The following is a 141,028-nucleotide window of genomic DNA, read 5'->3' as shown; positions in this document are numbered from 1 at the left end:
CCATGTCTCATTTTATCCTTTTCCTATTTATTAAACCTGGGGCCCTTAAATTTAGTTGTACTTCGTTCTCCAAGAGAAGCAAAATGACATCACTATATTAGAGTCGAGTTACAATGTCCGACTGTAGCTGATCAGAGCAATCCGAGCTCAGAATATTCTTTCCACAGGTCGGACACAAATAGTCCATATGAACATTTGGGGTGGCTTCTCTAGTTTTGCATATTTCGAGTTTTCTTTGGACTAATTCAATTCTGCTTTGCTCACACAGCACAGCACCTTCTCTGATGAGGGCATGCCATGCTGAGCAGTCCTGAGCCAGTGTCTCCCATGTCATCCAATCCATTCTAAAGTTCTTAAAAGATACCTCGAGAGTGTCCTTTTATAGCTTTTTCTGACCACCTTGTGAGTGTTTTCCCGGTGTGAGTTCTCCATAAAATATTTGTTTTAGATGGTATTGGAATCAGGAAGACTTGAGTTCAAATTTGGCCTTAGATACTATTTGTGTGAACCTAGGCAAATCACTTAATCTGAATCCACTGGAGAAGGAAATGGCAAACCAGTATATTGTCAAGAAAACTCTGTGAATATTATAGTCCATGAGGTCATAGTCAGATACAATTTCCTGTCCCAACCCTTATTTTTTTATCCTTCATCCTATAGCCAATACCATTTCATAAATTCCTCTTCCTTGAAACCCTCTAACCCCAAGTTTTCACTTCACTCACAGGTCTCTTAGGCCTCTGACCTTCTCTTGTTTGAGCCATAAGTTTTAATACATAATTATTCTGTTCCACCAACCTGTCATTGAATTTCTAGGCTCCCCTAAGTTTTCCCTGCTTTCTCTTGCTCCTAGCACCTAGTTCGCTATGCTTCTGGACATACATGCATGTTGTTGAGTGATTGATCTCTGAAAGAACCCAAGGGAAATAGTTAAATATGAAAAAGCAATAGGGGAAAGGATGGAAATTGATAGGTTTTTTTGGGGAAGGGGAAGAAGGGAAGGATGCTCTTCATTTCTCACACAAAGCTGATTAGAGATGAGGGCTAGTCTAGTTACTGCAATTCAGTGACTTTTTTATGTTTTGTTGCTAGCATCTGTTTTTATATCATAATTATTTAAAATTATTGATGCTTTTTTATTTAAAATCACTTATTTTTCCCAATATATTCTCCCCTTATACCTCCTAAGACTCCATTCCTCATCACAAAGAATAACAAAAAGAAGGGGGGAAAATTAAAAACCAACCAACACACTAACCAGATCTAACAGATGCAGTGTTCCATTACTACAGACCTTCACCTTGACAAAGAAGGGAAGGAATTACATTCTTATATCCCTTCTTTGGGGTTAAATTTGATTATTTCAATTTTATAACATTTAGTTTTGATGTTAGTATGATATCAATTTGCTATTGTTTTCATTTCCCTTATTGTCTTGTATAATGTTTTCCTGGTTCTGTTTAATATCAGTTCATATAGGTACATTACTGATTGCATTATCTTCAAAATTTCTTACAGTTCAATAGTATTCAATTATAATTATGTATCACAATTTATTGTCATTCTTCAATTGATTGGACATCTCTCTTTTTTTAAATTTGGAGACAATGGAGCTAGTTAACTGACTTGTCCGAGGTTACACAACTACAGGTACCTGAGATCAGAATTTGTACTCAGGTCCGCTGAACTCCTGGGTTTGTGCTCTTTCCATTTTGGCTTGCTACCCTAGGCAACTAATTTCTAACAAATACATTTTGAGTACCTACTATGTTCAAGGCACTATACTAAGTGTTGAGGAGTTAAGGAGGGAGTTCAAAGATAATGGGATTCCTTTTGCTCATTATTTTTCTTTGCTATATTCATGATTCACTTCTTTCCAACTATACTACTTCAGAATAATAATTATATCTCTTCTTACTTTCATCTCCTTGCATAGAAAGGAAATAACAATTAATTGAATAAAGGCTTGCACTCAAATAACTATAAGGGATAAGATGAAATTATAATAAACTAGGGAGGGATTTGGAATTCTTTTACTAATGGAATTTAAGGGGTTGGAAACATTTTCTACCAATGCAAGTTAAACCTTCTCTGAAACTTATAAAGAATTGTCTAAAGCACTGAGAGATTAAGTGCTTTTTTTCAAGATAATATATACAGCTAAGTGTGTGTCTGAGGTGAGATTTGAAAAAATCTCACCTCAGATCTTCCTGACTCCAGACCCATCACTCTATACACTGCACCACTTAGCTTCTGTCATTATGTAAAGGAGTGGTCAATAGATGCAAAATGTAAGTTCGGACAAAATATTATGAGAAATTCTTGAGGAATCCTTTGAGCCAAGCTTTCCCCACAGCCTCTCCTACTATTTTCCTCAATTATATCTGTCCACCTTATCACCCTATTTAGGGGATTCTAGACTGTGTAGAGACAGGCTCAACTTTCTTAGGGTCTGCCTAGAGACATGGAATCTCAGACAAAGAGCCTGAGATCCCTGGGATAAAAAAAAACAAAAAACAAAAAAACTGACTTGTCCTTTTCAGAAGTATTTTCAGAGCTATTGATAAAGTCTGGTCAGATCCATCTCTAGGCTTCAGAGGGGATCCCAAAGCTAAGCCAATCTATCAATTAATGAACATTCAGACAGTTCTTAACACTGAGTGCTTACTTTCTACTAGGGGCATATGATGAAACACAGATAAATACAAAAATATATACAAAATAATTTCAAGAGTAAGGGCATTGATACCCGGAAAGGGATCATGAAAGATTTTCTGAAGGTACTGGTTTGATGCTAAGAGGTAGAGGTGAGGAAGGGGTACATTCTTGGCATGGAGAATTACAAGTACAAAGACATGGACAAAAGACAGTCTTTTACGTGTGGGAGAAAGTCAATCAGGACCGGCAGAGAAAATATGTGAAAGGGAGAGATTGCTTACAAGTCTGTGAAGACATGTGGGAGTCAGATTATAGAGGATTTTAAATCCCAAGGGTGAGGATTTTCTTTTATCCTACAGGCAATTGACTTTTAAGTGTGATGATATATGACAGAGACAAGTGGATCATTCTAGGCAGAGATAACAGGACCAAAGTGTTGAAGGAATGAAAGGTATAAAGTTGTAACAAGTATAACTTGTTCATTAGACAAAGGAGGCTAATCTAACTAGAGGGATGGATGATTGACAGATTTGGAGATGAGACTGAATCAGCCTGGTGGAGCCAAATCTTTTCGGTCCTTAAGTGGTTAGCTGAAGAATGGGGAATAGGTATATCAAGCAATTTAAAGTCTTTCCCCAGTGGTCTCAAATAAACTGGAAGCTCTGGGAAAGCAGGGAAAAATGTGTTTCATCACATATAGAGTCCAGTCAATATACTAATAGCTCTAGAGTCTATATACTAATAGCTCTAGAGTCTACCTTTATTGAACTTGAAAAAAATTTATCTACATCCTGTAGTCCCCCCAACACATCTCATCCATCGCTAACAGGTAGTTCCCCTATCTTCCACTGCTTCTTCTCCTCCTCTTACAGTATCCAAAGAGACAAGTGAGTAATTTACTCTGATAAAGAGACCTTTCAGAAGAAGTTATCTTTCCTTTTTTCCAGGTTATACTTGCATTTTGAATGGGTCCTCTGAAGACAATGTGATTTCACCTATCAGTTTTTTTAAATTGTAATGTTTCTTTGTTTTTTTAATACACATTGCTTTATGAATCATGTTGAGAGAGAAAAATCAGAGCAAAAAGAAGTGAATAAATCATGTGTTGGTTTACATTCAGTCTCCTTGTTCTTTTTCTGGATGCAGATGGTATTTTCTGTCCAAAGTCTATTGGAATTGCTTTGGATCACTAAACTACTGAGAAGAAACAAGTTCTCATAGTTGATCCTCGAACATTCTTGCTGTTATTATGTACAATGTATTTCTGGTTCTGCTTGTACAACAAGGTTTAAAAAAAACAAACACCCATAGTCTGTACACTCATCCTAAGTGCTTCTATCCAGTGTCCTCAGAAACCTCTTCATCTGAGATAAGATGCCCATTCCCCCAGCATCCCATCTCTAGGGAACTATTCCTTAACCACCTTTATGTTTTCCTTCAGAAAAATTTTTCTCCACTGCCTTTTGTTCCCAGGGTCAGAGCTGCAGATCTTAGACTGAGGAGTAGAGAACTTGGGATCCAAATGTCTTGAAATGGGAGAATCCTGAGGAATCTTCGAAGAGAACATCGTGAAGGGTATACACCAAGAATTCCAACTATGTTCTTGCAGTGGAAACAGTCAGGGATTCTGTAAGGATGACTGTAGGTGGGGCATTGGGGGGAGAGGGGGGCAGAGAGAGAGGAAGGAGAGAAGTTGAGAGAAGGGCTGTCTTTGATAAGGGGGAGAAAACAACCCAAATCTTGGCTCCAGTCCCAGCAAAGAGACATGAAACAAGCTTTCTTTGCCAAAACGACTAATTCAGAGATAATAAAAGATGGGGTGGGGTGCCATGCCTCTGAGGGTCTGGAAGAATTAGCAAAGGCAGCTTTATTCTCATTCAATGTCTGCTGCCCCCTTCTCCCCTCCCCTTCCTTCAACAGAGCAGAAACTTTTCCGGAAGCCCTCCCTCCGAAAGCTCTAGCCCTGAGATCAGCGGGGGAGGTAGAGGACACAAGGTACCAGACCACTAGATATTACCAAATAGACTAAATCTGTGCCAGACTCAGCTGTCCATGGAGTTCTCCCTCAGGCTATCTTTTACAACCTTATGACCCTTACCCATCCCCACCCACCACCACAAACCCTTTCTTCTTCCAGAGTTGAAAGAGCCTATGACCAGAAGAAGGCAAAGAATTTCACCACTTCTGATGGGCATCCAGAGAAGACAAAGGCAGCCTGCAGTGCCTAAGGCTGGGGCCCCAAAGCATGACCCCAAAAGCCTGAGCCTGGGACATAAAAGTGCAAAAGGATCCCATATGTATGATTCCTGCCTGGGACAAAGGCAGGCACTATGTTCTGCTGGAGTTTTAAGACATGTTCTCACTGTAATTCATTGTTCTGACAGTCCGTCAGAGGGTAGAATAAAACCATGGGTGGCCTGGTCCCCAGAGAACTGCACCCCCCTCAAGGAACTAATGATATTATCCAAAGAGTTTTCCCACCTGCCCAATTCTCTGCTCCTCCCTCATACCCCAAGGTTGCCATTCACCACTCAGAGAAGAACCAATTAATCAACAAGCATTTATTAAGTACCAGTTGTGTTTCAGACACCTGGTGATACTGGGAATAGAAAAAAATAAAATAATTTCTGCCCTAAATGACTTATAATACATAGAAGACATTTGTGTTTGTGTGTGTGTGTGTGTGTGTGTGCACATATAAAATCAACACATAGTAATTGTTTCCTATCAAAAGTAGCATTTAACCTGATTTTTAAAGTAAATAAGGGAATCTAAGAAGTGGAAGTGAGAAGGAAGTGTCTTCTAGTTATCCAAGGCTAGCCATTGCAGACACCCAGAGATAAGAATTGGAGTGTCACAGGTGAATAGAAAGAAAGCAAGTTTAGTTGGATTGTAGAGTGAGTAAAAGAGAGTAATTTATAATAAAACTGGAAAGGTAGGTTGGAACCAAGTCATGATGGATTTTAAATGTCAATCCTGGATTACATTTGATCTTAGAGGTAATAGGGAGCCCCTGGAGTTTTTATTGAGCAAGAAAGTGATATGGTCAGACCATTGCTTCAGTAATATCAATTTTGCAGGTTTACACACAGAGCTTAAAAAATATGTCTACACACAAACACATATATAAACACATGAGATAATTAGTAACAGAATATAATCAAAGCATTCAAGCATTCTTTTTTGGGGGAGAAGGTGAATGGGATGAACTATAAGTGCCATGAATTATCAGAGAAGACAGAGATGGATTCTTAGAGCCTGAAGTGGTCAGACAAGGCTTCAAAGAGGAGGTGGGCCTTAGTTTGGACTTGAATGACTGAAGAGGTAGGGTTTTAAAAAGCTAGGGGTGGGGAGAGGGAGGACAGGAAGGCACTGCAGAGTGTAGAGGGTAAACGAAGTTTATTTGGGGAAGTCTTGTTCTCCCAGAACCCCTGGGGAGAAAGGTCGTGCTGGGAAAGACATGTTTGTGTACTCTTGGTCTTGGATAGTAAGTACTTTAGGAGTTGGTGGGGAAGCCTGGCCAGGAAGGGAAGGGGGAAAGGCTGAGAGAGGACAGACAAGGCCCCTCCTTTCACTTCTGGCTCCAATACTTTGCTCTATGGCATAAAAAGGGGCCCCTCGGATTCCTGTATACTATAGATTGGAATCAGATGGCCCCAGATGTGTAACATATGCTTCCAGAGCCCTATTTTCTCTCCTTTTCCAGTAAGGGAAAAATTCTGAAATGAGACACAGTGTAAAGAAGTTCTTATCCTTTTGGCAGAGTTGGAAAGAAAAGTCTAGGGGGAAAAGAAGGAGGAGGAGAAAGAAGGGGCTTTCTGAGGCCCCTAATGAAAACAGCATGGATTAGACTTTTTCTTGCCAAGAAAATACTTTTCCAGTCCTTGGTCATTAGACCTACAACTCAGCACTGCCTATCCTTCCCCTTCCCATTTCTACAGCAAGGAAAACTCAAGGCATTGAATTGTGGATGGAGGGCAACTTTGACTCTAGGAACAAATCACTGAACCTTATATCAACTATTCCCCTAAACTAATTTGATCCGAGAGAGAATTTAAGAACCCTAGGTTAACAATAACAACATTGATAATAACTCCCATTTCTTCAGGGTTTGTCTTCATGAGTCATAAAATACAATCAGCTAAAGATATCCCTTTGGTAGATGTTATAATATAAATGAAGATACAAATGCTCAGAAATGTAAAATCATTTGCCCTTGATCTCTACAGTTAGCAAAATACTATCACTACAGAAAACAGGAAGAAACATTCCTTTTCATGTAAGGACAAATACCCTGGAAAGAATATTTAATGATCTATAGATCACCAGCATCTTTAGCTCCCAACAATCCTTCCCAGGACATTTTTCCTCATATCAGACCTCAGTCTCTGACTAATTTCTCTTGCCTGGTCCTCCCCAGAAGTGGACGCAGCTGACCTGACCTGGGTGAACCTCCCAGAGTTCTCTAGGGAGTCTTCTGTTCTTCTGACCAATCTTCTTCCATGCTCTGGGTTTTCAGGGCCTGTATCCAATGCAGCTGGAGTTATTTTCAGATTTCATAGCTGGTTGTTGTTCAGTCATTTCATTTGTATCCATCTTTTTGTAATTCCAGTTTTTTGCCAAACATACAGGAGTATTTTGCTATTTCTTTTTCCAATTCATTTTATACATGAGTAACTGAGGCAAATGGTTAAATAGTTTGGGCAGAGTCACATAGCTAGTAAGTGTCTGAGGCCAGAATTGAACTCAGGAAAATTTTTCCTAAACTTTAGGACCAGTTCTATCTACTGGACCACCTAGCTGATACTAGACATAAAAAGAAATTGGCCTCTGATTTAAATGATCTCTTCTTCCCTAGTAAACTACCCTTTCAACACATACCGTGTTTCCCCGATAATAAGCCTTCCCCCAAAAATAAGCTCTCCCCTTACTGTGTAAGATTCCTCTAAAATAAGCCCTCCCCCCAAAATAAGCCCTATTGAGATTGCTACTGTAGTGAGGTGATCCCCTGCGCTACACGCTACATTACGGTACCCTCTGTATGCACCGTCCCTGTCCCCCTCCCCCCCCGGGTGAAACGCACGCCACGCTCCGAGCTGCATCCAATCAGAGCTGCAGCAGTGAGCGCGTTATCCTGTTCTTCCCCAGTGATTTGCTTGCTGGTGCCATTGAGAGCAGTGTCGCAGAGGAGAGCTGAGGCAGGACAACATAAAAACCCGGGATGTAAGCAGGAGTGAGGGGGTATGATGGAGGATAAAGGGGCATGATGGAGGATAAAAGAAGAACTCAGGGGGCATGATGGAGGATGAAAGAAGAACTCAGCTAGCACTCACTGCGCTAAAGAAATGAAGAACTTCCTTGCAGAGAGAAGAATAGATCAAGTAATGATTCCTGCAGGAATGACTGCCTATCTCCAGACCCTTGATATTGCAATAAACAAGCCATTCAAGGACCATTTGCGCATGGAAGTCAATGACTACATTGAAAATAGAATGGAAAGAAATCAGCGGGGAAACTTTGTGAAGCCCTGTCTGCAAGAAGTCATGACTTGGGTGAAGAAGTCATGGGATAAAATTACTGACAGCTGTGTCGCCAAGGCGCTACGAGCAGGTTACCTGGACAAGACAGGTTCATTTAAAGAGAGCTATATTGCTGGACATGACAGATTGGGTCCACTTCTTCTGAAGGAAATAGAGGCGCAAGACATCCAGGACGGAATTCAGGGTATGGACACTTATGACGATGTTGTTAAAGAAGATGACGTGATCATTATTGAATAAAGGTAATTTTTTTTGTTCACATTTACCTGTTTATTAAAATTGCTGTCAATGTTCATTAAAATAAGCCCTCCCCTGAAAATAAGCCCTCTGGTGGTTTTCTGTCCAAAAAAATAATAAGATAATGTCTTATTATCGGGGAAACACGATAGGACTCTCCTCATTACTCACATTTGATTCCATTAGAAAAAAATATTGCCTGAATCCTGTATATATCTATTTCACTGGTTTTATTTAGACATCTAATTTACTTCCTCTAAATTCAGCAAATATTTATTAATACTGTCTCTCCTTTCCATGGGTCCTTTCAATGAACTTGGCAAACTATACTGTTACGGTCAGATAATCTCTCTCTCTCTCTCTCTCTCTCTCTCTCTCTCTCTCTCTCTCTCTCTCTCTCTTTCTCTCTCTCTCTCTCTCAAATTAATGGTGTTATTGTTGTTGTTGCTGTTGTTGTTGTTTTTTAATTAAAGCTTTAATTAAAAAGCTTTTTATTTTCAAAACATATGCACGGATAATTTTTTATCATTGATCCTTGCAAAATTTTGTGTTCCAAATTTTCCCCTCTTTCCTCCCAAACCCCCTCTCCAATATATGTCAAACATGTTAAATATATATGTTAAATCCTGTACATATATATGTACATGTATATATATATTTGTACAATTATCTTGCTGCACAAGAAAAATTAGACAAAATGAAAAAACTTAGAAAGAAAACAAAATACAAGCAAACAACAACAAAAAAAGTGAAAATGCTATGTTGTGATCTACATTCAGTTCCCACAATCCTTTCTCTGGATGTAGATAGCTCTCTTCATCACAAGATCGTTGGAACAAGATCAGTTCATTCTTAAGGCTTGAGGAAAGGTTAGGACCTTGAGGACAGCTATATGGAGAGACCCCATTTTCCAAACTACAGCCTCTTTCTACCAGAAATCAAGTTTTACCAGAAATAATTTCCCTTTTTTTAAATTAAAGCTTTTTATTTTCAAAATGTAAACATGGATAATTTTCAACATTCACCCTTACAAAATCTTGTGTTCTAATTCTTCCCTCTCTTGCTCCCACCTCCTCTCCTAGATTACAAGTGATCCAATATTTTTTAAGGTTTAATTTAATTTAATTTAATTTTTATTAAAGCTTTTTATTTTCAAAATATATGTATGGATAATTTTAAACATTAATTCTTGCAGAATCTTGTGTTTCAGTTTTCTTTCCCTTTCCCCAATTCCCTTCCCTAGATGGCAATAATCTAATATATATTAAATATGGTAGAAATATGTTAAATCCAATATATGCATACATATTTATACATTATCTTGCTGCACAAGAAAAATCAAATCAAACAAGAAAAAATGAGAAAGAAAATAAAATGCAAGCAAACAACAAAAAGAGTGAGAATGCTATGTTGTGATCCACACTCAGCTCCCACAGTCCTCTCTCTGGATGTAGATGGCTCTCTTTATCACAAGGTCATTGGAACTGGTCTGAATCATCTCATTGTTGAAAAGAGCCACGTCCATCAGAATTGATCGGTGTATAATGTTTTTGCCTTGTACAATGATCTCCTGGTTTTGCTCGTTTCACTTAGCATAAGTTCATGTAAGTGAGAGATTATTTTCAAGTGACTTATTCAACTACAAGGGATTTTTCTGTATTACTGCCCAAGCCTCACCACATTTTTTTCTATTACTAAGGATGGTAGCCCTTTGTCTCCCAAAGCTTCTACTGATCCCTTATGCTTTGGACTCTAGGCAATTCAAGATCTGGAGGACAGCTTCCTCTTTCCTTTTTATTTTTTCTCACTTTCTCTTTTGATTTCCTCCTATTCTTTCCTCTTCTCCACCTTTACCTCTCCCCCAATCCTTTCCTTAATTTAGACTCCGGACTTTTTCTCCTATAATAACCCATACTATAGTGGAAAGAGAATAGTTTGTTAGCCTTGGAAACTATGGGTTCAAATCTTAGTTCAGCTTTTATTTATTGTGTGACCTTGTACAAGCTTCTTCATGTCCCTGAATTTCATTTACCCTCTCTCTAAAATGAAGGGATTGGACTAGATGGCTTTTAAGGTAGCTCTTGAACTAGGTTCAAGTAAAGGATTATATGCTGCTAAAATGGAGGCTTCATTTTACTGGGAAAGCACATCTGGCAGAGAGAACATTTCCCCAGAATTTGAAATTGAGAGACCCACACCCCAATCTAGATTTTCAGAGGTAGGGAAGATGTCCCCAGCTTTAACTCTTTTTTTTTTTTTTAATAACTTTTTATTGACAGAACCCATGCCAGGGTAATTTTTTACAGCATTATCCCTTGCACTCACTTCTGTTCCGATTTTTCCCCTCCCTCTCTCCACCCCCTCCCCCAGATGGCAAGCAGTCCTTTACATGTTGAATAGGTTACAATATATCCTAGATACAATATATGTGTGCAGAACCGAACAGTTCTCTTGTTGCACAGAGAGAACTGGATTCAGAAGGTATAAATAACCCGGGAAGAAAAACAAAAATGCAAGCAGTTTATATTCATTTCCCAGTGTTCTTTCTTTGGGTGTAGTTGCTTCTGTCCATCCTTGATCAATTGAAACTGAATTAGCTCTCTTTATCGAAGAGATCCACTTCCATCAGAATACATCCTCAAACAGTATCATTGTTGAGGTATATAATGATCTCCTGGTTCTGCTCGTTTCACTTAGCATCAGTTCATGTAAGTCTCGCCAGTCCTCTCTGTATTCATCCTGCTGGTCATTCCTTACAGAACAATAATATTCCATAACATTCACATACCACAATTTACCCAGCCATTCTCCAATTGATGGGCATCCATTCATTTTCCAGTTTCTAGCCACTACAAACAGGGCTGCCACAAACATTTTGGCACATACAGGTCCCTTTCCCTTCTTTAGTATCTCTTTGGGATATAAGCCCAGTAGAAACACTGCTGGGTCAAAGGGTATGCACAGTTTGATAACTTTTTGAGCATAGTTCCAAATCGCTCTCCAGAATGGCTGGATATGTTCACAATTCCACCAACCCAGCTCTAACTCTTTACAATACTTTTGGGTAGCTCAGCACCTTCCTGGAAGAAAGATTAGATCTGGTTCGCTTCAAAATACTGAAAGCCCTGAGTCTGATTTTGAGGGAAGTGACCACTCTCCTCCCTTTTTTTTCTTTTCCGTGGGTGTGCTGTCAGCCCACAGAGATCCCCAGAGTTATCCCTTTGCAGCTGGGTGGCCACATCTCATAATATCCAAGAAACTTCTCCTCGTCTTTCTTTTCCTCTTCATATTCAACCCTTCAAGCCTCACATATGCTTTATCCTCATTTTAAGTAAACTCAATACCTGGAATTCAAGTCAGAAACTAATTCATTGAAGCCTTCAACCTAAGCAATGGTTCTCAAACTTTTGTTTTCAGTATCTCTATTATTGAGGATCTCTCCAAAGCGTTTTTGTTTATCTGGATTATATTTATAGACATTTACCATATTGGAAATAAAAACTATTTTTGAATTTGTAGACCCTCTAAAAGGGTTTCAGAGATCCCCAGAATTCTCTAGACCATACTTTGAGAACCACTGACCTAAAGCATCACAGATTGAATGCAGTATACCTCCTACTGTCTGAGAATTGTATTGCAGTCCTGCTTTTGATGCCCTAAGTGTTTCTGGACTTCAAGGAGGTAATGCCATGACAGGCAAATGAATTGTATTAAAGTGAGGTGCAAAGCCACCAGCCTCACGTTGTTCTCCAGAGCCATCTGGCTCCAGTGGCAAGATAGAAATCAGTATGACTGGAAATGGCCCTGGATGCAGTTGGGACTTTTTAAGCTAAGGTCTTTCCCAGCTCTCAGCTTGAGGCAACATCCATTCAGTGCTTTAAGGTTAAGTTTGAAATGAGGCAAAGAATGGCCTTTTTTTTTTTTTAAACCTAGTTTTTTTAAAAATTAGGAGGGGAAGATTCTCAGGTTTTCAGGGCCAAAACAGAAACAACTGACATTTACTTTCACTTAGAGACAATTCTTGTCCAAACAAAGACCAAGTGAGTTTGGGCCTGGGATCTTTGTAGAACTATCAAAGAGAGCCAGACTGATTTGGGTTTAAGAAATGATCCTTAAGAAAGAAATCTAGTCCATGAAACCCTAAAAATATTGTGAAGTTTTAGTGATCAAATTTATATTTCTTTGGGCAGAGCACCTACAGGAAAGGAAAAAGAAAGATGACAGAGAAGGAGACGGAGGAACAGGAGAAGAGAAGGAAAGAAAAGAAAGAAACAAAGATAAGAGGTATATAATTGAGAGGGAACTAGCTATGATCCAAAAGCAGAAGAAATTACTAAATTTTGAAGGATGTAAGGGGGTGGGACTGTGGGAGGGTGGGAACACAAAGTGGAAAAATGGGAAGAGGAAATAGTAGAGAGTGGGGATGGTAAAAGAAAAGATCTCAGAGCTGGAAAAATATTATAAACAGAGGAGAAAGAAAAGTGAAATTCTATTATGGGGACTACAAGTACTAGCAGGAACAGGGTGATTACTGTAGTGCTTAGCGTGCCACAGGAATAGTCACTATATTAGCTATTTCCCAACCAAATGTTTCAATTCAGTCTTTAACTGGTTTCTTTCTGTTGGGATGCATGTTTAATTTTATAATGTAAGTTGATGCTCAAATTGTCTAGGTAGGCATTTCCTTTTCTAAATAAAACACAAGCTACATTCTTCTGTTACTACTCCATAATCCCCAATCCCAGACTTGATTAGAATTGATCTTTTTTTGCTTCTTCTTTTGCTTGTATCTGGGAGAGGCGATAAAACAGACTATGGGATTTTAGAGTTAGAAAGCATTTTAGAAATCATCTAGTCATAACATCACTGAAGGGACTTTAGAAGTCACTTACTTTAACCCCTTTTGAGGGGTACAGGAAAGAGAAGCTCGGAAAATTGTGTGATTTGCCTTAGTCACACAACTAAGTGGAAGTTGAAATCTAGGCTATTTGACTCCAAACGCAACACTCTTTCCACTGAACTAAGAAGCTTTTTCAACCTCATTTTATTAATATTGTTATATTTTTGCAAATAATCAGTAGTTTTTAAACTGCGGTCTATGACCTTTTTGGTTTTTTAAATCGACTATATTTTAATATAATTGGATTCCATTGTAAAACTTTTTCCAGACATGTAAAATATTATTCTGAAATGCAATCTGATGATTTCCAGAAGTGTTCATGATACAAAAAAAGATCCTCAGCAACTTGATGTGGTTAGGAAGAAAGGATCTGGAGTCTTGAGGGAATTGCTCTCTGGGGCAAGTAGGGAAAAGGTATAGGGATCAATAGGGATAGGTTTAGCCTCATAGTCCTGGGCAGCTTCATCTTGCTATGTCTGGTTAGAAATCCAAATTTATCAGACCCCTGAGGTTTACCCTGTACATCTGTGGATGGCTCATTCTTGGCTGAACCCCTTTAGGTCAATCTGTCAAGACACTCTCATGTTGTCCTAGGACAGCTTAGGGCCTCCCTCCTCCTCCTCCCATGGGGTATTTCTTTTTTCATCCCTCCACTATGCCTCATGGTATGTCTCCTTTCACCCTTTCATACCTCATAGTGTCTTTCTTCTTATAGCTAACTAACTCTTTTAGGGTGCTAAACTGCTCTATAAAGTTAGCCTGTCAACTAAGAGCATAGTTAAGTTCTTAGTGTGTTCTAATTCTCCTGGCTAATTGTGAGTTCTACTAGGGAACTTGTCCTTTCCATTATTGTTAAAACCCTTTTCCTTGCTAACTGCATGCTCTCCCAACTCTATTTCATACTTACCACTCCTGTGTCTATTGCTTCACTTCATTGTGTCTGTAGCCTCTTCTAAATAAACTTACCTTTTGCCAAAGAGAATGGCCACTGTGAATTTTATTTATCTGTTTCCTGCAATTTTTGTGATTTCTTCTTGTAATGAGAGCAATGTTCTTATGCAAATTAAGCCAAAATTTCCTCAAAAGGTATTGAAACTATTCTTGAAAATTGGTTGCCTCAAGACTCAGGCTGTTGCCATCACTTCCTATTCTCCTGAGTACAAAATATCCATGAATAACTCTAGAATATCTCTTTGGAAAAATGATGGGCAACTCAGATAAAGACACTTTGTTCAACTGAATCAATTTGTGACATCCTCAAAACCTCTCCTTCTGATTTAGTTAAGCAAATCTTCTTTTGTCAATGGTTAAATGATCTAAAAGTGTTTCATTTTGTTTCCATTTTGAACCTAAATTAGGCTAAATCAGGCTTCTTTTGTACAATTGAGTTGACTTTTCCCTTACATATTTAAATGCTGTGCCATTTGGTATATAAAGTTCAAAATCGATATTGATTCATTGTCTACAGTTCCTTTAATCATAACATAGTTTCCTTATTTGTATCTAGTTGAATTGTTATTTTTGTTTGATCCCATAGAATGATTCCAACTCCTGGTTTTTTGGTCCCCTGAGACAATTGGAGTTAAATGACTTGCCCAGAGTCACACAACTAGGAAATGTTAAGTATCTGAGATCAAATTTGAATTCAGATCCTCCTGACTTCAGGGCTGGTGTTCTATCCACTGAGTCACCTAATTCCCCCTCCCCACACCCAATCCTGCTTTTTTAGGTTACCTGATGCATAATATTATTCCAACTTTTCTTTTTTATTTTGCACAAACTACTTATTTTAAAGATGTGGCCCCTAATACCAGGGATCAGATTGGGGGGAAAAACTGTAGATCCTCTCACTTAGCAGCAGATTACATGGGGGAAGGAGGCTATGGTCTTCAGGCCAGGCCCTTTGGTAGCTGAAAGCATTCAGAATGAGGGAAGTTCTCCGTGAGAGATCTATCTAACAGAAACTCCTCCAAGCTGGAAAGGCAAACCAAATTCTCTGTGTGCTCACTGGCATCCTTCCCACCATTCTGCCACCTCTATTTCCCTAGAATCCACCAGACAGTACAGCCCAAAGATCACAATAATCCTTTCTCTCAGTCCCTTGGGGATGCCAGGTCCAGAGTTGGCAAGAAGGGACTGAATATAAAAGGCAGTCATCCCCTCTTTCCACCAAAATTTGTGCTCATGGGGCTTCCAAGGTGCTTGCTGATCATATGAGGAAGCCGATATTAGCTCAGAAGGGATTGGTGGTATGGTCATTAGAAGCTCAATCCCAAGCTGTCTGGTAAACCCTGTGAACTTCACAACTCAATCACATTGTTTAGGATTAGTATAGAAGAAGATATTAAGGGAAGTCTGGCTCAGGTTCCATTTGAGCAACCAGTGTTCATTAAATCTTAAAACAAGAAAGGAAGGAATCGAACCCCCAAAAAGTTGATTTCAAGTCAACCCCATAACCATTATGATTTTCTCAAAAAAGATATTAGTAACAACCATTACATAACTTTGCCATAGTTAAATTATATTTGGATCCTCCACAGAACTGCCAAGGTGATATTTACAAAAGCAGAGATTGATCATGGTACTCCCTTAGTCAGTTCTAGTAGCTCCCTATTGCCCCTAAAATCAAATATGAACACCATTTAAAATCTTTCACACACTTATTTTCACTTATTACATATTTTAATTTTTAAAAAATACTGTAAAGTTCATTTAAAGTATTTCTCTGTTCCTTACACACATTTCACTTCCCATCTCTGCATCTTTGTACTGGGGTAGAATACTAATTTCTATTAAAGTGCATATCTTCCTTAAAAGTTCATTTCACTTCTTACATGAGCTCTTTCCAGATTTCCTATCCACCTACAATCTAAGTACTAGTGTCTACTCATCTAAATTATCTTTTATTTGCATATTATTTCTCCTAATGAAAGTTAACTCCTCAAAAACTATTTTATTTTACTTTGTATCCCCACTTAATAGGGCAGTTAGCCAGCTTGGAATCAGGAAGAGCCCAGTTCAAATCTAGCCTCAGATATTTACAAGCTGTGTGACTTAACTCTAGACGAGTCACTTTAACCTAATGGCCTCAGTTTCCTTATTTGTAAAATGAGCTAGAGAAGGAAATGGCAAGCCACTCCATTATCTTTGCCAAGAAAACTCCAAATAGAACCACAGAAAAGGAAGACACAATCGAAACAGCTCAATAATAATAATAAGCACTTAATAAATGTTTATTGCTTTCTTTGACTCCTGACTTCACCAACTCTGGACTCGATCTATCCTCTGCTGACTCCAAAACTTACTTACTTACATTCTTTTTTTTTTTTGCAAGGCAATTGGGATTAAGTGACTTGCCCAGGATCACACAGTTAGTATTAAATGTCTGAGGATGGATTTGAACTCTGGTCCTCCTGATTTCAGAGCCCATGCTCTAGCCACTGCACCAAAAATGACATTTTTGACCCACTCTGAATTGATATGAACTCTGAGCTATGTCCTTGGTGACAGGTAAGAACAACACTGAGATATTTATACTTTCATTTATTTCTCTCTAAAATACCAAAATATATTCAGCCTGTGGCACCAGGTGAGGGAGCCAGATGAATCTGTTACCTAGGATTGACAGGAAAGTTAACTGCTGTGTAAAGTCAATTAAGATGTGACTCTTTGAGTATTAACCTAGGAAAAAACCAGCCACCACATTCACTGAATCAGAAAGTGAAAACAAGGAATCATTTAGCCCTGCCCCTACTTTCTATCTTCAAATCCTGTGTTGGCTGGGCAATCTCAGAAAAGCAGGAGGTATCAAACCTGTCCAACCTGTGTGAACAAGTGCCGACTAAGATTAACTCTGGTGATGGGTACTGGCTGTCCCTCTCTGCTGCTCCCACACTGCTTCTCCCTACTCCCCTTCACAAATATAATCTGTTTCATCTTGCTCTTGTGTCTCCTGGGGGTAAGGACTGCTCTGGGGTTTTACCACTTCTTTGGTTGGTAAAAAAGCTGGGAGAAAAAATATCTTCTCTGACCTCTGCTTTGTAATCCGAGGTAGTATAGATGCTGATTGGAAACAGCATAGTACAGTTCTAGATATTTTGATCTGGTTTTAAATTAAAACTCTCCTCATCCCCCAAATAAAATAAAATAAATCTCCCTAACTGTACTACTCCAGTGATTACTACCACTTCTGTTTAGTAAATAGGAAAACAATTCTGGAGAGTTTGTATGCCTAAGGTCACCCAGCTAATATATAGCAGAATTGGGAGTCAAACTCATTTCTTTTGATTGTAAAGGGCACACAAATAGAGTGATATCTATGGGAAGCAAGGATCTCATGACTGAGCTCAGCCTAACTCAAACCATTAGTGTCTTTTTTTGTGAATTCTCTATCTACATGAGGAGAGATGAAAAGAGAGAAGCTCCTCCAAGAAAATAGGTAACTTCCAGTGTATTTCCTAATCCATAAATACTGTGTATTCCCTTTTGTCTCAAACCTTAGACCTGGAGGTCCCTGTAATATCACAAGGTACTGATCCCTTTTATCACTGCTGGAGGTCTAAGAGGGATGGGGAATATCAAAGGCCCTCAGGAAAGTGCCCATTCCTATAGGGAAGGACAGGGAGAGATCACCCACTAGATACAAACTCAAATACTCAAGACACAAAGCACCATAGGAGGTTTCCCATTCTCGGTTTGAGTAAATGCTTAGACTGACTTGAATGACTTACATGAGCTGATATTAAGTGAAATGGGCAGATGCAAGAGAACATTGTACACAGCAAGAAGAAGATTATGTGATCATCAACTATGATGGATTTGGCACTTCTCAAGAATGCAGTGATTCCATGTTTAACCTATATTAGATTATTTGGGGGGGGAATGGAGGGATGGGAGGCAGAAAAATTTGGAACACAATGTTTTGCAAAGGAGAATGTTGAAAACTATCTTTACATGTATTTTGAGAATAAAAAGCTATTATCAAAAATAAAAAAAAAATCAATGCAGTGATTCAAGGCAGTTACAATAGACTTGGGATGGAAAGAGCCATCTGCATCCAGAGAGAGAACTATGGAAACTGAATGGAGCACAGCATGGTATTTTCACTTTGTTGTTATTTATTTGCTGTTTTTTTTTTTTCTTGTGCTTCCCCCCCTCCTTTTGATCTAATTTTTCTTGCACAGCATGATGAATATGGAAATACATTTAGAAGAATTGCACATTTGTAACCTATATTGGATTGTTTTCTGTCTAGGGGAAGGAAGGAGAAAAATTTAGAACACAAGGTTTTGCAAAGGTGAATATTGAAAACTATCTTTGCATGTATTTTTAACAATAAAATGCTATTAAAAATACTTAGGCTGACATGCTTACCAGATGTGTTCACAAGCAAGTCTCTTTGTATCCCACTGAATCTAAGTTTTCTCATCTGTCAAATGAAGATAAAAATACTTGCATAATCTACCTCACAGAGCTATAGTTCAGAGAGCTATAGTGCTATTGAAATGTAAACTGTAATTGTGCAATGATCAAATATGATTGACTTAAGCTCTTCTCAGCAATACAATAATCCAAGACAAATTTCAAAAGACTCATGATGGAGAATGCTATCCACATTCAAAGAAAGAATTATGAAGTCTGACTGCAGATTGAAATATGCTATTTTCACTTTTTTGTTGCTGCCGTTGTGCTTTTTGCCTGTTATTCTGTTTCTTTCACAACATGGCTAATGTGGAAATGTGTTTATCCGATTGTACATGTATAAACTATATCAGATTGCTTGCTATCTTAGGAAGAGTATAGGAAGAAAGGATGGAGAAAAAATGTTACACTCAAAATCTTATAAAAAATGAATATTGAAAGCTATCTTTAACATGTAATTGGGAAAAAATAAAATACTATTTACAAAAAAAGAAAGAAAAGAAATGTGAGTCATTATTATCCTTCTCTCCAAAGGAGTCATCCCTTCTATGAAGTAAGAGCACTAGTTTCTCGAGGGGGAATCTGCTAAACCCCAGCCAAAAAGAGCAGTTTCTGAAGGACATTTGTTTGCACTTAGCAACTCAGAGGCCCCTTTGTTTCCCGGCAACAGACTCCGAGACCTTGGTGGAAAACAAGAAGGGTGAAGGATGAGGAGGGGGCAGGGCTTTTCTTCCTGGAGGGCATCTGGGAGAGAGTCCTAGACAAGGGGAAGGGGAGCAAGGGAAAAAGTTGTCTTGACTAGAAGGGAGAAGGAAGCCTGGTTACAATAGCCCAGGCAAAGTGCCCTTACCCACGCAAAGGAGGTGCGGTCTCCTAGTCCATTCATGGGAGGGGGCTGAATCCTTCCTTGTTTTCTCCGAGGTACCACTTCTAAAGGAAGCCTTACCCAGTCTCCTTAAGGCCTTTCCTCCAGATCCCCACTTTATTCTGTACATAGCTGTCTGCCCTTTTAGAGATATGCTCCTTAAGGTTGAGAGTAAGGATGTTTTGTGGCTTTCCTTTGCATCCCTAGGATTTGGTACTTGTTATGTGATCCCATATTCTGCCCTGTCCAATTCTTCCTGAGCCTTTTGGGGTTTTCTTGGCACAGAAACTGCAATGATTTGCCCTTTCCTATTCCAGATGAGGAAACTGAGGCAAACAGGGTTAAGTGTTTCACCCAGAGTCACCCAGCTACTAAGTGCCTGAGGTCATATTTTAACTTAGGGCTTCCTGGCCCGGCACTTTATAGAATACAGTAGGTGCTTAATAGATAGATTGGGAACTTTGGACTGAATATTTTGCCCTCTACGGGCACAGTGGGGAATTACTTCCTAAAAAATGTTTCATACAGCAAGTGCCTCTGTGATTTCTCTTGGAACACCCCTTCACTTCAAGAGTCAGTGCTTAAAAGTGGATGTGGCTAAGAGTGAAAAGACATCTGGAACGCACGTGCAACTTTACTACAGACAGATAGCAGCTATAGCCATTCCCAACAGTGGGGCAATCACCATAAAAAACCCATTCTTACATAAATGCTCTAGGATTTTCCCTGTAAACACTTTGAAGGGGGGAGGGGAAAGGGGAAGAGGATATGTTCTGGACACTGTCCATTCCCTAACAAAGAATGGCCTCTCCCGCTCAACCTCTTGCCCTCAGCCACGGTTCCAGTAATTGCTAGTGGGGATAAGGGTTCGATACAGCAAGCCCCCGAGACTTCGGCCCTGAGAAAGGGATACTCCCGTCTCAAGACTACTCTAACAGCCCATTTTCTCTTCAAGCCAGTCTCTACTTTGAGGAGAATAGACCAAGACAGGGACAGGGTGGGGAGAGAAGAGACATTGAGAAAACAGCCCAGTTCAGGTTCTTGTAAGGTTTAAAAGGATCCTATGAGGTTATCCCCTCAGTCTCATTTTACAAGGGAGGAAATTGAAAGTCAGGAAAATAAAGTGATTTGGATCTAGATCACACATGAAGCAAGAAGGAGGAACATGATTTCCACTCAAGGCTTGGCTCACCAAAGGAAGAAAGGGGCAGTGGAGAGAGGGAGAGGAGGCAAGACCCCCTGGGACTAGCTGAGGGAGCTTCCTTCCTGCCAGAGATGGGATGAACGTCCCTTAATAGGTACTTCTCCCCAGAGCCTGGACGGGGAGTCCTCTTGCTTTGGTCACGGCTGCACGCTCAGTGGTCAGAGAGGAGCGACGTCCCCCACTATGGCCAGAGGTGGGGGCAGTGCAGAGTTTCTGCCAGTCTGATGAATCTCTGCCCATACCAAGGCAGAGACTGCCCAGAATGTGCGTCTGTGCTGGGGCAGGGACTAGGAAAAGACTCTACACCCACCACAAGGGCGAGAGCTCTCCGTGGCACTAACATTCTTGCCCGCAGGCTTAGATGAAGGTGGAGTCCAGCTGGCTGGCTTCCTGATGGCTTCGAGCTCGAGCTTCAAAGAGCTGCTTGATCAGGGCCGACTTTTCTTGCTCCAGCTGTGTGATCTTCTCACTCTTATCTGTTACCTCCTAGGGAGGAGGCCAGAGGAATCAGAAACTGCAGGGGCCACTCTCCCCAGTTCCCAGGGCCCTCTTTTTCTCCCTTAGCCTCACCCCACCTCTTTATACCCTTCACTTCACCTCTGATCCCCACCTTTGTTAGGAGACGGTTTTGTTCCTTCAGCATCAGTATGGTCTGTTGATGTCTCCCAGAAAGAGGGGATACTGTGGGGGGGGCAGAGCAAGGGCTGGGGACAGCCTGGACCTGTAAGAAAGGGACAAAAGGAAGGAAGATAAGAGTTCAGAGACTGAGTAAAGAGAATCCCATTGTTTCCTCTTCTCCATAGGGAATGTCACTTTAAGTCTGATTGGAAGAGGGCAGGTATTATGACCTGGAGAGGTAATATTGGGCAATGAAAATAGTATTGTATTAGAAGCTAGGAGACATCTGTTTCATGAGTGTCATCTGGGTGATACTGAACAAGTCATTCTCCTTTTGTGGTCCTCAGTTTCCCCATTCGTAAAATGAAATGGTCTCAAAGGTCCTTTCAACTCAGAAATCTCATAATTCTATCATTCTATGATTTCTTTACCTCTGATAAGGTCCAATTTGGGGAATCAGTGGACCCAGAATTGAGGATCCTTAGGAAGGGCATCTAGTAATCCTTAGGAAGTGGCTCAGGGCGATTTGGAACTATGTTCAAAAAGTTATCAAACTGTGCATACCCTTTGACCTAGCAGTGTTACTACTGGGCTTATATCCCAAAGAGATCTTAAAGAAGGGAAAGGGACCTGTATGTGCAAGAATTTTTGTGGCAGCCCTGTTTGTAGTGGCCAGAAGCTGGAAACTGAGTGGATGCCCATCAACTGGAGAATGGCTGAATAAATTGTGGTATATGAATATTATGGAATATTATTGCTCGGTAATAAATGACCAACAGAATGATTTCAGAAAGGCTTGGAGAGACTTACATGAACTGATGCTGAGTGAAATGAGCAGGACCAGGAGATCATTATATACTTCAACAACAATACTGTATGATGATCAATTCTGATGGACCTGGCCATTCTCAGCAATGAGACGAACCAAATCACTTCCAGTGGAGCAGGAATGAACTGAACCAGCTACACCCAGAGAGAGAACTCTGAGAGATGACTATGAACCATTACATAGAATTCCCAATCCCTCTATTTTGGCCCGCCTGCATTTTTTATTTCCTTCACAGGCTAATTGTACTCTATTTCAAAGTCCGATTCTTCTTGTGCAAGAAAATAACTGTTTGGACATGTATACATATTGTATTTAACATATACTTTAACATATTTAACATGTATTGGTCAATCTGCCATCGGGAGGAGGTAGTGGGGGGAAGAAGGGGAAAAGTTGGAACAGAAGGTTTTGGAAGGGCCAATGCTGAAAAATTACTCATGCATATATCTTGTAAATAAAAAGTTATAATAATAATAATAATAATAAAAGGAAGTGCTCAGAGAGGGAATACTCACCCTTCCGGCACAGGCAGCAGCTAAGAGCTCCCCCAGGCAACGAATAACTTCTTGCAGTTTGGGCAACAGCTGACCCAGTGGACTGGGGCTCCCCTCAGCCCCAAAATCCTGCAAAGAGAGTTAAAGTTAGAGGTTAGATCAGCCTTTAGGGCAGAGGGAGAATTCTAGGAATTATCTGTCAAGGGAATTATCTGGAAAGTGGGCAGAGAAGGGGGACTCACTGTGCTCTTCTTGTTCTTGGTCAGGTGGCGCTGTCGTTCCTGCACCCACTGGAGTTGTTGGTGATACCAGTCCCTTCCTCTATCCATCATCTCCAGCCCCTGTAGAAGTGCATCCTTCTCTTGTTCCAGCTCCTTCATCTGCTTTAGCTGCAATACATACCAAGAGAGAAGTATATATAAAGGCAAACATAAAATGAATGTTTATATCATTTCCACTTTTTCTGTTATTATTTTCTTCTCAGGTTTTTTTTTTTTTTAACCATCTTTCTAGATCCAATTTCTCTTGTGCAGCAAGATAACTGTATAAAAATGTGTACATATATTGTATTTAACATATACTTTAATATATTTAACATGTATGGGACTACCTGCCATCTGGGGGAGGGGGTGAGGGGAAGGAGGGGAAAAATTGGAACAGAAGGTTTTGCAAGGGTCAGTGTTGAAAAATTACCCATGCATATATTTTGTAAATAAAAAGCTATAATAATAATAAATGAAGTGAATGTTTAAAATTTTTACATGTAATTGGAGTAAATTTTAGAGTGCTTTTTTATTTATTCTCCCCACCGTGATGCCCTACCTTCTTGTCCCAAGAGTAACAACAGAGTTCAGTACTTCTGGTGGATACACCTTGTTCCTTATCTACCATGAAGTGGGGGGAACCGTAGGTCTGGAACCCTAGTCCTGGTACATCTTACCATGTCATAGTCCACTCCATTGGTGATAGTATGCCGCCGCTGCTCCCCTCGGCCCCTTGGATGCTTCCCAGAGCCGCCGGCAGTACAATTTTCACTAAGGCATCGTCCCATAGTCCAGACATCAGTGCCTGCAAGGGAGAGAGAAATGTGGGTAGCTGCCTGGCTCTTTCCAAAATCAGCTCTCAGTTTGGTCTCCATGAAAGCTCGCAGCAGCCAATCAGGCCTACCCTTGGCTCTGGCTGGACATGGTCCTTCTCTCAGGCCTGCTCCCCATCATCTAGAAGGCGGAAAGAAGTCCCAGGAGACAATACAATGGGTGAGCAGAAAAGTTGTTCCCTGCCCTCCTGGCAAAGAAGAAATTTGGGGGAAAGGTTTCATTCCCCAGAGTTTGGAAAAGGTAACCCTATCTTTGAATTACTTACACAGGAATTTCCATTTCCTCTCTCAGAACCTTCAGTGATCAAGCTGATATATTTCATTCCAAAAGTCCTTTCTATCTCATCTCCCAGAGAGGCTTTTCCCCCCAATTTTTCTTGTCATATAAATTTATTTCCTTTTATCTCAGTTTCCAGACCTTCTAAGCTTCACTCCCTGAGTGTCTCAGTCCCTCCTTCCTCTTTTTCCCACCAGCAGGCCCTGACTCAGAGTCAAGTTAATAAAAGAAACAGATTTTTCTACATCTGCTTGATATGGATTTGGCTGCTTTTTCTACATTAACACTTTGCCAATGATGGTTTAACTTTCCACCAGCACCAACATACTGCCCCAGAACTGTCTCCTTATGCTAGCCTACACCCACCTTCTACTCCCTCAGTTGAGTCTCTTCACTGATTTTTTGGGGGTGAGGCAATTGGAGTTAAGTGACTTGTCCAGAGTCACACAGCTAGTCATTGTTAGTGTCTGAGACTGGATCTGAACTTCAGGGTCGGTCCTTTATCCACTGCCCCCGAATCCATCTAGCTGCCTCCGAATTACATTCTTGACCTGCTCTGGTTTGATATGAACTCTGCCCCTGCACTGGTTCTCATTCTTTGTACCTTTGCTCACTCCATTTCTCCAACTTAGCATACCCTTTTCCCTCTATTGTCTGGACAGATTGTACTCATTGCTTAAAGTTTAGTTAATCCATAAAACTCACCTTGACTGCTCTAGATAAAAGAGCTTTTCCTTTCTTAGAACTTCTAGAACACTTAAGTGGATAACATCACCCTCATCATCATGTCTCACTTTTCACGTGTTTAAGTCTCATCTTCCTAGCCAAAAAGGGCAGAAACTATATTTATATCTTTTTCTTCCCCCTCCCCAAATCTTATGCAGAGAACCTCAGTAAGGATTTGTTGAATAACTGATTGACATGCCTTCCCCTGACCACCTTTCACTTTGCATTTCCCAGGTAACATCAGGGAAAGTTATCACTCAGTTAAGTAGGGCTTAACCCATAAAGAGTCAGTCCTTCTCTGAGATAGGAAATTCTGATGGACTTGAAGGGGAGGGGGGTTCTTAAAGCTTCCTTCACCATAGGCTCTTTGCTGGAAATGAAGGCCCCAGCACAGAAGTTCTTTTTTTTTTTTTTTTTTAAATTATTACAGCTTTTTATTTAGAAATTATATGCATGGGTAATTTTATAGCATTGACAATTGCCAAACCTTTTGTTCCAATTTTTCCCCTCCTTCCCCCAGCCCCCTCCCCCAGATGGAAGGTTGACCAATACATATTAAATAAGTTAAAGTATAAATTAAATAAAAAATAAATATACATGTCCAAACAGTTATTTTGCTGTACAAAAAGAATCAGACTCTGAAGTAGTGTACAATTAGCCTGTGAAGGAAATAAAAAATGCAGGTGGACAAGAACAGAGGGATTGGGAATTCTATGCAATGGTTCTTAGTCATCGCCCAAAGTTCTTTCGCTGGGTGTAGCTGGTTCAATTTATTCCTGCTCCATTGGAAGTGATTTAGTTCATCTTATTGCTGGAGAGGGCCACGTCCATCAGAATTGATCATCATATAGTGTTGTTGTTGAAGTGTATAATGATCTCCTGGCCCTGCTCATTTCACTCAGCATCAGTTCGTGTAAGTCTCTCCAGGCCTTTCTGAAATCATCCTGCTGGTCATTTCTTACTGAACAATAATATTCCATAATATTCATATACCACAGTTTATTCAGCCATTCTCCAATTGATGGGCATCCACTCAATTTCCAGTTTCTTCCCACTACAAAGAGGGCTGCCACAAACATTCTTGCATATACAGGTCCCTTTTCCTTCTTTAAGATCTCATTGGGCACTATTTGACAAAAATTGCTGGGAAAATTGGAAATTAATATGGCAGAAACTAGACATTGACCCACACTTAACACCGTACACCAAGATAAGGTCAAAATGGGTTCATGACCTAGGCATAAAGAATGAGATTATAAATAAATTGGAAGAGCATAGGATAGTTTACCTCTCAGACCTGTGGAAGAGGAAGGAATTTATGACCAAAGAAGAACTAGAGATCACTATTGACCACAAAATAGAAAATTTTGATTATATCAAATTGAAAAGTTTTTGTACAAACAAAACAAATGCAGACAAGATTAGAAGGGAAACAATAAACTGGGAAAACATTTTTACAATCAAAGGTTCTGATAAAGGCCTCATTTCCAAAATATATAGAGAATTGACTCTAATTTATAAGAAATCAAACCATTCTCTAATTGATAAATGATCAAAGGATATGAACAGACAATTCTCAGATGAAGAAATTGAAACTATTTATAGACATATGAAAATATACTCCAAATCATTATTAATCAGAGAAATGCAAATTAAGACCACTCTGAGATACCACTACACACCTGTCAGATTGGCTAGAGTGACAGGGAAAGATAATGTGGAATGTTGGAGGGGATGTGGGAAAACAGGGACACTGATACATTGTTGGTGGAATTGTGAACACATCCAGCCATTCTGGAGAGCAATCTGGAATTATGCTCAAAAAGTTATCAAACTGTGCATACCCTTTGATCCAGCAGTGTTTCTACTGGGCTTATACCCCAAAGAGATACTAAAGAAGGGAAAGCGATGTATGTGCCAAAATGTTTGTGGCAGCCCTGTTTGTAGTGGCTAGAAGCTGGAAAATGAAAGGATGCCCATCAATTGGAGAATGGTTGAGTAAATTGTGGTATATGAATGTTATGGAATATTATTGTTCTGTAAGGAATGACCAGCAGGATGAATACAGAGAGGACTGGTGAGACTTACATGAACTGATGCTAAGTGAAATGAGCAGAACCAGGAGATCATTATATATCTCAACAATGATACTGTTTGAGGATGTATTCTGATGGAAGTGGATTTCTTCGATAAAGAGAGCTAATTCAGTTTCAATTGATCAAGGATGGACAGAAGCAGCTACACCCAAAGAAAGAACACTGGGAAATGAATATAAACTGCTTGCATTTTTGTTTTTCTTCCTGGATTATTTATATCTTCTGAATTCAATTCTCCCTGTGCAACAAGAAAACTGTTCGGTTCTGCACACATATATTGTATCCAGGATATACTGTAACCTATTTAACATGTAAAGGATTGCTTGCCATCTGGGGGAGGGGGTGGAGAGAGCGAGGGGAAAAATCGGAACAGAAGTGAATGCAAGGGATAATGTTGTAAAAAATTACCCTGGTATGAGTTCTATCAATAAAAAGTTATTTAAAAAAAAAAAAAGATCTCATTGGGATATAAGCCCAGTAGTAACACTGCTGGATCAAAGGGTATAGCATAGAAGTTCTTAATCTTTTTTGGATCATGGACAACTTTGACAGTTAATGAAGCCTAGAGACTCCTCTCAGAATGTTTTAAGTACATAAATTCATAGGAATATAAAGTAAACCAAGTCTATTGAAATATTTATATTTATTTTGTTTTTGTTTTTTAAATAGTATTTTATTTTTCCAAATATATGTAAAAATTTTTGTAAATTTGTTCCAAATTTTTCTCTCTCCCTTTCTTACCTCTCTCCTCTCCAAGACAGTAAGCAATCTGATATAGGTCAAAATATATTTTTAAAAAATACAAACTGGGGGCAGCTAGCTGGCACAGTGGCTAGAGCACCAGCCCTGAAGTCAGGAAGACCTGAGTTCAAATATGGCCTCAGACACAACACTTTCTAACTGTGTGATCCTGGGAAAGTCACTCAACCCCAAGCCTTAGCAATAAAAACAAAAACAAAAACAAATTCAGGGATCCTAGGTTAAGGACTCCTATCCTGGAGCTAGTGTAAAAAGCAGGTATATGGATATTTAATAAATCAACACATATTTAGTAGGGACCTATTATGTGCCAGATGGTGGGAGTATAAATACAATGACTTGAAATTGCATGGGCCTAGAACTTGAAGGAAGCCTTAAAGAACTGGATAAAACCTTTCTAAGGCTTTCTCCCAAATGAGCTATCCTTATCCCTTCCCTATGTCTGCATGATTTACTTTCATTTCAAGGAAATTGTTCATTCTTATGACTCCTTTAAGTGAGCCAGGATCCTGTTTCTGAGAGAGGTAGTGAGGGATAATTTGAAGAGAGCTATGGACAACCTCCTTGATGCTACCACAAAAATCAGAGATACCCTCAAACCCTTCCAGATTTCATTAAAGGCCTATGGATCAGATAGCCCAGATTAGTACCTAACATTTCAGGAAGACAAAGACTGTGCAAAGAGAGGTCTATCCACAATGCACTCTGTGGGATTCTAGTGACAGATGGTCAAGGTGCCTGTTAGGTATTAGACTTTAAGTCAGAAGACCTGAGGTTTAAATCTTCTATTAGATACTTACTAGTTGTGTAACCCTGAGCAAATCATTTAAGTTCTTTGTGCCAAAGGTTCTTCATCTGTTGAATGAGGGAGTTGGACTCAATGATCTCCAAAGTCTCTTCCACTTCTAAACTTATGATTTTATGATTCTGGGTTTCAAATTCTCTTCACTTCTGGGGAGCAGGTCAGCCTTTAATAAGGGGAGCAGAAGGCCCTTGCTCTGTTAATTGTGGGGGGCCTGAAATTCAGGGCAAATAAGAATAGCATAGACCTGGCTTCAGTGCAGGTAGGGAAGGGAAAGTTGGCAAAAATATATTAAATGCAGACTTTTTAGTAATGAAAGGTCTAGCGGGGTAAAGCTATGAATTTCTAAGTTCCAAATAATATGGGAAAGAAAGATGGGGGAGAGTAAATAATATAGAAAGGGAGGTGGGGAGAGAAGGTTCTTTTCATGGTGGTCCTTTTCAGTAGTTCTAAGTCTGGATTCTTGAGAACCTTAAAGAGTTGGTTGACACATCTATGTCCCAGCTTATCCTCTCCCCACCCCTCACCAGGCAAAGCAACTCTGAGTCAGATCCTATGCTTCTTGCCTCAACATGCTATGCTAAGTGGCATTAGTACAAGTTGCTTGATTCAGGAAATTAGTTCGGCAGCAGGTCATTACAGTAGACTCTCTGTTACCTAGAGCTGAGGGTCCCACTCTGGCTTATCCTGGGACAATGGATATTTGGGCAGAGAGGCACAAAGCTCCTGGTGATAAATAGGATATATATATCCAAGACTGAATCTGACCAATACATGGTACCAGCAACTGTAAGATCACCATGATTCTCAAAGGAGCTTTGAGCCACATGACGGCTTATGATGAATGGACAAGAGGATAGACAGTGACATGGAGAGGAAAAAAGGCAGCCTTCTCCCTCTTCTATGTTCTTAACCTCCAGTCTCTTTACCTTTCTCCCCCAATCTCTACCCTATACTTAGAGACCTATTAAATTCTCAACTAATATTCCTGGAGATTCAGAGCCCTTGTTTCTATTATTCCCCCTTTCTCTTCCCCTACCCCTCTTCCCTCATGGCACAGGTTCAGAGTGCAGCAGAGATCGGAAGCACTCAGCTGAATGGAAACTTTGCACCTGCCTGGGCACGTGTGTAGGCTGAATGGGCCAAGGAGGTTGGCTTTCAGTAGGACCATCAGCCGATCTCGGAGCCCAGCCCACGCTTAACCTATAATCCAGATACTTGTTCCCTAAGGAGAGGTCTGTGGGAATGGACAGTGCTGGGCATTCAGCTTCCTCCGGCCTTTGCCAATGGCTCAGGAAGTCTGTATGATAAGACTCTGTCTTTCTTCCCCATTCCCACCCCCAAAACCAAGCCTGAGTGCTTTAAATGAGTTTCTAAACTCAGAAAGACATGCACCTGAATCAGCCAGTGAACAAGTCCACAATTCTTTGGCTGGGAACAGAAGATTTGCTTGTTAAGAATCTATCTTCTCCTTCAAGAATTGTCTGTTCTTTTCATCTTTTCTCCTAAATCCTGAATCACATAGAAACTCCAACTCCTAGGTTCTAATTCAGACACTGACAGGATTCCTGCAGGATCTTGGGGCAAGATTTTTCTGTGTTATCTTTATATATAAAAATGGGGGAAATAGTTCCTGTCTTATCTACCTCCCAGGGAAGGATATAGAGATAAAATGAGATAATGGAATTTAAATATTTAGTAAATGCAAAGTATAATCATTATAATTATTATTACCTGGGTCTTCTCTCTAAGGGCAGGTTTACATTAGACCAAAAATTCACTTTGGGACCCTTGAAGTCCCTTATTTGGCCCTGCTGTTTATGTAGCAAAGGAGAATCATTCCTTCTCAGGCTTAGACTTGTGTCTGTATAATCCCTCAAAAAGAATTCTTCATCAGCATTTATAATAAATACCCCCAGGAACACTTCTAGGATGTGTAACTCAATTTTGGGCAGGAGGAGGAGGGAAAAGTAGGCTTATTTCTAAATGCTTTGAGGAGAACAAGAGGGTCATTTCCCTGCTGAAGTCCCTCAACCCCTGAGGTGGACCAAGAAGTGAGTGATTTTCCACAAGAACCCCCAGAGGAGCTAAGGCCCTAGGCAAAATTAGTTTAAATCCAGGGCAGGGAGGAAGGACCTTGTAAGGGAATGGTTTAGGTACAAGCCAGCTTACCCCATGGGTGGCTCCTCTAGCCCTCTATCTGCTACTACTGAAGTCCAAATAAAGTCCTCCTGTGGCTGGTGGAACTCATAGTCTCAGAGACTACGGTCTCACAGACAAGAACCTCATCCATAGCAGAGTCGGGGCGAGTTGGGAGGAGAATCATGTAGACTAGCAGGAAAAGGGGTTGCGCATCCAAACAGAGAAGAGTAAAAGGGTCAGGGTCCCGAAGAAAGAACATGAGCAGCAATGCTGTCGGAATGAGGGATAGAAGGACCGAAGGAAGGAGGGAAGAAAAAAATTAGGGTATTTTTTATAGACTGAGGTACTCCTCCTCCCCTATCAACTTTGGATCCCCAAAGCCCACCCTTCCTTCATCTCGAAACTCATTCAATCCTCACCTGCATCTCCACTCAGACTTCGCTCCAGGACCAGTCCTCCAGGGCTCTGAAGAGCCTGGCTCTTGGGCCGTTCCAAATCCCCGGGGTAACACCCAGCTTCCTGAGGGCTGGGGAGTTTCTCCAGACTCCGGGAGGAGCAGCTCGATCCCGCGTGGGGGTAACGAGCTCCCAGGGACAAAGGTTTCTTCTCCAGCAGCGTCCGGGGCTCGTCTGCTGGTGCGAAGATGAGCCGCTGGTGGTGCTTCTCAAGGGCCAGTTTGCCTCGGCCCTGGCCCACACTAGCCTTGCAAGTCCCGGGACCCGTGGGAAGCAGTTTGGCTTGGGACGCCTGGCCCCGTGACCCCGACGGGGCTCTGGCGTGAGGGGCCCCATTTTCAGCACTCAACAGAGAAGTTCTCAGCCCTGTTACAAACCTCTCGAAGGTCAGGTATCCGCTGGCTGGGGCAACCTTCCTCAGTCCTTCCAGGACACCCCTTGGAAGTTCTCTCGTGTCCGCGCCTTGCCACCGGGACTCAATCTCCAAGAGGTGGACGTATCCCCGTCGTCGATCGTCCAGAATGTCGAAGAGGGTGCGCAGGCTCTGCAGGAAGGCTCGGGGTAACCCCTCGGTGCTGAACTCCTGCTCCGGGGCTGTGGGTAGTGCCCGGCCACGTTCAGAAGCGATCACAGCCATGGGCCAGCAGTGAGGGTCCCCAAGTTCCAAACAATTCACCACGTTCCAAAGCCCCGGGAAAGAAGAGCGAAAGGATGGGAGAGGGGGAGGGGAGGGGGAAGAAAAGGGATGGAGACTAGAGAGGAAAGAAGCTTACAATAGTTTCTTCTTTTTGAACCAAGGACTTCCTCGCTTGCGTCACCAACTCATTAGCACTTTCAACAGTCATTGGCCAGAAGGGGCACCAGTTCTTCCTGGATTGGCTAAGAAACAGACTGAACCGGTTTGATTTTCCAGCCAAAAGAGAAACGGAGTGGAAATGCCGAGGGGCAGATGCTGAGTCCCTAAGTCCTCCCCGCAGGTGCAGACCCAACCTTCAAGTTCCTTCAGGACGTAGGAAAGGGGGTGAAGTTAAAAAAGACGGATTGGACCGAAAGAGCTGGAGTCCCCGTCCCAAAAGATCCCATAGACTACCCTAAATGCACTACAGTCCTAGGCCTCTATTCTGATTTGTCCTCCGCTTTTCTTTTTTCCTACCAAGTCTTCTGTTTTCTCCTTTAGAAATAATGTAGAATTACAGAATTTGAGTTTTAGAAGGAATCTTGGAAGATGAGGGCCAACATTTTTTTTGGTCAAGAATTCCTTTTTCCGCTTCCAGAATTAGAAATCATCTAATCTCTCCTTGAAAACCTTTAGTGTAGAGAGACCTACCTAAAGGCAACCCATTTCATTTTGGTGCAGAAATTTCCCCCCTAATATTTCCTAACAACGTGTACGATTTATATTGTTCTTATTTCTTTCTCTCCGGAACAACCCAAAACAACTTAATTTTAGTTCACAGATGTGTTCTTCCACTAAATGGCAACATGTTCTTCAAAGATATCCTGTCCCATCTCCCCCCAACCGTAATTTACCTCTTTTTGGACTATATTTCATCTTTTCAAAATCCATTATGTGGTACACAAAACTTTAAGTTGTGTTCCTATTGTAATCTGATCAAATCTGCATGCCTTGTTGTCAGATTTAGCATCTCACTCTTTCTAGATCCCATGCTTATTTGAAAGTAGATTAGTAATAATCTTAGCTTTTTTAGTTGTCATTTCACATTGTTCAGTCAGTTTAATTGATTGAGCCTAAAATCCAGAACATCCACCTCCAACTCATTTTGTCTTTTGTTTTTCACACAAATTTTGTATTTGTTCATCTTATTAATCTTAGAACATTCTTGTAGACTATTGAGATATAGTGAGAAACTGATTATGTCACCCAACATTTTAGCTATCCCTCCTAATTAATTTCATAAACTTTCCTCCTGTCCTGGACTCTTTCCTTAGCAAATTAAAAAATGTTGAGAAGAAGCAGCAGTTGGTTCTGTGAAAAGAATCCTAGATAGATAATTAGCTAGGAAAACTTACTCTGTTACTCATCTACTATTTGTGACTTTCCTGAGACCTAGAATACTTAGCACAGGGCCTGCAATATAATAAATTTTTAATGAATGTTTATTGTTTGACTGCTCCTCCCTTGTCATGTGCTGATATAATAGTGGGAAGTGTGATTTTGTCTCCATCATTGCAAAGCTTTCAGTGCACCAAAAGAATGTCACATATATAACATAGAGTGAATTGACATCCAAGAGACCTGAGTATTAATTTTAACACTACCATCCTCTGTAGTAGAGCTGGGAGACTTGAAGTTACTGATCTCTTGTAGGAGTCAATTTCCTCATCTGTAAAATGACTTCATTCTACTAAGATTTCTTCTGCCTCTGACATTCTCTAAGTCTCAACTCTTATTTATCTGTAATAACACTTTACATTTATATAGCATTTCTAGTTTACTAAGAGCACCCTTGGATATTATCTTATGTTAAATGATCAAAGGATACGAACAGACCATTTTCAGATGAAGAAATTAAAACCATTTCTAGTTGTGAAAAAATGCTCTAAATCATTATTGATCAAAGAAATGCAAATTAAGACTACTCTGAAATTGACTTCTTAGATCAGTTAAGATTACAGGAAAAGATAATGATAAATGTTGGAGGGGATGTGGCAAAAGTGGGACACTAAATACATTATTTTGGGGGTTTTGAATTGATCCAACCGTTCTGGAGAACAATTTGGAACTATGACCAAAGGGCTATCAAACTGTGCATACCCTTTGATCCAGCAGTGTTTCTACTGGGCCTGTATCCCAAAGAGATCTTAAAGGAGGGAAAGGGACCTACATATGCAAAAATATTTGTGGCAGCTCTCCTTGTAATGGCTAGAAACTGGAAATTGATTGGATACCCATCAATTGGAGAATGGCTGAATAAGTTATGGCATATGAATGTTATGGAATATTATTGTTCTATAAGAACTGATCAGCAGGATGATATCAGAAAGGTGTAGAGAGACTTCATGAACTGATGCTGAGTGAAATAAGCAGAACTAGGAGATCACTGTACACAGAAACAACAAAATTATGTGATGACCAATTCTACTGTACAGAGTGCAAGATCTTTTCAACAATGAGCTGATTCAGACCAGTTCCAATAGACTTGTGATGGAGAGAGCCATTTGCATCCAAGGAGGGGACTGTGGGGACTGAATGTGGCTCACAACATAGTATTTTCACCTTTTTGTTGTTGTTTTTTTGATTTTTGTTTCCTTTCTCATTTTTTATTTTTGATCTGATTTTTCTTATGCAGCATGATAATTGTGGAGATATGTAGAGAAGAGTTGCATATATTTAACATATATTGGTTAACTTGCTGTCTAGGAGAACATGTTATGCCACAGTTCTCTTTTATTGTCCTAACTCAGTTTCACTAATCGTCCTAACTCAGTTTCACTTATCATCCTGACTCAGTTTCTCTATTTCTCTAATTGTTCTGCTTCAGATTATAATTATCAGCTCAAAGCTCAGTCCTGCAAAATCTCTTCTCCCTCTTTATCAGAATATTTGATAAGGATAGAAGATCTTATATTTTAGAATATTAGAATGCCTCTCCCCATCACAAACTATCAGAATGTCAGCTACAGTCTTATCAAGATGCCTCTCCCCATGTCTGGGTGCTTCCTCCTATTATGTCATCCCTCTCCAGTGGCTCACCCCACCATGTCAGAGTCCCCTTCCTGCTCTCAGCACTCTGACTCCACCCCTGCCTCAGTCTACCTCCTGTGTCTGAGCTATATGTATATAGGTCATTGAGAACTCACATTGTTTGCTTTAATTAAAAAAAAAAAGAATATCATCTTTACATGCACACACACACACACACACGCACGCACACATACACAAAGTGAATAACAGCTTTTTATTTTCAAAATACAGCCAAAGATAGTTCTCAACTATTTGCCCTTGCAAAATCTTGTGTTCCAATTTTTTTCTCCTTACCTTCCCCCATCCCCTCCCCTAGTAATCCAATATTTGTTAACTATGTTCACATATATTTTGAAAATAAAAAACTATTGTCTCTACTGGGTCTATAGCCCGAAGGGATCTCAAAAAAAGGCAAAAGGACCTATGTGGGTAAAACTGTAGCGATCCTTTTTGTTGTGGCAAGGAACTGGAAGCTGAAGTTGGAAAATGGCTGAATTAGGAATGGTATATATGAATGTTATGGAATATTATTGTTCTATAAGAAACGATCAGCAGGATGATTTCAGAGAGGCCTGGAGAGACTTACATGAACTGATGCTAAGTGAAGTGAATAGCATTGGGAGAACACTGTACACAGTGACAGCAAGATTATATGATGATCTTTGAGAAGGTGCTCCAACTCCACTATCATTAAAAATATATATTGTCTTATATATTCTTATATTCTCTTCAGAATCATTCTCTGATGAAGAATGGAATTATTATTCATTTATTTTTGTTTCTGATCACCACCTCCCCCAGTCTACCTTCCCTTCTATCACCTCCTTTTCTTGTCTTATTTCATTCACTTTTAATAGAAGAAAAAACTGATCCAGGGAGAAATGAAGAGATTTTACTGAGATCATAACTTTTCTGCTCATCATTTTTCTTAGCTGTAAAAAGAAGATACTGGATTAGATGAATCTTCAGGCAAAGTAAGATCCTATGACTTCTTCAAGTTACTGCTAGGCACTTGCAAAGTTACTCAAATCTAGATTTTTTGATTTCTAGTCATAGAAACATATTATATCAGTGCTAGTATTGTTCTTGCTATTGCTGTTGTTCTTCCTTCATTTTCAAAGGGAACCAAAGATATCAAAAGGTAATATCCTATATACCAGTGAATTGGACTTCTGTGAGACAGAGCTGCACAAAGTCATCGGCTTGGTATCATTTGAGTTCAATCTTTACCTTGCTATATAGTTGGGTAAGTAATTTATCACACAGCAAATTAATGATAGAATTTCTGGTCCAAAGCTCAATGCATTTCATTAAGTAGCACTACCTACATCCCACTGTTTTACCCCCCTCTATCTAATGTGAGGATCAAACTAAATAATTTCTAAGGTTCTTTCCAGCTCAGGCATTTGGTTAGTTTGATTCATTCATTCAATGAGCATGTATTGTGTGAAAGGCACTGTGTAAAGGCAATGAAGCTATGACATAGATCTTGCACTCTGGGGCTGTTTTTGGATCCTATAGATCCAAAGATCTATATCCATAGATATGATAGAAATCATATTCAGCACTGGACAGTGTTTTAACATGGTGTCTTGCACAGAGTAGATGTTTAATAAATGAATGAAGAATAAATATACCCAGATGGAGGAGTTAGTGCCAATCCAAGGGAGGTGACAATATCTAACAATCCATAAGAGAAGAAGCCATCTGTTATGGACAAAAAGAATGCTGAGGTGTTTTGCCTGACTGTGGGATGTACTGCCAAGACTCATCCACAGACTTTCATCTCTTGTGCTCACCTGTGACAATACTGTTAGGGTGTCTTCAAATAGAAGACTTATTAGAAGTCAGTGCTGTTAACTTTCACTGTCATTAGCAAGATCAAGGTATATGGAGGAATACACCTCCATTCTATAACCTTGGGAAGATAGCTTTTCCACATTAATTTTCTCTAGTCTCCCTCTTTTCTAGTTTCTTTGTCATAACATATGCTCACAATTTACCATTTAAAGTAAAAAAGAGACCTTATTAAAAGTGTAAGGAATCTTTTGAGTTCATGTACATATAATGAAGGATAACTTACAAGTATACAACTTATTCTCCAAATACACTTTGATTAGGTTTTTATAGTGGCCTCTGTTTTATTCCCCAAAAAATTGATTCTAGATTTTTGAAGCTGAGTATTATCTCAGGTAGTTATATCATGTGTGATCTTTATTCATTTTTATTTATAGAGAGGGTGTTGCTGACCTTTGCCCCTAATACCTGTTATGAATGTTTGCTCTCTGAACTTTTTAAACACTAGTCTTGCCTAGATAGAGCCAGCTGGATGGGGTCCAGAGAGCAGATAATGTGAAAGCCAACCTCTCAGTTTCTACCTAGTAGCCTTCTACAGCCCATTCTCTCTTGATTCTCCAAGAAACAACCAGGTACAGAGCCCAGAAATAGGGGAAGAGCATACATGAGATAGCACAACCCTTGTCATATTAGAAGCACACTTCTCAATCAGAACACTCTGAGGGGTATCTAGCCAGACAAACAATGACTGTGCTGCAAATCTGTTTGGGAATAAAGCAGGGGTTTGTCCAAGGGAATCCAGGGATGACATCAGACATTGAAATGAGTGGAAACATTTTTGTAGCTGAGGAAGCCACAGCTGAGAGCTGTCCCAGACTGGGACAAGAGAGCCTTGTGTTACCATAAAGCATTTGCCTAAGGAGAACAAGGCTCTTTTCTACAGCTGAATCTTGGGGGTGGCAAGGGAGGGAAGTCACTCCCTAAGCATCAGGTGGCCCCTTGGGGAACTTCAGGTGTGTGGGAAAGAGTCAGACTAAGGGTCCTTGGCTACAGTTCCAAAAGTCAACCAATTTAGAGACTACAAAGGTACATACAGAATAAGAAATAACTGACTTGGTCCTGCCCTTGGAAACTTCAGAATATTATTGAAGAAATGTACACATTTAAAAAGACATATCAAATGTATTCTCCTCCATCTCAGGTTTTAACCATTTTATTTATTGTCCTTCAAATAAATTCCATTTCCTGGGAGCTTCTCTTGGAGTATCTCCCTCATCAATAACACAGAAACTTGACTTTGCTACATATCGTTGATTATATCAATAGTCCATAAACATTTATGAAGTTTATATATGTTATTATGTACTATAATCTCTGCTCTAAGCTTCTCTCTGGTCATTAATAATTAGGTAGAGTGCTGGAATGGAATGTAACTTTCAAAAGCCTTGGGGTACTATGATTATTTCATGCTTATGGAATGAGAGGGGCATTTCTTTTGAACAGATTTAAACCAAAATAGGCAGACAATCCAACTGCTTTCTCTTTCCCCCTCACTATTCTCCCCTTCTCCCCCCCAGTCGTCTATTCAGTCTTTGCTACTCTATCTGCTTTCTTCTTCCTCGTTCCAGGTCACTATGTCCTGACTTTTCTTTCTCATGTCAGGGAAAAGTGCTGGAAAGAAATACTGCAATGTTCCCTTTAGCTCAAGGTACTCCTGTGCAGATAGATCATAGATCAACTGATCAGTCAATATATATTTATTAAATACCTCCCATGTGCTAGGTCTGGAGAAGATATTGACAGACCATTCCATAATCTTTGCCAAGAAAATCCCATTCAGAGGCACAAAGAGTCTGCCCACTGAATGACTAAACAACAAATATTCCAAGTTCTATAAGTGCTATAAAGAAAGGTAAATGCTCTCCAATAGATCTCAATCTAATGGGAGAGAGACATGCAAATAACTACAAAGAAATAACCTATATGTTAAATAGATAGGAAACAATCAACAGAGGTATTAGAATTAAAAGGGATTAGGAAAAAGTTCCTTTAGAAGGTGGGATTTTGATAAGATTTTTAGGAAGCCAGAGTGATGATGAAAAGGGAAAGCATTGCAGGCATTGGCAGGAGTCAAGGGGAATATCCCGACAGCCAATGAAAATATCCAGAGATAGGAAGTCTTAACTTTAAGAATAACAAGGAGGTCAATCAAAGAGTAAGGGAGGTTTGGTGGAAGGAAGATTGGAAAGTGGAAGGCGAGAAAGGAAGATCAAAGTCTTCTTTTCGCTATACTCCTTGGGGCTCTAGGAGTCCCTCTCTTCAGTGCCCCAAATCTTAACTGCTTACAACCAACATGAGTTGGGTCACTAGAACTGGAAAGCAAGGGAATGTTTTCTATGCCCTGGGTTGTGGAACTGTCAGGTATCTTCAAATCTATTTTGATTATTTTTCCCCTTCCCCCAAGCTGGCCTTAGTAACCTGTTTGCCCCATTTATGAATGAGTACCCTCCATTCACAGAAACAGTGCCCTGGTGCTCAGTCTGGTCAAGTTCTTGAGTTCCCTGTCTCACACAAAATGGGGGAGAATTATAATTACTTTCTTGGAAGTCAATGGGGAGGCTCGGAACAAATAACTAAGCCCAAGGCTTTTTACAGACTGAGAAATTAAGAGATGAGACGTGTGTCCCCTTTCCCTCCACATCCAGCCCTACCCCAGTGGCCTATTCTCAAGTTTCTTAAGTCCTGGACCAACGAAGGGGTGAGAAAAAACTGAACCTTCCTCCCTGAGCAGAAGCTCTGGAGAAAGTACGAGACAGAGCAGCAGAATGTCCCTCACAGGGAAGGAAGGAGCTGGACCTTGTGTTTTAGAATTTAACCCTCGGCCACCTAGTTCGCCTGTTAGCCGACTGACTATTATAAAGTCCAGGGATACTTTCACTAGGAAGCCCAGCAGAGGCGTAGCACGCCTCTCCGAGAGTGGTACTGAGCATGCGCGCCAGAAACTTTTCAGGAGTGGGAGGGGGCAGAGAGGAAGACCCTTCAGCTGACCCAGTCCTAGGGGTAGGAGGCCCAACCCACAGGTAAGGGGAGAATTTTTTCTGGAGTTGGGAGCCTATAGATCTCCTGGCTCTGGGAGCGCGTGACATTAGCTCAGTTCCTGGAGAGGTCACGAGTGCTCTGTGCAAGCTTGAGGCGGGAGAGCAGCAGTCGCGACCTCTCAGGACTTTCCACGGGTTCTGGCTTCTGCTGCTGCTGTCTGGAACGCAGGTATGGTGTCAGAGGAGGAGATCCGAGCCAGGCTGGAGCGGGCCGGCCAGTCCCATCTCCTGCGCTTCTGGGATGAGCTGGAGCCGGCCGGGAGGGCGTCCCTGCTCACCGAGCTGGCCCTGCTGGACCCCGACGAGCTGAGAGAGCACTGTCAGCAGGCGGCCGCGGCCTGCGCCCGGGAGCAGGGTCCTCTGGAGCACCTGGATTCCAGGATGCAGCCGGTACAGCCCGAGTTCTTGGGCAGCGTGCGCAAGAGCGACCCGCAGACCCTGCAGCGCTGGGAGGAGGAAGGTAAGATCAGGGTGCAAGTTTGGAGTCTGACCGGAGGCAGAGGGCGTGAAAGGGAAGGAGTGGAATTAAAGAGTTGTGATGAAGGCCATAGGAGCCAGCACTGCCTTTTTTTTTTTTTTTAATAACTTTTTATTGACAGAACCCATGCCAGGGTAATTTTTTACATTATCCCTTGAACTCACTTCTGTTCCGATTTTCCCTCTCCCTCCCTCCACCCCCTCCCCCAGATAGCAAGCAGTCCTTTTACATGTTGAATAGGTTACAGTATATCCTAGATGCAATATATGTGTACAGAACCGAACAGTTCTCTTGTTGCACGGGGAGAATTGGATTCAGAAGGTATAAATAAGCCAGGAAGAAAAACAAAAATGCAAACAGTTTATATTCATTTCCCAATGTTCTTTCTTTGGGTGTAGCTGCTTCTGTCCATCCTTGATCCAGCACTGCCTTTAATTAAGGCAGCAGCCCAACCTGGGCCAGTGTGGGCCTGGGGACCGAGAGAGCGCTTGGATTCAGAAAACTCAAGATCCATTCTCATCTCCACCCTCTTATCACTCTTGTGACTTAAGTACTTCATCATTTTCACCTCAGTTTCTTCAAATGTAAGGATTTGGACCAGATGACCTGGAAAGGCCCTTTCAGCCTTAACTCTTAACTTTATAATCTTTTGAAATGCTAGGAAGGAGAAGCACCCTTGGGCTGTGGGAGTTGCCACCTTGCTGCCACTGCTCTTTATCTGAGCCTCCAAGTGATGAATTCTTTCCAATCTGTGGGAACGCCTCCCTGTCCGGGAGGATGGGGAGGAGCAGCTTAGGTTGCCATACCTAGGGACCTGGAATAGGATTTTGAAAATTGGATCTCAAAGACGTGAGGCAGCTGCTGTAATGGACAAGGCTCTTGTAATGAACAAACCCCTTAATAAATGTTTGACTGATACGTTTTCTCTAATATCTCTTCAGTTATGACATTATATGATGGATCTTTATTTAAAACTTTAATGGTTCAAGATTTTGCCAGGGTCAGTGTTGAAAAATTATCTATGTATATGTTTTGAAAATAAAAAGCTTTAATTAAAAAAAAAACTTTAATAGTTAAAGTCAGTTCCTGTGCTTTGGGATAAGATTAGGAAAGGATGGAGGGGGAGGGCTGAAAGCCAGTCTCAATGTGGTTGAGTAGATCAGCAAAAAGTGGATGGAGCTTTTACTTTAAAAATGTTTGCTGCCTGCTATTATTGGATACAGTTCTAGAAATGGTAGCCCTAGCAATAAGAGAAGAGAAGGAAATTAAAGATTTAAAAATAAGCAAAAAGAAAACTAGTTACTAATATGATGACCTATTTTGTAAGGGTAAACACTGAATAAAATAATCAAGGCACCCCCATTTCATTAAAGTAAGTGACAAAATAGCATGTCTTGCTACCATACTGAAGTGAGATCAATCAGTCTCATAGATTGTAGGCTAAATAAATAATACTGAAGTGACATTGCCCAGGAAGAGCCTTCAGATTTGGAGGCAACCAATAGGTCTTCGATAAAACCAGGAACCTTAGGGGATAGAAAAAAAGACATTCCCCTTAAACTCCCAAGAAGGAATTGATCATTGAGGAAGCAGCAGGTGATTGCTTTTTGGTTTGTGTCTCTATGCTCCCTTTACCAGAAAAGATTTTATGAATTTCAGATAGCTAGTGGACTTCGAATCATCACCATCTTAGCAGCATACCTGAATCAACTGGGTCAGTATTGTTGTAGGGATCTAATGAGATCCAATTTCTAAAGTTCTTAGTGCCTGGTACATGGTAGGTACATGTGGTTTGGGCCAGCTAGGTGACTCAATGAATAGAGTACTTCTGAAGTTCAAATCTGCCCTCAGATACTTAAAAGCTATTTGACATTGAACAAGTCATTTAACTCTGTTTGCCTCAGTTTCCTCGTCTGTACAATGAGCTACAGTGGGAAATGGCAAACATTCTGCTGTCTTTTGTAAAAACAACCCCAAATGGAGTCCAAAACAGAAATGACTGAATAATAACAAACTTATGTTTAGGTTTGTCTCAAAAGTTTCAAGACTTTCAAATCTGTATTCAGATGTTCAAATCTGGATCAGATACTGTTGTGACCTTGGGCCAGTCACTTAACTGTTGCTTGCTTCCGTTTCCTCAACTGTAAGTAATAATAGCACCTGTTTCTCAGGATTGTTATGGGATTAAATGAGGTAATATTCATAAAGCACAAGCACTTACTGTGACATAAATGCTAGTTATATAGCTATAGTTAGTGTCTGCAAACCACAGACTAGATGAAGATTCAAGGATCTGCAAAGAACTTGGAGGAAAAACTACACCATATCGTAAGGAAACATTTTGAAGACTCTAACAAAAGGGTTTCCAGAGGTTGAATTAACCCTTTGCTAAATATGGTCTCTAAATATGAACATATTTTCCCCTAGACTATGTATTTGTGGGAGAGAGTGCCATAGACTTTTGGGGAGATATTTTGTACCAACTGTTACTATGATACTACCTTAGTAAATAGTAAAACTAACTAAATCTGGCTGATTGAGGAAACACCTGCTGGGAGGAGGGTGGGAATGGTGGGAGCTATATAGTCTTGAAAATACACTCCTCATCTCTGGATTGCCCCTAGAGCACATAGCAGCCATTTTCAGGGAACTTAATGGAAGTTGGGTGTAGTTGCCTGAAAATAATGTGCTACTCCCTTTTGTTTTTAATAAAGCTTTTTATTTAAAAAAATTTTTTTTTAAAATAATTATAACTTTTTATTGACAGAACCTGTGCCTGGGTAATTTTTTACAACATTATCCCTTGCACTCAGTTCTGTTCCAATTTTTCCTCTCCCTCCCGCCACCCCCTCCCCGAGATGGCAAGCAGTCCTATACATGTTAAATAGGTCACAGTATGTCCTAGACACAATATATGTGTGCAGAACCGAACAGTTCTCTTGTTGCACAGGAAGAATTGGATTCAGAAGGTAAAAATAATGTGGGAAGAAAAACAAAAATGCAAACAGTTTACATTCATTTCCTAGTGTTCTTTCTTTTGGGTGTAGCTGCTTCTGTCCATCATTGAGCAATTGAAACTGAGTTAGATCTTCACTTTGTCAAAGAAATCCACTTCCATCAGAATACATCCTTCATACAGTATTGTTGTTGAAGTATGTAATGATCTCTTGGTTCTGCTCATTTCATTTAGCATCAGTTCATGTAAGTCTCTCGAAGTCTCTCTGTATTCCTCCTGCTGGTCATTTCTTACAGAACAATAATATTCCATGACATTCATATACCACACTTTACCCAACCATTCTCCAATTGATGGGCATCCATTCATTTTCCAGTTTCTAGCCAATACAAACATTTTGGCACATACAGATCCCTTTCCCTTCTTTAGAATCTCTTTGGGATATAAGCCTAGTAGTAGCACTGCTGGATCAAAGGGTATGCACAGTTTGATAAACTTTTTGGGCTTAATTCCATATTGCTCTCCAGAATGGTTGGATTCGTTCACAACTCCACCAACAATGTATCAGTGTTCCCAGTTTTCCCACATCCCCTCCAATATTTATCATTATTTTTTCCTATTATCTTAGCCAATCTGACATGTGTGTAGTGGCATATCAGAGTTGTCTTAATTTGCAAAAGCTTTTTATTTTCAAAACACATGCATAGATAGTTTTCAACATTCACCCTTGTAAAATCTTGTGTTTCAAATTATTTTTTTCTCTCATAGCCCCTCCCCTAGACGGCAAGTAATCAAATATATGTTAAACATATGCTGTTCTTTTATATTTATTTCCACAATTATCATGTCTGTGCTACTCTTTAAAAACCAAAACTTTACCTAGGAAATTATCAAAGAAATCAATTGAGAAAATAACATCAGCAAAGTTGAAAGCTATAGAATAAACCCTCAAGTGTAGCTTTAAAATGTATTAAATATTTGGGAGTCAATCTACCAAAGTACATTCAGTGGCTCTATGAATTTAATTACAAAATACTCCTTAAAATAATAAACCCAACTTAAATAATTGGAGGAATGTTCAGTACTCATGGTTATGTTATGCAAAGATAATAAAAATTATACTACCAAAGTTAATTTACAAATTTAGTGATATACCAATCAAATTGCCAGGGATACTTTACTGACGTTAAACACAGCAATAACAGAATTCATTTGGAAGAACAAAAGATGTAGAATATCTAGAATAGTGAAGAAAAGAGAATAATTGTAGGGGAGTAGCACTTTTAAATCTCATTGTCAACTTTGGTGTTGGCTAAAATGATAGAAAAATAGGTGAATGAAGCAGAAGCATCAAAAAGAATGAAACTAATACCCTAAGGTTTAATAACAAAAACATGAATTATCTGAGAAAGAATTCACTATTTGCTAAGAACTTCTGAAATAATTAGAAACCAGTTTGATAGAAATTAGGATTAAATCAATATCTTACATCTACTATATAACAATTTCAAAATGGATACATGATCTAAATATTAAATATCTCATAAAGATTAGAAAAGAAGCAGATAACAACCTTTCACAACTATGTGGTAGGGGTGAATTCTTAGAGGGACAAACGATTTAGAAAAGATAAAATAGATAAGTTTGATTACATACAATTGAAAACCTTTTTCATGAAGGAAATCTCTGTATAAGAAAGGAAGTCTTCTTTCTGGAAAAAGTACATATTAAACATCTCTTAAAAAAAATAAGATTAGGAAGAGGAGTAGGGCTGAATCAGTCTCAGTGTGAATAAATAGATCAGCAAGAGCTCATGGAGCTTTTACTTAAATAATGTTTGCTGTCTGCTGTTATTTGATATAATTCCAGAAATGGTAGCACTAGTAATAAGAAAAGAGAAAGAAATTAAACACATAAAGATATAAATAAGATAAGGAATCCAAAGATATAAAGTTTTCAAAAGTATTGAAAATTATGAACCACTAACAAGAAGAGAAATATGAATTAAAACAATCCTAATGTTTTACTTTCCACTCAGAATATTGGTAAGGATGTTCAAAGGACTTGAATAGTCCTTTGAATAGAAGGGCTGGGGAAACAGTGTCCTATGAATGCATTGTTGCTGGAGTAGTGAATCAACAGGATATTGTATACAACAAATTAGAAAGCAGTTAGCTTTGACCTTGAAATTCTTCTGCTAAGCATATACCCCAATGAATTCATTGACAAAATGAAAGATTGTATAGGTTCTAAAAATATTTTTGCAGCACTTGTGATGTCAAAGAACTGAACTCAAGACCAGTGCCCATCAATTGGGGCAAGGGTAAACAAACTATGGTACATGATTATAACATAATTTTACAATGAAATATTGCTGTAAGAAGTGATGAGCAAAATGTGTATGAGGAAGCACAGAAAAAGGTATATTAAGTGATACAAAGGAAAGTAAGTGGAGCTTCAAGAAAACAATATACACAATGATTATGACAATGTAAATTTAAGAAGCAACAATTATATAACAATGAAAACTGAATGTTGCAAAATTCTAAAGAACAAAGTTGACCCCAAAGAAGAGATATGAGAAGATACATCTTGACCCTCCTTTTCAGAAGGGGTTGTCCTACTATCTAAGGTATGATCCTTTATCTCCTCCCTTTCATGACTAAACTTCCTGAGAAGGATGTCTAATATTGGTACCTTTACTTCCTTAACTCTTTGCAGTCTGACTTCGAACCTTATTCAACTAAAATTGCTCTAAATTTACTAATGATCTCTTAATTGTCTTAACTGTGGCATCAGGGTATTGCATGGAGAGGCTTGGAATGATGGGGGCTTGCTCCAAACTGGTGACAATGTCAGAGGAGAGGAGATGTTATAAAGATACATTCATAGAGTTTGGAAACATTGTATATTAGAACTAAGAGTGAGAGTAAGATGTAGGCTATTAAGCCTCAGTGTCTGGGAGGATGGTGGTGCCCTCAACATTAACAGTGAAGTGTTTAAAGGGGAGGTTTTGTTGGAAAAGGTGTTTCATTTTGGACATAATTGAATTTTTTCTTCCAAAACTGCAGGTTTGACCAGGTCATCCCGCCTCCACCCCAATTCAACAAACATTGGTGTCTTCCTAGCACCTCCATGATCAAATATAAAATACTCTGTTGGATTTTTAAAGTCCTTCATACCCTGAAGCCTTCCTCCCTTGCCAATATTTTTATATCTTATTCCTTTCCACATACTCCATGATCTTCACAGACTCTCTCCTATTCTTGGAATTCTTTTCCTCTTCACCCGTACCAGAAAGGGTTCTGATTGCTTTCAATTCAGCTAAAGACCGAGCTTCTAGAAGATTTTCCAAATCCCCCTAAATGCTAAGACTCTGAGATTGCTTCCAGTTTATCCTGTATCTATTTTGTTTGTACATAATGCATGTTGTTTTCTCTATTAAACTGAATTCCTGGAGGGGGGCAGTAACTGGATTTTGCATTTCTGTATAACCCTAATGCTTCCCACAGTTTAGCACATAGTGTAGACATTAAATTGACTCCTGTTGGCTTGATTTTTCTGGTCTGTTGATTGGTTTTGCTAATTTCTCTTTAAAAATACGTATATACAAGGGCAGCTAAATGATAAAGGGGCAGCTAGGTGGTGCAGTGGATAGAATACCATCCCTAAAGTCAGGATGACCTGAGTTCAAATCTGGCCTTAGACACTAACATTTCCTAGCTGTGTGACTCTGGGCAAGTCACTTAACCCCAATTGCCTCAGAGGGAATACACACACACACACACACACACACACACAAATCTTTATTTTAAGGGATGGCTTTTTGTGAAGGGAAAGAAATAGAGCAAGAAATGCAGCAGATGGAAAAACTAAAGGTATTTAAAAATCTGTTTAAAAGTAACATCACTAGATTTCAAGGAGGCTCTCAAAAAGACAAAAAAGCAAGATTTTTTTGAAAATATACAAAGGGAGTCAAATACTAATAGAATTTTATTGAAGTTATAAAAAATAATGAATGCTTTGGATTAGAGATAAACAGACCCCTAAAATATCCACTCACTGATTAACATTACCCAATGTACCAATGGTACTTCTCCATTTCTTGCCTCCAAATAGTACTGAATACAGTATTGACTTATTTGTACCTTCTGATAGCAAGAGGTCCCTGGGATTTTTTTGGGGAAGAGAAGGGAGAATGAACATTTATGTAGTGACTGCTATATGTCTGGCACTTTGCTAAGTGCTTTATAAATATTATCTCATTTACTCCTCACAGCAACCCTGTGAGGTTGATGATATTATTTGTCTCCTTGTACTTTTGAGGAAACTGAGGCAGAGAGGTTAAATGACTTGCTGGGAGTCACATAGCTAGTAAATGTAGAAGGCTGGATTTAAACTCTTTTAAAAAAAAATTATAGCTTCATTTACAAAACATATGCATGGGTAATTTTTCAGCATTGACCCTTGCAAAATTTGTTCCAGCTTTTCTCCTCTTCCTCCCACCCTCTCCCTAGATGGCAGGTAGTCCCATAGATGTTAAATATGTTAAATCCAATATATGTATACATATTTATATAGTTATCTTTCTGTACAAGAAAAATTGTATCTAGAAAGAAAGAAAAAACCTGAGAAGGAAAACAAAAAAATTTCAAGTTCAAAATTTCATTGTTGAAGAGAGCCATGTCCATTAGAATTGATCATCATATAGTCTTGTTGTTGCTGTGTATAATGATCCTGCTCATTTCACTTATCAGCTCATGTAGATCTCGCCAGGCCTTTCTGAAATCATCCTACGTTGTTTCTTATAGAACAATAATATTCCATAACATTCATATGCCACAATTTATTCAGCCATTCTCCAATTGATGGGCATCCATTCAGTTTCTAGATTCTAGCCATTACAAAAAGGGTTGCCACAAACCTTTTTGCATACGTGGGTTCCTTTCCCTTCTTTGAGATCTCTTTGGGGTATAAGCCCAGTAGTAACACTGCTGGATCAAAGGGTATGCACAGTTTGATAACTTTTTGAGCATAGTTCCAAATTGCTCTCCAAATTTGTTCATAGTTCCACCAACAATGTATCAGTGTTCCAGTTTTCCCACATCCCCTCCAACATTTGTTATTATCTTTTCCTGTCATCTTAGCCAATCTGAGAGGTGTGTAGCAGTATCTCACAGTTGTCTTAATTTGCATTTCTCTGATCAATAATGATTTGGAGCACCTTTTTGTATGACTAGAAATAGTTTCATCTGAAAATTGTCTGTTCATATCCTTTGACCATTTATCAATTGGAGAATGGCTTGATTTCTTATAAATTTGAGGCAATTCTCTTTATGTTTTGGAAATGAGACCTTTATGAGAACCTTTGAATGTAAAAATGTTTTGAACTCAAGTTTTTAGGATTACAGGACTAGGCACTATTTCTTGACTGCATCATCCAATTGATACAAATGCATATAAGTACTCCAAGTAGATAACTAGAGTTGGAAAGCATCATTAAATAGAATGTTAGAAGGTAATTGGACTTAATAAAAGTTTCCTAATCCTTTTTTCAGTGCTTGTATCTCTTAGCTTTTAGTTCCCCCCTCCATATAAAAGGAAATAAAGTCTAGAATTATGCATCTGTACATAAGGGGCAAAAATAAAGATTGATATCAGTAGGATAATATAGTTATTTATCAAATAATCCTCATACTCACTTCCTTGACAACCATGTTCCCCTTGGAGGTATGTGTGGCCAGAAAAGCCAGCTCATATTATCTAGAATAGATGGTTAAATTTTCAGTATAAGTATTTATATCTTAGAAATCAACACATGCTAGAAATCAGGGCTTGTTCTATTGTTTTATTGGTTGTCTACACTTAAGACAATATTAATAATGTAGATTAAATTTGAGAGTTAAATTTGGAGGGATTGGGAATAGTTAAATATTTACTAGCATCCCACTGCCTAGACGTTTGATTGGGAACCCATGAGTTAGATGTTCTTTAAGGTTCCTTTCAACTCTAAATCCTGTAATCTAATGGACATAAGAACTATAAGATAATAGAGTTGTTGTGCGGGGGTCCTGGAACATAGAATGGTAGAACAAAGAATATAAGACCTGGAAGAGATCAATCATGTTGTCTGTCAGTCCAGACCATTCATTTATATAGGAAGAACCTGAATTCTTTGGAGGATCCAGTCATAGAGAATGAATGGCGGACCCTTGACTGTGCTGAGATTTTAAATTGTAATCTCTCTCCTATGATTGTATCTTTGAGCTGTTGTATTGAATATTAAAACCACTTTTAATATTTCTAATCAAAATCATCTTAAGAGGAAAACAGCTCTGACTTAGAAATACAGAGAGATTTAGAAGTACATTTTACACTGTTGTTTTTTTCTTACTCTCCTGCTGTGGGTTTATTCTTCTGAACAAGGATGACTTCTTGTGTTCTAGAAATCTGCATGGGCGATGCTGGTTGATTGATTGGCAGAATCATTGAACCAGTGGGTGGCTAATTACTCTGCACTGACTTGGAATAATGAATGAGTCATCTTCCTGTACCGATATCTGCATGCTCTATTGTTTGGCATAAACTCCTATTCCTTACAAGTTGCTGTAGTGGTTAGGCTGCTAGACCCAGAAGGCCAAACTTAGTGGCCTTTTCTCGTCCTTTAGGTTACAGAAGAATCTCATTCCATCAGAAACACTCCCTCATTGTTGCTTTGGGGTCCTGATTGTGAGACAATTACCCTTTTCTATTCACCCCCGACAATTAGGTAAAATTCTTTTGTTTTTTTGTAAATGGCATTTTATATTTTCCAGTTACATTTAAAGATATTTTTCAACACTCATTTTGTGTAAGATTTTGAGTTCCAAATGGTTCTCTCTCCCTCCTCTCCCCTTCCCCAAGGCAGTAAGCAATGGGATATAGGTAATACACAGTTATGTTACACATATTTTCACCTTAGTCATGTTATGAGAGACATAGAACTAAAGGGGAAAACCCATGAGAAAAAAAAATCCCAAAAGCAAAAATAGTATATTTTGATTTGCATTTAGACTCCCATCAGTTCTTTCTCTAGAAGTAGATACTGTTTTCCATCATTAGTCTTTTTTTGGGAGTTGTCTTGGATTATTGTACTGCTGAAAAGAGCTAAGTCTATCATTGTGGATCATCACACAATGTTGCTGTTACTATATACAATGTCCTTATGGTTCTGCATATTTATATATGTTTAATGTAAATAATGGAAGGAGTCTTGGATTGGGAATTAGAAGTAGTTTAGATTGAATCCTGATTGAACACTTCTCTGAGCCCAAGTGTATCAGTAAAATGGGGTGATAGATTATATGACCTCTAAAAGCCTTTATACCTCCATAATTTTATGTTCTTTAGTCTAGCTAGGTGAATGAAATTGATGGTTCTTTACCATTAAGTTTCCAAGAGGCCCTTAGATTAATAATAAAAATAATAATAACCATAACAATCACTTAGTGACTTTACAAATATTGTCTCATTCAAGTAAATAACAAAAAAGTTAGTACTATTATTATTCCCATTTTACAGATGAGAAAACTAAGGCACTAGATGAATTCACCGATTTTCATCGGAATCAGGAATGATCTGAATTCAGGTCTTTCAGGTGCAGCACTCTGCACTGTGTATATTTCTAGTGATCAGGAATTGAAGAACAAGTCTGTTTGCATTATTTCCATTCTTTCTGTGATTTCATTCAAATTTCATTCAGATCTTCTGGCTTTTGCTTGAGAGCTCTAGCGCAGAGATAGGCAGACTAGGAGTTCAAACCTGGGGCCCCTAAGTGAAGCAGTGGATAGAGCATCACGCTTGGAATGAGGAAGACTCATCTTTTTGAGTTCAAATATGACCTCTAACACTTTCTAGCTGTGTGATCCCAGGCGAGTCCCTTAACCTTATTTACCTCAGTTTCCTCATCTATAAAATAAACTGAGAAGGAAATGGCAAATCACTCCAGTGTCTTTACCAAGAAATCCTCAAAAGGGATCACAAAGAGTCAGATATAACTGAACAACTGAGGTCAAAGTCAGTAAATAATATATATACATTATCTCATTTAATTCTCATAACACTAAGGTAACTAGTGGTCATATTATCTCCATTTTACCAATGTAAAAATAGATTTAGAGAATGAAGTTGATTTCCTTCAGTGCCCAGCTGGAGCATTACTGCTTACAAAAGACCTGTCCTGATCCCTCTAGCTGCTAGGGTCTCTCCCAATCCTTGAAATATCCCTGCATTTATTTATTCAATTTATCCATTTATTTATATTCATACATTCATATTTTTTGTGTGTGTACACCCATACAGACATACAAACGTGTATAATTGATAATGTTCTTTTAACATGTAAATGTATTGTTTTGTTTTGTTTTTGATAGAACATAACCTTTTTCAGGCTGGGACCATTTAATTTTATTTTCATCTTCTGCAGTACCTAGCACAGTACTTGGCATGTAGTAGATACTTAATAAATGCATGCTGACTGATTGATTAAAGTGACTTGTGAAAGGGATCCTAAGCCAGATTGGAATCCAGTTATTTGGACTCAAGTCCAATGCTTTAAAAAAAATTACAAATTTAACATTCTCTTAAGATTTAGGATTGGAAGAGACCTCATAGGTCACATCCAGCCCAGCCATCTCCTTTGTACACATAAGGGAACTGAGGTACCAAGATAGTAAGTGATTTGCCCAAAATCTCATAAGAAATATCAAAGCTAAGATTTAAACCTAATCAACAAATGCAAATAGTCAGAACTATTTATATTTTATCAACACACACATATACAAGATTATATAAATTATAATAATGCATGTGTATAATATAATTAACACACGTCTTAAAAGTTTTAATTTACTTTAAAGCTTTAATGGCTTAAAATTGCATTAAAATTTATGTATCACTTTGTATAAACTTTAAGAAAATAATAGTAATTTATTTGTCTTTGTGTTCTCTTATTTTTCTTCTATATGTACTTATAGAGTTTGTATGACTATTTTAAAAATATAGTCAAAGTCTCTGGTTAGGTTGTTCTAATTCTGTTCTAATACCTCACGCTGAATCACTTTATGTGTCATTCCTCTTGCTTTGTATTTTTCCTATTTGTCATTTTTATGGCAAAAGAGTACTAGATGGCTTCTAAGATCCTTTCTGGTTCTAAATCTAGCATCCTGAGTATGCTCCTAATATTCTACAGTTTACTCAATCAATTCTCAATCCTTGAACAAGTACATTATTTCCAGTGTTTTGCTATTACAAATGGATATTACAAGTAACTATTTTTGTAAAGATAGTTCTTTTTTCCCCTTTTTAAATAATTTGGTATGTTACTAACCTTCCTACAGCAGAGCCACCTAGGCTAAATTAACTCTTAATTCAGAAGTTATCTCCAAAAAGCTTGTTCCAGTTTATAATCCAACAGTACCATAGAAAATCTGTTTACTTAGGGCCATTCCATTTTATTCTTTAATCTATTGTTAACAATTTGTTGAGTGTAAAGTGGTACCTTAAAGTTATTTTCATTTGCATTTCTTTGATTATAAACATTTAAACACCTTTTCAATGGGCTTTTGACAATTTGTATTTCTTATTTTGAAAAAGATTATGTTCTTCAACAAGTTCTTTCTTTGATTATTCTAGTTCCTTATAGATAGTTGCTAGAGATCAGAATTTTAATGGACATATTTACTGGAAAGATTTTCTCCTAATCTGTTTCTTTAAAAAAAAAAATGTTTCCAACATGCAAATTCACTTAATTTTTGTATAATTAAGTTAATCAATTCATCTCTAATACTGTTTGGTAAATGTTTTTCTCTTCTACACTACAGACATAAAAATATTCATTTTTCTTTCATTTTAAAAACAATTTATAGTTAGTGTTGATCTGGTTGGAGCTCATTTTATTTTATGGCAAAGGAAATGTGCTTTAAACTTATTTTTCATCATGTTATCCAATTTCTTTTTCTTGAATAGCTGTTCTATTCCCTAGTGTTCTTTTTTTTTTTTTTTTTTTTTTTTTAGTCATGGTCTTATCAAACACTAATCTCTTATATACACTGGTTTTTATTTCCGGATTCTTTATTCTGCTGAGCTAGTTTTCTATTTTTTAATCCTGTACCAGATCGTTTTTTTATGATGGCCACTTTATAATATGCTTTGAAACTTTGCAAAGCAAATCATCTAGTGCACTTCCCTCTGTGCCAGGCTGAACAGAATTTTCTATTCTATGTTTTCTCACTCTTCCTTAGAGCATGATCCGTCTTAAGGTCATCTTTAGTCTGATGACCTTATAGTCTGTAGCCCCTCCTTCAAGGAAAAGGAGAAAAAACTAAATTCCTTAGAGAATCAGTACCAGAGAAAGAATGCTGAACAAGGTGACTCTTAGCTCCAACTTGTATTCCAATTCTGTTATTGTTGTTTCTGTGTCCTGATAAAAATAATTTCACCTTCATTCAGTTTCCTCATCTGTCCAATGGGAATAATAATGCTTAATAATATGTAATAATAATAATAATCCTCTGTATTAAGAATTAAGTGAGATAATGGGAAAAGACCATTACAATCTTACTACAAATCTAAGAGATTAATAAGCATAATAATGGTGTCATAACTTATCCTTAGTTCCCTCTACTTTCTTTCTCTGAAAACAGAACCCAGAGAGTATTAGAACAGAATTTCTAGTTTCTAGAGCTCCCCGTGCCCTTCCTTTGCCAAGTATCATCAGGTTCCTGGCCCCTGAACCTGGTGCCTTTCAGCGTTGAGGAATGGAGTGGAGTTGTCAGGGAACCGTTTCTCTATAGAGGGAGGAGCAAACAGTGTTAAAGGAAGATGGCACTATACTTGAGAGGGAGCATTAAAAAATCTTTGCAAATCTGAAAAGATCTGTACTCTAGGATAGAGATGTCAAAGTCATGGTTTCCAGATTTCAAAATGTTCGAGTGTGACAGAATCAGATTAAAATATAATTGGGATAAGGGCAGCTAGGTGGTGCAGTAGACAGAGAAACAGCTCTGAAATCAGGAGGACCTGAGTGCAAATCTGACCTCAGACACTTAACACTTCCTAGCTGGATGACTCTGGGCAAGTCACTTAACCTTAGTTGCCTCAGGGGGAACAAATACACACACACACACACACACACACACACACACACACAAACACATGTAATTGGAAAATGTTTAGCAAATGACAAAAAATATAATTCAATTTAGATAATATACAGTTTTGGTTTTCTAAGTTAATGTGCAGCTGGCAGGGATCCCTTTCTTTTTTAGTTTGATTCTAATGCTCTAAGACATCCTTCAGATTTTCTTGATATGGGATCATGGAAATGTTTCCTCCAGACTTAGGGACATTCACCAGAGTCCATATCTACCCCAGCCTCAAAAAGCCTGTCCAGGTTGGTAGGATCTGTTGTGACTTGTGCTCCCTATGTATAACTTTGGCATTTCAGGATCTCTCCTCCTTACTGAAGCAACAGTCAGAAACTAGAGGAATCAGTAGATATTTATTTATAATTTATAATTGGTTCAATAGTTATATGATTTGGTAAAGTTCTAAAAAGCAATTTCCAGGCAGAATGTTTAATTTAATTCTATGATTGATGAGTTTATAAAACACTTGGCACCTTGTTTATGGGTAAAGTTCCACCCAGAGACTGCCAGTTGATCATGAATGTTGGTCTGTTTCCCTGAGATTTGACTCTATACGGGGTCACAGTTGGCTCTTGGTGGCCAAGGATGGGTGTTTCAATGACAGGGCCTGGGGCCCAGGTTTGTGACTAATTTTAATTCTTCTTGTTGGGATTATACTGAAACCAAGATCAGTTCTTGTGTTTTAGCTCATCCTGATAGCGTGAGGTCTTAGTTTGGATAGTTTGCCAAGACGTGGTTCTTGCTATACTCAGGTCCTCTTAAGTCCCACATTGAGTAAGTCACTATGCTTAGTGCAGCCACTTGAATACTAGAGAATCCTACTCCTACATCTAGAGAAGAAATAGGATCGGGGTCACAGATTCACAACTGGAAGAGATCTTAAATGTCATCTAGTCCAATTCCTTCATTTTGATTATTTTTCTTAAAAAGCCCAAAAAACAAAAACCAAGTACTTATTTTTGCTCCCTCCCAACCACCCCCTTAGAAGAAAATAAAAGTATAACAAAAGTGCATACTCAAGTAAAACAAACTCCAAAAATATATGCCTTGTTCTGTGTCTTAAGTCTTTTTCAGGAGGAGGTGGACAGCGTACTTCATCACTGGTCCTCTGGAATTGTCAACCCCTTCATTTTATAGATGAGGAAACTGAGGCTCAGTGCGGATAACGCTTTCCTAACGTCACAGACCCATTAAGTAGCGTATATAGGAGAAGCCATTTTGCTTTTTATCTCCAGCCGGGTTTGTTGGTGGACAATCACACAGCTCCTGGCTAAGCAAAGAGTGTGCAAGAGACCTGTCTAGAGTCACAGTATTAGCTCAGACAAAGCAAGAGGAGAAAACTCCTCAAAAAGAATTTTGATCAAAATGAGTGTGTTGGGGAAATGGGGCAGAGTTTTCCTTTCAGGAAGAGTCCATATCTTGGACTGAGTAGCTCCTGGGCAAAACAAGAACTTAAGCAAGCTAACAAGGGCATATAGTCCTAACACAGTATGGATGTTCACAGATAACTAGCACCTCTGGTGGGAAGTCTTGCTTGACTCTTTTCAGGCTGCCCATTGGTGGCAACCTGGCACTCAGCTCTCACCTGTGGCCCCAAGAAGCCATAACGCATTCAGTAAGCACACCATGGAAACCATCTGTGCATATGGGCTAAACCTGAGTGAGGGTAACCATCAGGCTTCAAACCATAGGTGAGTCAGGGAGATGGCTACCTCTAGCATGTGGAGACTTTCCCAGGAGAATGGACAGATGAAAGCAATTTGTTCCAGGAGCAGTTGAAGCAGGTGCTATGAAGCACCAAGAGCTTTGGTCAGACATGGAAGATGCAAAGTCCATCCACTGCATTCTGGGCCATCAACAGCCATCTTGACTTTTGTCTTGCCACTGAACTTCACTAACTCTGGAAGAAACAATGTCCTGACAGATCTTTGTGCCCTGCCTCATTTAAATCCAATTCATGAGCAAATTATGACATCAGATGAAGACACTGGCAGAAGGAAAACAGTTAAATGGGACTTCTGGATATCTCACTATCAGAATCATTTATTCAGTCCCTATCCTTACTTGGCAATGGGGAAAATCAGCTAAAAAAAATTTTTTTTTTGAGTTCCAAATCCTCTCATTCCAGCCCCTTTCCTCCCCATTGAGAAGGAAAGCAATATGATACAATTACATCTATGAAGTTATGTTAAATAAGAATGATGATCTAAGGCAGACATATCCTGCCATGGACAGATGGACATGCATGTGGCCCTGACTAGAAAAGACAATTAATGGATCACGGTTCCTGATTCTTCTCTCCCCACAGGTTTCCACCAGATTGCTCAGAACAAGGTAGCTGTCCTCCTACTTGCTGGGGGGCAAGGCACTCGGCTAGGAGTGTCCTACCCCAAAGGCATGTACCGGGTGGGCTTACCTAGCGGGAAGACACTGTATGAGCTCCAGGCTGAGCGCATCCGCCGCGTGGAGCAGCTGGCTGGCCACAGACACAACACAAGCTGCACTGTTCCCTGGTGGGTTTCACTGCTCTTTGCCATCTAGGGTTTTTTCCCCTTTCCTTCCTCTTCCCCTTTTTCTCCTCTCCCTCCTGGAATATCTTTTCTAGGTTGCAGTAAGATGACTTGTCTCTGAGGCTGAAATTTCCTCACTCTAAATTGATTGGGAATTTTTTGTTTTTTGCATCTATTATATTGTAGTCAATAGCAATATATCTTTGTTGAGATTCACTGCTTATCCCTACCCCCACTATATCCATTGATCCTTTGCCTGGTCTCTGTTTTTGGCTTCAGTTGAATAGTTCTTTCCTCTTTCATTTTTCCTAGTGTCCTTAATATGGCCTGTTTGTCCTACTCAACCTCTCCCTATCTTTCTCCAGGTACGTCATGACCAGTGAGTTCACTCTAAAGCCAACAGTTGAGTTTTTTAAAGAAAATGACTTCTTCCAGCTGGATCCAGCCAATGTGATCATGTTTGAGCAAAGGATGTTACCAGCTGTGACCTTCAATGGCCAGGCCATCTTGGAGAGGAAGGACAAGATTGCAATGGCCCCAGGTATGCTTTCTGAGCCTGCCTTCTGGGTGTTTTGCTGTCCAAAGAAGATTGGAGGAAGGAGATGGGACAGAGGTTTAAGTCAGGAATTTTAAGACCTGCATTCTGGTTTATTTGTTCATTCATTGTATACTGGTATCACTATGATTTATGCAAGGAAAAAAACAATTTAGATAAAAGACAGTCCTTGTTCTTATCCTGTTGGAATTTATGGTCTAGTATAATCTAGTAAGTAGAGTCTAGGAAGAGTGAATTAGACATATTACACAATACATTGATCTGAGAGGTAAAAAAAAAAAAAAGTTATGTAAGATTCCATTCCACTAATAATTTTTATTAGTCATTGAATGACTAATGAACATTTTTATGAACAAGTCATTAAATGCCTCTGGTCCTTGGTTTCATTATCTGTGCAATGGAGTAGTCACATCCTCCAAAAGTTAGGATGAGGGAAGCAGTGAGACACTGTTATCATTGGCGCTTGCAGCCAGTCCCAGGAACACTGCTGATGGTTCATCTGTGGGTTCTAGCTCAGGAGATCTTTTGAAGTTAGAATTGGGCCACAATGATGTGAACTTGATGCTTTTGCTTCTTGATGGGAAGATAACTCAAGGTAACATTTCTTTGGGGGCCCAAGGCTTAACTTAGGATCGTTAATGCTCACTCTTTTTGCTCTTAGCTTGAGTGAAGGCTATCAGATACCTCTCTTACTATGTGTCTTCTCTCCTCTCGTATTCAGATGGCAATGGTGGTCTGTACCGAGCCCTGGTGGACAATAAGATTTTGGAAGACATGGAACGCCGTGGGATAGAGTATGTCCATGTATACTGTGTGGACAATATTCTTGTTAAAATGGCTGACCCTGTCTTCATTGGCTTCTGTGTGCTGAAGGGTGCAGACTGTGGAGCAAAGGTCAGCAAGTTCTCTTTCCCCTGATTCTATACTCCCCCTATGTTATATATGGATTTTTAACCTGGACCCTAATCCTGGTTCCTGGGCTATTATAGAATCATCATAAGTTTAGACTGGGGGAAACCTAAGATCTATTCCAACTCAGTTCAACCCAGAGAAATGAGTATGAACTTGTCTAAGATAAAGCTTCTTAAACTGTGGGACAGGCTCATGTAACTGAATGTGGGGATTATGAAAATATGATTTATTATCAGTAAGTGTTTTATTTTTATACCTATGTACTCAGGATTACATAGAAATTTCTCAGGTGAAAAGGAGTCACGAGTGGAAAAAGTTAAGAAGCCCTGGTCTAGGATTTTAATCCAGATCCTGTGTCTCTTACGTTCTTCCATTGTAATTCAGTTTCTTTTCACCTGCTAGTTTAATTTTCCTACAGTCAAAATATCCTACCATTTGGGAGGGAAATGTCTCCAGGATCTGACTGTTCCAAAGCATTAGTCTATGGGTGCTATAGGAATACAGAGAAGGGAATCCCATCTTCCACTGATCTCTAGGAAAAATTGGCTTCCTAAAGTAAAGCCTGTCCTTTTTTCCTTATAATTTGTCTGTAGGTAGTGGAGAAGGCCTACCCCACAGAGCCTGTGGGTGTGGTGTGCCAGGTAGATGGCATTTATCAGGTGGTAGAATACAGCGAGGTAGAAGAGGAGACAGTACAGCGTCAGGATGAGAGCGGGAATCTGGTCTTCAACGCAGGCAACATCTGCAACCACTTCTTCACTCGGAGCTTCCTTCAGATCGTTACTAGGTGAGCTTTCTTACCTCAACCTACTCGTCACTGACTTGGACCTCTAGGACTCTCGGTGTGTGGAGTATCTTTGTCAAAATGGCTGACTGATTTTATTGAATTTTGTGGACTGCAGGGTATGAAATCCACAAGCCGTCAATAAAAAGTGTCAATAAGGTATCAGGCACTATGCTAAGCAAAAGGCAAAAGATAGTTTCTGTTTTTAAAGTCAATGTTCAAAGAATTTATCAGGATAAATTGAAAGTAGCGATAGTATTAGAATTAAGGAGCATTAGAGAAGGCTTGCTGAAAGATGGAATTTTAGCTAAAACGTGAAAGAAGCCAGGAGGCAAGGATGAGGAAGAGAGCTTTGCAAACATGAGAAACAGCTAGATAAAATACCTAGACACTAATGGTGGAGTATCTTGTTCAAGGAACTGCAAGGAGACTAATATTAGAGTCATTGGATTGCAGCTATAAGAAGACTGGGAAGATGAGGGACTGGAATGGGGAATGGGAATTTTTAAAAAAAAATAATACTAGCTTTTCTTTTTTTTTTTTTCAAAATATATGCAAAGATAGTTTTCAGGATTCACCTTTGCAAAATTTTGTGTTCCAAATTTTTCTCCTTCTCTTCCCTAGACAGCAAGTAATTCAATATAAGTTAAACATGTGCAATTCTTCTAAACATATTTCCACATTTGTCATAAGAAAAAACCAGATCAAAAGGGGGAAAATGAGAAAGAAAAAAAGAGAAAAAATGTTCTGTCACTATTGATTGGAGAAATGCAAATTAAAACAACTCTGAGGTACCACCTCATGCCTCTCAGATTGGTTAAAATGACAGAAAAAGATAATGACAAATGTTGGAGGAGATGTGGGAAAACTGGGACACTAGTTTATTGGAGGAGCTGTGAAATTATCCAATCATTCTGGAGAGCAGTCTGGAATTATGTCCAAAGAGCTATCAAACTGCGTACCCTTTGATCCAGGAGTGCCGCTACTGGGTCTGTATCTCAAGGAAATCATAAAGGAGGGAAAAGGACCCACAGATGGTTTATGCCTTTCTCCTTTGCCCCTACAGGGAATTTGAATCTTTGCTGAAGCCACATGTTGCCATTAAGAAAATTCCTTTTGTGGATGAGGATGGAAATCTGGTCAAGCCTCTCAAACCGAATGGTATAAAGATGGAGAAGTTCGTGTTTGATGTGTTCCAGTTCTCAAAGTTAGTGGCAGAAATGAATCCTTCCTTCTCAGCCCCCACTCCCCAACTGCCTCTCCCTTGGTTGGGTCAAAGTTTCCATGATATAATATATCCCAGTGCACTAGGAAATTTGTGATCGTGTGTGTGTGTGTGCGCGTGTGTGTGTTGGAGTCCAGATTTCAGGTCTGCCACTCAACACCTCTATGATCACAGGCAATCTTAATACCTTCTCTGGACCTTGGTTTCCTTTATTTCTAAGATGAGCAAGTTAGACTAGATGAGCTCTTGGCTCTAGAGGAGATTGTCCCTATTCCCACATAGCAGGTTCGAGGCTGAGAGCAGGCAAGTTCACCACACCCAATCTCTTCATTAAGGACTAAATGTAGAATTGCTTCACTATTCTCTGAAGGCACTAAGGGACAGAGGGCGCTGGAACATTAAAAGTGGTTTTATGTGTGTGTTTGTTTTTTAAGTTTTTAAGTTTTTTTAAAGTGGCTAAAAAAGGAGATTATGATAAATAGGTCGCTTCAGAACCTAAAAGTGGGTAGGTATTTTTAGGGAGAGAGCATGATGTGAGAGCCAGTGACACTGCCCTTCACAGTCATAAAGAGAAGGTGCAGGTGTTTCAAGTGGCCCTCTGTTTCCCCCCCCTTCCCCCCTTTCTCACCACTGAGTTTACACACCTGATGAAAATATTTTCTTGTTTTTGGAGAGGTATATTTAGAATTCTATACCTCCAGACCACCACAGTCCCATTGTAGTAGGGTTGAGCCCACTTGAAGTAAGTCTAACTGCAGTAACCTTTCAGCCCCCCTCTCTTTCCACCTCGCCTCTCTTCCATCTAGTACCTCCATGACATTTGATGTTTTCTTTTTTGCTTCTAGAAAGTTTGTTGCATTTGAAGTCCTGAGAGAAGAGGAATTCTCTCCCCTAAAAAACTCAGACTCGGCCAACAAAGACAATCCTACCACTGCCCGGCAGGCCCTTTTAGCTCAGCACTACCGCTGGGCTGTGCGGGCTGGTGCCCACTTTGTGGATGAAAATGGAGTCAGGATCCCAGAGCAACCCAGGTGAGCATCTGATGAACACAGCCCTCCCTCCACAAGCTGGTGCTTCCTTTTGCCAACTTCCTCAGCTCAGTGAGTCCCACTCCTAGAAAGCAAGTAAAGAGAGAAGGGGACAAAGGGAAAGAATGCACATGCTACTCTAGTTTCTCCTGCTTTTTTTCTCTGCTGGATCATCATCCTCAACCTCTTAACCATGAGAATTTCCCAAGATTTTTCTGTGTACCCCATTCTTGTCTCTCCTCTATATACATTTTGTTGATCTCATTTAATTGTTGATCTTAGTCTATGGAGGATTAATGATGAACCCTACCCAAATCATTTCCAAATCAAGGTGCCCATTCTTTTTTTTTTTTTTTAATTGTATTTTTTGTTGTTACATTTTAAGTTCCAAGTTGTAGAGAATGGGGGGGTTGATATGGTTGTGTGTGTATGCCTCAGACACTAGACCCTGGATAAATCACTTAACTCTGTTTGCCTCAGTTCCTCATATATAAAATGAATTGGAAAAGAAAGTGGTGAACCATTCCAGTATCTTTGCCAAGAAAACTCCAAAAGAGGTTGCAAAGAGTCTGGACAAGATTAAAACAACTGAACAACACCAACAGTATTTCCAGAAGGTGGATAACATCTTCCTTTATAGGTCCTTCAGAGTTGATCTGAATATTTATAATACTCAGAATAACTCATTCACAATTATTTTTTTGAATAACATTTCTATTACTGTACAAATATTCTGTTAGTTCTGCTCCTTTTACTCTTCATTTTTTCATGTAAGTCTTTCTGTGGAAATCAACCTGCTCATCGATTCTTATAGCATGAAAATACCTAACTTTCCCCCCTAACTTCAGATTTGCTAGACGTCTCAAACCTGGATATCCCATCCACATCTCAAAGGCAGCATGTCCACAGTGAAAGTTGTTATCCCCATCCACATCCCCTACTTCTTTTAAGACTTCCCTTGTCCAAACTTCTTCTTCACTTTGAATCATCGAGGTTCATAAGCTTGGCAACATTTTATCCTCTTCCTTCTCTTAAAGCATGTCTTATTCAATCAGTGGCTCAATTCTATTAACTCTCTTATTGCTCCCATATCTGTCCTCTGAGAAGAGGACATTCATAGAGCCCCTACCCTATCAGCTCCTACCTGGCTGTGATTAGTCTCCCTCCCTCATGTCTTCCCTCTTCAGTCTATCTTCTATCTAGCTACCAGATAACCCTCCCCTCTTCAAAATCATTTCCACAGATAATTCTCATCTCCAGAATGAAATAGAACTCCACAGCCTGGCATTTAAGACTCAGTTTTCTGGCCTTATTTCACATTTCTTTCACATAATCATGTTCCAGCCAACCTTGACTGGATACTGATAGAAAAACTCCTGGTGGGCAGAATAAGGACTGTTTTGTTTTTATCTCTAGATTCTTAGGATCTAACATAGTTTTTTGGGCATGCTGGGTTTAATAAATATTTGTTGAATTGAATTGAATGCAATTGAAAATTTTGCTTCACTTTTCTCATTGAGTTGAAAGATTCCTAACAGCTGGGAAATCTAAGCAGAGGGGTTGGCACCTGAGTCAAACCTGAATCAATATAAAGATTTAGCAAAAGAGAGTTCAGGAGAAAGTATGTTTTAGGCATAAGGAATGCATAAGCTTTGAGAGGTAGAAAATAACATTTTGAGTTCATAAAGATAGAATGTTAGGTAGAATATGACATTTAAATGAAATGTTCTAATAACATTTCAGGAGGAAAACAAGACTTTCATAAGGGTACAGAATCAGGGAATGATTTATGGAGGAAGTGACATCTGAACTGAACCTTGAAGGACAGAGAAGAATTTAAAGCAGGACTTCTTAACTTGGGATCCATGGATAAATTTCAGGGAATCCATGAACTTGGATGGGAACAAATTATCTATATTTCAATATAATTAGTTTTCTTTGTAGCCTTATTTTGTTTGATCATTTAAAAGCATTTTTCTAAGAAGAAATCCTTAAGCTTCCCCATACTGCTAAGGGAGTCTGATACACACAAAAACTGGATTATAGCCCCTAATTTAAAAAAAAATCAAGAGGGGTTATTTTTTTTTTTTTTTGGAGTTATGGAAGATAGCCAGTTATGCTTGAAGAAGGGAGACAGTAAAACAAGTTTTGGAAGCAACTAGTATTACAATTTGCCTAAATCATGGAGTGTATGAAGGGAAATGGTATGAAATTAGATAAAGAGAGTAGGTAAGAATCAGGTCATTGAAAGTGTTAAATACCCAGGTCAGGAGGAAGTTGTAACTTATTCTGGAGATTATAGGAATCAGCTGAACAATCTGTTGAGCCAGAGGTATGATGTGATCAGACTTTAGCTTTAGGAAATTATGTTGGTAGCTCTGGGAAGGATGACTTGCAAAAGGGAAAAACTAGAGAGTGGGAAACCTAGGCAGCAGTTGTCCTGATGTACTTCCTCCTTTCTAATCAGCTCTTATTCCAACGTGGCTCCCCGCTTCCTAGTCAGCTAACATCCCAATAGTCCTCACTCATCCTAGTCAACTGCTCTCCCATTATTTCTTCTCTTCTTATCCTAAATAACTCTTTATGCTGGCTTGATATAGTATGTTCCTTTCCTTCCCCCTGCCAGTATAGAAAGTTGTTGCTGGAGAGGGCTGGACCCCATCACCTCACCATTATCTATTGTCTTTTGACAAGTGTCTACGTTTAACCACCCTTGATGATTTCTGGGGACCTAGAAAGAGAAAAACCTTTGCTTTTAGTTCTCAGATTGCTTTAGCAATCCATGGAGGTGGGAGAATTGGACTAGATGTACAGGATCTGAACAGTGCCATTGGTATTTATGGAAGAGAGGTTAGATTTGATTTACTTGGCTGAACTGGAAGAAGCGATTGGAAGGTTCAGAAAAGTAGATTTAGGCTCTAAGTAAGGAAATGCTTCTTAATAAGTCATGCTGAAAGGAAATGAGCTAGCTATCTTGGGAAGTGATGGGTTCCAGGTCAGTGGAGGTGTTTAAATAGAAGCTACCTAATCACTTATCAGGGGGTCAGAAAGAGGAATTCTGGCTCATTATGGGCCTATGAGGGTCTTTCTAAGGATAGTTATGAAAATATCTCCCTGTCACATATGACCAGCTTTTGGACTGTCTAATGAGTCAGTGAGATCTGTTCAGAATAGCAGCAAGAGACAAGCCCTTAGAAGCCCTCATCCATATATTAATAAATTCTGAAACACGAACTAAGTGATGATATTCCAAAGATGGCTTGGATCATTTTGTTTTACTGAACAGGAAGGGAAAGGAAATTAGATGTCTTTTTCCACTCCTCATTGACACAAACTGCTAAAATATGAATGGCCCCCAAACCAGGTATTGGAAGCCTTTATGATATGAATATTTTACAGCCCAAAGCCAAGAACTGTTCTGATTGTGGAAGGAGAGTTTGGGTTCATGATGTTGAAAAAGAAAAATTGCTGTAGATCATGCCAGTCTATGTAATCTGAGTCCTAGAGAAGGCTGGGACTCAGATCCAGGAGTAGTGGTCCTAATAAGGAAGAACAATATACTAAGCAGGTGCTAATATATATTTTTCTTTACAGTACTCTGGGAACCGAAAACCCTCCAGTCCTCTGTGAGATTTCTCCATTGGTGTCTTATTTTGGGGAGGTAAGAGACTTTTTCTCAGTTTCAGGGTCTTGCAGGTTGGAGATCCTGGAAACTAGGGTGAAGGTTGCAGGTGTTAAAAACAAATGCTGATTTTAACTGACTGTGGGCAGAATGCATTCTCATGCATCTGTTTACCACTGTGAAACAATACCATGAGTTCCTAAAGATATTCTCAAGACATGATAGGAAGGGTTTAGTGCTGACACAAAAAGAGTTGGTCTGTCAGGACATAGGCTGGTTCTAGAATCTGAATAAATCTGTGTCAAGTTCTGGACTTATTTTTTTGTGCTGTTGTCAAATAGTGAAAGGACCCTTAATATTCTCTGCTGTATGAAATGTGGCCTCCCTTTCACTTCCCTTAAACAAGAATTTTTTGCCCAGTTTCCTGAACCACTGGTGTCTTGTTTTCCCTAAGAGATAATCTTGAGTTTGGTTTCTGACCTTTGTCCTAGACACACATATTCTTGCAGCGCTTGGAAGGATGTCAAAAAAGGATGTTAGGAGATTTTGCAAAACTTTAGCTTTTGTTCATTTAAATGTATGCCATTGGTATCTTCCTGGTTCTATTCTCCTATTCTGTCAATAATGTATTTCATCTCAAAGTATCTTCCTCTTCTTGAACCCCGGTTCTTCATTTGTAAAATGAGAAAGCTGGGTTAGGTGATTCCCCAAAGTCCCTTCCACCTGTGACAGTGTATGGGGACTTGACTTAAGGCTTTCTGTTTTCACAGAAAGCTCTTTCTTTCCCTTAAGGTGTCATGTTTTAAGCCTAACCAGGTCACCTGGGGAAGAAATGGCTTGCTTATTCTATGAAGTGGTAGAAAGGAAAGAGAACAATAGGATCCAATCTGAAGTCAGTCTGTATCAGAAAATTGACTGCCCAAATCCAAGCAGCTTCTGATTATCTCCTGCTGTTTTCTTTGGACTATATGAGATGTTTTTGACATTATCCTATGAAGCGTTCCTGAGATTAGTCAATCACATGAGTGTATGCATCATTAGAGGAAAAAGACATTTTTAAAGACATTTTTTTATTAAAGTTTATTTTCAAAACATATGGATGGATAATTTCTCAACATTAACCCTTTTTTTATGTTGAATATGTATTAACATTTTTTACATTACTTTATTAAGTCTATTTTAAAAAAAAAAACTGAACCCTGATTTTTTCCATTTGCTGATTTCTGAGGGATATATGCTTACAATGAAATTTTTTTTATTATTAAAGCCTTTTATTACAAGTTATATGCATGGGTAATTTTACAGCATTGATAATTACCAAACCTTTTGTTCCAATTTTTCCCCTCCTTCCCCCCATCCCTTCCCCTAGATGGCAGGTTGACCAATACATGTTAGATTAGATATGTTAAAGCATAAATAAATACAAAATAAGTATACGTGTCCAAACAATTACTTTGTTGTACAAAAAGAATCGGACTCTGAAATATTGTACAGTTAGCCTGTGAAGGAAATCAAAAATGCAGGCAGACAAAAATAGAGGGATTGGGAATTCTGTGTAATGGTTCATAGTCATCTCCCAGAATTCTTTCGCTGGGTGTAGCTGGTTCAATTCGTTACTGCTCTATTGGGACTGATTTGGTTCATCTCATTGCTGGAGATGGCCAGGTCCATCAGAACTGATCATCAATCATATAGTATTGTTTCAACATTAACCCTTGCAAAACTTTGTGTTCCAAATTTTCACCCCCTCTCCTAGATAGCAAGTAATCTAATACATGTTAAATATGTTTTAAAAAATATGTGTCAAGTCCAATATTAGTATACATATTTATATAATTATCATGCCGTACCAAAAAAAAACAGTTCAAAAACTTTGCCATTGTTCTTGCAGGGTCTGGAAGTATACCTGAAGGATGAGGAACTTCACTCACCTTTTATACTTGATGAAAACAAGGCAAAACTTCTGGAAAAGGCTTGATTCGTTTTAAGACCAAATCAAATCTGTCTTTGGGTCCATCAGCATGAAATTGGTTTTTGATTTGAATAAGAGATGAATATTTCTGGAAGCAGTGCTGCTCAGCCTTGGGTACTAGACTTTAGTAAGAAATATATTTATGATGAAATATAAATGCTAAAATTTATTTTGCCAAGTGTAGTTGGCTTTTTATTATCTAGGGCTGATCATTTGAATCCTGTTCTCTTCCTGAAATGTGAAATAACTTCTATAAAGCAAAAAAACAAATATATATATTCCTTTCTCATTTCTGCCTCTTTATCTTCCCGAGGCTAAAATCTTGCTCTACTGATCAGTTCTGTTGAGATTTTTTATATTTCTGAATTTTTGCTAAATTCCTTCAGGCATTCAGTGGAGCATATCCAGGCTGCTAAGAAAGAGTTGGATCCTAAAGGCAAAATGATAATGTGTTGATGTTATGACTTCCTGTGATTAGTCATCCTGTCTTTCACAAGCTCAGAGGCTGCCCCCTGTCCTTGTACTGGGTTGCAGATTAATTTCATGAAGATCATTATTTGGGTGCATTTGCCCCTGGTTCATGGTGCCTTGTAGGCCAGCAGGCCTTCCACTTCCTGCTAATCTAAAAACCTGGGTCAAATGGAAAGACAGCTGCTATTATTCCCTTGGCTTTGGTTCTCAGCCCAGAAGGAAATTGTCTGAAGAACAGAGGAAGAAATCCAGGGTCTAGTCAGGGCCCCCAGCAGCTCTGCAATAAGACCTTCTTAGAAATCGAGAAACACCTTCAGCTGCGAAACCATAAACAAGGGGGCTCTTTCTGTTTTTCTGTCTCAGTGAGCAAGGCCCTGAGCTGCGTCGTATCTGGCCTTGTGATCCCAAGCAAATTGCTTGGTATGCCCGCATTCTGCCTTCTTTCACTCTAAGTAGTGGATGGTGCTATTTACTACCTCTTGAGGCTGTTGTGAGGAATAAAAAAGAGAATAAACCTTGTACAAACAGCACTATTTAATTACCCTTTCCATTTTTTTCCTTGCAAAACCTTCCCCTGGTGTTTTGTTCAGTGGTTGATTCCTGCCTGGTGCCTTAGGCTCATGCAGACAGGAGCTAATTACTCTTTCCCTTTTCTAATCAATTTACCCAGTGGAAGGAAATTGCCATGAATGGAACCAGTTTTGACTCTAAATCCTGGTGGTTCCAAAAGAGATGGGTGAAGGTTCAGGCTAGGACTAGGGAGGCAGACGTTATTGGGAAAGATAAGCCTGTGGGAATTTTCAAAATTTCCCTCTTCCCATAACCCTAAGCAAGCTGGCCTTCACAGGTAATGAAGCCCCCGAGGAAGCTGGCTACTCTGTAGTTCCACCCTATGTCTGAGGTAGAAGGCCAACTGGAGTCTGTTAGCCTGGAGCACCCACAAGCGGTGTCAGATACAGGAACATACTCTGGAGCGCAGCCACTGTTGGAGCATTCTGGAAAAGATTATTATTATTTTTTAAAATAAGCTTTAATGACAACAAACCTCCAACTCCCAATCCAAATAACTGCATGTATCTTTTTCTATATAAATGTATAAATTCAGTCAATTTCCTGTTATCAATTATGACTCTTTTAAAGAAATGTTTTATTCATATGTTTTGGTTTTTTTATCACAGCCAGCTATGAATCTAAAAAAAGCAAATTGCCTTATCTTTTGTTTTAACTCTGATTATGCCAGACTTTGATAAATAAAGATTTTATTTCTACCAGCATCCTGTGGTTTTTGGACTTGAGCATAGTGAGTGGTACTGGAGAACTTGTGGTTCTCTTTGATTTAGGTGGGGCTTCTTTGTTTTTGTTGCTTTCTTCTGCTGGGTAAGCTGTTCCTTCCAGCATCCAGGGCTGTGTGTCAAATCAAAGACAGCAGGACAAAGAGAGCCAAACATACCGCATTTAGCATTAATTGGGCTCAGCATGGACTTTACCAAACTGCAATTATCGATCAATCACGTAGCTGGAAAGAACCTTTCCAGTATGTGTCCATTACCTCTGCCTCACGTCAGAACTGCACTCAAACCTCTTAATTCATCTCTCTTAATACCTATTCAATACCACTTCACATCTGTCTCTCAATCCAGCTTGCTTCTGAATCACGGTTTCCCACAGCAACCAATTCCAGTTACCTACCTAACCACAGTGTTTTAGAGTGGCTTTCACAGAGAACAGTGGTATAATAGGATGACTCAGAAAATAGCAGAGACAAATTAATCTGCTTGCTGGAGGAAAAGGTCAAAGGCCTACAAAAATCCTGTCTAGATGAGAAAGTAGGTCAAAAAAAAAAAAAGAAAGAAAAGCAGAGCTTTTATGATTGAAATTAACCTAAACCAGTGTGCAGAAGATAAAATCACAAAAGACAAAAGCTGAAAGGTAACAGGTAAAATGGTGGAATTATAAAGGTTGAACAAGTCTGGGATAGTTCTTAGAAAAGGACTTTGGGGAAGCTGTGTTACAGTGGGGAAAGCTCCATATTGGAAACCAAACACTTTTGAATTTAGGCTCTGGTTCTTAACTAGCTGTATGAACACAGTAAGTCAACTATTCTTTTTCAAGTATTTCATCTGTAAAATGGGTTCAATGATACCTTCCCTGAATATTCTAGAGAGTTTTCTTGAGGTTCAAATGAGGTAAATTTGCATAAAATGCTTTAGAAACAGTGAAGTGCTGAATAAATGGCATTTTACTACTTTTATTATTATCACTAAGAGGGCAGTAAGATAGTAGAATGAATAGAGGTCCTGGCCTTGGAGTAAGATCTGAGTTCAGACTGGGTCTCGGACTCTTCTTAGCGATGTGATTCTGGGCAAGTCATTTAATCCTGTCTGCTTCAGTCTGTCATCTGCAAAATGACTGGAGAAGGAAATGCTATTTTAATATCTTTGACAAGAAAGCCCCAAATGGTGTCATGGAGAGTCGCACATAAGTGAAATGACTCGTCAATAATAACTACAAGAGGACAAATTATCAGTGTGATCCCAATGATGTCCTGGGAGAGAAGTGCTTGAAAAAGATAATAGTTAATTAGAACTAGGGAGTGTGCCTGTGTTGAAGTTGGGAAGAAGATTCCAGAGAAGTATCTCAAAAGAATTTGCAGGCTTGAACCTATATCCAAGTCAAGGAGCAAAGTTTATTGTAATTGTAATGGCATTACAAGATTATCAGTCAGCAATAAACTGAGGAGTGGTCTCCAGAATCAGCCAGATTGTCAGAACAATACCATTCCTAGGTTGAGTGGAGGATGGGGGGCAAAGCCAGAGGACTTTGGAATCAGATAGCTTGCCAGAACAGAAGCCCCCCAAGGTCACGGTAACCCAAAATCACTGCTATATTTCCCAAAAAGCTATACCATAGCTAGATGATGGTATAGGATTATATAAGATGATGGGTATAGGATTATACCATGGTTCTGGGGACATATAGTCCTATGTGATTCCTAGCTAGAGAATGGTTTATTATGTTTTAATGTACCATGAAAATACTTGAAATCATCATATTCTCTGATCCCAAACTTAGCAAATAGTTTTTTTTATTGTAATTTGGCTTCACAAGTACGATTTCTTGCCTCAGAGAAAAAGGAGCCATTTGAGCAACTATAGTGTTTATTGTAGGAGTATCTCCAGATTGGACCTGGTTCAATAGTAAGGACCCTGTCAAATGATCACTCTCTTTGGCTCTTTAGGTGATCAGTCCAGTTTAGCCTGTGTCTAGGTTTTCACAGAAGTGGGCAAAAGCAACCTCCAGATCCCACACAAGTCTTCAAGATAACTAGGTAACAGGTACAAGAAGGTCTTTACTAACACACCAACAGAGAAAAAAACCCAAAATTCAGAGGACTTCTGAGTTTTTGTTTATGGATCCATGAAACAAAAAATACACTTCTCCCTGTTTTGTAGGTACCTCTTTCACAGGGTCTTAAAGTTAATTGACTCATAACAGTGGCTATTTGTTTGGATTTTCCTTGTAAGTAAACTTGATATCGATAAATAGGAAACTTCCAGACCCATACCATTCAAATAACATGATAATGATACAAGGCAAGGAACAAGATCCTTTGTTTCCCCCCATCATGCCTTTTCTGGAACTGCTTCCCTCAGTCCAATGGGCCAGAAAATTCATATCTTTTCAATAGAAGGCCAAATCCTTGAACTCTTACATTTAGGGTTGCTTCTAAGGTATCCCCAAGGCTGTTGAGAAATACCCTTTCTCTTGCTAAAAGACTAGTTCTGAATGTTATTTAGTTAGAAGGCTGGATTTGGGAACTCTTGGTTTGAGGCCTGTGCTAAAGAGGCAACTTTCACAAACTTTGCTCCTATGCATAAGGTTCCTTTGTCCACAGCATATATGGTTGAGAGATTTTACACTGCCTCTTTAAGGTTGGGACCAAGAATTCGATCTTAGTTCCACACTATGTGGGTGAACACTTGACTGCCTCTGCCATTTTCCTCTAAGAACTCTTGATATTTCACTACACCCTTAAATATTATCCTCTGGTAGTAAAGGCTGGGGAAAACGATTGTTATGTTCCATGGTTCAGGAATTCTCTTAGATCATAATAGGCTTGGCTTGACCACTTGCAGTTTGCCATGGACTTCTGCCCCACAATAGCTCTGGAATGGAGGTGGGAGGGGAGGAATCTCACTCTACTCACAATGCTCCAGAAGAAAGGCAAAAGGGAAAAATGTCTATTGGCTCCTTTTTATGGACTAGCATAAAAAATGGTTAAATAGTCTGTCCCACGATACTGAATACCATTCTGTGGGCCAATTTTAATCACTGACACATTATCCAAAAGGTGCCCAAGGGCCACAGTATCTTCATAGGAGATGATAATCATGTCCTAAACAAAGGTTCACCTCTCTGTAAACTTATGAAGTTGCTTAAAGAAGTCCCTTGATCAATCCCCAATATTAATCAGCCAGAGGCACTTAATTAGTTCAAAGGCACTTAATGAAATGGCACACACACAAAAAAAGCAAACTTTTCTGCTTAAACTTGAAGCATATTTTCCCACAAATATACATAGCATAAAGGCAAAGCATCACTAATTGAATATGTGAACCCAGGGAATAAGGATGGCAGAAATAGATACATAGGGAACCTATGGTCAGAATACAAAATATGGAGGGGCTAGAAATGTGTTCAATCATCTTACTCTCATTAGCCTGTTCTCCATGGTGGTTATCACATCCTAGTGCTGCTCCTTTCCTCTTTGTGGTTATTTGTCTTTCTCTCTTTTCTCTGTCTCTCCCCTTAAAGAAATTTTGGTGCTATTTTGAGTTTTATGTCACTTTAAATTCTAAATATAGCCTTCTTCCATAGCCAGAGATCTATCCTTTATAACAAAGAATAAGGAAAAAAAAACCTAATCCAACATATCCATCTGGCCTGACAGTATACACAGTATTTCATATCCATAGAATTCCTGCCCCATATCTTTTTTTAAAATTTTGACAATTGTGGTATTTATTAAATTATAAATTTTGTAATAAAAAATATATACATCTTATACCTTAAAGAGGGAAATGCATTTCCTCATCTCTTCTCTGATGCCATCATTGATTATAATTATGCATCATTCAGTTTTGATTTTTTTGCTTCTTCCAACTATATTTTCATTGAGTACAACCCCCCCTCTTTTTACTGTGCTTATTTCCCTCTTCATTAATTTATATAAGCCTTTCTTGATTCTCTAAATTAATCTTTGTCATTCCTCACAGTACAGTAATTATTCCATTACATTCATGAACCACGATTTGTTTAGCTATTCTTAAATCACTGGGGAATGTACCTACTTCATTTCTAATTCTTTATTATAAGAAATGCCACTATGAAGACTTTTTATCTTTGATACCTTTCTGTCTTTCTTGGGGTAAATACCCTAGGAGTAGGACCTGTGAATCAAAGGATATGGACATTTTAGTCACTTTTTAAAGCATAATTACTAATCATTTTCCAGAATGATTAAGCTAATTCACAAATCTCCCCAAAGTCTGTTAGTGTGACTTATCTTTCAGCAACCCTTACGATATTATTTCCATCTTTTGTCATCTTTTCCAATGCTTTGCGTGTGAAACTTCAAAGCTATTATTTTGAATTGCATTTTTCTTAATTACTAATGATTTGGAGAAATCTTTCATATGGTTGTTAATAATTTATGATTCTATTTTTAACATTGTTCATATCCTTTGTGGGGATCTATCCTTGCTGCTGCCATCTGCTGTTCTTTAGTTGAAATGTTATTTCACTTTAAGAGGAATATGTTATGCCAATTCTCTTTTAGCTTAGAGTCCAGAGTCTAAGGTTTAAGGGTTATTTATTTATTTATTTGTATTTGAATTTGTATTTTTTGATAAATGCTTTTTATTTTAAAAATACATGCAAAGACAGTTTTCAATATTTACCCTTGCAATATCTTGTTCCAAATTTTTTTCCTTTTCCCCAACCTCTCCCCTAGACAGCAAGTAATGCAATATAGGTTAAACATGTGCAATTCTTCTAAACTTATTTCCACATTTATCATGCTACACGAGAAAAAACAGATCAAAATGGGAAAAAATGAGAAAAAAAAACAAGCAAGCAAACAACAGCAAAAAAAAAAAAAAAAAAAGTGAAAATATGTTGTGATCTACATTCAGTCCCTATAGTCCTCTTTCTGGATACAGATGGCTTTCTCCATCACAAGTCTATTGGAATGGGTCTTAATCAAAGAGTTTTTTTTTTTTTTTTAAATGAGAAATATAGATACTTCACACACCCTGGTATCAGATTTGGGGAAAAAATCTTTAGCATCTTCTTACACCATAAAAAGAGAAATCATTCCCCAGAGTCATGTGCCACTTTTCTCTTAATAGAGAATAAGTCTGTTCCAAGAGTCTTAAATTTCATGGGTTAAACTCTTAGAATCAAAGACTTCAGATATCTAATCTGCTTTTGAATTTTTTCTTTCTATAACCAATGCTATTTCCTCTCTTCTCATTCCTTTCATAATTCTGTAGTATGGCTTTCCAAGTCATCATTCAACTGAAACTTCTTTCGAAAGTTACTAACCATCTCTCTCTTTTTTTTTTTTCCCCTGAGACAATTGGGGTGAAGTGACTTGTCTAGGGCCCCAGCTAGGAAGTGTTAAGTGTCTTGAGATCACAGGGCTGGTGCTCTATCCACTTGGCCACCTAGCTGCCCCTCTATTTTTCTTGACCTCTCTTTATGGTCTTTGACACTGGATGATCTCTCTTTTCTACTTGATATGCTTGCTGTTCTTTCATGGTTTTCAGGATACTGTTCTCCTAATTCTCTGACCTGTCCCGTCTCAGTTGATTTTACTGAATTCTTTTTTTTTTTTTTTTAGTTTTTTTTTATTTTATTTTTATTAAAATTTTTTGATTTTTAAAACATATACATGGATAATTTTTCAACATTAACCTTTGCAAAATCTTGTGTTCCATTTTTCCCCACCTTCCCCCCACCTCCTTCCCTAGATGGCAAGTAATCCAATATAGCTTAAACATGGTAAAATATATATGTTAAATTCAATATATGCATACATATTTATACAATTATCTTGCTGCATAAGAAAAATCAAATCAAAAAGGAAAAATATGAGAAAAAATAAAATGCAAGCAAACAACAACAAAAAGAGTGAAAATGCTATATTGTGAATCACACTCCTTTCCCACAATCCTCTCTCTGGGTGTATATGGCTCTCTTCATCACAAGATGATTGGAACTGGCATCAATCATCTCGTTGTTGAAGAGAGCCAAGTTCATCAGAATTGATCATAGTATAATCTTGTTGCTGTGTACAATGATCTCCTAGTTCTGCTCATTTCACTCAGCATTAGTTCATGTAAGTTTTTCCAGGCCTGCTGATCATTTTTTATAGAACAATAATACTCCACAACATTTTATACCATAACTTATTCAGCCATTGTCCAACTGACGGGCATCCACTAAGTTTCCAGTTTATTGCCACTACAAAAAGGGCTACCATGAACATTTCTGCACATGTAGGTTCCTTTCCCTCCTTTATGATCTCTTTGAGATATTAGTCCAGATTTTACCGAATCTTTACCTATGAATTGTATACTAAAGTCCTGTCTTGGTCCTTTTTTTCTTCTTCCTCTGAATTATTTCAGTTGGTGATTTCATCAGCTCTCATAGTTTTAACAATTGTCTCTAAAAATGATTCTCATTGATTTGTCCAATCCAAGCTTCTTTACTTGATCTCACATTTCCAGTTGTCTATTAGATATTTCAAATGGGATGTTCCATAGCCATCTTAAACTCAGCATATCCCAAATTGAGTTTATTATTTTTCCTCTCAAACTCCCCTTTTTAAAACTTCTCTATTAATGCTGAGGGTATCCCCATGGTCATGTTCATTTGACCTCTCAAACTGGGAGTTACTCTTCATCTCCTCATTTTCTCACTCTTTCATATCCAATAAGTTGCTGGTGCTTGTTATTGCTATTTTCTCCACATCTTTTATATGAACCCCCTTCTCTTTTGTCAGTGCTACCATCCTAGTCCAACCTCACAGTAGGACAAGTGCAGTAGTCTGTTGTTTGGCCTTCTTGTCTTTCCTCATTATGATCCATCTGAAACTATCAATGTCATCTCTCCTATTTAATCAATTCCAGATTTCCTATTACTTTCACTATCAAACATATTATCCTCTCTTTGGCATTTAAAGTCTTTCACAATGCAGTTCTTTCTTTTCCAGTTTTTTATACCTTACAATCCCTTTTCCTTTATACCTCAACACACTCTTGAGATCCAGGAACATTGGTTTCCTTGCTGTTCTTTGAATAATGCTGTATTTTCTGTCTCATAACTCCAGCTATTTTTCTGGCTTCCTTTAGATCTCAGCCAAAGTTTCATGTTTTGAAAGAAGTCTTTCTAAATTCCCTTTGATGCTATTGTCTTTCTTCTGACAATTAGCTCTAATTTGTCCTTTATATTTCTTATTTGTACATAGTTTGGATGTTGTCTCCCCTCCATTAGAATGTGAGCTCTTGACTGCAAGCATTATCTTTCCACTTCAATGCTCATAGTAGGTACTTCCTAAATTCTTGTTGACTTTTCTTCTTGCTAGTAGGATTCATGTCAATGTTCTAAGCCTTTGGTTGATTTATGGTTAGAAAATACTGATGATTTTTGCTTCATCCATGATTGCCAACGTGCACTTGTTCAATAATTTCTGGGCCTATCATCCCACAAAATATAAAGCCATTTAAGCCTGAAGTTCCTCAGTTTTTCTGTTTCCCACAATTCTTTGAGTCCACTGTGGGAAGAGAAGGGGGAAAGTGGAAACAAAAACAAAGACCAGATGAAGTCTCTCAAAAGCATTGTCACTCTTTTGTTCCAAATTTTTACCTTTATTATGTTTATCTATTCTTGTGATTCTTTATGATCCCTTTTGGGGTTTTCTAGGCAAAGATACTAGAGTTGTTTGCCATTTCCTTCTTCAACTCATTTTACAAACTAGAGACCTAAGGTAAACAGGGTTACATGACTTGCCCAGGTTTAATAAGTAAGTGTCTGAGGCCAGACACGATCAGGGAGATGAATTTCACCCTAGGCGTGATACTTTATGCAGTACACTACAGTACCTACAAGTTACTTGCCCAGATTATGTTTATGTTCATGGCTCCTAATCTTTAAACTTTCTGATTTGCCAGTCCTTAAAACTGGTGATCTTGTTTAAATTGTATGTAGATACAAACCATACTTTTGTGAGTTCTTCTGTTTAAGTTTCAATCAGTTTGGTTGAACTGTCTGGAAGAAATTTAGTGTCTGGACTCTTCATCAGAAGTGCCAGTGGGCTCTGCACCATCCCAATCCAATATTGAGAGTACTTTGGAGTTTAGAATCTAAAATGACTAGCGCTTTGGAATGGTCAGAACCAAGATGAGTCTTCAAGATCCTGTCCGGCTGAAGCATTCATTCTCTGATTCTTGAAGAGAGTTCTAGAGGATTAAGACTGGGAAGATCATCAGATAGGGTACATCAAACCACTGCCTAAATAAAATGTGAGAAACTGCATAAAACTAATCTCAGTGAGGACTGTGGGAACTGAATGTGGATCACAACATAACATTCTCACTCTTTTTGTTTTCTTACTCATTTACTTTCTTTTTTTGATCTGATTTCTCTTGTGCAGCAAGAGAATTGTATAAATATGTTTATACATATTGGATTTAACATATATATATATATATTTTTTTAAAATAGCTTTTTATTTACAAGTTATATGCATGGGTAGTTTTACAGCATTGACAATTGCCAAACCTTTTGTTCCAATTTTTCCCTTCCTTCTCCCCACCCTCTCCCCTAGATGGCAGGATGATCAGTAGATTTAACATATATTTTAACATGTTTACATACATTGAATTGCTTGCCATCTAGGGAAGGGGGTGGGGAGGAGGAGAAAATCTGAAACACAAGGATATGCAAGGGTCAATGTTGTCAAATTATCTGTGTGTGGGTCAGAAACCATTAATAAAACAACTGGATAGATCTCTAGAAGCAAAGCAAAGTTTATTTACATTCTCGAGAACTGGCATCCCAACCACCGAGCAGACAATTGAAGGGAAGAGGTGCCGTAGGGGATAGGGTCGGCGCTTTTATCCCTAACGCAAATTCCCCGTCCCACCACTGACCTCCATCCTTATTGGCTGAGGATCTTACATTCTAAACGCGGGAACTATCCAAGAAATTGAACTTGACCATCAAGTACATAGTTGCACATATTTGGCAGAAATAGGGAGGATAATAAGAAGGGGACTTAAGTATGCCCTTAGGGGGCTAACAGGGAGAGGATAGCAGGAAGAGACTTTAAGTATGTCCTTAAGATAGCAGGGAGGAGACACTTTGCCGGGAGGAGACACTTTAAGTATGCCCTTGACTTAAAGTCCTTCAGGCCTACTCCAACTTTGAAATAGATGAAGCCTTACTCGATTTTCACAACTGTCTTGAAAGATCTCATTTTAATCTCGTTCATCTGTACATATGTTTTGAAAATAAAAAGCTTTATATATTAAAAAAATAAATAAAACTAATCTCAGTGCTACAGTTGTTTTTATAATGTCAATGATGTGTTCAGAGAGGAATTCTTTTGTACTGCACTAATTGTGTTTTCTGAAAAGAATATATTATTAAGAATGCTATAGCCTAGTTTATGGTGAGTCCAACTGTCCTATTAATCTTATTTTGTAAGGGGTGGGCGAAATGGGCCAAGGGTCTCTGGGCTTGAATTTCTAGGAAGGGACTATGGTAGAGCACCTCTGGAGAAGAATAGAATCACAGAAATGAAAAGAGTTGTGGAAACATTAAAAACCTTTTTAATAAAACTGAAAATATTAAGAAACAGTATTTTCTTCTGAGGCCCTTTCTAGACTCTTGGGAAAAGTCTCTTGGAAAGGTGGAGCAGGCCAGAACAAAAGAGAAAAAGGAAAACCCTTCATTAAATGAATAGATGTGATAATCTAGTTTTAACTTCCAGTTTTATTCATTTCCTTGTCTCCCCACCCACATGAAATGATTGATTCTGGGACTCATCTTACTCCATAGAGAAAAGAACTAATTCTGTCAGTTTATTTAATTCCTTGAGCTACTAGTACAAGAGGGATTTAGAGAGTGACTTGCTCAGTTCTGAAATGTGAACTCTGTATCTGTAAGACATTTTTCTTTTTTCAAGATTCCTATGTTACCAGAAATTATTTTGGGGAAGAGTTTTATCAGGTAACATCAGGGACTATGCTAGTTTGGACGTCTCTTCAATCTAGAAATGGGTTAGATATAATGTTAATTAAAATCATTTGGTGGTAGACTTGAGCCTAAATTTCTTTTTTTTTTTTTCCTTTGAGGCAATTGGGGTTAAGTGACTTGCCCAGGGTCACACAGCCAGGGAGTGTTAAGTGTCTGAGGCCAGATTTGAATTCAGGTCTTCCTTACTTCATGGCTGGTGCTCTACCCACTGAGCCACCTAGCTGTCCCCTCCTTGAGCCTCAATTTCACAATACAGTGTTATTAAAATGTTTTCTTCCATACAACTTAGTGATAACCTGGTGATCATTTTTTTTGGGTGACTATGGATCTGTAACACAGTGATTTATCCAAGTCCTCCAGACTTGTTTATATTCTCAACGTATTGCATTTCTTAAGGAATAAATTATCGACATTTTCCCCCAAGGGATATATGGGGAGATGGGGTGTTATAACCAAGGAATGAATGCTGAACTTGGAATTTGAAGATCCAAGTTCGAATCCCATTTCTTAGCTTGTCTGGGTAAAATAAGGGGGTTCCACAGAATGACATTTAACATCCTTTTTGGTAGTAAATCTATGATTCTAAGTAGGAAGGCCTGTGATTTATGTGTTGTCTCCCCCAATAAGAATGTGAGCTTATGTACAAGGACTGTTTAACTTTTTCTATATTCTCAGTACTAAGCACATTTAAAACAAACATTTCATATAATCATAAATTTAATATGACATAACAAACACTTAATGATTTTTCATTTATTCATCACAGTATAGAGTTGGTCTTGGTTTCTTGAATAGAAGAGTTGTATACAAAAAGGAACTACCAAACTGGGAAGAATTTGTGCATAAGCCTGGAATTCCAAATTTGTCTATTTTCTGAGGATTAGCCCAGCTAAGGACATTATTACCAAAAAGGCACAAAATGATGAATTTCTCCCCCCTTAAATATGGCAATTCACAAAGCTCTACCCAAGGCATATCAAAAATATTAATTTTGCTGTCGAGTCATTTTTCAGTGGTGTCAGACTCTTTGTGACCCCTTATGATGTTTTCTTGGCAGAGATAATGGGGTGGTTCACCATTTCCTTCTTTGGCTTAATTGACAGGTGGGGAAACGGAGGCAAACAAAGTTAAGTGACTTTCCAGTATGTCACAGCTAGTAAGTATCTAGGGCCAAATTTTAACTCATGAAGATAAGTCTTCCTCAATATATACGTAAGACATAGCTATAGATATATGCTTTCAATTTGCAAAGAGCTGTATGCATGTCATTTGTTTCTCACAACAATCCTGAGAGTTAGGTATTATTATTCTCCCTTTTTATAGATCAGCAGTGGGAAACATCTAGCCTGTGAGCAGTATAAGGCCAACAAAATTGTTTGCTAAGGCAACTGTAGTCAATGCTGAGCTGAAAGCTGGTACAACAACCTCCCACTGCTTGAGTTCTATAAGTTGATGGTTTTGTATAGCCTGGGGAATGATGTTATAAATATCCAAATGGTACTTGGCAGAAAAAAAAATCCCCCACCCATGTTGTAGATGAAGAAATTGAGGGTAGTAGAATTTAAATAACTTGCTCAAGGTCACACAGTATCAGTGGTAGGATTCAGAATGTCTTCCTGACTTCTAGTCTATGCACTGTGCCACCTAGCCATTTTAGTACTTAACACTAGAGAAATTCTGCCTCCTTTTTTTGTACCCATTCTGGGTGGGAGGAGCAAGCTGACATCCCATATGTCCAGGACACAGATTTTTATAGAACTGTATCACATCTTCAGAGTCTGACTTTCTAGATTTAGAGAGGTCTGACATATAGAATGGCAGTCCTTCAAGGGACTTAGAAATCATCTAGTCACATTTTTATGCTTTACAGATAGGGAAACTGAGGCTCAGAGAGAGGTATTACCTTGCTCACAGGCTACACAGAAAGATCAGAAAACTGTTCTTTAGTTTCCAAATCCAGAGTCAGTGTTCTTTCCTCTACACCATGTTGTTTCCCATCTGGACTTCCCTTGGGGATATCATCAGTTTCCATGGATTCAACTATCATCTCTATGCCCATGATTCTCAGATTTATTTCTCCAGCTCTAACTTCTTTCCAAATGTACAGTTTGGCATTTCCAATCTCCTATCGGACATTTTTAACTGGATGTTGCATAGACATCTTAAATTCAACATATCCAAAATTGAACTCTATGTTTCTCCACAAATCTTCTAATTTCCCTACTATTGGTACCCCTGGTCACCTTTCTCCTAGTCACCCAAGCTAAGAGTCTAGGTATCGTCCCCCACCCCTCCCTTCCCCCACTGCTTTCCACCTCTGACAATTACTGGGATAGCCTGCTGGTTGGTCCCTCTGCCTCCACTCTCCCACTCCAGATACCTTCCATTCAGATTTGAAAGTGATCTTAACCATTGTCTGACCGTGCCATTCATCAACTTAATAAACTGCAGTGGCTCCCTAATACTTCCAGGATCAAACATGAAATCCCGTGTTTGCCCCACCCCTCCCCCCTCTCTTTCTTTTTTCTATCTTTCTTTCTTTCTGCCTTCCTTCTTAAAGTTTGGCCTCTTTCCTTCTTCTTTCTGGCTTCCCTCTTCTTTCTTTCCTTCGTTTAGCTTTTCTTCCTTCCTTCTTATGTTTAATTTTCCTTCTTTCCTTTCTTTCTCTTTTCCCCCTCCCTCTCTCCGTTTTTTCTTCCTCCCTCCCCCCCTTCTTCCTTTCCTCCCTCCTCCTTCCCTTCTTTCCTTCGCCTGTGAGCTCCTGGAGAGCAGGGTGAATTTTTTTGGTTTTGCTTTTTACTTTTTAATCTCCAGCATAGTGCTTGACACGTGCTCGATGTTTAATAAATGCTTTCTGATACGTTGCCCTATGGACAAAGAATCTGACATTCAATGTGGGTCAAGGATCTTTTTCTTTTTCTGGGCTTCAGCTACTGCAACTGTAAAATGGATGGATGAAGTGAGCCTTCAGGGTCACTGAAAACCTGCCAGCTGTGATTCTCTTTTTCACCCTCCCCAATGTGGTCCACCTGCACCAGTTGAGTGTATTTAGCTACATAAGACACTGTCTCTCCCAGGATTGGGGGCGGGATTCAACTTCAAGTACTTCCGGTACCCAGTCCTGGCTCCTTGTTGTTGCCATAGAGTCAGGGCAGGTGGGCTAGAGGTGCCACTATGGAGTCGCCCCGGAAGTTCCAGCGTGCCCCCGGATATAGCTCTTACCGCGCGGGTCTGGGCGGCGGCAGCTTTCGGCAGCGGCGGCGTAGCGGCTATGGCGGTTGGCGGTGGGCGGTGCGGAGGCGGAAAGCTCGCGGCTGGAAGCCGAGCTTCCTGACGTGTCCCAGCCGCTAGCTCAGTCCGGCCGCTGCCATGTACCCGCAGTCACCGAGGCAGGACTTCTTCGCGGTGACTCTGAACTTGGGAGAACGGTCCCAAAGCGGCGTTGACAGCGGTGGCAGCAAGTATTGGAGGCGGCGGCGCCTCTGCTGGCGGGTGAGGCCCGGGTCTGAGAGGTCAGGGAGTCCGGCCGGGTCCGGGCTCGAGGGACCTGGGGAGGGAAGAGGGACCCTCCCCAGAGTAGCAGCAGGGCTGAAGGAGGGAGGGCGTGAAGCGATCCCGTGGCTTTGAAGGTATGGGGAGGAGACCAGGGCAGCGGGGCTTACTAGCTGACCTCGGCCAGGCACAGGGTTGGGGGCGCGGAGGGGCAGCGGGGAGGATCCAGGGTCAGAAGAGAGTCTGGGGTCGGGGGTGGGGCTGGGGCAACAGTTGGGTTGGGGGAGGCTTAGAAAGGGGACTTGGGCAGGGAACGAGGACCCTGGGAGAAGGACACCTGTGAGCAGGAAGGAGAATGGAGGTGAGCTGGGTGTACCTGGGCGGGTCCGAATCGCCCGGCCTCGGGGGTGGGCAGGGCCAGGCCAGGCCAGAGGAAGAATGGGCCCTGATGAGGCTGAGAATGCTGCAGGATTAGGGAAAGGGAGCTGGGGGAAGAGCCTGGGAGGAGCCGAGTGAGCCCGTGGCTAGGGGGTGTGGAGGCGGTGGGAAATGCCAAACCAGTTAGGTTTATACTGATGGGAGAGCCCACACTCCTCTTGCAGGTTGAGGGGTAGGGAGTGTGTGTGTGTTTGGGGGCCGGGGAGGGGAGGTGGGGGGTGGGAGAAAGGGGTGTGCAGATTGGGAATGAATGACTGCAGTCTGGAAAGTCTTGGGCGCATTTCCTTGGTGGCAGTGATGACAGCAGGCCTTGAGACCAGGAGGGGTGGTAGGGAGAGTTCCTGCTAGCTGGGGTGGCTTGGGCTGGGGGCACTGTGCTGAACAAGGAGGGTGGGCTGGTTTCTGAAGGGTATGGAGGGCTTAGAATAAAAGGTGAGAAATAGAAAAGGTTCTAGTTGGTAAATGATGCTGGGGATCAAATTGGGTATGGGAACTGAGCTGGGCATCTCTTACAGGTGGATAAGGCGTGAGGCATAGGAGAGGGAGACCTGGAATGAAAGGGCTGGGAGAGGAAAGGAGCAGATGGTAAGAAGAGAGTGAGAGAATTATGTTCTAATATTGATTTGGGGGCAATGGTGGAACTGGGGTGTACCTGGAGTAGGCCCAGGGAGGCGGGCATAACAAGAGAAAAAAGAACTAAGGACCTTAGGGGATGAGGCAGCAGTGAGGCTGGGGAAGATTCTGAACAAGTGATTTTGTGATTCTGAACAAGTTTCTTAACTTCTTTGAAGTTGAGTTTCTTCGTTTATGAAATAGGTTTAGTAATACTTAGGCACGAAATTTTGTCCATTTGAGTTTTTATTGTCATTTTGGGGAAAAAATAGAATCTTAGTAGATTGGAGTGTTGAATGGTGGAGGGACAGTGTTATTGAACTGAACGTAAATTAGTAAACAGAATACTGGACTTGAAGACAGTGAGATCTTAATTTGAAATTGACCTCAGACATTTACTAGTGCTGTAATCTGGATAATACTTTGCAAACATTGAAGTGCCATATAAATGCTAGCTGGTATTTATTAGGTGTTGGAAGGATAGTAAATTCTTGATGAGATGGGAGAATTGAGAGTGGGGACAGGCCAGGGAGCTGTCAAAGAGAGGGAAGGAGTCAGGAAAGATCAGAAAGCTCTGTTGGTCTGGTTCAAGAAATAGTAATATTTGTTCCATTTTTTTTTTAACTGCCCTCATGCTCTGTGATACTGTCAACTTAGCCATTTCTCTGAGACCTAGTCAAAAGTGGAATTCCATATAGGAATCCCCAGGAAATTGTGTTTTCCCCAAGAAAGACAGGAAACTTGCTGTCCTACTACACATAACACATACTTGGTGGGAAGCAGAATACAAAATTCACAATACAGAGATAGCTAGAAAGTAAGATTAGGCACAGCGTGGAAAAGAAAACAAGCTATTTTCTAAGGAAATTACTTCATGAATACATCAAGGAACTATTGCCCACACTATATAGTACACTTTAGAGTAGTATAAGTGTTTGGTTGTACCATTGATTAGTAAAGAGTACTGGACTTGCAGACAGTGAGGCCTTAATTTGAACATCAGATTACAGGTGCTATAATCTGGATAGGGTACTTAATTATCCCTGAAACTTAGAATTCGTAATTTTTTTTTTAATGGAGATAGTAACAGAGTTACTACCCCCCAGAGTTATGCTGAGGATCCAGTGAGTTAATGTAGGTAAAGTACTTTGCAAACATTCAAGTACCATATAAATGCTAGCTGCTATTTATTATTGTTAATATTAGTAGTAGGTACAGAAGCTGTAGCAGCTGTGCTGTCCAGTGAGAGCTAAGCAGGAGGGACCATGAAATACTAGTCTTAATGGTATAAGTGGCTGTAGCTGTAGGAAGGATCATAATAACAATGACAATAAGGAGTTGTGTTCTACTGGTAGGATTAATTACCTGGAAGAGCTGGTTTTGGTGATAGGAATGGAGAGGGAAGTGGTACTGTAGCTGAGCCTGAGAAGTGGGACTTGACTAGGCAGAAAAGGGCCCGCAGGATGGTGTCAGTAGAAAGAGAAGGAATTTCAAAGGATGTTTGTCAGAGGTTTGGGCCAAGATCCGTAACACAGAAGAAATGAAATAGCATTGAGTTTGGACGGTAAAAGGGAAATTGTGTACCTTCTAGAGCAGAAGGAGCCAAACTTAATTCCCTATCTCTTTCTTTCCCCTTCAGTCCCCTCATGGATTTGGGTTAGGATTAAAAGAGAAATTATCTTTTTAGGGGATAGGGTTATTTTCTTCTCTACAATATTGCTATCCTACTTTCAAGAACAGAAGGAACACTATAATTGGTGGGGGGGGGAAGGTTCTTAGTATCAACGATTCTAACCTTTCTAAGGAAGCTGTGCTCCTTTTCCTACTTGTGGCTCTGCCACCTACTTAAGTGCTAACAGACAAATCTGTCTTTGAACTGATGCCCACAATGGCATCCAGCCACACTTCTGGCAGCTCATTGCCAGCTCTTTAAGAAACTGATGGAGCTGACAAGTTCTCCTGGGTTAAAAAAGGGTTTTGAAAGAGTACTTCTAGGACAGAGACAGCTTGAATACCTAGTTTTGGTAAGTTAATATACTATATGAGGAAGCTTCCAGTTTTATTTTTGTGTATCACACAATTATCAGGTGCCCTCCTTCCCCCAATCTCAACCTTCCACCACCACTCCAGGCTGAAAAAATGTTTTGTTCCTGGGTTGTTGTTGTTTTAAATTATATCACTCTTCTGCTCAAGAAGTTCTATTATCTCTTATTTTTAAAATGATTTTTTTTAAAGTGAAGATACATCCCCAATTCCATCTCATTTTCTCTGCTCTCCTCTCCTCCATTTGAGAAAGTAAGAAACATAAATTCCCATGTCAAAAAAAGTGTGTGGAAGTGTTTTTTATTACAATTTTATATATATTGATTAGCAGTATACTATAGGCTGACTTCCATTATTTTCTTGGCTTGTTTATTCCAGTTCATTGTGATATTCTCCTTAAAGGAAGGCATGTCTAAATAAATGCATTATTACTGACTGTAAAGTTCTTGAAGGCCATCTCTCTTTTATATTTGTGGTCTCACTTCCGGGGACATAGTGGCTGCGTAATAAATGCTTCTTTGCTTGATCAAATTAAACAGTTAATACCTACGACTGTGTATAGTGTCTTAGGGATATAAAACCAAAAACTACACACAGTTACTGTCCTTGTTTCAAGGAGTTTATCATAAGGAGACTCTATTCTACACAAATAATTACTATAAGCAGGTTTATATATTCCTGTTAGTGTCCTAACGAAAGACATGGCTGATTTTTTTTTTTAATAACTTTTTATTGATAGAACCCATGCCAGGGTAATTTTTTTTTTTACAGCATTATCCCTTGCATTCACTTCTGTTCCGATTTTTCCCCTCCCTCCCTCGACCCCCTCCCCTAGATGGCAAGCAGTCCTTTACATGTTGAATAGGTTACAGTATATCCTAGATACAATATATGTGTGCAGAACTGAACAGTTTTCTTGTTGCACAGGGAGAATTGAATTCAGAAGGTAGAAAGAACCTGGGAAGAAAAACAAAAATGCAAGCAGTTTATATTCATTTTCCAGTGTTCTTTCTTTGGGTGTAGGTGCTTCTAAGACATGGCTGATTTAAGGTTCTTAACATAAACCAAAAAAGTTTACTTCCTGAACAACAGATCTTGCCATTTCTTTTCCCGGTGAGTTTGGATAGAAAGAGTTTTGGAACAAGTTTTTCATTCTCATCTGGCATGTGCCAGCATGTTATATTAATGTCTTTATCCAAGCAAGGTATAACGTGTTCAGAAATTAGTTATTTATGTTCAAATTAAGCAACAGAACTTTACACTTGTGTTCTTTCTCCTGACTATTTTTGAAATGTGGTAGGGATTTTTCAGTAGCTCTACTCAATTACAGTATTATCTTACTTTAAAAAATGTATTTCTCTTTTCCTTTCTAGAAATGGAAACAATTATCACGATTACAGCGGAATATAATTCTTTTCTTCTTTGCCTTTCTTGGTGTCTGTGGACTCATTTCCTACATCAATATGGCTAACCACGGGAGAGGTATCAGAACAGTTTGCATCTAAAAGTTATATTTGTGTTGCATGTCGATGAAACAGGAGGTGAGCTTTAGAGTGAATTAATGAGTATGTGGATAGCATGACATGACACCAAATTGATGAATCATCAAGGTCACTAGAAATGCCAGACCACTTGCCTCATTAGTTTTATGGAAAAAGTCTGGATATTGATTTGACAGAATTTGGTTGCTTTCCTGATGTCTTTTTATTTTTCATTTCATTTTAAATTAATTGAAATTTTTGTTGGGTGCTTTAGGATGGAAGTCATTGAAGAAAACCAATTTGGTCTTAATTCAAAATTAGACTTCTTAAATATTCAAAATTTATAGTAGAAGATTGTTCTAGTAAGGTATTCGATCTCTTTTCAATTTTCATTGAAGAAACAAAATCTGTTCCAGTTTTCCAGTACAAACTGCTGATTTGCCTTTTTATTTTATTTGGTGTTGGAAAGTAATAAATTTTGTCAGTAAATTGTGAACTCAGATTAGTATGGGGAAAGATGTAAAACTGTTGAACATTTTGAAAATGAGTGTATCACTTCCTTTTCTTGACTCTATAAAGACTCCTGGGAAAATATATTTCTGTTGTATATGAGTAATGAATGTTACATCTTTTTCCTAATGATTTTTAATCAATGTTATTCCTCAAAGCATTTTATGTACTAAGATGTACTTTTATATGTAGCCTTCACCAGCAGGTCATCAGAAGAACAGAAGATAGAACTTGACATTCCTGAACTAAATCCAGCTGTTTTAGCAGCTCCTCAGAAAGCAGATGCTAATCAGGGTGACTTTCCTGAGATTTTGCCTCAGGTATTTTATAGACTTTGTTATAATGGAAGCTGTGGTAACTATGTAGTCAGCTATAATAGTGTAAATAATAAATATAATAACAGTAATAGTATTTATAGCACCTATTATGTGCTAGGCAAATATTATCTGACTTGATCCTTAAAATAATCTTGGGAGGTAGATATCCCCATTTTATAGCAAAGAAAATGAAATAAACAGCTTAAGTGACTTACCCAGTGCCACATAGCCAGTAAGCATCTGAGACTATATATGAACTCAGTCTTCCTAACAACAGGCCTATCACTGTCTGTACTGTGCCACCTTAGCTCTAGTTCAGCTAAAAACTGTTGTTCTAGAATAGCATCATATTATCATTTATGCACTTTATTTACTTCATAAGTTTGTTTGAAGCAAATGTCTTCCTATAGGTACTGAAATTGCCATTGTTTTTTAAAGTACATTAAAAATTTGTTTTGATGATGGCATGATAATCCCTTAGAATTAATTGGAGATATCTTGGGGGATTTTCAAAGCTAGGCAAGCAGGAATGCCAAAGTAGATGCTAGAATGTGAACTGGAAAGGCTTCTAAAATCTAATTAAAAAATCTTTGTTTTACTGATAAAGATCCTGAGGCCCAAAGAGGCCAAATAGCTAGAAATATTTTTTTTTCCTTTACACTGTTTCTTAAAATTATAAAGAATCCGCTAAACATATTTTGGGAATTATAATGTAAAGAGCACAGCTGTGATGAGTCTTTCTTCAGTGTGAAGAATTTCCTAATTCATTGTTTGGGTCTGCAGATAATTGATATCTAATATAATTCAAGGGGATTTGTTTAGTATAATTTATTCAAGTACGTTTTACTTAGTTATCTTATCTATTCCATAAACTGGAGCTTTCAAAATATGTTCTTTTGTGCAGCGCCTCAGAATGATCTCTTGAACTTTAATGCAACTTCTGAAGTATAGTTGATTTAATGGAAGAAACATTTGTGAGGTTATATAAAAACTACTAGAAAGAGACTGCATAGTGCTTCATTAATGACTATAAGTACCTTTTTGTGTGTGCTTGAAAAAACCCAACATATTGTTGGTTTCTAAGGGTACAGTATGTTTCCAAGCTTATTTTTATCTTTAAAAAGGAGAAAAACACATCATTGGTTTTATTGGCCCTGTTTTTATCCATTAATACTCTATAATTTTATGAAAGGAACATATGATTCCCTCTTTCTGCAAGTACATTTTTATTGCTTAAAAACATATAAGCTAGTCTCCTGGAAGTCATCTGGGTGATGAATGTGGAGGGGGTGATATGGCAGGAAATTAGCTTTTTTTCATATGTTCTGTCTGAAAGTGTTACATTTTCATGTTTTTTGCATCCCCTTTTTGCAAGGGAGTTTTGAACCCGGCTCCAGGTCCCAGAGAGTTTTGCAAAAGCCCCGCTGAAAAGGACCCAGCTTGGCCCACCCAGACACACCTGGCTTTCTTTCCATCCGGGTCCCTGGAAGCTCAGGAAGAGGCCTGGTGCTTTCTAGGGGTGTTGAGAAAGACAGGGGATCCCACTAGAGCTTTTCCAAAGTTCTCCTCAGGGCCACAAACCTGATGACCGCCACATAGAGCCAGACCCTTGTTCATGCATTTTGATAGAAAAATGAACTTAAAACAGGGCATTATGTTCCTTAGAAGTCTTTAATGATGTGTTGCTGTACTTTTTCACACTTATAAATTTGTAACAGTCTTTGCTTTTATTGGTAAATTCATAGTGTGTTTCTGCAAAAGTATACTTCTCATAGCTAGAAGGGGTTGGGTTCATAGGGAAAAACCTTAAAGGATGGACTCTTCTCCCTTTTCTGTAACATGCCAACAGAATTTCATCATTTTTAGCTTGGAGAGTGAAGCCTCAACTCTACATTAGACTGAATTTATACAGTTTGATCTCCCAACAGTTAACATGAATGCTTTAACTATTGTTCACTCTTCATTAAAATGGAGTGGGGTGGAAAAGAGTGGGAAGAGGAAGGATCTGATGAAGGTCTGGCAAGCTAAAAATCCAAGTAGAGCTCTATGAAGGTGAGGGACAAAAAGGTCCAAATAAAGCTGAGAAAAACAATTCTAGTTCTAGAAGGAAATGTTTAAATATGAAGAAATAAATCTAAAAGCATTCTTTTGCCAGTTTCTTTACCTTGCTACATTATCTAACCCTTTTTTCTTCTAGATGTTCATAGTAATTTTGATGTACCTTCTGGGAGTTGGGCATTCACACTTAAATTAATATGAACACTTTTCTTGTGAATGAAACACTTCTCATTTCAGATTGGTGATGCTGGTCTTCAGGGCCTTTGGGATTGGGATTCTCTGGCTGGTAGATTACTATTTATAGGTGTCCAGGGTGTCTGCAGATAGCTTATTACATGTATGAAGTAAGTTATTAAGGAGAGGGCTTTAGAATTTCTATCAAGCTGTGCTTCTTATGTGATAGTTTTGTTTAAGCTGTGTCATAAAAACAAGGATCTCAAGCTGTATGGGTAACTGAAACTATACCATTATAATAATTTTCATGTTTTTTTTTTTTTTATTTTTTTGATGTAAGCTATTCTGTTGTGCTTGAGGTTAGGGCTATTAAGAAAAAGAGTAGAATACATGCAGTTAATTTCATGGGAATTCCTTGTATCTCTTACAGAAAAACCGAAATTCTCATCAAGGGAGGCTTATGAATCTACAGATCAAAGCTCCACAGGAAGATCAGAAAGAAAGGCCACATGATGATGATACCAAGAATCTGGAGGAGGAGCATGGTCAGTCTAACAATGAGAACAAATCTGAGAGGACTGTTATTAGGTAAAATAACTATCTTTTTTATTTGTTGCAAGGAAAAACATATATATTAGGATGGTTTGAATTTGGAAAGAAAGAAAATTTGATTCTTTCCCGTCTCCTTCAACCTTCAACAACACAAAAAACCAAACCATGTCTTTTGCCTTGTCCAGGCTATATGTAATCTCTTAATTCCATTGATTGGGTTAGTAATTATACAGGTTACATGAAAAATAAAGATCAGAAACAGCTAGCCTAGAAGCCTTTTTCAAAATGTAAAATAAAGTCTTGGCAATAAAACTTTCTGTAGTTCTCTTCCTATTAGCTGAGCACTTTCAGTGACACAGGCATGAGACTTCTAGTATTTGTACCTTTCCTTTTCTACTCCCCCACTCCAACCCATCCCTCAGACTCATTTATTTATTGGTAATACGTATGAATCATGTTGGGGGAGAGAAATCAGAACAAGGGAAAAACCATGAGAGAGGAGGGGAAAAAAAAACAGAAAAAAGAAGTGAATACAGTTGATTTACATTTAATCTCCAGGGTTCTTTTTTTGGATGCAGATGGCATTTTCTATCCAAAGTCTGTTGATATTGCCTTGGATCACTGAAGCACTGAGAAGAACTCTGTCTTTCCCAGTTGGTCATCACACATTCTTGCTGTTATTGTATACAATATGTTCGTAGTTCTGTTTGTTTCAGTTCAGCATCAGTTCATGTAAATCTTTCCAGGCCTTTCAAAAATCAGCTTTTTGATCATTTTTTATAGAATAATAATATTCCATTACCTTCATATACTACAACTTTTTCAGCCATTTCCCAATTGATGGGCATCTCCTCATTTTTCCAATTCTTTGTTACCACAAAAAGAGCTACTACAAACATTTTTGCACATATGGACCTTTTCCCCCTCTTTTATGATTTCCTTGAATATAGACCCAGTAATGGCATTGATGGGTCAAAGCGTATGCATAGTTTTATAGCCTTTGGGCAGAGTTCCAACTTGCTCTCCAGAATGGTTGGATCATTTGACAACTCCAGCAGAAATGCTTTAGTGTTCCAGTTTTACCACATCCCCTCCAATATTTATCATTCTTTTTATGTCATAGCCAATCTAAGAGGTGTGAGGTGATACCTCAGAGTTGCTATAATTTTTTAATTTGCATTTCTCTAATGATTTTTTCATATGACTACATACAGATGGCTTTAATTTCATCATCTGAAAATTGTTCATATCCTTTGATATTTATTAATTGGGGAAAGATTTGTATTCTTATAAATTTGATATAGTTCATTTTATTTTTTAGAAATATAATACTTCTTATATTGTGTAGATTTACCTGGCAGCATTTTTAGTGTATGTAGAAAACCCTCATGTTATGCAGGTCTTCTAAATGCTTGGAGCTTGACTTAGAGAAGTCTTTTTTCTTTACTATATTTGATTTGAAGAATTTTTGTTAAATTCAGTGTATAAATATCTAAAAACAGTTTCATTGTTTAATACATTTGTTTGTAAAAATTATTTTGGGAAGTTATTTTCTTCTAACTGCACCATAAAAAGGCATGTTTTATAGGATTTTTAGCTATGTTGAATCTTCTAAAACTTTAGAAAAGGCTACTTGCTATTTAAATATAAATAGGGATTGATTTGCTCATTAAAGAACAGTTTTATTGTATTCTATGTTTGCAAGCAATAAGGGAAAAAAAGCATTGCTCAAACAATAGCAAAATATCCCACTTCTAGTACAGTAAGCCTTTGGATTGGCATAAAAAGGAAAATTCTAAATTTGTAACTTATTGATATAGTAAATTAGCTTCCTTTTGGTACATGTCTCAATATTACCTATATCGTTGTATTCTTTTGCTAAAATGGTAAGGCTCATTAAGCTTTAATCAACAAAAGACTTAATACTAGATCAGGGGGACTTTGACTATTCTTTTTTCTTGGTGAAAATAATTAGCAAGAATTGGCATCCTGCTGTGGTCAAGACTGAGGAGATATTCATAATCCCTTTTCACCATTAGGAATGATCAGTTCATAGAAGTTACTCATTTGAGCTCTCATTGAAAGACTGGTTGTTTTATCATTCCCTAAAAAGGCCATCATTTTGAACTGATATCCCCAGTGAATCTTAGCTACTTTTTACTTACAACCCATTTCATATGGTCTTTGCATCATATTGATAAATTTAGTATGCAATAATAACTGTCTTGTATTATTTCCTGTGTTCTCTAATAAGACTTATAGTTATTTGATACAGAGACTTAATACTCTAACTTCTAGTGGAGAGTTTAACAAGTAAGTGTTTAATTACTTGATAAATTTTATGTTCTCGACTCATTTTGATTGTTTCCTTTTCCCTTGTAGCTGGAGAGGTGCTGTGATTGAACCTGACCAGGGCACAGAATCTCCTTCCAATAAAATGCAAGAGCCAGATCACAAGTCTTCGACAGCGGAAATTAAAAGTCAGAAGAAACCAGGTAGCCCTCTCTTCTATGTTTTTGGTATTTATTCTCACTTTAAAGTTGTTGAAATCTGTTTGCTAATGTTTTATTTTGTGTTTTTACATCTGTGTTAGGGAAATTGATCTTTTTCTTTAGTCTGCATATTTCAAGCCCGTTTCCATGACAAAGAAAAAAAACCTTTTTTATCATACATATACAGGCAAACAAAACAGATTTTTACATTGACTATATCTGAAAATGTTAGTCCATCTCTCTTAAAAAATGGGTAGCATACTTATTCAGTCTTGGAAACTTGGTCATAACATTGATGAGTCTTTTAAAATTATTTTTCTTTATAACATTTTTATTGTATAATTTCTCCTGGCTCTATTTTACAGCATTCATTAATACAGATTTCCCCAGGTTTCTCTGAAAACATCCTTTCATCACTTCTGATGGGACAATAATATTATATGAGGTTATCATACTATGATTTGGTCTACCATTCTCTAATTCATGGGTACATCCTTAACTTCCTATTTACTGTTAATGGAGAACTGCTAGAAAAATGTTTGTACACATCGGTCTTTTTCTTCTTTCTTTGATCTCTTTAAGGGCGTTGGCCTAGTAAAAATATTACTAGGTCAAACGGATACAATTTTAGTGACATTTAGCATTATCTTAATCAGTGTCATATTTGCTTATAACAATCAGATAGGGTTCTGTATGTATAAGTAATGTTTATGATACTTATGGATTATTTATTTTTGGAAAGTTTAAAAGAATTTGGCTGTGAATCCTTCTAGGCCAGAGTTTTTTGTTATTATTATTTTTTTTAATATTAAAAAATCTTTTTTTGCTTTTAAAATCTCTTCAGGCAAGATCTGTGTTTTCCTGTTGTGCCAGTTTTGGTAATGTTATTTATTTAGGTAATCACATATTTTATGTACATTCTCCATTTTGTTAGATTATAGCTTTGTTTTTGTATTCCCTGTACTTAATTGCTTTTGTATTGTGATCTCCCTTTTTTTCATTTGGAATTTCCTCTTTTTTATGTCTTTTTCTCTTATATTTCTCATTTTATTGACCTCGTTTTACAATTTTTTTTTCATTTTTCTATTTAACATATTTTGTTGTTACACAATTGTCTCTTGTTGTCCAAATGAACTAAAAATTTTCTAATGTGGTATAATCTAGGTCATCTTAAAAATTTTCCATATGCAATCCCTTTTTGCCTGAGAAATTTTTATGTGACACTGGATATATAAGTATATAAAATAGATAGAAAAATCAAACATTTACTGATAATCATAATGTCATGATTTCCTTCACCCACATTTAGTCACAAGATTCCATAGTGAGTCAAAATTCACAGTTTAAGAAGTTGAAATATAATCTAAAATAGAGACACAAATGAAATACTGTCTAACACCTTTTATGAGGCAGATATGGTGCTGATTTTTAAACCTGGCAAAAATAGAACTAAAAAAGGAAATCCTAGAAAAAAATAAGTTTTCCTCAAGAATATAGTTGTAATAATACTAAATAAAATGTTAGTTGATTATAGAAATATATTTTTCAAAGTTATTCATTGATGCCAACAAAGATTCATATCATCATTTGCAAGTGATTTTATTTATCTAGAAAATCTTAATTGCCTCAAAAAAAAAAAAGGAATGGAAATAATAAATGGATTTGATGAAGTTACAGAACATATGATTAATCCAGAAATATAATTTGCATTTTTACTTGTAAATTGTTATCATATAGAGGATGACAAAAATAAAATATTTGGGAATAAATTGAGATTGGAATATACATCATCTATACAAGCACAAGTATAAAACTAATACCTGAAATAAAAAATATCTATATAATTGGCAGTATGTTTAGTATTTGTTTGAATCATCATATAATAATGTGACTACTGTTAAGATTAGTTTCTATATTTAATGCATTTTTGGTATACCAAGATCATAATAACATCAGAGAAAAATATAGACAAGAATATCAAGGGGTATACTTTTTTAAAATGTTAAAATGGTCTTGTATTTTTACCCTTTAAAACAAAATGATCATCAAACTACCTGATATTGAACAAAAAATGGGCAAATATATTGATGAATAGAATCTATTCATTAGAAATCTGACTGTATATGTTCCAAACTTTTATGTTTGATAGATCTGTAGGAAACAAACTGGGGGATTGATTTCATAAATGTATATGGAAATGTGGCAGTTAGGTTAGAAAAATTAATTTAGACCCTTATATACCTTATTATCTCAGTGGAATCTACCTAGACAAGACTTAAAACAAAAAAAGGACTAAAAATATTAGTAGCACCAAAATGGATGTGATTTTGATGTACATGACATAATTATTACTATTATTATTATTATTATAGCTTTTTATTGACAAAACATGCATGGGTAATTTTTCAACATTGATCCTTGCAAAAACTTCTGTTCCAACTTTTCCCCTCTTTCCCACCCATAATATAATTTTTAAAATAAATAGTAGTTAATGGAAGTTTTTTTTTTTTTTTTTGCAAAATCAACAAAAACAATATCTAAAATCTAAAAACTTTCAAAGATCTTATTGAAGTGATCCCTCCCACCTATAGTTATTTCCTTCCTTTGGATTTCTATAACTTGGCTTGTAGTTTCATATGGCACGTTTGTGTTTTATATAGTTTGTGTTTTTGTCCTTTTTCACTTGTATATTACTAGCTCCCTGAGGGTAAGAATTGTTATATCATATTGATATCTTTTTAGCCATATAACAGTGTCTTGCATAGAAGTGTACATATTTATTAAATGGATAAAGACTTAACATCAAGTGAATAGAATAGATTTTGCTCTTTGAATTATTGAGTTGTAATATGACTAGAAATGGACTAAGAATTCAGGAGCTCCAATTTTAATTTTTGCTTTCCCCTTTTGCTATGAGGCCCTAGAAAAGTCATGTATCTTGAGCTTTTTTAAATTTAAAAAGGGGGGGGGAGGGGAGAATTGTTTTATTTCACTCTTGTAACGTTGCTGATTCAGGCAAATGATTATGTGTTTGGTTGAGGTTTTGTCAATTCGGTTAGTTTAGGAGTTACTGTGGGGAGGTGTTGCCTTCTCTGTTCATCTCTACAAGCATTTCTACAACCTGTCTGCTTACGTTTTGAAAACTCTTTGGGATCCAGTTCCTTATGGTGTGTAATTGGTGATAACTTCTGGAAAGGAGAAAAGGACATGAGGTCTGACAAATTAGAGTCCCAGCTACTATATAACCCTTATATAGGGGGCAGGATAGTCTGAATCTGATCCTGTATCATCAAAAAATAAGTATAAAAAGATTCTATAATTGAAAGTTATTTAATCCTGTTTAGGCCTAGCAAGGTTAATTGACAAAAAAAAGTGACAAAGTTAAGATTCAAATCTTGGTCTTTACGTTGTAAATCTCTTGTTTTTCCCCCTGTGCCCATGGTTCAAATCTTTTTGTCTCAAAATCCCTTTGTAAGTAAATCAGATTTTTAAAAAATGCTATTGAGGACTCCTCCCCTCAAAAGCTTTTTAGGTTTAGGTAAGTTATGTCTCTCAACATTATTATGAAAATAGTTTTTACCTTGTGAACTCCTTGAAGGGTCTTGAGGCCAAATTTTGAAAACTGCTGCTATACTGAATCTCATGGGATTTTAAGTCTGTGTGTGGAACTCCTGAGCAACCAGATTTCTTGCCAGATTCATGGTAACCTTTACTTCAATTTGGCCCTTTTCCTTTCCTTTTTTCTCTCTAAGCTTTGAGGGTAGAAGTGAAGTCTCTTATTTTAACCTTGGTTATTACAAGCAATGTCTCCCACAGTTGCTTCTGAATAATAGAGGTTTAGAGAGCAGTGTCCATAGCAACCATAACTCCACGGTAACAGATGGTCCTCCTGAGTATCTTGAGACTTGTTTATTATATTCAGTTAGATCTTCTGTTTTTTTACCATATTGAAAGACAATGTTAATGTTCTCTTTAATCTTATAGTTCCCATCAATGAAAGACAAAAGGCTGTAATAGAAGCATTCCGCCATGCATGGAAAGGATACAAAAAGTTTGCTTGGGGACATGATGAACTAAAGCCATTGACACATTCATTCAATGAGTGGTTTGGACTTGGTCTGACTTTAATTGATGCTTTGGACACCATGTGGATTTTGGGTTTAAAAGAAGGTACTATTTATTGTTCAAATCTCCTGGTGGTTCTCTATTTGAAAGTATATTTTGTTAGACATATCCTAAAGTAGTATATCAAACACTTTATATCTTTTGTTTTGTTCTGTTAACACAAATTTATTTACCATATTGAATTTGGAGGAGATGGAAAGATAAGCATAATTCATCCAATCGCTTAGAAGGAGAAAAGACTTATAAACAGAAATATTACAAATTAGAATGTAAGTACATTAAAAAATATTAAATGGTATATGATCAAATGAGAAGAAAATTACATTTTTATGATGGAAGAGATAGTATTTTAGCTGGCCATGAAAGTGTGGATGTGATACCAGCAAATGGAGATAAAGCATTCCAGGTAGAAAGAGTGTTAGTAAAAAGAACAGAGGTGAGAAAGTGCATATGGAGATGATGTACAATCAGTTTTAGCTAGATTATAGAGTAGTACTTTAAGGAGGGAGAGATTGGAGCCTGTTTGGTGAGACTCTTAAATGTCGGGCTTCATAATATAGGCTGCAAGTCATAAGAAGTGGAGAGCTATTAAATTTTTGAGTAGACAAAAGTACATGAAGACCAACATGGGAATGATGTTGTAGAATGGATTGAGAAGGTATGCTCCCTAATGGCAGGAGTGGTACTAGATGATCTCCTCAAGTCTTCTAATTATATGAAGTTGTGATATTCTCACAACTTAACTTAAAACTTTTAGGGTGGTATTCAATATTCTTGCATATTTTTGTTTGGTTTTCAAAAATGTAAGTCCTATGTACTATGGAGACTGGAAACAACCCTTAGTGCCATTGATCCAAGTGAGACATAATGAAAGCTTGAATAAGCATTTGTGGCAGAAGTACAGAAATTTGGGTGTTTCCTTAATTTATTGACAGTACTGGTTAAATATCTGTTGAACATTAAATAAATGTCCATGTTTTATTAATATTGCCATTAACAGATTTGAGAAGCCTTTTCAAAGAGAGAGATAAGATGGATAATAGAGTGTAGACAATGTCAGTAGAGACCTATTTCACATTCCATATTCAACACACAATAGCTGTGACTCTGGGCAAGTCATACCTTTTGGATCTCAGTTTCTTCCTCTGTAAATGGAGATGATACTTGCATTCTCTACCTCATGGGAATTATGTTGAGGAAAGTAATCTTTTATTTTCTTTTTAAATTATTATAGCATTTTATTTGCATTTTATGTGCATGGGTAATTTTTTAGTATTGACCCTTGAAAACCTTCTGTTCTAACTTTTTCCCTCCTTCACCCCACTCCCTCCCCTAGATGGCAGGTAGTCCAATACATGTTAAATATGTTAAAGTATATGTTACATGCAATATATGTGTACATATTTATACCATTATCTTGCTGCAGGAGAAAAATTGGGTTTAGAAATAAGGTAAAAATAACCTGAGAAGGAAAACAAAAATGCAAGCGGACAATAATAGGAGTGGAAATGCTATGTTGTGGTCCACACTCATTTCCCATAGTTCTTTAACTGGGTGAAGCTGGTTCTCTTCATTACTGAACAGTTGGAAAGGATTTGGTTTATCTCATTGTTGAAGAGAGAATTTATCATCATATAGTATTATTGTTGAAATGTATAAGGATTACTTTGTAATATTTTAAGAAAATGTTATTTGTATTAGTAGTAATATAATAATAAATTAACAATATCAACTATTTTGGAGAAAATGTTTACTGATAGTGGGACATTTTAAGGTTTTGTCCAACTATGTGAAGCTATGCTATCTTATCAGCTTGCACACCATAGACATTATACACATCGCTATAGTTTATTCATGTATTGTACATATACATATGTACGTAAAAAAAACTACAAAAACCACAGTAATATATAATCTTTATAGAATTATTTATTCCTGTATGGCTATCAGAATTATTTTTTTCATTTGTGTTCTTTTGAAACACTTCATGAAATAATGTTCCTGACTCTCTTTAGATACCTAAGTAGGTTATTTGGTTAGGAAGTACTGGCAAATGAGCCTATTGTTTTGCTTCTTGTAGTATGTATTTAAAACAAGCAGAGATTTCCATAGGTACTTTAAAAATTTGCATAGGCATAAAGATACGTTTTTGTTTTAATAGTTTATGACAATCACGGTTGACTTGTTTTGTTTTGTTTTTTGTCCTTCCTCATATTGGCCTCTATCACTTTCTACTTGGATGACCTTGTAGTCTTCTCAAGAAAATGAGAGGATGGACTATGCTATCTCAAGAATTCTGCTGCTCTAGGCTGTAAAAGAAGGCTGGGTAGCTTCCCCTACTGGACAGTTTAACTAAATTGTATTTTTAAGTCTTATTTTTGTTTACATATTTCTTAGATTAAAGCCATTTAATTATGGCTTACCTCCTATTGAATTCTTCCCCCTTACAAAGAAAAATTACTGAACAATTGACCAATATTTTAGGTGCCCGAGTATGATAACATTTTATATCTATAGTTCTTGACCTCTGCTTAGTTAAGTCATTTTTGTTTCATCAATTATATTCCAGGGCCAGAATTAATTATTGAATTTATCTGAGTTCAGCTGCCTTTAAGTCTGGACATTTTAAAAATAGATTTCTGGTAGTACCGTCTGCTTATCAAATCTAAAATTTGTGTCATCTTTAGTCATAAAGAGAATTGTCCATTTGTGAAAGATTATTATATTTAACCTTAGTATAGCTCTGGTGCTGTACACATGCTCTGGTTCCAATGTATTTCTTTTCCATCTAAATATTTTGTCCTACTTAAGCTTTAAGGAATACAGCTCTAAAATTCTACACCACTCAAACTTGCCCAAAGAGTACTCTTTAGATATTTTAAACTGGTGAGGATTTTTTTGTGGTTGTTTGGAAGATTTTGAGTAGTTTGGCTGTACTTAGCCTTGCTGTTTCAAATGAAAAATATTTATAAAATGCTTAGTACAATGCCCACCAAATAGTAAGCCCATGCTTATTCCCTTCCTCTTCCTCCTTGCCATCTATAGACTAATATCCTTAACTGTCCTTATTTGAAATTCTACTTAGCGATCTTTTTTTTTTTTTTTTTTTTTTAAGAGTTTTTCTTAAAACTGCCTCTCACACTTTAAGCCTAAACCTATCTCTAAACCTACTTGGCTCTTCCACAAAGCAGTTTGATAATAAACCTTAATTGTTTCCTCTGCTTCCATCTCCGCCTCTTATATATCTGCTTGGTGTAATATTGACTCTATGTTCTAATCTTAACTGTGCCCTATCTGTCCTATTGAGCTTCTCACAATAAGCCTAGTCTTCTTGACCTTAATTGGTTCTGACTCAGACTTTGAATGTGTCTCCAATTTCTAATCAGACTCTCAGCCTAACTTTCTAAATGCATCTCCTACTCCACCTTTGTATATAAAACTTTAGTCTTCCTAACCATACCTTTACTTCTAGACGAAACATAAAAACCAACTTAGCTATCTTCTTTAATCCAGAAATTAAAAGCAACTCAGTTTTAGCCTTGACATAGAAGATTCATTTGTTAAATGGAAATTACATTTTTATAATCATATAGTTAGATTTTCGAGCACAATCACAGAATTTAGAGCTGGAGGGTATCTAGAATATATGCAAATAATATCCTTATCAATTCAGTCCCTTTGGCCTTTTTTTTTTTTTTTTTTTTTTTTGCCACGTAGAATTTGAAGAAGCCAAGGCATGGGTGAAGACGGAATTGAATTTTGGAAAAAATGTGGATGTAAATCTATTTGAGAGTACTATCCGAATCTTGGGTGGACTTCTGAGTACCTACCATTTATCTGGAGATAGTCTTTTTCTGGAAAAGGCAGTAAGTGATATGAGTTTCCCAAATCAAGGTGTTTTTCCCTCTACTTACAGTCACTGAATTGATATTTTCTAAAATTCTAGCGTTTCTTTTTTCTTTTTAAATTTTTGTTAGTCATGTTTTGTTAAGAGGGCTGAATTTATTATAATTTACTCCAAGTCATATTTAGTGATTTAATCACATCTTTGTGCCTATAATATTAGCTTGGCCCTCCCGTTGGTGTTTTTTCCAATTACAATTTTTTAAGAAATGTTACTTAGTGATGATTATAAATTGCATTTGAGTTTATATTGAGTTACTTGGATATGTGCAGATAACAATTCCTCATACTTGTGTAGTACCTTCTAGTTTGTGGTACTTCATCTGATTGGAACATTTAAGTGGTCCTCTAAGATAAGAATTATCCCTCATTTACCTAAGAGAAAATTGAGTTTCAAAGAGGTTAAGTGACTTGCCCAGCCAAGATCACAGCTTGTTAGTGACAGAACAGACAGCACCTTGGTTTTTTTGAGCCCATTTCTAATGTTCTTTCTACTACAGCTATTTCCTCAGACACTCTTTAGTTGCATCTTGTTACCTTATCAAGTAGCCCTCTTTATATGAAAAAGGGTAATATATAGACAGAGCAGCATATAAAAAAGGAAAATTCTTGAGAACTTTTGTGTTTTGTTGAACTTTTCTTTTTCTTTTTTATTAGAAAGATATTGGAAATCGGCTAATGCCAGCATTCAACACCCCCTCCAGGATCCCATACTCTGATGTAAACATTGGCAGTGGTGTTGCCCACCCTCCTCGTTGGACCTCTGATAGCACTGTGGCAGAAGTGACTAGTATTCAGCTGGAGTTTAGAGAACTCTCTCGGCTCACTGGAGATATGAGATTCCAGGTATGGACCACCAGTTAATTAGATGTTTCCCTCTCAGAAAAAAGGGGAACTTTTACCACGAGGCAGAACTTGAACTACTTGCAATTCCTCCATCTTTAATTTTGCCCTTTGCTAATTATTGTAAGAGGTTTGATTTTATAGGATGCTATAGTAGTTGTACTAAAAAATATTAATTGCCTAGAAGCCTCATTGTAGTCCCAAATTAAAAGTATAAAAGTAACTTAATGAGATCTATCATAAATTAGTCATCTGGCCAAGATTATTGGGCTTGTTTTTCATTGACTTAGTTGTAGCAAATCTTCATGAAGAAAACTAGTAGTTAAGGGCTGGGTTTCTTCATTAGGTGGGAAAGATAGAAGTCATTTCTCTTTAACATTCTTTAAATCCCATAGATTTACCTAAAAGAGGCCAATAATTACCTTCATTCCTTTGTATTTGTATTTGTATTTGTATTGTGAATCTTGGTTGAATTCTCTGCCAATTAAAAAAAAAATTTTAATTTTCAAAATTTGAACTTAAAAAGACTGTTCAATATTTTAATTACCTCTAGCCTAAATTGACAGTTCATGTATTTATTCTGGGTGAGCTACTATTTTTTTTTTTTTAATATGTAATTTAGATGCAACAAGAGAACTGCTCGGTTCTGCAAACATGTATTGTATCTGGGATGTGCTGCAACATATCTAGCATATATAGGACTGCTTGCCATCTGGGGGAGGGGATGGAGGGAGGGAGGGGAAAGGTGGGAACAGAAGCAAGTGCAGGGGATAACGTAGGGAGATTGCCCTGGCATGGATTCTGTCAATATAAAGTTATTATAAAATAAAATAAAATATTAAAAAAAAAAAAAAGAGTCAATGTTGAAAAATTATCCTTGCGTATATCTTGAAAATAAAAAGCTTCAATTAAAAAATAATAATTTATAGCAAAAAAATGTAATTTAGAAGCTATTTCATTGGTGCATGAATTCAAGGAAGCTTGGAGTTGGACTGACCTTTAGAGATAAGTCTAGTTCATCTCCTATAATTGATGCTTTTAAAGGTCATAATGAGGTTTGAAAACAGATTTGTTTTTCTCTTGCCTTCCAAGAAGCTATGTGAGTCAGTAAAATTCAACAAGAATTCAACAAAGATTTATTAATCATCTCATTGGTCAATGGCAGCATATTATAGAGTAAAAGGCTTATAAAGTCATTAGGTAGAATAAAAAATGACTAGGGACTTGAGAATTGTTAGGAAAGTAAATTAAGAGAAAACTTGCCAACAACTTGTCAGCCCCTATTACTTCAATGTTATGTACCACTGTCTGAATTGGCCATATAAACCTCATTTAGAGTAATCTGAGTTAAGCCTTAGTCAAATTCCAGCCAGGTGCTGTTTGTTTATGGAAAATGCAAGCTGCCAGGCAACATTTGGCTTTTTTCATGATGACCTATTCTTCCAACCTTAATTAGGAAATAAAGCCAAGTGAGACCAGCTAGATATTTAGAGATTCATCTAACTAGTTTCCCTCTGACACTTTGCTTTTCTGTAGTATTGTGACATTCATATATTTGTTCTCCTTTACCTGTTTCCTTTGTTGAATGCTACAGACAGCCGTGGAAAAGGTGATGAAACACGTTCATTCTCTATCAGGAAAAAATGATGGCTTGGTTCCCATGTTTATCAATACCAACAGTGGCCTCTTTACTCACTTGGGAGTCTATACTCTAGGTGCCCGAGCTGACAGCTATTATGAATATTTGCTGAAGCAGTGGATCCAGGGAGGAAAGAAAGAAAATGAGTGAGTTCTGTTTTCTCTACTTTGAAATAAAGGCTTTGTGAATTCAATTTGTAGCTTAGCCATTTGCCAGCATTTCGAAGTTTAAAACATTTTGTGAGTGCCTACTGTATGCTTTTTTTTACTGTATGTTTTGATTGGGAAAGTTAATTACTGAATTGGAGGACCATCTAAGGTTTTTTTGGAGGAGATTAACATTTGAATTGGACTTTACAAGGTGGATATGAAGTCTACAGGTGGACAGGATAACAGTCTAGGCACAGAGGAAACAGTTGTAAGCAGAGGCAACAGAGGGTAAGTAAGCTCAGTCTCTATTCAGGAGAGAATGAATAGTACAGCTTGTTTGGAATGTTATATAGAGGGAAGTTATGAGGCAGGAGAGATATTGTGGTCTTAATATATATAGAAGGCCACAGGAATTTTAAGCTAAAGAATTATAACTTTAATTAGATAGATATTAGTATGCCATTGAAGAGTTTTAACAGAAGAATTCTATGATTGGATATCCTGGGTAGTAGTATGAAAGAATCCAGTGGACAGAGGCAGAACTGAAGTAGAAAGACCTAGAAATGAGTTGGTTATACAGGTAAGTGGTAACAATTACCTTAGATAGATAGTGATAATGGGAATGACACATGGAAATGATAACCAATTCTTTCCCCTTTCATATCCAGTCATTTACGAGATTCTATCAGTTCTTCTGTAGTAGTCAGATAACACAAAGCTTTTAAACATGTGAGACCAACAGGAATAATGTCATTAAAATGGAACCTAGGGGTTTGGTTTGGTTTTAAAGAGGTAATAAAGTTGGTTTTGGAAATGTTGAATTTGAAATGATGCTAGGACATCCAGGAGGAGATGTCCTTTAGGCAATTATAGACAGATCTGGATTTGTTAGATCATCAGTTTAGGGGTAGTAACCATGTAGAAAACTTCTTCCACCGATTTGTTTTAACAGCTCTGTTATAACTTCGTTTCAGAGAGTATTCAAGATCACTAAGAACTTAAGTGATTTAACTGTGGTCACATACTAGGTAGTAGTATTAAAACTGAGGACTTTCTAAAATAACTACACAGCTGGGCATTTATTTTGCTGAGCTGTTTTTCAGTTGGAGATGCAGGTCTGGAAAATACTTTTAAAAAATTGGTTATTAAGTCATTCTTTATTCACCTTATTGTTATCTAAAGTAAAATTTTATTTTATTTTTAGTTCTGCATTCTTTCCCTTTCACTCCCCTTTCTCCCATATTGAGAAAGGGAATAACCTTGATAGACTTCTTTCCCATCCCTGTTATAAATGTGGCAAAACAAAACAGTTTTCTTCATTGGCCATATCCAGAAATTTTTATCTTGTCATGCCTCTGCTAGGAAGGAGTTAGATAGTATTTTTTACCTTGAGTCTTAACACTGATACTTTTCAGGTTCTTCAGACATTATAATTTGACAGAAAAGGAAAAAGACAAATGTTGGAGAAAATTGGGACAGTAATGTACTGTTGTGGGGAATTGTGAATTGATCCAACCATTCTGCCCTTTTTTGTGGAGGGTGGGGGAGGTGGAGGGTGGGAGAGGCAGTTGGGGTTATATGACTTGCCCAAGGTCACACAGCTTAGTAAGAATTTAAGTATCTGAGGCTGAACTTGAACTCAAGTCCTCCTGGCTCTAGGGCCAATGAATGCTCCACTGTGCCATCTAGCTGCCCCGATCCAGCCATTCTTGAGAACAGTTTGGATGGATCGCAGAGGTTTATAACACTGCCTATTCTTTGATCCAGCAATATTGCTACTATCTCAGACATTTTTTTGAAAAAGGAAAGGGACATGTACAAAAATATTTATACCAGCTCTTCTATTGATGGCAGAGAATTAGAAATTGATGGGATGTCTATCAGTTAAGGAATGGCTTTGATGAGCAGAATGCTCTCAGAAAAACCTAGAAAGACTTAAATGAGCAGAACTAGGAGAACATTGTACACAGTAATAACAATACTGTATAAGGACCAACTATGAATGACTTAGCTATTCTCAGCAGTGTAAAGATCCAAGACAAGTCTTAAGGACTGATGCTGAAAAATGCTATCCATCTTCAGTGAAAAAACTGTTGGAATATGAATGTAGATTGAAGTGTACTATTTTATTTTTTTACTTTTTCTCATTTTTTGGTGGGACTTTTTGTCTGTTTCTTTCACATGACTAATGGAAATGTTGGGTTTCTAGAATATCTTTTGTAATTTTAAGAAATATTTAAGATATTATAGGAAATCCGGTTTTAATTGTCATAAGGTCTGTGAGTTAATTGACTTTACTGAGGAAAAACTTTAGAATTTTATATGATCTTAAAAGGTAAGGAAAAAGATAAAACTTATCTTTTTGGACAAAAGAAAAGGTTACACTAGGGTCATCAAAGGCTTAATTTGCAACCTTAATTGTGGTAAATAAAAACACTGGGCTTGGTGTGAGAATAATTGGAAGTTCTAGTTCTAGCACTTAACTGCCTCCCTGGGCCTTAACTTTCCTCATCCATAAAATGGGAATGATATATTCAGGACTTGTGGAAAATGTGGGTGGTAAAGTGCTGTAAAAATCTCTTCATTATATTAGTACTAGTGATTTCTTAGTTTGGAAACTCCTATTCCCACTGTAGATCGCAACTTACAATGTTAAGAGAGTTGCTTCAGGTTCAACATAAGAAATGATTATATAATAGCAAAAGATGGAATTGGATCTCAGATCTCTGAGGGTTTTTTTAAATATCAACACTTAGCTGCATTTGTATGTAAGTGTAGGCAGATCATCTACCAGCCCTTCTGAATCAGTCTTTACCTTCAAAAGCTCTGCATTCTTATATTATAGAAAAACATAGGAAAGAACAGATACATATTTATTGACAGTGCAGCATCATGGATAGAAGAGTGGCCTCTGACACATACTGGCCTTGTGACCCTGGGCAAGGTAATTCTTAATATACAAGGCAGCTTGGTAAGAGTTGAGATTTCAGAGCAGATGCTGATCTGCTTTGATAGTGGGACATTTCTTAGGATCAAGCACCATGTGCAAGTGTAATCACAGATCTTCTCTTCTACTCTACCCTCTTCTTAAATGGGGGTCATAGGGATGTAGATGTCTGTGTGTATAAAATTGGGAAATTGTTTTAATTAACAGATTGCTGGAAGAGTATATTAATGCCATAGAAGGGGTCAAAAGACACCTACTTCGGAAATCTGAGCCCAGCAAGCTGACTTTTGTGGGTGAACTTGCTCATGGCCGCTTCAGGGCCAAGATGGTGAGTCTCTGTACCCTTTGTTGCTTTGTAGATATGATGACATTTTCTAAGGGCAGGGAACTTCATTGAGGCCAGTTGAACAAATAGAATTGTATAAAATAAAATACTCAAGATGAATTCTTAACTATCATGAAAAGAATGTGGGAAGGCCAGGCTCTGACCCATTAAAAATCAGGAGGGAGAGAAGATCTTGATGGTAACCCAAGACAGACTTTCAAGTAGATGTTACATACAATTTCACAAAGCTGTTAGTGTTAGTGTTAGCCATTTGGACAGTGTTTCTTACTGAAACAGATCATCTGAGTCATCATGTTCTATACCAAACAGCTTGTCTGTAGGTAGATTACAAGAAATTTCTCTCCTTTTAAATAGATTTTCCCACCTTTCCCAAATAAAGATCTATAGACTCCTACTGACCTGTGGCCAGCAGAACAACTTTAAATAAAGATTATCCAATATCATGATATATCAAAGTGGGCTTGTTATTGAGGAGTTAATGAAGAATCTATTGCTCTTTGTACCATTATTTTAAGATTTTTTCCTGTTAACATTACTTACAATTTTTTTTCTTTATTGTATCCCATTTCGAAAAGATAGAGGCTTTAGTAGATTTTATGTTCCTTGTGTTAGGCTGTTCAGCTAGAAAGTGATTCTAATTTAGTATGCTATTATTGTGGGTTTTATAACTAATTCTCTCGCTTCTGCTCCAGTGTTACTCTCTTGGCCAGGTTTGAATATAATTTTCAATCTGAATTTTGAACTGTGGGTTTAATTAGTCAGAGTTGTCAATAGGAAAATAGGATTTTATCTTCCCTGTTTTTTATCCCACAGGCTAGTGTGAAATAAGCCTAACAGAAAAGTTGTGATCTTTGAAATTCCACTATTTGTCATTCATCTCCAAAAATAAATCAGTGACTGACAACCAAAAAAACGATTGTTTAAAACCAGGCCAGGATTATAGCTGAGTTACAGTGATAAAAGCATAATGTCCAGAATGAGAGATGTTAGTTTCTCCCTAATCATTTGGAATATTGAGTTTGATTCTCACTGTTATGTTGTCAAGTGAGCATTGACAAACCAGAGCACACCTTAAAAAAGAACAATAGGACTGATAGGAAGCCTGTAGGATATGCTGTACGTCAAGAATAGCTTGAAGGAATTGGGGATGTTTGTCCTGAATAAGAGGTTTGAGGAAAGAGTTATAGTTTGAGTGTCTCATCATCATATAGAAAAAGAGCAGATTTAACCCTGCTCAATTTGAGGGCAAGGCTAAAAATAGTGGTGGAGACTGCAAAGAGACAGATTTCTGTTTGATGTTGAGATTATAGGATTATAGATTTAGGTCTGGATTGTACCTTAGTGGTTATCTTGACCAACACCCTCATTTTATAGAAGAGGAAACTGAGTTCCAAAGGAAGAATTAGTGCTATTCAAAAGTGGAATTGGTTGCCTTAGAAAGTGGTGCATTCCCCATCCTGGAATAAATAATACAGTTTGGTTTTCTTCCCCAAAAAACTTTTTCCTCATGGATACCTAAAGTTAAAAAAGAAATGATTTAAGTGCCTGCTATGTGCAACATGTGTTCAGGGCCCTAAGAATTTTTGCACTTGTGGCCAAGAGCCCAAACTGTGTTAGCTGAAGAATACTTCTGGGGAGAGACAGATTCCTGGACACCACAGAAGACACTATAGACACTTGCCAACATAGAAAGGAATGGCAGCCTCACCGCTCTGTCAAGAAGCAGCAGCCATTTGGTAGTTGCCTATTTTTTTTTTTTAACTAATTCTTGATAATCAGATGCTGAAATTAGTTGTTTTTACATGTATTGTTCAAGAGATCTGGTCCCTCTTCTCCTCGTTCCCCCAATTATTAGCAGGTGGGGCCAGTAGAGTCGTAACTCTCATGCCAAACTGATAGAGAGAAATAGGTGTTTTGGGGAAGGAGGCTGAAAGAAAGCTTAAGCCCTCCTCAAGGTATCAGTTAAGAGCTAGAAAGGACCTTGAAGATCGTTCCATTTCCTTAATTTTTACAGAGGAAGAAGCTAAGTGTCAGAGAGAGGAAGTAACTTGTTAAAGGAGGCTTTTTTTTATTTCTTACTGAAATCAAGACTTGAGTTGAAGGATGGAGACAGCTCAGTTTTCCTAGACTCATAATACTATTGGACTTGGAAGATCCAAGAGACCACCTTGTTCAATTCCTTTATTTTATAGAGGAGTTTGGCCCAAAGTTAGTATCTTTTTTCAGCCACCTTGTTGTTGCTAGACTCCTAAAGAGCTACTCTTATAGGTTTGCTGAATCAGACTCAGGTCTCCCTTTCCAATCCTAGACCATTCAAAGGCCTCTGTCCTCTCTCCCTGCTTAAATGCAGAATGATTAATCCATTTGGGTTTGGAAGGCCATCTTAGGAGTGAGTAAGCTTTTTTTTCTTTTTTCTTTTTTTTTTTTTTTTTTTTTTGGGTGCATGTACATTTACCTAGCTTTATATCTAGCAGCTTATACATCTCTTCCAACTAGATGTCTACATCAACCATGTTATTATGTTATTATCTGTGTCCTCTCTTCCCAGTCTTCTCCCTTCAACCTATCATCCTCTTTACCCCTCACTTTAGATAACTTCATGAGAAAAAAAAATTCACTTTTGTATGTATTGTTTTTCTCTAGTAGAATTTCAAATTCCTTGAGGTTAGAGGGTGAGACAACTTCTTTTTATTTGTATCCCTAGCACTTAATACAGTATTTGGTATATAGTGAGCATTATTATTTTTTTTATTAATTTGTTTTTGAATTTCACAACTACTAAATAAAATGATACTTCATATATATTTGAAGAAAGAAAATTAATTGTATATGAAGCTGCAAATTTTTTGTTTTTTATAGCTTGCTTTTCTTTTAAAATATGTAATAAATTCAACATGTAGCATTCAAAGCTCTTCTGCTAGTCTGATTCTTTCTGCCTTTCTTTTCTTCATATTTTAAAAAAAAAGTCTCAGTGACCTGTCTTTTTCTGCTGTGTCTATATCTTCAGCTCTTCCACCCCATCCATTGGAAGGAAAAAAAAGGAGACAAAATAAAGCCTTTGTAACAAATATTCTTAGTTACACAAAACAAGTTCCCACATTGTCTGAAAATGTATATCTTACTCTGCATCTCTAAGCCACCATATCTCTATCAAGAAGTTGTTGAGATGTTTCATCTCATCAGTCTCCTAGAATTGTGGTTGGTTATTGATAGATGAGAGTTCTCAAGTCTTTCAAAGTTGTTTTTCCTGTATAATGTTATTGTTGTATAATTTGTTTTTCTGGTTCTGCTCACTTGACTTACAAGGCTTCCCAGGTGTCTGTGCTTTTTCATTCATTTACATCTGATGTTACTCTTACTTTCTTGTCTCTTCACCTTACTTGTTCTTAAAATAACTTCTCCTGCCTTTTCTCCTTCCTTAGAGAAGTACAAGGATTGATAATGCTCTCTTTAAATTATTGAATTTCTTACCCTGAGGCATATTTATAATTTCTCCATCTTTAAGGTAATTCTATAGGCTAAGGAAGATAAAAAGATGAATAGGATAATAGTCTCTACTCTAGAAGATCTTACCTTAATTTAGAAGAGGAACTAGAACATGTACTCCAAATGACAGTTACAGAGTAGTATATGATAGATATATAAAAGAGACATGAAGTTGTGTGGAAATTCTTGAGAATAGCATTATTGTCAGTACAGCAGAAGGGGAATCATGGAAGAGGTAGTATTTAAGCTGGGATTTGAAGGATGAATATTATATCATCAGATGGAAGTAATTGAACTCAGATACAGCCACTTTAGGGATTTATTTATTTATTTATTTATTTTTACTTCATGGCTGACATGCTGATTTTGATTTTCTTTTGATTTGAAGACAGGTAGAGATGTGGAAAGGAGAGAAAAAACCAGCAACAATGTTGGGATTGTTATCAAAATGGAGGGGGGGCGGCAAAAGTTGTGGGTCACCAAAGTATTTTAGAAATGTAGGACAGAATGAAAATCATTGGAAGAATTGGTAGCTTTTGAACTAATGTTTGAATTCATGATATGCTTAAAGAAAAAAGCAAACTCTTTATGGCTTCTGTCCTGTATAGGAAAATGTTTTGTAGTTAATCTGTATTTATGGAGAAGAGGGATAGACTGGAGAATGATATTCTTTATGTGGAGAAGGAAATGGCAAACTACTTAAAAACCTTTGCTAAGAAAACCCCAAATGGGTTACAAAGAATCAGACATGACTGAACAACAAAGAATATAGGGAACAGGCTGAATAGCCATAGGGTTGATGGGAAATTTTGGGAAGTGTTTGAACAATTGAGTATCTTAATTTGACAAATTACTGTAGTACATGAAAGGAAATAGAATGAAATAGGTCTGCAAAGGTAGCATTATAGCATAGCTTTAGAGCTAGAATGAATCTCAGAACTCATCTGGTCCATCCCCTTTACTTTACAGATAAGGAAACTGAAACACAAAGAGGTTTAAATGACTTGCCCAACATTACACAGGTAGTAAGTGCCAGAGATGAGATTTGAACAACTAGGTCCTCTGATTCTAAATCTAGCACTTTGTCAATTGTACTACACAGTGCCAAGTTAAGGAAGACCTCAAAAACATTAAAAAAGTTTGGGCTTTTATTTGGTAGGCAGTAAGAGAGGTACCAAAGCTTTTTTTTTTTTCTCCCAGAATTGTGGAATGAAATAATTATAAGAGAAATGTTATTCTCAAAGTTATGTATAGGATCAATTAGAGGGAAGAAAGACCCAGGGTAGAAAGGTTTATTGTATATGTTGAAATTCCATGCATTAGAAGCAGGAGTAATGATGGCATGGATGTGAGTGGTGGCAAGCAAGAGTGGAAAAGAAAAGCATGCATGTAAGAGTGATAGAAATGACAACTAAATTTAGCAAATGAGTTAAGGAAGATTCAGATAATTCGATGATGCTGAGGTTTGTGAGAAAGAGGAAGCTAATGATAAGTGTAACTCTTCTTGTTAACATTAGTAAATGGACTTTGTCAATTCAAGGTTTGTTTCTGTTTCTCTTTGGAAAGTGTTTTGTTATTTTAATTTGAATGTAGCTGTAATTTTCAGGGAATCCACAAGATTTGAAGTAAAATGTAAAGAAAGACTTTAAAACTTGGGAGAATGTAATTCTCCAGTGTTCTTTGTCCTCCTTATTTTTCATTTCAGAAGTAAAGTCAGTATCTTTTCTCAGATTTATGTCAAAATGGTGACCTAAGTGGAGGTACCCTCTGTATCCTCTTTGAAATATTTTTATTTAAAAAGTGGTGCCTTTTAAGTCCTGTTAGATTATGCAAGCAAAATGAAGGAGCAAGTGATAATGTTAACCAAGAAGATGAAAACAAGATTTGCCAGAGATAGAACAAAATGTGGATAATCAAGAGACCATATATGTATTTATATGTTTGGAAGCAGATCTCATTGCTTAGGCCTGTGAGTGTGCATTGAATGGTGCCAATGGACTGTCCTCAGAATGACCACTTGAACATTGTTGAGAATTTCAGTGTTTTTAAAAATGTTCTAACTTTCAGGATCACCTGGTATGCTTTTTGCCTGGTACCCTGGCTCTTGGAGCTCATAATGGATTAACAGCTGATCATATGGAACTGGCTAAAGCTCTCATAGAAACTTGTTACCAGATGTATCATCAAATAGAGACTGGTCTGAGCCCAGAGATTGTGTACTTCAACATTCATCCCCAGAAAGGCCATAAAGATGTGGAGGTTAAGGTAAGATCTGGAAACTTCTGGCAAAGGAAAAAATGACCCACTTTTCTTTTTCTTCCAACTCTGAATTTTTTTTTCCTCTACAGTCTTCAGATAGGCATAATCTGCTGCGACCCGAAACAATAGAGAGCCTGTTCTATTTATATCGGTTTACTGGTAACAAAAAATACCAAGACTGGGGCTGGGAGATCTTGCAGAACTTCAACAAGTACACAAGGGTAAGGCCACATTTACATACTGTTCTGAATTCTTTTTTTTATTTTTTATTTTTTATTTTTAATAGTCTAAAACTGTGTTCAAAATTTTTCTCCTTTCCCAAGAAGTAAGTAATCTGATATTGGTAAAATATGTGCAATCCTTTGAAATATATTTAAAACATTTTTTTAGCATATTTTAAACATATTTCCATACTTGTCATGTTGTGCAAGAAAAGTCAGACCAAAATGGGGGAAAATACTAAAAGGAAAGAAAAAAGAAACCAAAAAAAAAAAAAAGGATGAAAATACTATATTTTGATCCACATTTGTGTCCATACTTCTTTCTCTGCATGTGATTGGCATTTTCCATCCCAAGTCTGTTGAAATTGCCTTGAATCACCACATGGCTGAAAAGAGCCAAATCCATCACAGTTGATCATCACATAATCTCATTGTTACTGTGTACAATGTTCTCTTGGTTTTGTTTGCTTCAATCAAGATCAGTTTATATAAATCTTTCCAGGCTTTTCTGAAATCATTCTGCTCATCATTTCTTATAGACCAATAATTGAATTCAGTTCTTAATAGAGAAGGATTTAAGTCCAGAGTTCTGAGCCTTTCTTGGCATGTTCATCCCTTATTAAGTCGGAGGGAATTATAATAATATATAAAATGTTGAGTGAATCTTAAAGGAATTATAGAAATGTAAGTAATTATATTTACTTATTATTATTTACACCTACAATGAGGTGGATAAATTTTTTTGGCAATTTCCATAATTGGGGAAGAGTGGTAGAAAGAGGATACCAGGTACATTACCAAAGTGGTCTTAGGGGTGTGTACATGAGAGTTGCCTGGGAGATTATCAGGTTCATTCAGGTTCTTTGTACATTTTTTTCCTGCAGTAGTTGATCTCTCACTTGCACACCTATAATCTATTCTGGAGTTCTTCTAATCTCTTGTTTTTAAGCTTTTACTCCATAAATCTACTTTGTTTTTTTTAATGTGCAGAAGTGCAATTTGTCCAATTGTCCCTTTCAGCTTCTGGGTGAAATTTATTTTTGATTTGTGTAAGGGTATTTTCTTAACTTTAAAAAAATGAGTGATTTTTTCTTCTGCCTCTCTCCCCATTAAAAAAGTCTTTGTAATTTGCACAGCCTAAGCAAAACAAATCCCCACCTCAGCTATGTCCAGAAATGTAGATTTCCTTTTGCATCCTGAGGTCTCTCACTTCTCTTGCAGATTTCTCTTTTCAGCTTGTAGAACTTGTCTCTTTTAATGTGACATGTGATTAAACTAATATTATGGTATGTGGTGTATTTGGGTGCTCCCAGAGATATAAGAGAATAGATCTTTAGACTTTGAATCAGGAAGACCTAAGTTCAAAAAAGGGCCTCACATACTTAGTAGCTGTGTGATCCTGGGCAAGGTCCTGGAGCATTGTCTGCCCCAGTTTCCTCTGCATTAATGGGGAATGATTAGCTTCTTGCTTATTTAGCTTTCCCTCACAGGGCTCAGAGTCTCTGAGAATAAAAGCAGACATTTGTAAAGTGCTTACTTAGCACAGTGCCTGGCACATTGTCAGGTACTTAATAAATGTTCTGTCCCTTTTTCTTACCCCTTAGTAGTTATTGGAGTTTTTATGGTACAGCTCAACTGAGTTCTGGGACATCCTAGAGCCAGGAGAGGTTTTATTATTGTCCATAGTTTGGGGTAAAAGGAATATCTATTGAAGGTCTTTTGGGTGACCCTTTTTTAAAAAGGGGAACATTTGATAAATTCACAGGAGAAATTCACCTTGGTTAGTAAAAAGAAAACTAGTTTTTCTTCCAAATATTTTTTTGTTATCGATTGAGATTTTTAAGTTCTACGATTAGTAAATATTGACCTTTTGGGCTTATCTCCAAGGCTCTGTTTTCCAGAACCCGGCTGAGCTTTCTAAAACACTGCAAAGTGCCTGCTGTAAATTGTATTACAGTATGAAATTTTTTAACTGTTGATGAAATAAAAAACTGTTAACTTTTCTTCAGAAAGGGAATATGGATTTATTGATGGCAAGTTCACATTCTGAAGGGTTGGTTTTTCCTTCCGAATATATTTCTGATCCCCTGATAATTTCTTATTCTAGGCTAGGCAGAAGGTTAATTTGCATACATTTGAGAACTCCTAGGTAGATTTCTTTTTCTTTCTTGTTTTCCCCCCTGAGGCAATTTGGTTATTAAATGACTTGACCCTAAATGACTTGTCCAGGGTCACATGGCTAGGAAGTGTTAAGTGTCTGAGATCAAAATTGAACTCGGGTCCTTCTGACTTCAGGGATCATGCTCTATCCACTGTGCCACTTAGCTGCCCCTCCTTGGTAGATGTCTATAGTTTAAATATAAATCTATTAGTTAAACAATAGCTTCCAGATGTTTTTGCCCACTTTTGTTTTATTATGGTGCTGGCTTAGTTTTTGTGGTGAAAGTGATGACAACAACATGACTCTTATTTGCAGGTCCCTGCAGGTTATTCTTCTATCGATAATGTCCAGAATCCCAGCAACCCACAGCCAAGAGATAAGATGGAAAGCTTCTTTCTGGGAGAAACCTTGAAGTATTTTTTCCTGCTCTTTTCTGATGATATGGAACTTATCAACCTTGACCAATATGTATTTAATACAGAGGCTCATCCTCTTCCCATCTGGGTCCCCGTTTAACAGAAGGCCAGGAGAAACAGACCCTGGTGAAGGGGGGAACAACTTCTCCTTGGTAAGGGGCTTTCCCAGGTGAGCAGGGTTTTTAAACAGCACAATTTTCAGGCCTTCCTGGAGGACCAAATATGGGAAAGCCTTTCTCCACTTTGGAGAAATCAGCCATTCTTAGAAATCCAGCCGTGAAGTATGTGCTGCACCCAGCTGCTGGGAGCCAGATGAAATTCGACTCAGGGCTGAAGTGATGGGAGGTGGGAGGCTTGGTCCAGAGGGACCACCAGAGCCCGAGCCACCTTGTGCCATTTTCCTTAGGAGTCCCTGATTTAGGGAGTTGTGCACACTGGCGTTAGGGGTTACTTTCCCCTCAGGTTTTCAGATTGTAGATTCAGCTAGAATGAGAAATAATAAGTCAGCAACTCGTAGTTCTGAATACAGTTGTGATCCCAACTTAGAAATGGAATAAGCAAGAAGTCATTCCACCTTTATCATATGATTACAGTGTGCTCAGCAGTGGTTCTAGGCACTCTGATCTCACTCTGAGATGAAATAGTGTAATCATTTGAAAAGAGAAATGACTTAAGAGGCCTTTCTAGCCTTGTTCAGAAAGCACTGTGAATGTATTTGAAGGAGATGGGGTTCCCCGTAGAAAGTTAAGTATGGATTTTGCTGCTGGTTTGGCTCCGTGGTATATAATTTTGTAGCTGTGCATTTTTTTTTAAACATTCAATGTGAAACAAAGTCACAAATTGCTCATACATTTATATTTGTATCAGTTAGACTCAGGTATTCTGACTGGAAAGGCTGCTTTGTGGTGCTGAGCTAGGAGGGCGTAGTTAGTCTTAACTCAGCCTTGTCTCACTTTCCTCTTTCCCCTTGCCATATTACTCCATTGGGGTACACCAGGCTTAATCCAGGCCAGTGTAAATTCCTATAAGCTGTAATGTCTTACTTAATTGTATTTGAAAGGGTTTTTTATTTGCTTAGTTTTATTTCTTTTAGTAAGTACTTGTGTAGATAGGATACAGGACATTTCTTCTAAAGGATGATTTGTTTTGAAGATTGACTTGTTGAAATTACATAATTTAACCATGGAATCCTTAAATGAGCTTCTTAAAACATTCCCTCAAATGTGCATAGGTTAAATAGGAATTGTAGCGGACATAGAAGTGAGAAAAGATCACAATCCGTGCCCCAGAATGGAGTCTCATGGTAGCCAATGTCATGTGAACCAAGAGCCTTCTAATTTCCTGGCTATTAGTGGAGCCCTTCCAGGTCTTCTCTTGGGAAAGAGTGACCCCTCAATCTGCACAAAGTACAAATAGCAATTTTCTACAAGTTGGGAAAGAGCTTGGAGTATTTGTTGCTAAATGGACTAGTTTCTTCCCTGATTGGATGAAACTCTTCAACTGTGTGGGACCATATGTAATTTTTGACAACACTGTTTATCATTCCTTGTAGTGATAGCTAATGTGTAAAGTCATTTTTGCAGTAAATGGGATTTATTTGAGCATGTCATAAAGCCTTTGATACTAGAAGTTGGGGACATCTTGCCAGGACCTAATATGTGGCCTCTTATTTTTAAATGCTTAGAAGGTTGTGCATTCATGGATGGGGTTTGCATATAGGTCCATGGAATGATGTGAATATTCCTGTGAGGGAATCTGCACTATGGAAGCCATTTTCAGTCAAGCTGCATTATCTGGTTTATATCTACATTGGGGGTCTTTGTACACTGTGAAAAAAAAAAAGATACCAAGTGCTATTAGAATATGGGATATTAGATAAATAAGTAGCCTTTTCCTTTTCTTTACATAAATATATGTATTTTCCCTAACTCTGTTCTATCATACCACCATTGTCTCCTGGAGCAAATAGTTACATGAGTTGGTTTTTCTTTTCTTTTTTGTGTTAGTGAGTGGTGGGAGAATACAGAGGAGAGAGTACATATCAAGTCCTGGCAGAATTAATGCTGATCCGTCATGGTTCATTAAAAGTATTCTTCTCCTGGATGACTTCCTCAAAAATGAATCTAAATTGAATACCTCTGTACTCCTTTATTCAGTGTTTCACTTCAGGGAGGAAATTAATGAGGAAGGTGTTTGCTATCTTTATGGAAACTTTAAGAAAGTTCATGGTATCTAAATTCCACAGAGAAGCTCCTAATACTTATTCAATCAACAAAAGCTCATTGTAATTTTTCCCGCCAAAATTGTTCCCTAAGGACCATTCAGGTGGGAGGCAGCATGGTGAAGAAAGAACACTGAAAATCTGATTGAGTTTGGAGATATGGGTTCTAGCCTTAGTTCTGCCAGTATCTGTTTGATTTTGAGTAAGGCACATTGTCTCTGGCTCTTAGTGGAGAGAACTGAACTAGGTGATCTCTCTGGTTCCTTCTGGCTGTAAAACTAAATGACTGGGTGGCATCTTGATCTCCAATGCCCTCATTTTCAACCAAAGGGAGAGAATGTGCCCTGGTGCCCTCAGAGTGGGAGGACACTGCTAAAGTAAATCTATAGCCACAGAATGTAAAAAAGCATTAAGTTTCTTAGAATCAAAAGATCTGGGCTAGGACCCAGGGCTCCTTACTCACAGGCCAATAAAATCTATTACACATTCAGACAGAAATTAATGTGCAAAAGAAATTCTAGGTCTTGTGGGTAAAGGAGAGTTTTATTCCATGTTCTGAATCACCAAATAATGGAGTTCTATATTATACATTTTATTAAACTTATAACTTATTTTAAGAAACTGCGTACTGTGTTCATTGCAAGCCTCAACAACTATTTTCTGGTAACACAATTTTAGTTATTTCTAGTTCCCTGATGCTATCCATTTTTGTTATATGTTTTTGTTTGCTTTATTTTGTTTACCATTTGGCAATGATTATATATAGGCTTAAGGTTGCATTTATAAATATATATACTTGGGTATATTGTAAAGTACCCTGGGATGAATATCTGAACCCATATAGCAAAAGCCAAATCTTAAGTAGTTAAGCAAAGTTGGTAGGAAAAGCTTATTTTAGGAAAAAGACACTTTGGTCAGCTCTACACTGATGACTCCCACAGATGACCCTGTAGGTCCAGCTCTAATCACTCCCCTGTACTTAATCACATGTTTTCAACTACTTGCCAGATAATATCTTCCTAAAATGTTGCATATAGGCTTCATTTATTAAGCCCAACTAAGGCTTTTTAGGATCCGCTTTGATCCTAAAATAAAATCTCTTTATCATTCTCTCTGAAGACCTGCCTTTTCCAAACTTCTTTGCCGCTGAAGTCACTAGCATCCTCCCAGTCTTCCATGTTTTTGACCTCATATTCTTCCTAAACGTTTCTTTCTCTGTCCCCTTCCATACCCAGTTACTTAGTGGAGTCAGTTCTATTTGTACATCTTTTGCATTTGGCCCCTTGTCTCCCATCACAGTAACCTTCTTCAGGGCTTCATTACCTGTCACTGTTATTCTTTAACACTCTTTCTCATCTGTTGGTCTCTGCTCTCCCATCCATCCTCCACATAGCTGCTAAAATCATCTACCCACAGCTCTCATCTGAGTATGTGCTAGTAAGATTCAGCATGTCAAGGAAAGAGAAAAATATCTGTACTTATTTTCAAAGTTCAGTATGTGAAATTAACTTTTAGAGCTTATTTAATACAAAACCATAGGCCTTCCTCTGGGATGGCACAGGACGACAGTGCCAACCATAGCCATAGGCACATCTTTTTTTCCCTGGGGAAATAATTGTACATGTTGCATATAGCTACATCGCCAAAATTTCTCCAAACCATTCTGTGATTTTATATAAGTCTTAAAGGATTTATGCAGAAAGACAAAAGGGACTGTGGTATTAATATTCCAGTCATACAGAAATAACTCTAAATACAAGAATAGAATTTTCTAGGCGCTAGAAAAGGCCCACCCTTATGGTTATCCTTAAGTTCCTTGGTTCTTTTTTGGCATTCCTTAATCCCAATCAAGGCATTTCCTTGCTCAGGAGCACATTAATTTCCTATTGCCTATAGGATAAAACAAAAACTCCTTAGACTAGCATTTAAGGACTTCTACTCTCTGACCCCACACCTACCACACCTTTCTGACCTCATTTCTCAATACTCCTTCCCCCTTCCCCCCTTTCACAGTGCCCATGTTCCAATCAAGAGGGACTTCTAGGTGTTCATTTGTTCTGATGTTTTCCTGGCCATCCCCATATTTTATGGGACACTCCCTAACTATCTCAAAGGATCCTTGACTTCAATGAAGTTTTGCTTTTGTACAAAACAGGGCATATGAAATTGTGATATTAAGCTTTAGAAGTTTAAAGGTACGCTAACTATGGAGGCACCCCATTTTTGTGTAAACTTATACATATCTATTAATGCAATGTCTGGTTCTCTAATCAACGTCTGTTAATTTGTCGAAAGTTCTTAGAAAAATATGCACACAAGTCTCCAGGTAAAATTTTATTGCTCTTCATTACATGTGCCATCAGGTTTATATAAAGCATTTCTTGACTGAACGCTCCTTCTGCAATAGCATAGTGCTGTTTTGTTACTCAGAAGTAGGGGAAGAGAAAATTCTAATTTCAAGTACAGCTAGGTGGGAATGGCAAAGGTTACCCAAGGGTAACTTCAATTTATCTGTCTTTAGAGTACCAAAAGTAAAGGGTGGAGCTTTTTTGGTTGTATTTTGTTGTGGCTTTTACTTTTAGGGGATGCAAAAAGGGAAAATCCTATATACATTACTGTCATTCCCCAAGATTCCTTAAAATGGAAAACTCGGGGGTGGGGGAGGTGGGGGGAAGCAGGGAAGAGGAAGAAGGGGGAAGGAGTTTGTTAAGCCCAATTAAGAGAGAACCCAGTATACAAATACTTCTTCACAGCCCAGATGTCAGACCAGTAGAGATCATATGCTAAGCCTTATGGTGATCTTGCAAAACTTGCTCCTGGGAGGCTGAGTATCAAACAATAGTCCTAATCTGATAATCTTAAAGACTTTGAAAGTTCCCTTTGGGTACAAAGGGACATCCAAAACCCCACTTTAGGCCTGGCTTTAGAAACTGTTCCGGAGGCTGGCACTGAAGGTAGAGAGTCCCACACAATGTAGTTTTGGAAGTCATACTGTTAATGTCTTCCTGCTTTCACCCATTCGTGGATATATGCAGCTTCTAGCTTCCGGACCTCTATGACAGACACAGGGTCTGCTGGATTAGACCCTCTGGAACAGACAACACAAGGCAAGAAAGGTGAGTACTCTGCTTCGCCTTGTGCTAGGCCTTTAGGGGGTCTTCAAGCTCAGGGTTTGGTAAGAGCAAGAGAAAACAGGATTACAAGACACATGCAGGGGTAAGGGATACAGGCTGTGGCCCGAGAGGTAATCAAACTAGACTTTGATTTCATCCACATCATATTCTAACCACCAAACCATATTCCAGACTTTGCCTCTTCACTTCAGCTATCTCCCCTGCTCTGCACTTTGCCCCCCCTCTACTTTCCAGACTTCACCACTGAGTTTTGCTATGCTACCTTCCCTTCACATCTGTCCTCAACTTCAGCTTGTGTTGTCTCTCCACTCACTCCTGCCATTCGGATATAAGCTCTTTGATGAACAGGGATTGTATTTATTTTACTTGTGTGTACTTAGCAAAGTAACAAATGCTTGACTTAACTGTCCAAAATTTATTTCAACCTATTGGAGAATTACTTTCTCTTGTCTAAGAGATATTATCTTTGAGGATATTGGTCAAATGTAAATTCCATGAAATATTCTCTGATCTCCCTGCCTACAAGCACTTTTTACTTTTTGGAGGGGAGAGGTGGAAGAGAAGGAATCCAAACTAGTGATTTCAGTGACAGGAAAACACACAATCTACAATGCACAAGGGCCCCTATTCTGTAACTTAATCTTTATTACCTGAGTTGACAAAAGGTTCCGTAACTTGGCTCAATCAACAACCAATGTATCTCTGAGGCACTATTCGAACCAAAGACTTCAATTTCAGACAAAAGTTTGTCTCCATAACATATCAAGGCATTCCTAATCTCGTTGATACTTTTATTCCACTCTGTAGCATACTGTATCATTTCATTTAGCCTATTAGATTTCCCTAGGGCAGGAATCTCTGTCTTATTTGTCTTTTGTATTCTGTTTTCTTTGCATGTAATAGGTTCTTTAATTATTAGTTGGATCAATCGAATAAAATGTTTTATAAAAATCTGTTGGTTTTGTATACTGTCTAAAAACCTGCAAGCTTAGAGCTGACCCCAGGGTATCATCCACCATGGTCCAAGAAACAAGATATGATCCTCTGTACTCTTGTCGGGGTAGGATTTCGCTCTTGTGGGCAGAATACAGACAGAGGAAATTCAAGAAGCCCAGACTCCCTTACCTGAGATCTAGATGATGAGCTCCGCCTTGGATGGTGAGAGCGATCAAGGACGAACTCAAATTACTCCTTATCTGTTCAGGAGAAGGAAACCCCTCTGTAAAGTTGGAAGTTTTTCAGAAAAAGATGGGGGCTGATGTTAATTAACAACTCATGAAGAACACTATAATACAAAACCTTTGGGGTGCTCACAACACTCAGGAGAAGTAGCCAAGAGACAAGAGGTTCATTCAGTTATTTGTCCTGTGTGTCCGTCCTAATGGGGAAAGCTGGGCCAGCCTTGTCTGGCTCCTACCAGAATGGGAGCAGGGAGATTTGAAGGTTAGGCAGGTCAGGCCTATCCCTGGATTTGATCAATGGCCAAAAAAAAAAAAAAAAGGAAGGGTAGTAGAAGCTGGTGCCCAAGCTATTGTCAATCTTATTAAAGGGAATGGGGGGATGGCTTTTCCTGCCTCAACATAAATCACAGGATTCCCAGATACTTACCCCACCCCCTGCCCAGGGATCCAGATCTCCATTTGAAAATATAATGTTGCTTGCAGCTTTGAGATCTGAATAGGATGGGCAAAAGAAGTGAAAGCCAAAATTTACTCACTGAAAAGAGAGTCTGTTTGCTTATTATGATTGAGCAAAGTGCCAAGGGTGGAGTGTACAATCCTGAAGTCGGGGCATGGAAGAATGCTAGTTGCCCTCTTTTTTGAAGAGTGCCTCAAGTAGGCTAGGACACTCACAATCAGAATTCTAATCATGGAAGATGGACTGGTGTTACCGCCACAAGATGTAACAACAGTGTAGGGGAAAGGTGGCCGGTGACTTACTCTTCCCCCAGAAGTTGGTCTGCATCCAGCTTTTCCGGGGCCTGACACCCCACCTGGTGAAACAGTACTTCTCTCGAAGCTCATCAGTGAATGGGATCTTAGGGAACATGTCGGTTACATTATTGCTGTCAAAGGTGAGGTTGATCTCGGTGCAGGCCTGAAAAAGATCCCATTCCAAAAGATGCTGGGGCAGGGCAGGGCAGGGCAGAGAATTAGGGTTTCCATCCAGTCAGTCACCCTCCTGATTGTCCCCAGCCTTGTACCTGATAATCCCAGGCCTCTGCACTGGGGCCCGTGCCACAGCCTGTGGGGTCAGCACATTTGTGGTAAAGTTTATAGATATCAAAACATGGCTCTGTCCCAGAAGTATTGTAAAACAGTCCTAAAAGAGGGAAAGAAAAGGGTTTGGAGCATACATGCAGGGCTCAGACCATGTAGGTGATAGAAGCTATAAGGGAATTTCACTTTTCAGATAATTCACATGAATTCTTCTCTTCCCACACACCTACTACTGTACTCAAGGTTTTCCTCTCAGTGGTGTTTCAAGAACAAGTTGAATTTAAACACGGGACTAGGAAATCTTGGGAGTCTTTTATACTCCCAAAATGAAGCACTTTCCAGTCCTATTGGAAACAGGTGAATTTGCCATAAAAAATCAGTTCATCTAGTCTCAAGCTCCACCCCCTCCCATCAAAATGCTAATTTAATCTGTACAACACACTGCTGGAGGTGGCACTTTGCCTCTCCCTGGATCCACCAATATTAACAAGAGGAGGCAAGTCCAGGCTTGCCCAGATGACATTTAAGTCTGGCTGAAACAAGCCAATGGCAGTCGGGACCCTCTTTTCTTCTCCATGTTGACAAGAACTTCCCAGAAGACTCGGAGAAGAGCTTGGAGAGAGCAGTCAGCAGCCCCTGCCAGTACCATGTCGGCAGCTCAGCCTGTGGGATCAGCCACATATCCCCAGAAGCTGTTAGAAGCAGTTGGAGGTCTGTGGCAGCTGGGGCTCTTATGTGATGTGACCCTTGAAGCTGGTGGCGTCCATTTCCCTGCCCATCGAGTAGTCCTGGCCTCAGCCAGCTGCTACTGCCGGGCCCTTTTCCTGGGCCACGCAGGCCTGGAGACCACTGTCCAGCTGCAGGGCATTGAGCCTGCAGGGCTGGGGAACATGCTCAACTTTATCTACTCCGGGAAGCTGCATCTTTCAGCAGACAACCTCAAGGAGACAATGCAGGCAGCTGAGGTCCTGCTGGTTCGTGATGCCATTCGCCTCTGCTGTGCTTTCCAGGGCACCACCACAGCCCTACCTGGGAAGGTCACAGAAGAACCTCGAAATGAGCAACATGATGCACTGAGTGAGTTACTGGAGAGAATGGGGATGCTAGGGATACAGTGTTTGAGCTGATTTTGACTTGGTTGGGGGAGAATCCTGTAAGATTTCCAGAGGCTGCCAAGATACTAGGGCAGCTCCCCTTTCCATTGATGTCACCCACAGAGCCACCTGTCCTGGCCACAGCCACTATGGAGACTGATCTCACCTGTCCCGAGACCCTGAGCTACCACATGCATGTCGGCGCCCAGTCAGCCCTGCAGACTGAACATGGTTGCCCCCAAGTTACTGTCCCTACCCTGCTCGTCCTGGGAGGGCGTGGACCCAACAACCAGCTCAGTGGGGATGTGTGGGCCATGATGCTGGCTGATGGGACTTGGAGGCGAATGGGAAAGTTGGCCACACCACTGTACAATCACGCGGTGGCTGTGCTTAGTGGCTTCCTCTATGTCCTGGGAGGCCAGTCCAAGTTTGACCCAGCTGGCCAGCATCCATCCAGCGAGGTGAGAGCTTTACTTGAGGCCCCAGAGTAGAAGCGATCAGAGCTGAATATCGCTCTGCTTTGGAGAGCGTGATCCCAGCTACACTGAGACAAGAAGCCCGAGCTAGAGCCAGGTTCAGAATCCTGGGGAGAGCTCCCTGCGCCTGCAGTGACCTTTACAAAGGGCAAGGGCTTTCCCAAACACGTTCAGTCCTACTCTCTGAACTGCAGGGCTTCTGTAGCTGGGAATCCGGTCAGGGGAGAAGAGAGCAGTCATAGCCCAGTGATGCCCTTTTTTCCATCCCCCAAATCACCACGAGCCCTTTCTGGGGATCCCAGGCCTGGGGATCTCTGTCCTGCAGCTTCTGCCTGAGATCCAAATGGTCCCTCTGTCTAATAACTGGGGCTTCAAATTTCCCTTCTGGATGGGGCATCCAATAGGAGGGAGGGCCAAGTGAAAGGCTATGCCCCAGAACTCCAACTCTCTGCTCATGGTGCTCCCTGGACCCCTAGGTATTTCGATTTGATCCCCAGCATGGTACCTGGCTGCAGGTGGCCAGCATGCTCCAGAGGAGAAGCCGATTCCATGCAGCCGTGCTGGGCGAGGCGATTGTGGCTGTAGGCGGCGGGACACTTCTGGGGAAGCTCACTAGCACTGTGGAGGCTTACAAGCCCGTTCAAGACACCTGGACGTGGCTGGTGCCTTTCCCTCTGCCTGTGGCTGACCATGCTGGAACCACACATGAGGGCCTTCTCTATATAGCAGGTGAGCTACCTGAAAAATGGCTTCCCTTCCTTGGAGAAACTGAGGAAGGACAGGCGGAATGGGGGGTTGGGTGGGACAGAAGAATGGACAGAGAGAGAGGCCAAGCTTAGACAGGAATGGTATCCAAACTTTGACCCCCGATGGGAGCTTAAACAAGTGTGGGGACCGAGTACATAACACTAGTATATGGAAAAGAAACAAGAAATCCACTTTCTAGTAAACAGTCTAGTCTAAAAACATAAAGCAAGCTCCCCAGGGGTGGGGTAGAGTCAAGGGCTCTTAAGCTTGTAACACTGATCCCTTTGGCAGTCTAGTAGAGCCTATATACACTTTCTCCAAATAGTGTTTCTTTTAATGCAAAAAATAAAGTATCTAGATTAAAGGAAACTCCTCATATTGAAAGTTACTTAAACTGCACTTGAGAGTAAGACTTTATACATAGCTATATGCGTGCACATGCACACACATCTTCATATACAGGTATGTATGTATATATGTATTCAGACATATGGGGTAAAGGGAAGGAGAGAGGGAGAGAGCACCATTCATGGACCCCAGGGTAAGAACTCCTGGTCTAGATAAACCATGTCACTTATAAAGGATCATAAGGGAAAGCTGGGATAGGGCAGGATGGGATGGAGGCTCTGGGAACCAAGTCTCCAGAACCATGTCTGCCCTATTAAATATGAGGGATTTAGAGTTCCCCAGAGGTTCAGAACTATATGACTTCTCTCATTCTGCCTTGCCCATTTTTTCCCTTCCAAGGTGGCTTCTCTTCGGGTAAGACCTTAAACCTAGTGAGCAGTTACCTTCCACGTCTGCATCGCTGGATTCCCAACCACCCACTGACTTTCTCCCGCTGTGAACACAGCCTTGCAGCTTCCAGGAACACCCTTTTCTGTGTTGGAGGCCGGACCCTTAGCCCAGTGAGTGTCATGGAGAGAACCTGAAGTGTAGGGGAGGGTTGGGCTTAGTTTAACTGAGCAAGGGTTGCATAGAGGGCCAGCCACTAAGTATTGTAACCCACCCCATTCATCTCCAAACTCATTTCCATCTTATAGATGAAAAAACTGAGATCTCACAGGAGTCCTTAAGGTCATGCAGATAGCTCATGGGATAGCCAGAATCCAGGTCTCCTGATAATCACACCATAAGGCCCTGAGAATCCTGGTATTCTTGGGAACTCCGGGGGCTCCAAAGTTCAGGCAGCGAGATATGACTGATAACCACTCATGTGCACAGGCAGGGGCATGGATCCATGTTGCTGAGACAGAGTGCTACAGCCCAAGCACAGACCAGTGGACAGTTCTGCGTCTTATCTCCCTGGGCCGGTGCCAGCTGAGCATGGTTGGGCATGAGGACCAGCTCTATGTCACAGGTGGGGGCTTTCTGGGCACCAGGACCAAGGAGGCTACAGTCCTGGTGTCCAAGCCAGCGGGCTGGGCCTGGCAGGAGGTGGGCTTCCTGCCACAGCCACTGCTAGATCATGCTTCTTGCATCTTTGCTCTACCTCCTGTGGAGTTCCAGCTCCACGGGAGAGAAACCTCCCTAAATCGAATTACCAATGAAGAGCAGACAAGGCTTGCAGCAAAGTTACAACCAGTGAGGGAGAAAGGCTGCCCACCTTAATCTAGCCTCCCTCCTCTGAGCATCAGTGTGCCCACATGGGTACCAGTGAACTACAAAATAAAGATGAACACAACTCAATCCAGGTGCCCTAGTAGGGTTGTTGGGCAAAACAAGTGGAGGGGGGAGTCCTGGACTCCGGCATCACCAGTTCCAACACTGACCTTTAGGGGTACAACCCAGAACAGAGATGACAGGCACAGGTGTGGCTGAGCATCAGAGCCCTGGGCGAGGGCAGAGGGAGGGCTCAAGGGACAGCTCCCCACTACTACTCCCTATGCATTTCAGGGCCTCAGTAACTGAGACATTGCCACAACACATCTCCCTAAAGCTGCTAGTCAGCAAGCTGAGATGGCTCCTCTCCCCCTGGCCCTCACCTGTAAAATGATGGGGCTGGCCTAGGACAATCTGTGACCGCAAGCATTCACATAACAATGTTTTGCAAAGCACTTCATATACCTGATCCTCCCATGAGGTAAGGGCTATTATTCCCATTTTTACACATGAGGAAACACAAGTACTCTAACACCAGACTTGCCCAAAGTCATGTACTTAGGAGGTATCTGGATGTCTCCCCGACTCCCAGGCCAGCATTCCTGCTGTTGTGAGCTCTCCTTTCTACTCTTCCCTACTCCTTATTGTTCCTCCTGCACCCCCCTTACTATCATCTCTGCCCTTTTCTCCCCTCCCTGATGGTTTCCTTGCCACTTCTCTGCTCAGGCTGGGGTGCCAGTAAAAAGGAGAGTAAAAGGAACAGCTGGCCAGAGAGTGCTGGGATTACACCATGAAACAACTCTGCTGTGTGAACATGAAATCCTCAACCAGCCCTAAACCTGATTTCTCACAGAATACACCAGCCCAGGAATGGCCATTCAAAATTTGTCTGCACTAGGGGGAGGGAATTGGCAGAATCCCTTCCACCTAGGAGACTTACAGACCCAGCTCATCATGGGGAAGTGAAGACTTACCGGCCAGGTCCCTGAGCCCCTGGATCTGGTTCTTTGCACGAAGGAGCCGATCACATCCCACCTGGTGAGAGACATGTTGGTCAGTCTCCCTACTTATCTTAGTGGAGAACAGAGTTCAGGAACTGAGGCGGAGACACAAGAATTCCAGGACCATAGTCTTCTTCTACTTTCATTATCTCTGGCACAAACTGGGAGAATGATCTTGCTGATATGGTAGAGAACTTTGGTCCCTAGATAAAATTTGGATGGCTCATACCCTGGGTTATGAAGGCAGTAGGAGAAGTGATGGTAGAAACAAAATCTATTTCTTTTTAAAAAGCCTTGAGTCTTGGGGTAGCTAAATGGCACCATGTGGCCTCATACTTAATACTTCCTAGCTGTGTGATCCTGGGCCAGTCACTTAACAAAAGCCTTGAGTCTGAATCCCAGCTCTGCTGTTTGTTGCCTATGTGATTCCAGTCAGTCACTTCAAGTTCCTCTGTAAAATGAGGAATAGCTGCTCTGTCAGATTCCCTTCAGTTCTCAATCCTCTAAGTTTTAAACTTAGAAGCATCTGGACTTCAGCCTGGATTCATTGTTCCTCCTTATCCTTGTTTTGGGAAGCTGTTGTGGCCGTGGACCTAGCCAGGAACATCTTGCCACAAATCTCTGCCTCTTTCTATCTGCTGGGATTTTGTTCTTTAAGAACAAGAGTCCCCAGCTTGTGTTGCGGGTAGCTCCGGCAGATATTTTTCCACTCTCTCCCCCAACATCCAATGGCTCCTGGGACTCCTTACCTTGACAGGATTGGCTGGGAAATGGCCCATGAAATCAGTGGGGTAGGGGTAGTCCATCATTGTGATCATGGTGAAGGCATTTCGGGCAAACTCAAACAGTTGGGTGATGGCTGAGTCACTTGAAGGCTGCGTGCAAGTACCCATTTCCTGGCTGATTTTGTCAAAGGCTTTGAGGAGGAGAAGAAATGTTCCAGTCATCACATCCCAAGCGGAGGGTATTGTCTGAGCAAAAGGAGCTAAGATGGTATTCTGAATCTAATGTGCACATTTTCCCCTCAGCCAGCTCAGGGTCCAAGTCAGGGTGGTAGTAAGACGGGCTCCTGAGTCCTGGGCAATTTTCTCACCCCACGGAGCAATGACCACTAATGCCTATGGCAGGATCGTTCAGGGGAAGGAGCAGTGAACAAGGAATTGGGACCCAGGACTCTGTACTGCCAACTCACTGTGACCTGGGCAGGTGACCTGTGGCCTCAGGGGTTTTATTACTGAAATGAGGCTACATTCCCAGCTTTGCTTCTGTTCAGAGATACTCAATTACCAAATAGTTTGGTATATAGGAAACTACTGACATGGGGAAGAATTATTACTGTTACCTTGCTGAAGATACAGGTCTTTGATCAGTCTGAAGGCTTCTCGCACACCCTGCGCACATTTGGGGCTATAGTTCTCAAAGTCCTGGGGGAAGGAGGGGGAGAGGGAGGAAAAGCCCAAAGCATGTGAATTCCCCGTTTATTTCTTGCTTCAAGCCAAACCCTGTGCCTTTGCCCTGGGGAAAGTTATGGCAGTGCAGGGCACAGAGGTGAGCTGTAATGGAAGGATCTATAATGACCCCAATTCAATGTAATTCAACATTTTAAGGCAAAAATAAAACAATCCTTGTAAGGAGCTCACATGCTAGTCCGTGGGATACAAGTACATGGATGAGTATAATATGAGGTTGTTAAAGGGTTGCTGGCTACATAATGCCAGGAGGTGCCAACCTCTGGGCAAGGGCTGCTGCTGGGACCACAAAGGCTCCTGCAGACTGGGGGGGCCGGTCCAACTTACAGCAGTAACATCTCTGAAGAACTGGCTGGAGTCCCCAATGCCAGCAATGGAGAGCACAGGAGCACTGGCAGCCAGTGCCCCAGCCACTAGGTTGGGGTACTTCATCCTCATGTAGGCACTGAGCATCCCTCCATAACTGGGGAGACAAGAGAAGGCTTTGCCTGAGATACTCCTGCCTCCTGACTCTCCCGAACACATCCCTCTCCTCCTGCCAGGTCGAAACCCTTACTATTCCACTGGAAATACTCCAATATAAGATGGGGGTTATGACACTGGTGCTATCTACTTCACTAAATGCAGAGTGTCTGAATTGTGAAATCCTTCATGAAAAGGAGCTGGTATTACTATTGCAATTCCACCCATTCTTCAAAGCCTACTCTACTGCAATATCTGTCATATGTGCCGTCTTCCACTACCATGCCCAGAGAGCAGCCACAATCACCCAAGAAGAACAGGGGCACAGAACGAATTTTAGAACCCACAAGAAGTCCTCCTGAGTCTGGGACAGGTCCCTGTAGTCTTTCTGGCCTTCAGTTTCTTTATCTGAAGACAGGAATACTCATTTCTCTTCTAGAGAGTGTTGGGAGAATTAAATAAAATGACTTCACAAGAGAAACAAAAATTGTATCTTCCAAAGGCAGGTATTCTCAGCAGCCAAACAACGAGCATTTTATAAAAGCAGCTCCTTTGGGCCAAGCAGTGTGCCAAGAGCCCCTGTCCTCGAGGAAATAGGCCGGGGGTTCAGAATCCATACAGGAAGATTTTGAGTTAAAGGCACAGGTAGCTGGAGGGATCAGGAAGGGTTATATGTATGATATGGTGCTTGAGCTGAGCCTTGAACAAAACCAGGATTCTAAAACAAAGGGGAGGAGGAAATGTACTCCTGGAATGGCAAAGAGACAGGACAAAGGCTCTGAGAGGAAATAGATGAGAAATAGCAAGAGGATCAGTTTGGCTCAAATGGAGAAAATGTGATGGTGAGTAAAGTTTAATAAGCCTGGGAAGACAGGCTGAAGCCAGGTCATGAAAATCCAAACAAAGAATTTGCTCTTTGGGGTACTAAGGAGCCATGGCAGGCTACTGAGTGATGGAGTAAGGGCTGAGTAAGCACTGACAGCTTCATGAAGGAATGGCTTGGAGCAAAAGGAGGCTTAAGGAAGGAAGATCCACCAAGAGGCAAGTGCAATAATCCAGGGGAAAAGTCAATGAGGGGATGAGCTGTGGGTGTGACAGTGGGGAGAAGGGGATACTGGATGTAGGGGTAAGATGGAAGCATCAAGGATGAGTAAGGTTTTAAACCCAAGTGGCTGAAAGGATGATGATGTCCCCAACAGAAATATGGAAGTCTGGCTGATGCTGAGTTTGGGAGGAAGAGTTAGTGAGTTGTTTTGGATTTAATTATTTTCATTCTAAGTTGAGTTTATTATGCCTAGGGTATATCCAGTACAAAACATCCAATATCCAATAGGATCTTCATTTCTAAGTGTCACCAACTGGCAGAGAGGTAGCAGGGACTGAATATAATCAGCCCATTCTAGAGTTTGGATTATCCCTTGGAAGCCAGAACCAGGGCAGACCATTTAGGAAAACCAGAGAGCTGACACATCCCCCAAACTGTGCTGTAGTGTTCCACTCTACTAGCAACTTCTGATAAAGTAGGCACTGAGATTCTATCTTTAGATAAGGTAAAGGGCACAGAGGAAAAGTCTTGAGACTCGTAAGGCCAGTGGGGCTGAGTCTAGAAGGCCCCTGTATTTGAGATTTACCCCAAAGGTTAAGCTTGGGAAATATCTGCTGTCCCTTGGCAACCACGTGGCTCCTTAGGAACATACCTGCCTCCAAAGGTGATAACAGACACGTTTTCAGCCTTGTACTCCTTTTGCAGAGCCTGGATCAGCACAGCAAAGTCAGCCAAGGCCTGCTCTACTGTAAGCAGAGCTGTATTTCCCTTTCTGGTGGACTGGACCCCAAATGGAAGGGACTTTCCATAGTAGCGCTGGAGAATAAGAACAAAAACCAGATTGAGCCCAGAATCCCATCTCAGCCCACCATCTGGCCCGACTGGCCAAGACCATTAAGTTGACCCCGGTAGGTCTCATGAGGTCACAGCACATCCACTGCATAGAGTAACTCAATCTCCTTTCTGAGTACCAAAGGGTTTTTGCCAGATCCCAGCCTGTTAAAATATGATGATGGCAGGAATGGAGTATACCAGGAGCCAGATTATATCTTTCAGGTACCAAAAACTATTCAAAATATTTTCATTCCAACTGTAAACAAAACATAACTATCTGATTGTGAACTGAATGAAAATAACTAAATAGACAACTTTTCTTTTAAAGCCTGAATAGAAGTTGATTCTATCAGGACTTTCTGAAGAGGGGCCAGACAAAAAGACTGTCCTTGGGCCCAATGGCTGATGTCCTGATAAAAAGCAGAGCTGCAGTGAGATGAACCAAAATATACCTCAAAGGGAGAAAATTAAGGGCATGATCTGTTCTTCTTCTTGACTGGAGAGTCAGTCTCCTGTTACCTGACCAGGAAAGAGCCCCAAGCCTCAGAAACAGTCACACCATACCCACATGTTCAGCAAAAATGACCAGAGCCTTCTCAACTGATGCTAGCTCCAGAATGAAATCGCAGTTACTGGCAAAGGCCCAGACATCAGCTTCATTTCCCGTATAAAAAAATATTGGTCCTGTTCCCTTCTTCCAGAACTTCTCTGTAAGACAGACCAAGAGAAAGAGATAGGACATTCTCTAACCATCAAAGAAAACATTCTAAGGTGTCCCCTTCAGGGAAAAGGCTTGTTGTAGTTTAAGAAAATCAGATTTGGACTTTAAATCAGAAGCTAGATTTCTTCTCACCCCACACTCCCAGGAGCCCTAAGACTAGTTAATTTCAAAAAAAAAAAAATGATTAATCCACAGGGGATCCAAACTAAACCAAAACAGTCTCTCCCCTCAAGGGGCTTATGTTCTACAGGGCAGGCTGAGGTATCACACAGAGGCCCTGAAGTTTCCCCATTCACAGGCCTCTCTAGGCTGAACAGTTTGCAGAAAGCCAGCCTGGAGAAGTGAGTCTTCCACTACCCATACTTAACTATCCATATTCTCAACTATTCAGCCAATATGTGTATACATGTATGTACAAAATTGTGTGTGTGCGTGTGTGTGTTTGTGTATAGTAATTATTTCTGTGGGGAGGGCCCTAGGTGGGATCCCCCTGCCCCATTTTCTTTGCCAGACCTCACCTGTCACCAGGAACCGCTGGAGGAATGTTTTGTTGCCATAACTTTCAAAGTTGAAATGATCCAAAATCTGCTCAAAGTATCGCTCTTGGAAGTCCACTTGGGAGGCTCCTTGAACAGGGGAAGGGCCATACTGGATTAGCAGCTATGCCAGCCAAGGGACCTGGGACTCAGGGCTTGGAGGACACCTTGGGGTGATGCAGGTAGAAAGGCTAAGAAGCCAAGGGGAAAGAAAGGAGATAACCTCAGGGGAAGGAATGGTAAGGGAGCTGAATGCAAGGTTATGTGTGCACAGGGAAAGACAGGGAAGTGAAGGCAGGGATGGGATTTAAGAGGTCAGGAAATCCATTTTGGTGGGGCTGCTAGGAGGCTGACCTCTAAATTCTGAAACCTTCTTAAGAACTCACCAGCTCATCAAAGTTTGGGGGAAAGATTTGGGAAGGGGATTCGTTTCAATTCAACAAACATCATCTGCTTAGATGCAAAGTACAGTGCTTGGTGCTGGGAAACAATGATGAAATAGTTCTGGTCTTAAAAGCTTACATTCTCCTGGAGAGCAATAACACACACAGATTCAAGTTATATACAAGTATATATATATATATATACACACATACATACATATATACATATGTATGTATATATATATTCAAGTTATATACAAGTTATATACTTTTCAAAAGATAAAGAGTGATAAAGCTGAGGCACTCCAGAAAGAACTCATGGAAGAAGGCACCTGAGTTAGGCTGAAAGAAGCTATGAAAGGACAGATATGAGCGAGTGCTTTCCAGACATGGCGGGGGAGGGGAGAGAGGTTGGCAGTGCAAAGACATGGAAGGGAGAAAGGAAATGTTATAAGGAAACAGGCAACAACTATCAGGCCAGCTTAAGTGAAATGGAGGGTGTGGAAGGGAGTAATATGGATATTGGAAATGCAGGTGATAGGAAGCCTCAAATACCAGGATGGGTATTTCATATTTTATCCTAGAGGCAAGAAAGAGTCACAGAAGATTCTTGAGTGGGGAGTGTTTTAGGAGTCTCAATTGGACAGTGTTTTGGAAAATGGTCTAAAGAATCTACTGCAATGGCCAGAGGTAATGAGTGCCTGGGTAAAAGCTGTGTGAGTGGAGACAAGTAAGGAGACACGAGTGAGATCACTGAGGGAGAAGACCAAGATGTGCCTAGTGATTGTGCCACTGAAGACTCATCTTCCCCAAGTTCAAATGTGGCCTCAGACTCTTACTAGGGGGTGACTCTGGGCAAATCACTTAACCCTCTTTGCTTCAATTTCCTCATCTGTAAAATGAGCTGGAGTGGAAAAAAGCAAATCACACAGTATTTTTGCCAAGAAAACTCTAAATGGGGTCACAAAGAGTTGGGTATGATCGACAGACAACTAAACATAAAAAATAAATAAATAATAGAGGAATTCATAAATAAATCACATTCTAAAACTAGTTGACAATATTAGAAAACTAAGTCAAGAGATAGTAAAGAGCTACAAAAATGATTGAGTTTGCAAACCTGGATGACTGAAAGAACAATGGTGCCCTAAACAGAAATAAAGAAGGTTGGAAGAGGGGAAGGTTTGAGGGGAAATAGAAAGAATTTTTTGGATATGCTTTATTTGAAATAGTGATCCAGGTGGAGTTGTCAGCATGGTGACAACATGGCATGCGGATTCCGGGAAGAAATTAGGGGTGTGGATGTGTGTATGTGTATACAGAGACAGATTAAGAGAGGAGAGATGGACACACAGAGAGACAGGGAGAAAGGGAGAGAAGAAGAGGGAGAGGGAAGAAGAGAGAGACAGAAAGAGAGAGACGAGAGAGGGAGAAGGGAGAGAAAGAAGGGGGAGATAAAGAGATAGAGACAGAGACAAAGAGAGGGAGGGAGAAAGAGAAGGAAGATACTGAGAGAGGGAGGGAGAGACAGAGAGAGGGACAAAGAGAGAGACAAAGAGAGGGAGAAAGAGAGAAAGAGAAGGAGGGAGGGAGGAGAGAGAGAGGGAGAGAGGGCACTATACAGAGCTTCAAGATGTGCTGATATCCTATACAGTAATCCACCACTAGGAAGCCAGGGCCTACCTGGGCATCTTGGCTTGGATGCCACCTCACCACCAGCACTCCCAAATTAATCCATTCAGCTTTGAAACTGTCCTACAGGTGATATTAGCTAACAAAAAACACTCAGAAGCTAGATGGCACATGACTAGGGCAGGCTCTGGAGTCACCGAGAACTGAATTCAAATCCTGGCTCACTTAGTGGTGATTCTAGGCAAGTCACTTAATGTCTCTTGCCCTTAGTTTGTTCAAATTAGCAAAACAGGGCAAAAAACCACAAGCAACCTTAAAGAATTGCTGTGAAGCCCAGATGAGGTAACTGATCAAAGCGCTTTGCAAACTTTAAAGCGCTGTCTAAAGCTGGTTATACCTAACTGGTCATGGCTTACAATTCACATCCAGGCTGTCTGTTACCAGAAAATAAATACGGCCAAGAAATCCGGTTATCTGCTCTCCCTTCCCCTCCCCCCCGCACAGAGCGGGGCTCCTTTGCTGGCCAGCACTCCCCTAGCTTTCTCCTTGTATCTGTTCGCTCGCAACAGAACCAGTCCCTCCAGCACCTAGCTCCTGCCTGGCACACAGTAGGCCCGCACAATGACGGGTACAGAGTATGCTCCGATGACTACCCCTGTATTCTAGTAGAGGAGAAAGTCAAGTTCACTCCGAGAGGCGAAGGGGAACGGGTCAGGGAATCAGGGTAAGATGGGTTGGGGGTGCAGAACTTGGAGGACTTTGCGAACGTGGCGTTTGGGGGAGGCACTGGGGAATTTGGGGGTTGTTCTGGAAGAGCAGAAGTAAGGGGGACCGCTGGGGGGGGCAATTCCCGGAGAAGGGAGCTTGGGAAATTCGGGGTGCTGAGTTTGGGGAGGGTCTTGGAAATACGAAGGGAGGAGCTGTGGCCACTCACCCCAGGACTCCCCGCTGCTCGGGCCCGGGCCCAGCCCCAGCCCCAGCAGCAGCCAGGTGACAGTGAGGCTGGGGCCCCTCCAGGCGGCGGACACGCGGCTCCCCATGCCCATGATTGCAGTCCTCGGTTCTGCCCGCCCGGATTGGGACATAGCCGACTGTCACATGACAGACGCCCACGTGATTCCACGGACTAGGAAACCGGTCAGGCGGGCGGAGCCTCGTGGGAGCGCCGGACGTCAGGGCTCCTCTTTCCTGGGTGACATCCGTTTAATGGGCGCAGCGGCCGTTGGCTCATTTTCCCCATCCTTTTAAGGGACGCAGCATTTGTGGGCTCAAATTCCCCACGCATTCAATGGGTGCAGCGCCTCCTGCTGGTTCCCTGGTCGAGGGAGGCCGGGGGCGGGGGCGGGAGTGAATGGATCTTCTAGGTCATCCTCTACTGGGCCGTGGATCTTCAAGTTCCAGGTCACCTGACCCGAGTTCCGCGCTCTTGGTGCTTCCACAGCAAAGCTGGGGCGCGCGGAGGAAGACTTGGGGGTGACGCCTTCCTTTCACAGATATGGAGACTGAGGCAAAGCGCGGTCAAGTCGTGTGTAGCCACAGAACTTTCGGCTCCGGGCACGCGGCTCTCGGACCCAGGTGTGCTGCACCGCAGCCCGGCTCTCCGGCCATGGGCAGGGCGGTGTCCTGTGCGCCGGCCACGCCAATTGGGACCCGCGTCTCCAGCCAACGCCACAGGGGGCGGCGGATTTTGCACGCTGGACGCCTCTGGGGCTCCTCGCCAGGTTGGGGAAGGCAAGAGTCACACTGGAACGGTCAGAGCCCCCAAGGCCGGGCCAGTCAAGGACAAAGATGACCGTCTCCCTCCCCGCCCCCCATTCAATAAACTGCCCTGGCTCTGTATCCCCAAGGTCCCTACAACTGGTGGCAGTAAACCTGGTAGAGACCTGGGCCTGAAATCAGGAAGACCTGGTTTTTAAGACTACCAGAGAAGCTTGCTAGCTGTGTAACCCTGGCCAAGTCAACTGGCCTCTACTTGCCTCAGTTTCCTCAACTGTAAAATGGGAACAATAATGTTAAAAGCTGACATGCCAAAAGCTAGGCCTCCTGCACCAAATTAGCCAACTTGCCAATGCAAAGGAAAAGTTCTTGAAGAAAATTAAAAGTGTATTTTTTAGCAATAAAAGTATGTTTAATTAAAGCATATACATTTTTAGTCCTAGTACTATTCCACACTTAATAGACTACAATATAATGTAAAAACTCTAAAAATCCTTTGACTTGCATAATTTGATACTTGCCTTATTTGGGGTGATCTGGAACTAAACCCACAATATTTCTGAATATCCCTGTATACAATGATAAAGAGAGGGCATGTCTCTGTATTTTTATCCCCACTTGCTGGCACAGGATTTGGCACGCCATAGGTATCCTTTGTCTCTAGAGTTAATGCTTTTTCCCATAGCACCCTAGGCTTCTGGATTGTGGACTGCTTTGAATGCTACATAGAGGAGTTTGAACTCTACTTGTGTTAGTAGAGAGTCTCTTAGGAAGGAATGACACATCCACCCTCTGCCCAAGGATAATTAGCCTGGTTTTGGTCTGAAGGGTTGGTGGCTTGGTTGGTGAGAGAGAAATCAAAGGCAGAAAGACTTGTTAGGAAGGTATTAGTTTACTTGGGTAGTACATCTGACTCGAGTCCATTTGGGGTCTCCTTGGCTCAGATGTTGGACTGGTTTGCCATGTCCTTCTCCAGCTCATTTTAGAGATAAGAAAGGCAAACTCTGCCTTAACAGAGTTAAGTGACTTGCCCAGCATCACCCAGCTGGAAAGTATCTGAAGTTGGATTTGAACACAGGAAGATGAGTCTTCCTACTTCCAAGCCCCACACTATCCATTGAGCCACCTGGGCCCTATCAGGCACTTAATAAACATTTATTGAGTTTGTTGTAATAGACTGGTGGCCATGGGAACAGGGAAGAAAGGAATAATGAAAAAGAAAAGTTGGAGTTGTCATGACCTATTAACTTGGTTCTATGTGAGTACATAAGAGTGTAGATTGCAAGCTCTTAACCTGGGAAACTGGGAAACCACAGGCAAAAATAAAATCATAAAGAGAAGGTAATTTAGAGAGAAAATGTATATGTTCCATTTGTACGTGTTAAATTTGAGGTGCTGAGGGCATTAGACTTACATGAGCTGGGGTGAAGTGAGCAGAACTAGAACAATGTACACAGCAACAAGATTATGGATGATCGACTGTGATGAACTCTGCTTTTCTCAACAATGTGGTGTTTCAAGGCAATTCCAATAGGCTTAGGATGGAAAAGATCTCAGAAACTGAATGGGAATTGAAGCATAGTATTTTCACCTTTTTTTGTTTATTTGCTTTTTCTTTTTCATGGTTTTTTTCATGGTCTGATTTTTTTCTTGCAAAATGGAAATAAGTTTAAAAGGATTGCACGTTTAACTTGTATCAGATTGTTTGCTGTCTTGGGAAGGGGAAAGGTAAGGGAGAGAGGGAGAAAAAAATTAAACACAAAATCTTATAAAAATGAGTGTTGAAAACTATTTTTATGTGTATTTGGAAAATAAAATACTATTGAGAGATGTCTGAGGACATGAATCCAAAAATGGCTTGTAGCAGTCGGAGATCACAGGCTAGAATTCAAAAGAAAAGCTAAGCCTGAAAAGATTTGAGACTCATTTTTTCCTGTCCTCTGTGCTATTCCCATCTCAGCTTCCAAAATAAGGTAGATCACAAAGTGGTAGATGGAATAAAATGAGTGAAGATCTTTCATAAGAATGTGGCCTCGACCTATTCCCTAATTATAACTTGAAACTTTGCAAAAACAAGTTGTGCTATAGCCAAAAGCCTCAGCTATTGACTTATCTTAGATAAAGACCATTAAGTTCTAATGTGGTAAAGTGTATCACTGGTTAGTATTCTTTGCCTCTGGATAGAATTTAGTCTCTGGGTAGATTTCTGAGTTTTAAAATGTAAACCTGGACTTCCAACTAATGGGAGAAAAGGTCAGAAAAGGTGGGGGCTTCTGAGTTAGGATCTATATAATTCTATGTTTTGCAGCTTGTACTTTGCACTCCTTTGGGAGTTAGTAATGAATCCTTTTTGCTTTGAGTCTCTGATTTTAATTTGGGTAAGGGTCGTTGTCCCACACAGTAGCTTTGAATTGAAAACGCAATTTAATTTAGTAAAGAGGTTGCTGAAGAAATGCCAGTGGAACCAGTTTCTACTCTTGTTCTCCTAAGGATTCTTGTTCATCCCCAAAGCTCTAATTAGGACTGGGAGACTTGAGCTTTGCTACAGGACATTAAAATTTAAAGGGTGTCACCTCCCTCATTCTCTTTCAACAGTACAGAAACTGAATTACCTGGCAGATGAAGCAATATTAAGAGCTTACTATATACCAGGCTCAGTGCAAAGCATAGGGGGAAACAAATAAAAAGAAAGGCATTGCCTGCCTTCAAGGAGCTTACATTCTAATATGGGAAAACAGCACAAAAATGGGATCTAAAAAGTGATGGGATAGGAAAGAAACTTCGGGGATTGGGGTATGGTAGCAAAGTCCCAAGCTTCCAAAGTACAGCTGGGAAGAAAGTGAAGCTTAGCTGGCCTGCGTGTATCCCAAAAATGGAAATTCCCCCTACCCCAAGGAACTTATTAATGGAAAAAAGAACTTTCCTGGTAGAGGGAAGTTCCAGCTGAGTCACTGTGGCCTAGAGAAGCCTATCTAGGCTTGGGTTTTTATTTTGTTTTGTTTTTTATTTTAATAAATTTTCCAAATACATGCAAAGATAGTTTTCAACATTCACCTTTGCAAAATCTTGTGTTCTAAATTTTTCTCCCTCTTCTCCCCTTTTCCCCCTCCCCAAAGACAGCAAACAATCTAAGTTAAACATATGCAATTCTTCTAAGCATATTTCAACATTGGTCATGCTGCATAAAAAACCAATTTGATTAAAAAGGGAAAAAACACAAGAAAGGGGAAAAACAAGCAAACAAACAACAATAACAAAACAATTAATCCACATTCAGTCTCCATAGTTCTCACTCTGGATGCAAATGGTACTTTCTATCCCAAGTTTATTGGACTTGCCTTGAATCACCTCATTGTTGAAAAGAGCCAAGTCCATCAGAATTGATCATCATATAATCTTGTTGTTGCTGTGTATAATGATCTCCTGGTTCTGCTCATTTCACTCAGCATCAGTTCTTGTAGATCTCTCCAGGTCTTTCTGAAACCATCCTGCTGGTCATTTCTTACAGAACAATAATATTCCATAACACTCATTCAGGGGTCCTCAAACTACGGCCCGCGGGCCAGATGCAGCAGCTGAGGATGATTATCCCCCTCACCCAGAGCAATGAAGTTTCTTTATTTAAGACCCACAAAACAAAGATTTTGTTTTTACTATAGTCCGGCCCTCCAGCAATCTGAGGGACAGTGAACTGGCCCCCTATTTAAAAAGTTTGAGGACCCCTGCCAGCCATTCTCCAACTTATGGGCATCCACTCAGTTTCTATTTTCTTATCACTACAAAAAGGGCTGCCACAAGCATTTTTCCACATGTGGTTCTTTTCGTAAGATTTTTATTTTGGATTAGGACTGCGATTTAATCAATGTAAAGAGATTCTTTGATAGATTATCTTATAGAAACGTCTGCAGTATTGTAAAGCTTTCCTAAGGTCACACAGCCAGCACACGGTCACCCAGGTGTTCCTGACTTCAGAATAGACTCTATTCTATCTTAGCATCTGCTTAGCAACAGTAACTTAAGGCAGGAAACTGCCAAAGGGGGGAGCTTCTCCCATCTCCCCACCTCCAGCCATACACCTGGCTCTTCTCCAGGTGGAGCTCTTCTCCATTTCTTCCCTCTTCCCTTGGCAGATGGACTCCCTGTGTCTTACTTCTCTGTCACCCTTTACATAGTTGTGTTGCCCTCTCTCCAGCTGTTTTTGTGTTAAAATTTTAATTTTCCACATTAAAATGTAAGCTCCCTGAAGGGCAAGCCCCTTAGGCTCCCAGCACATTTCTGAAAGCCTGCCCTGGGCCCTCAGCTTCTCACCCTTCCCTGCAGAGGTCTG

At 39.3% G+C, this 141,028-nt stretch overlaps 5 protein-coding genes across 6 annotated transcripts; 3 read left to right on the top strand and 2 right to left on the bottom strand.

Moving 5' to 3' along the window:
• Positions 1–16,863: 16,863 nt before the first annotated feature.
• On the bottom strand, positions 16,864–31,882 carry SAPCD2 (suppressor APC domain containing 2). The gene is made up of 6 exons (XM_051976922.1): positions 31,084–31,882; positions 23,707–23,834; positions 23,009–23,155; positions 22,788–22,895; positions 21,436–21,546; positions 16,864–21,311 (listed from the first exon to the last, which is right to left on the bottom strand). Exons 1-6 carry the CDS (start codon positions 31,754–31,756, stop codon positions 21,183–21,185), a joined length of 1,296 nt encoding a protein of 431 aa, XP_051832882.1. The 5' UTR covers positions 31,757–31,882; the 3' UTR covers positions 16,864–21,182.
• Positions 31,883–39,615: 7,733 nt separating this feature from the next.
• On the top strand, positions 39,616–68,694 carry UAP1L1 (UDP-N-acetylglucosamine pyrophosphorylase 1 like 1). The gene is made up of 9 exons (XM_051976921.1): positions 39,616–40,180; positions 56,649–56,853; positions 57,216–57,391; positions 58,128–58,300; positions 58,912–59,105; positions 60,169–60,309; positions 61,173–61,358; positions 64,950–65,016; positions 66,869–68,694. Exons 1-9 carry the CDS (start codon positions 39,892–39,894, stop codon positions 66,953–66,955), a joined length of 1,518 nt encoding a protein of 505 aa, XP_051832881.1. The 5' UTR covers positions 39,616–39,891; the 3' UTR covers positions 66,956–68,694.
• A 12,754-nt stretch (positions 68,695–81,448) lies between these two features.
• Positions 81,449–118,251, top strand: MAN1B1 (mannosidase alpha class 1B member 1). 2 transcript variants are annotated; one of them, XM_051976917.1, is made up of 14 exons: positions 82,139–82,237; positions 83,191–83,260; positions 86,704–86,812; positions 87,514–87,641; positions 90,301–90,458; positions 92,805–92,917; positions 96,899–97,084; positions 100,757–100,905; positions 101,600–101,788; positions 103,380–103,570; positions 106,728–106,848; positions 112,420–112,617; positions 112,701–112,832; positions 115,309–118,251. In XM_051976917.1, exons 2-14 carry the CDS (start codon positions 83,258–83,260, stop codon positions 115,507–115,509), a joined length of 1,878 nt encoding a protein of 625 aa, XP_051832877.1. In that variant the 5' UTR covers positions 82,139–82,237; positions 83,191–83,257; the 3' UTR covers positions 115,510–118,251. The 2 variants fall into 2 exon arrangements, with proteins under 2 accessions (XP_051832876.1, XP_051832877.1); XM_051976916.1 differs by lacking the exon at positions 83,191–83,260 and having other exon boundaries at positions 81,449–82,237.
• Positions 118,252–119,951: 1,700 nt separating this feature from the next.
• On the bottom strand, positions 119,952–136,108 carry DPP7 (dipeptidyl peptidase 7). Its single transcript, XM_051976919.1, has 13 exons — positions 135,920–136,108; positions 132,953–133,060; positions 132,282–132,421; positions 131,532–131,695; positions 129,700–129,835; positions 129,246–129,327; positions 128,653–128,819; positions 127,877–127,937; positions 122,968–123,086; positions 122,705–122,861; positions 122,373–122,437; positions 121,890–121,960; positions 119,952–120,718 (listed from the first exon to the last, which is right to left on the bottom strand). Exons 1-13 carry the CDS (start codon positions 136,068–136,070, stop codon positions 120,625–120,627), a joined length of 1,515 nt encoding a protein of 504 aa, XP_051832879.1. The 5' UTR covers positions 136,071–136,108; the 3' UTR covers positions 119,952–120,624.
• LOC127549104 (kelch-like protein 13) lies at positions 123,093–126,989 on the top strand. Its single transcript, XM_051976918.1, has 5 exons — positions 123,093–124,060; positions 124,201–124,538; positions 125,030–125,282; positions 126,048–126,208; positions 126,525–126,989. Exons 1-5 carry the CDS (start codon positions 123,559–123,561, stop codon positions 126,909–126,911), a joined length of 1,641 nt encoding a protein of 546 aa, XP_051832878.1. The 5' UTR covers positions 123,093–123,558; the 3' UTR covers positions 126,912–126,989.
• Positions 136,109–141,028: the final 4,920 nt, after the last annotated feature.

The sequence above is a fragment of the Antechinus flavipes genome, chromosome 2, assembly GCF_016432865.1.
Source record: "Antechinus flavipes isolate AdamAnt ecotype Samford, QLD, Australia chromosome 2, AdamAnt_v2, whole genome shotgun sequence".
In the NCBI taxonomy this organism is placed as follows: domain Eukaryota; kingdom Metazoa; phylum Chordata; class Mammalia; order Dasyuromorphia; family Dasyuridae; genus Antechinus; species Antechinus flavipes.
This window is presented reverse-complemented; position numbering and strand designations above follow the sequence as displayed.

Bases quoted from the DNA above. Each gene is read 5' to 3' on its own strand.
- SAPCD2 (XM_051976922.1), bottom strand. From the start codon at position 31,756: ATGGCTGTGATCGCTTCTGAACGTGGCCGGGCACTACCCACAGCCCCG. The intron at 23,156-23,706 runs GTAAGATGTACC...TATGTATTGCAG, and splicing joins ATGGAGTGGACTATGACATG to CTAAAGCAGATGAAGGAGCT. The intron at 21,547-22,787 runs GTGAGTATTCCC...CCTTTCTTACAG, and splicing joins CTGCTGCCTGTGCCGGAAGG to GTCCAGGCTGTCCCCAGCCC.
- UAP1L1 (XM_051976921.1), top strand. From the start codon at position 39,892: ATGGTGTCAGAGGAGGAGATCCGAGCCAGGCTGGAGCGGGCCGGCCAG. The intron at 40,181-56,648 runs GTAAGATCAGGG...CTCTCCCCACAG, and splicing joins GCAGCGCTGGGAGGAGGAAG to GTTTCCACCAGATTGCTCAG. The intron at 65,017-66,868 runs GTAAGAGACTTT...TTGTTCTTGCAG, and splicing joins TGGTGTCTTATTTTGGGGAG to GGTCTGGAAGTATACCTGAA.
- MAN1B1 (XM_051976916.1), top strand. From the start codon at position 82,115: ATGTACCCGCAGTCACCGAGGCAGGACTTCTTCGCGGTGACTCTGAAC. The intron at 92,918-96,898 runs GTAGCCCTCTCT...TTAATCTTATAG, and splicing joins TAAAAGTCAGAAGAAACCAG to TTCCCATCAATGAAAGACAA. The intron at 112,833-115,308 runs GTAAGGCCACAT...TCTTATTTGCAG, and splicing joins ACTTCAACAAGTACACAAGG to GTCCCTGCAGGTTATTCTTC.
- LOC127549104 (XM_051976918.1), top strand. From the start codon at position 123,559: ATGTTGACAAGAACTTCCCAGAAGACTCGGAGAAGAGCTTGGAGAGAG. The intron at 124,539-125,029 runs GTGAGAGCTTTA...CTGGACCCCTAG, and splicing joins GCCAGCATCCATCCAGCGAG to GTATTTCGATTTGATCCCCA. The intron at 126,209-126,524 runs GTGAGTGTCATG...TCATGTGCACAG, and splicing joins GAGGCCGGACCCTTAGCCCA to GCAGGGGCATGGATCCATGT.
- DPP7 (XM_051976919.1), bottom strand. From the start codon at position 136,070: ATGTCCCAATCCGGGCGGGCAGAACCGAGGACTGCAATCATGGGCATG. The intron at 129,836-131,531 runs GTATGTTCCTAA...TTGTCTCCCCAG, and splicing joins GTTATCACCTTTGGAGGCAG to TTATGGAGGGATGCTCAGTG. The intron at 128,820-129,245 runs GTAACAGTAATA...TCCTCCTCAAAG, and splicing joins AGACCTGTATCTTCAGCAAG to CCTTTGACAAAATCAGCCAG.